Below are 101,441 nucleotides of genomic sequence, written 5' to 3'. Positions count from 1 at the left end.
GGAAATGCATGCTTTGTCTGTGCAGCCAGTGACGATGCAGGAATCTGATCTTATCTTTTTTTACTGGAATGTAAAAAAAACTGAACTTATTCATCACTGGTTCCCTTAAAGAAATACTTCCCTAAAAAGATTTTACATTCATAATTTCTGGGGCAGTTTTGTTGATAATGTTTACGTGATTAGGAAACAAAGACCTTTTCTAACACAAACTGCTAATTTTGTGTGTTTTGTTTAGCAAAAAACAAACAAAAAAAACATGGAAAGATATATCAAAAAAATTATTTTAGTTTTAGAGGGCGTTTTATGCATTTCAGTTGTTAGCAACTTTAAAGCAACTGTGTCTTACATTAAAAAGAACTATTTTGGTTACTTAAAATTGGTTTGGTGACATAAAGGGAGAACCAATATGCAATGACTATTGAAGGTAATACTTGGAATATTTTTAATGAAAACAGAAATCAGCCTCACGATAAACACAGGTAGAATGGTCCTAAAGTGACTCCAAGTATAGAGCTGCAGATTAACCGACCTGGTATTTCCTGGCGGATGAACTTTTACAGTTTTCTTTGGAGGTAAGACCTACCAATTCTAATTTTGACTGATTCAGGATTTTTTATTACTGCAAACTAGAACACAAAAAAGAAAGAAAATGAACTGCAGGTTATCTGATAGCGGTAGTATCAGCAACTGTGAACCAATAAAAAACAAAGGAATTACAAGATACCCAACTATGCATCAAAATCCACGTCTCAAACCTTTATCTGTTTTTTTATGTAAACTGAAAAGCTTCATCAATATGCAAGGTTGCAGTTAATGCATTTGTATGCTAGAAATGGGTGGGTGTAGCTCTTAGTTTTTAAAGCATTTAAAATCAACAGGACTAAAAATCTTTGACTTTTTGAGCATTTGACCTGCTGATCACTGCTCAAAGCTCATCAAGAGACAATTAATTTACCGTAGCCGCAACAGTAAAATCTCCCTTCACACATTAATACGTCCAACTTAATCATAAATTCCTCCTTTCTAGCTCTGTTGTTACAATTTCAGTGTGCATATTACTATTATAGCAAAGGGATGTTGCAATAATACAATGACTGTTTGCTGTTGTACGTTGCCACCAAATGTGATAAGTTAACATTTTCCATGTAAACATTATATTTTTGCTGCTCCATAGAATCTCTCTGTGGTCGGTGTGCACAGTAGGCGGATATCAAGGTGTCCAACATGCTAAAAGCCAAAGAAAACCCTTTCTGGAGCATTGCTAAAACAATAAAAAATATTTCCATCACATATCTGACCAGAAATGTCTGTCATATATATATTTTTTTATTTTTTGTAGGCCTTGGTGTGCACCTCCCTTTACCTTCTAGGAGGTCTGTTCATCTAGTTGACCAAAACAGCTATTAGAGGCTTTGCTGTAATATTAGGCTGGATGCTCTTTAAATATAACCAGGATTTAGCAAACACCGCTCAGTTTTCCAAGGTTAATTTAAGATAGATGATTAAGCCAATAAATTCAGCTAAGATTACAATCATAAACAACAACAACAACAACAACGGTAAATTTAGGAAAACAGTTTGAAACTCTCCACACTATCATAACTTGTAGGATTTCTTTCTTTATTCAAGTCATAATAACAATTATAAAATATTACAAACAACATCCAGTATTATTGTATATGATTTGAAAACTAAACCGCAAACAAACAGCAGAGTAAATAGCAGATGAAAGCCCTTTTGCAGCGACAGCAGCCGGCCGTTCTGCCCCGAGGAAGCGATGATGTACACTGCTGTCAGTTTTCTGCCTCGGACATACTGACAAATTACAAATCTGTGTAATTATGGTGAGTCCACCTAGTGATTTCTGTCATGTGCACCCAGAGGTGCTGGTTCTTGCCAGTTTCTATCCTCCAAGCTTGTAGGTACAGGCGAAGAAAAAAAAAAAAAGCTGGATAACGAGGTCACACGCAATGCACAACATAAGCTCGAGCATTTCAGACTTTTCAGACGGCGTATAGTCTTCTTATTTTCACGTCTATTGACAGTGTTTAGGTCACAGTTTGGAAAATACTGACCTTCTCTGTTTGGTCCCCACTTTGTTAAGCTCTCTGCCTTCAAAACCAAACTTTAAATTTTCACTTTTGCTGAAGCTTTTGGTAACGTCAGAGCAAACCACACTGACTTTGTTCTTTCCTAAAAGCAACTTTTAACTTAAAAGTGCTTAAAAACTTTATTTTTCATTAGTATTACAGCAAATTATGATATAATGAGCACTTTATTGTACAACAGGAAAACTGATTTTGCTGAACTGATTGCAACCCCATATTTAGCTGCAAAGCACAGCAGTGACTTCTTTGAAAGGAAAAAGCGTTCACCATAAGAAAAAACTGATTTGAAATCTTGAAACAAACAAACAAACAAACAACTACGTTTGGAATGTGATAAGATACAAGTTAGAAGTTTATCCTCATTCCTTAAATAACAACGTCCAATTGAAGGATAATCTGGTCTTGCAACAATAAGATCACACTGTTCCTGTCACCGCTTCGCTATGCTAAAGCCTGATCTAATATCCAAGTCATCTGTACTTGTTTAAACCAAAGAAAATTGCATAAGATGCATGCAGTACTTTCATTTTAATCTCTTCTGAACAAGTTAAAGTCAGACGCGCCTTTTAGTGGTTGGCTTGGAGCTAATACATTAGCTGTTTGCTAATTAGCAGTTAGCTACACCTGCTTGCTGTCTCTAAGATTAAAAACTATTGGTACCGAATGTTTGCACAGTAAATGTATCTAAATTACCTGTGATGTAGAGCTAAAAAACAAACAGATGGGTTGTTCAGTCACAACGTACACTTTTGAATTAATTTCTCACAGTGTATAATGACAATAAAGTACTGTATTGTAGTTATCTTAGCTTCATCATAAACCTCTCAAATAAAGGGCAGCAGGAAGGAACAAAGTGAACCAAAGGCAGGACGGCCTACCTGCCTGACCCAGTTACACCAGTCCTGTCTGGAGAAATGGGTCAGAACCCCAGCAAACTACTGTGAGGTGCTTGTGCAAGGAGACTCAAAGCATTTGACTCAAGTCAAACAGTTTAAAGGTCATTCTAGCAAATCTTAAGAGATCCACATGTGAACTTCATAATTTAAAAGAAGCTTAATAAATCTCACGCAGTCGTGCGTCTTTTGATAAGATATATGAGTTTAGGCTAAAAGAACCCAACCCATACTCCGAAAGGGTTTTATTTCGTCAATAAGGCTTTGCGTTGTCCTCCTAACCACATGCCTATAATGTCTGGTCTCTGCAAACAGGGTGGGCTGTTTTGTAATCCAGGGGTTCAGCATGGAAATGGTAATGCTTTCTACCGAACTGATTTGGAGCTGTTCTGCTGTCGAGGAACATCAAAGCGCCGTCATTCAGTGCAGAATTTTTCCACACGATTTCTAATGCAGAAAATATGTACATAGGCAGGACCTATATCAAAATATTCCCAAACACTGAAAAGTAGGGCATGTGTTTAGCAAAGATATGGAAAAATAAATAAAAATAAAAAAAATGAACAGTATAAGAAGCTTTTCTGACTGCAGCCGATTTGAAAAATGTCAAAATCCCTCTCTGCTCCTCTTTCTAATAATCGTTTCCCAGAATGAGCCCATAAGTGTTTTTGTTTTAAGATCAGATGATCAGCACAGAAATAAACCCACATTTAGTTACGGCGGTGCACTAATGACTCAAGGTGTCAGCCTCCTTCAGGGAAATTGAGCTGACATTTCCTCTGTAATGGCTGATGAGCTGAATGATTTGATTACCAAATTTCTTAGGTTTACTTTGAAACAACAAGTCACATCTGTCTCACTTTCCCTCGGAGTAATTACCATCAAATGATCAGAGCTGTTCTCAAACACGTTTCTCCCCCCAATAACCGGGAAAGCATTTTGAGAATAGCAAAATAAAAACTGTAAATATAAAAGCCAGCAGGCTTGTAGATCATTTTCACAGAATCCACAGATCTATTTTCCTGTTTGGGCAGACATATCCTTTATTTAAATTACTCACTATAATTTCACCTGATTGTTAAATTGATCAAAGTTAATATATGGGGTCTCATGATCCATAAAGTACTTATAAATTAAACGTAAATCAATTTCCCTTCAGAATCCAGTACAGGTTGATGGAACAGAAGGAGAATGTCGTCTTCATGATTGGATCTAGTCTACTCTGAGCACATTTATGTATTATTGTATTTATCTTTAGTATGTGGTCAAGCGTGTACGCTATGCAATTTGATTACTTTCAATATATTTTGGTAAAAAGTTGAGGAATAAATTAGACCACCTCCACATTTACTGCCACTTGAAACGTCTAAAACCACACACAGGCAGATCGCATCAAGTGCACACGATGAGAACATCTCAATTCGGCATTTTGAAGTAGGATGGCCCCATTTAAACCTCAGACATTTAGTGATCCACGTTGTTCAGAGAGAAAATTGCAGCAGCTCAAAAGTCTGGTTTGACTAGGTCTCAAAGGAAGATGATGGGACATTCATACAAAAGTCCATTCATCTGCATTCAAAAACAGACTGCACAACTTTAACATTGAAAACAATGTCAAAGATGAGGACTTTTGGAATATTATTCTTTGGACAGAGGAGTCTAAAGTTATATTATTTGTAAACCAGGACAGAGAACATGTTTGACATAAACCTAATGAAGCATGGAGGTGGAGGTGTCATGGTTTGGGGATTCGCTGCTGTTCACTAGGTGCTTGGGGAAAATGTGAGATCACCTGTAAAAAATTAAAATAAAGGCTGACCTTGACCCTGCAACACGAGAACGACCCAAATCATGCCACAAAATCCACCAAGGACTGCCTGAGAATGAAGAAATAAAAAGTCCAGGGTTGAATCAAAGCCCAGATCTTGATCTCATTAAGATGCTGTGAGGTGACCTTTAACAGACTGTGACTACAAGAAGACCCTCAAACATGTCACAGCTGAAAGATGGAGTGGAGCAACGTGGAACAATGTCAGAGACTGGTGGCTGCACGTAGCATCTCACTCAGCTATTTCCACCAAAGGGGAACTAAACCAGCATTAGAGGATTGGGGGTCCTAACTCAAAAATGCATTTTTGTTCAAACCTTTCATTTAATGAGTAAAACAAGTCAAGTTTGTTTTATAGACATAAATAAAATACGATGAAAAAAAAACTGAGAGCACTTCTTACTACAGAACTGGACATTTAATGGGGTGTCCTAATTGTTCATGTGACTGGATGTGCCTCGGTTTAGGAGTACATTTCTGCTGAATGCTGGCCTCCAATAATCTCAGCATACAGATCAGATGAAGTTAATCTGCTTTAGCACCTGATTACACTCATCATGCAGTGAACGATGAAGCCTTGACACGCCAGAATAAGAACGGCGCAGAGAGACTGAAAATAAGTTAGATATGTACATAAATCAACAGCGATGGTATCATGGGCATCATTTCAATGACATATGTAGAGTCTGTCTCAGTAATATGACGCTGATGTGTTTCAGTATTCATGACCCAGTCACTGGTGATTATCTGACCTTTTCTCTACGGTCTCAGCAACAAGCAGATGGATTGTCCTGAGACTTTAAATTGATCATCCATGCATGCTTCTAAATCATCCCTAAACATGTGATCCTTTCCCTCCGAACACTTATTTTTTGGAGCATCTCCCTGGAAAATTGGTAACTTTCCTTCAGCAACAGATTTGTGCTTAAAGCGGTTTAGCAAATGGGTTATCATAAGGTCGGAGATTTTTTTTAAACCATAATTGAGCGACGTACTGTCCTAATGTGGTTCAGAAGATCCAGTCAACAAAATAATAACAAAGAAAAAAGAAAAGCAAAATGAAAGTACAGCTTTTTAATTCTAGACATTTAAACATCAGGACATAATTAAACCACCTGGTATTTTTTCCAGGTTGTAATATTATTCAAAGAACCTATATAATGCAGAATTAACTTTTAGCTACAATGCTGTTCCTTTATCAAAATCATGCTCAAAAAGGCATTTTGCTTATGTCAAGTCTGAGTATCCCTCGTGAATTTGGCTCTCTGTGCAGCAGCTCCTCCCTGTTCTAGAAAACGAGTGGCCATGACCCGGTTTACGTAGACCGGGTCATAACCTACCAGGAAGTACATGCCTTGTCCGTACGCACTCCCCCTGCCCAGTAAGAAACATGAACAAGCGGTGATGTGAAGCAGAGCGCCATCACTTCTCCTCAAAGTTGAGACAATAAAGTGGCTCTTTTAGCACCTAATCTGCACAGCGACAGCAACTGCTCTGTTTTGATCAAATGCTGCACCGGCTCTAGGGCTCTAGACCTCACATGGGGAGAGACTGTGTTGCAAGGGAAGTGTCTTTCATCCAGGCTGGGAAAACAGCACCAGAAAACAACTAATATTTCATAAAAAATTTATACTTTTTTTGCCAAAGGTGATAATTCATCATATATGCCTATAGTTGACTTTGAAAGGCTTTAAAAGGCTTGAAATAGAACCATCTGGCGATAAGTTGACAACAGTGTTATGCAGGGGAATGGGCAAAGAGGAAAAGCATCAGCCACTGCAAATGCACAGGTCTTTTGTTCAGAGGTGCAATGTTTTCGGAGGTAAGAAAGTTATAAATATTGAAGTTAGCCCATGTTCTCTCACTAATGCGGCAGAGATATGACAAAGTAACCAGGTGAACGAGAGCACGCGCGGTCAGAGGATTCGGCCCGAATCCCTATCTCATGAACTGACTAATGGAGCCCATAAAGGCAACTGAGATATTAGAGGAAAACTAATTTTATACTTTGGGAAATTATAAGGACATTTTTTATAAACTTGTGCAATGCTCCTTTAAATCTAATCTCAATTGAAGAATAACGCGCCACAGATTCTCCACTCTCATTATTAATTTAATAAAGATGGCTCCAAAATTTAAAACTCTATGGGAGGAAAAACTGAGTAACCCTTTCTGCTTTCATAGGATTTCCTTGTGATTAAAGCATTTCAATAACACCCAATCATCCGCAAGTGTGACCATCTCTATAAAAGCAGGAGTTCTGGCCGCCTGCTGGTCTGTTGCATTCAGAGGTTTGTTAATGCAATACCAATGACCTTACTGAAGCAATAGCTGCCGCCCATCAATCTGGGGTTATAAGGCCCTTTCCAAACAACTTAAGGTCCATTACTGCATAGTAAAAAAAAAAACTTATTCACAAGTGGAAAACATTTAACACAGTAGCTTATCGGCATGTTCCACAAAGCCCCAATGTCAGCACGTGCAATGCTCTAACAAAAGGCAAAAAAGCCCGGGAGCTACATCTGAGAATCTGCAGGCCTCAGCTAGTATGTTAAAAGTGAAAGTTGACCACAACACAATAAAGAGAAAGACTGAAGAAGAAAGGTTTCTTTGGAAGGGTTGCTGGGAGATAACCTCTTCTTTCTAAAAAGAACGGAACAACACGACTGAAGTTTGCAAAGTTGACTTCAAGAGCAAAGTCCTTTGGACAGACGAGACAAGTTGAGACTCAAGACATAAGTACAACCTATATATATAAGAAGGGTCAAACGAGTTCCCAAATATATTCTATAAAATAAAATTAAACTCAGAACCTTCTGAAATAAAACATAATCGCTTTGCCAGTAATTCCCTGCAGTGTTTTCAAGCCAAAGAAAGCTGGGTTACGTCTGTGGGAGGCAGCGATTAGTGGGTCTCTTTAACATCAGCAGCAGGTTTATTTTTGGTATCTGCATTGTTAAATCGTACTACAGGCTGAGGAGTAACTGGAGCAGTGATGTATACAGTGTGGAGGCTGTGCAGATTCAGAATCTATGTGCTGAGGCCCACAAATAGCTGAAGAACTGCTTGTATCAGAGCTGCAATGGAAATACAAAAGAACCAGGAAAAAACTCATATTATATTTACTGCTTTGATAAACTGACATACTTTGATGTTCTGCACTAAAAGGCTGAATACATCTTCTCTGAAATACACTTATATTTGGGTGACACAAGCCCACACCTCGTGAATCCGCGAGGCAATTCACCGCCCGGTTCCTCTGGCCTGCAGATAAAACATCCCTCTTAAACATCAGGGCAGTAGATTGATAAAGCTAAAATAATCCTTCTCAAATAGGTAAAAAACAACAACTATGATCTATCAATTTTAAGCCAAGTGTTTTGTGTGTGTCGCTGTGTGATTTCTGGAAGAAAAAAACTGCAGAGACCTGAGCTCGCATTGTGTCATTTTTGTCTCAAATAAAAAGCTTTAAATACATCAACTGATTACTGGTAGCTTTCTGAAGAGTCAAACTTGAAGTTCAGTTTGTATTTGATTAGATTTTTAAGATAATTTTTCTTTTTTGTGTGCAAATGTGCTTACAGAGGATCTCAGAAGTCTACACGGCGCTGTTTAAATGCCGTCTGTATGCGTGATGTAATTTTTTTTTACGTTGACAAATCTTTTCAAATCTTTTTCCCACATTCAATGTACCATATATTCTTTAAAGTAAAATTTAGAAATTCAATATTGCTAATAAACACACAAATAAAAAAACTTTAAATTAATATGTTGTTCAAACCACCTTTTAAACAGTTTCTGCATTAATTTGTCCTGAGATCAAACTCTCCATTCATTTTGAACATCAGCTCTCCTACTATTTGCGTATTTTGCATCCCTTAGCTGAAGCAATAATTTACAGAAATGTTACAAAGGATCTAAAGCATTTCTGGGGGAACCACAGCAACCAAGGCGATATGCAGCCCTTTAGGCTTTTTTAATCCACCCCACGCAATACTGGTACCCAAATGTCCAAATCATGGTTCAGACTGCTGTTGCGCATCTCCTCACCACGTCTCCTGAAGTGTTGTCCTTTTGTTTGCTGTGTGCTTAAATTCTGCAGTGCGCTTTTGCACAGCACTTAATCTGTTGTCTTCTCCTGTTTCTCTGTTGTGCTACTAACGGCCACCTGGTGGTCAGGATTAATGCTGATTATAGTCAGTGTGGCCTGCAGATTGCCCTTCATCCACATCATAGCACCTACCATACCATACCTACAACTATTAGTCGGCCAGCTAAATTACAACGAGTGCACCAAAGAAAGGAAAAGTCCACATTATGTGCCGAGTATTTCACAAGGAACTGACAACTGTGTCTTTTCACCGAAGTCCGTTTTAATCTTGTATTTCTTATATGCCAACTAACTATTGCTTTTTCACTAAGCATGCCAACTATATATATATATATATATATATATATATATATATATATATATATATATATATATATATATATATATATAAATTCTGTATAAGATTATTCCAATAGTTATTATTTCATGGTTATATTTACAATCTGGTTTTTAAGTCAGAATCAGTTTAAATAAAAAACTGAAAGAACAGATCAAGATCGATAATATTATTAATTGAGATTTATTGAGAAAAACTGCCATAAAGTCAACATGTAATTCTTTCATGCGTCGTAGGACATTATATATTACAAGTAAGATATTACACTTTATCAACTAGCAATATCAAGATATATGAAACCCGTTTGCAGAACTGTTTAGGAGCAGAAATATGGTTCAATACAAGCAAAAAATAATGAAATATCACTACATTGTACAGATTTCTGTACTAATAAGTAGGATTAAGGTCTGTTCTTCTAAAGAAGACACGCAGGACCATTTATAAGGTCCAGAAAACCTTGCATGAGATGTAAGGTTTGCATTACAGTAAATGTATCATGGTTTGATGAAACCAAACTTGAACTTCTGGACCACAACTCCAAATCGTATCTTTGGAACAAAAAAAAACATAGAGAATTACCAAAAGATCAAACACACTGGACCCAGTGAAACACGGTGGTGACAACATCATGCTCTGGGGTTACTTTTCTTCAGATGGACCAGAGAATTTTGTCAGGATGAGGCTATCAATAGTTCTAATACAATTCTATACAAGTGAGTTTCTGGCCCAAAACCTTTACATATCTACTGGAAAGTTGAAGATGAAGAGGCCCTTTCTTTTCCAGCATCACAGTGAGTCCAAGCATACATCAAAAATCAAATAAACTATGGCTTCATGAGAGCAGTACAGAAGCTTTAGATGTCATTGATGTCTGATAGATCAGGAGATCTGTTGGAAGGCAGCTTGGGGAGACATTACTAAGATGTGATATCAAACTGCCTGGTAAAATCTTATCAGGTTTTATTTAAGGGTTGTGCACAGTAATCCAGTCGATCTGTGGAACCTTTCTTATTCTTTTCATTAAAAAGACACGTTTGCTTTTCAGTGTAATTGGTGTAATTCAGAGATTTGTCAAAATGAAAAAGCTTTGGTCAGACTAATTTCACTGGGGGTATTTACCCTTGTGGGCGCTCCTGTATGTACGTTACATTCAGAATATGAAGATCACGAGTCTCAAGATGTATCAGATAAATTTAGGTTTGGTATAAATTTGAAACATTACAATCTGGGTCCAGAGACAGGATTCAGTTGAGAATGTTTGTCGTTACCCACTTGTGTTTGTGTGTAAAATGCTTTGTGGCTGTTCAACCTGCAGCTACGCGCGTGTCCTAGCACAGTCGCGTTTGGCAGATAAAGCGCCAAGCTTTGGCTCATGAACTCTCGTTTCTCCTGCAACCCCACCCAATCATTTCCACGGAGGTTGATGTGTTTTAATCAGTTCATTCACTTCTGTTTTATTGCTGATAAAGAAACAGGCTTTCCTCCTTCCTGGGGAGTAAGAGGAGTTTTTTTTCTCTTTTGACATGCAGATAATTCACTCCCTTCATGTAGAAGACCTGCTCCACCAGTCCTTTCACGGCCCTGCTCCTTCCGTGCACACCTTCTTTGGAATAAACCCAAACGATGTTTTGGTGAACCAGCTAACATTGACACCTATGATAAATTTTCACTTCCTCAGATGATCTCAATCCATTTTTTAAACATTGCTTTTTAAATGCTGTGGAAAAAAAGGAAACCTCTCTGCACACGTTTCTAAATCTATTCAGGTAAGAACGCAAGCCTTGGTGATTTCTGCTTCATATGCCTTTCTCTTCATAATGAATGCGCTGAAAATCGATTAACAGAAACTGTGTATTCATCTAAATTCATACAGTCAAAATCAATTTAGTATGAGTATCCATTGGGAAACAGCTTACACAAACTAATCACCTCTGGGTTTACATTACAACTGAGGTCAGAGCAAGAGAGCTAACTGCAGATAGGTGTAATTGATTCAAGCATTTATTATGTGCAGATTAGGCTGACTGCCAAGGATGTGCCACTGGAGGAGCACAAAGAACATGGAGAAGGCCATTTGAATAGCTATTACATTCAAGAGCTGCGTTGAACCAAACTTTCTCCTCTCGCTTACATCTTCCCCAGAATTTAGCCTTAGTTTACATGTAAACGACTAGTTGATTAGAAAACAACAACTCAAAAAGCTCTATGTAGGTCAAAGATCCAACCTACCAGCTCTAAAGATTCACCTTTTCCAGTCTCAATGCATAATAAATCCCAGCAGCTGCTATAGTTAAACAGGTTTGTGTCTTGCTTCAGGAAAAAAAGAAGAAAAAAGAAGTGAATACTCTGAATTCAAACAGCTACCACACCTTTAACAAGTACCTGAGTCTGGTGTGGGCTATCTTTAGGTCAACAAAGGTCATCTGTGAATCTGAAAGTAAGAGATTTAATTGCTTGCTCTTAAATGAGTGAATGTTGAAGTATCTCATTTCTTAAATATGTGTAGATCAAAATGCTTCATAGATCACTATATAACTGGGCTGAATATGGTATATAAATACATTTCAACCAGGAAAGACTTACACAGACAGAAGAGACAATTAGAAAGATTTATTGACATAAATTAAAAGTTATTTGGTGCTCGGACCCCGGCAGAAGACACAAAAGCTGCGAATGTCTGAGTTTGGATGATCATTTTAGGATTAGGATTAGTGAAGTCTTCCCCCTGGGTTTTGGAGCCTGGTGGTGAAAGCCAGGTGGAGTCTCTGAGCGCAAAGAGGAGATGGGTCAAAGCACAGGGCTTTACAGGCTAAAACCTTGAAGGATGTTTGGTTTAGGTAAGAAGAGGATTTGGACCAGATTGGCTGGATTGCAGGTGCATAACGAGACGGTAAGGAAACAGGTGAGTTGTCCAGTCTGAATCTGAGTCTGGTTCATAAACTGCCTTGCTTACACACACAGATTTTTCTAAGAAATCCAGTTTAGGGTCAATTTATAAAACGGGCTTCAAGCTGGAGGCACAGTAGGCAGCACAGTTACCTTGGAGCAAGAAGTTCCCAGGTTGGAAACCCAACCTGGTGTCTTTTTGCATGGAGTTGAGATGTTCTCACTGTGCATGTTTGGGTTAATTTCATGTTCACTGGCTTCCCCCCACAGTCCAAAAACATGACTGTTATGTTTGCCCTAAATTGCCATTGGGTGTAAGTGTGTGTGAGTGTGTGTGTCTGCTTGCTCGTCTGTCCTGTATATCTCTGTGTTACCGTGTGAAAGACTGGAGACCTGTGCAGGGTGTAACCCGCCTCTCGACGGATGGCAAATGGAGATAGACACCCCCCCCCCCCCCCCACACCCTTCTGACCCTGCAGACAAGCATTTACAGACAATGGATGGGTGGATCCAGATCAGGGCTTTGTGATGACCAATCATTGCCTTTGATGTACTTCTTACTAATTTGGTTACATGCTTAGAGGAGATCTCCAAATGTTAAGAACCATTTGCACCTACTTTTTGTCTTCCCGGTGTTTTCCGCTGTGTTGCTTCAGGGTTTGATCACAATAGCAACAACAACAACAACAAAAAACACCCAAAGAACATGGTGCTGCCCTCAACATGCTTCACAGTTAGAATGGTGACTCAGGCTTGCAGATGTAACAATGGTCCAAATTTAAAAATTGTCATTAAGGCCAAACACCTCAGTTTTAATTTCATTAAACCACAGCATGTCACAAAAATAAAGGTATTTAGTTAATTCCATGATACATTTAGCAATTCAATGTCATATATAAATGCAGTCCATTTACTACTTGAAGAAGCAAACAACAACAAAATATTAAAATGGAAAGAAATCAGAACGCAGTCCCACAATTTAGGGACCACCCTGTCATACAGATTCTTTACCACGTGATTGTCACAAGACAGATAAACGTGGAGGATGCAGCTGCAGATCTGTTTGGTGCATATGCAGCCGTAACCACCCCCAGATGCCAGAACTAACAGGAAAAAACACAACAGATGGCTGAATCCAAATCTGCTGACAAAAATATCTGAATACCAGTGACACTTTTTGTCTTTTGCTTGTAATCTGGTTTGCTAAAAAAACTAAAACCACAGGGACCTTAGTGACGACATAAAATCCCCCCATCAACTGTGATGTAAGGTGGTCCATGTAAACCATGGAGGAACAAAATGGCACAGCAAAATTGTCTTTGTTTTGAATCTGCAGCAGAGACTAAACATTTGGCAGACACAGGAATATACAATTTATGAAGCACTGAAAACCAACATGATTTGATATATTACCTAAGGCACTGCAGAAAAGTGGCTCATATTTAAAGCGTGCCGTGAAAGTGGCCGGAGCAGTTGTGATGTTTTTGTCTGAGATTTTGAGAGGCTTGGTGAGGTAAAACAATGCAAAACACAGCCCTCAATTCATATTTAGGATGGATGAGCTTCCGCTGAGAATGGAGTACAAAATAAACCAAAAAAGCTTCATGGTTTGAAGGTCTTGGTGAGAAGCGTGATGCTAAAATTGACAGAACCAGAAAAATTGTAGGCTGTTGTAGGCTTTGATAACCCAAAGGTTTAGAGTTCATCAGCTGCTGTAAAAGTCCCATAAAAAACTACTCCTGACATCAAAGCAACAACAGGAATTCACCGGAGACTGAGCAACTTCTCGAGGGATTTAATGAAGACGAAAACATACTGCACATGTCCATCTCAGCAGAGGTGGAAAGAGAACTAAAAATAATATGCTCAAGTGAAAGTACAACTCTTTGATAAAATATTACTTAAATAGAAGTAAAGTTACAAGTGTGAAATGTTATGCAAGTAAAAGTAAAAAGTACCTCATTACATTTTACTTTAAGTAAAAGTTACTTAGTTACTCTTATGAGCAGAAGATTGCTCCTCTTGTGCATTTCACGCAAAAGAGAAGATATTGGTCTCAAACCATTTTTAACTAAAGCAGCTTTAGTTTATAAACTTTATAAACTAACTGTAAGTTGGTGTGTTTTTGCTAGCGCCACTAATGTCCGATTGATGTGCCTCCATGTTGAGATGTGGTAACCCTGACCTCAAGGCGATGGATCACTGCTGTTGCACCCACTATTTTCTTTTTTCTTTAATTCAGTAACGGATGGGATTTCAAACGTAAAAAAGTAAAATACTTAAATCAAATCATACTCAACAACAAGTAAAAGTTCAGCATTTGTAAACTACTTAAAGAAGTACAAATTACACACAAATTGTACTTAACAGCAATGCGAATAAATGTCAACTTATTGCCTTTCTACCCCTGAATCTCAGTAACTCAAAGCATCATGGAAAATTTGTTTAAAAAAAAAAATTTAAAAACGAAAAGCTCACATTAAAAGGTTTGAGTTCACACACTGATTTGTTTAAAAGTATTTATCCCTGCTAACGTTACCCCTGTTAACGTTGATGATTATAGTTTATGGCTGATGAAAACCCAAAACACACTTTTCCCTTGGGATGATAACATTATCAATAACATTTGGTTATTTACAGGGAAACCAAGTGATCCAGATTGAAAACAACGGCGTTTTCTTTTTTTGTCCGACCTTGTGCAAATTTGCAGTGACTCTGCTGGAACTGTTAAGTCAGCAGTGATTCCTATGATTGTGTTGGTCATAGCATAACATGTTTAGTAAACATCCTGTTTTACTTGGACCTGTCAAATATTTTAATGAGATGTGCCTGTATGTGATTATTAGAATGAGTCAAACATTTGACAAAGTATTGATATTATCGTCTATCACTAATACATCATTTCTCAGGTTAAGAACGCCTTAATGTCTGATGACAGCTACTAAAGCCATAAATTCACAACCATCTATTTAACTAGGATGAAAGCTCAGTCTTGCAGCTGTTATCTAGCTTCTATAACACTAAATGTGTTTCTCCTGTCCTTTAGTATGAAATAGTTTTGTCCATGTAAGAAATCTGCAGACTTACAAAGCCCAAAAGCCCAAACCAAAGAAACACTTTTTTTTCCACAGCTAATCCGGCTCCTGAACTACATTTAAAGCCTCTTTGGCAATAAAAGGTCTTAGATGACATGACAATGAAACAGATACAGGACTCATGTTGATACCATGGTGACACATGGGGCTGATCTGTTCTTTTAATTTAGTTTTCTAAGGACAGACCCCTAGACAGAAGTACTTGCAGAGATAAAAATGTTTTACTGACTACATAATTTAAGATAAAGAAACATTTTCAAAAATGTTATCCTTTAATTTGAGAGCATCTATTCATGCTAAAAGTTATCAGCATGTTTATTTGGATTAAACAAATGGAAAGGAAAAATGTTTTAAATTATTTACTTTTTAAAAGAATATCATAATGATTGGGAGCTATAAACATGCAGCCCACAATAAAATTATTTCCCCACATATGTGTCAGAGAAGCCCATTTCTCTTAGACACGGCCTCATTTCCTTATCTCTGTCCTACCATCACAAACGTCTAAAGTGTGCAGCTTGTTTAGCGTTACTGAGATTTCATCTGCTCTTGGTCAGCTGAGAACAGGGTTAACCTTTTTCATTAACAAACACTCTAGGTGTGTCTAGATGAAAGCAAAGGATGAAAATGTGGAAAAGCTCCTCATATCCACTGTTAAGTGTGATGAAGGGTCTGTGATGCTGTGTGTCCTGACATACCCTGAAAGCCTTTGTTTGGTATGCCTAGCCTTATGAACTCTTTAAAACAACCTATGACTGGGGACTTATACTACTACTGCCGATAAGAATAACAAAAAAGTGTTATTTGTGCAGCACTAGACGTCTGAATCAATTAGTGTATTTTAATTTGAAACCCCAGCTGTTTTAATTTGATTCCAATACATAATCATGTGTATACATGTATTTCTCTTTATAGTATATTGATGTGTAGATACTAAACAATAAGGAGCACAAATCACACATTTGATTTACCATTTAAAGTCGTACTTCCATTAATTGTGGTTTTAGTCTCTGTTTGCGTAAGTGGAAATAAATGAATTGTGAAACTTGATAACAGCAAAATAACAATGGATGACCATCTGCTAGCAGATGTCATTCATCATCATATAACCACGTTAAACTATAAGTAGGCCATATAAGTAACTTTAAATCATTAGCTGTCAAAGCATAGCCTCGTGAGACCATCCTGATCTCGCGAGCTTTCAAGGTTTCACTCGCAGATCAGTCTGGCTATCCTCCGTTAAAGAAAATTTGGAGCCGTTCACCAAACGAACGTCCAATCAGCGTTGGCTTTGAGGCGGGTTGAGGTGTGACGCAATGAGGAGCGACAGTTCAGTCTAAAGAACATGGCGGCTTCAGCCGACGAAACTAGCGTTAGCGTGGCTATCGAGCAAGTTTTATCGGAATTACAGAGTATTTCTTTGCTGAGCTAACGAGCCTTTACCTGCAGCTGCAAGAGTAGCTTGGCTTGTGGTTGTGTTTTCGTCGTCGCTCTGTTACGAGCGACGACGAATCTGATTGGTTTATTTGGCCCGTCTATCACCAACATAGGCCAATCAGCTAACTAGTATTTTCGCCCCTTCCCAAAATTACTTCAACGGAAGGTTTCCAGATGGATATGCGGAGCAAATCTATCTGGCGGAGTCAGGTAAGTCAAAGCAGGCAAGGTGGTAGGATATTTCGCTGTATATCCAGCAATGAATAGCAATAACACACACCTCTTCAAATGAAAGACGTCAAAAACTCCTTTAAATATTTACACTGCAGCAAAGGCACCCATTTTAAATGTTAAAATTGAAGTATGTCACCGAGAAGTGGTTATTCAGATGAAACGGTCTGTAAATATCAGGCAGAGATTGTTGTGTTGCTACAGCTGGCAAAACAACAACCTGATTGATCTGTCCTGATGAAACTGACTTGTGTTTTCTATTAAACTAACGTAATCTAACTTTAGATTTTAGCATATATGGTACCGTTGAGAAGGCTGAGCAACAAGTTCCTGGTGGATGAGTCTTACTGCAGTCTCGGAGGAAAATGTAATCAATACCTCTCTGTACTATAGCTTAGTGGTGGAGGTAGTTCATGTCGGTTAGCCACAAATCCTGACTAACATGGAGTTTCTCAGGTGAATCGTTTTTTTTTTTTTTCAGACTCTCATATTCCTGTTACGTAATACACAGACAAGCAATCCAAGCAGGAGCAAACAGCCAGGTGATTCCAACCCTAATACGCACACACGCACACAGTATTGCATAAAGAACCTGTTTCTTCACAATTATTTCCTTTTTTTTTTTTAAACATAAACTCACCGGCCTTCCCCTCCTCCTTCTCGGACCTCATGTCCTCCACGGCTCCGGCTCCGTTTGACTCCACTGTCAGCTGTGGTGTCAGCTCTCATATCAGGTAAAAACGCAGAAAGAAAGAAGGGAAACACGCGTACATGTATGCACAGAGCCGAGCGCTCACCATTCAAATTCCACACACTGCTCTACCAAAGCCGGCCGCTCCCAGCCCAACTCAGCTCCATGAAGCTCCACCCAGACAGGTAACTAGGAAGTCGTCCCCTGAGAGTCACTCAGCTGCTTTCCTTGAAGTGTTTTTTTTTTTCCCTTCTCTTGGTGGGCTCGTCTTTCTCTCCCGCTTTCAGTGAACCTGTTGAGGTCACACCCAGAGGTAGCTAGGACAGCTTTCTCCTACGCCCACTCATGGTTTCCATCTGTCCCCCTGACCCACATGAATATAAAGACAGGACTGGAGGGAGGGGGGGCCGGGACTCAAAGGACACCTCAGGCCTCAGGTAACTAATAAGGCGTGGAGCTCTCGCTCCACCTGACGGTTGACAAACAACAGAGGAAAGGAAGGAAATCACTGCTAAGGAAAATAAAACCGCTTTCTCTACCTGTTCACCCACTCTGAAGCTGACGTTTACATGACAAAATGAGTCTCCTACAAAAGGTTTTATCCAGGTCAGTGAAAAGCATTTAGCTCAGCAAAGATTTGGTCTGTTTTTGATTTACTGTCACTCTTAAATGCTGCAGATCATGACACGAATAAAAAGGTAACCTGACCGAATGCGAAAAGATTATTTTTTTTTATTCTGATTATTTTTTTAAAAATTCGGATTTTATTTATTAAGAGAAAAGGCTAACTAACACGGGGTGACGTGATACCTACAAACCACAGTGACAGCCATTATTCACATATGGAGAAAACAAAGAACAGTGGTAAACCTTCCCAGGAATGGCCGACACACCAAAGCTACTCCACAATCACGTCAAAAACTCATCCAGGATGTCATAAAAGAACCCAGAACGGCAACTAAAGCCTAGCACGCCTTGTTTGTCTCAGTTTAGGTCAGTGTTCACGAGTTAATATTAAGAAAGAGACAAGAACACAAAAAACAGTCTTATTTTTATATATAAAGAAACCTCTTAAAGATCCCCAGGTTTTTTGAGAAAATATCCTGTGGACTGATGTGACAAAAGTGGAACTTCTTACAAGGTAAGCGTCTTGTTACGCCTAGCATAAAACTAACATGGCATTTCTGAAAGTAGACATCGTACCTAGAGACAAACACAGTTGGACTGTGATAATCTGGGCCTGATTGTTGCTTTAGGACCTGAAAAACTTGCTGTAATCCATACAACCATGAATGCTGCTTTCTTGAAGAAAATCCTAAGGTTGAATGCAAGCAATCAGTTCATGACCTAATGATTTATACAACAGGTCAATGACCTAAAGGACCCCAGCAAGCCCAGCTCTAAATGGCAAAAAAAACAAAAAAAAAAAAAACGACAATAGGTAGAGTGTCTTAGTCGAATCCGGACTCAGATCTGATTGAGAATCCATGGTACGACCTTAAACAAGCCATTCATGCTCATAAACTGTCCATTTTGACCTAATTAAACCAATTCTGCAAACTGAGTGGGAAATTACTTATCCGCACATAACCGGCGTGGTTTGAATTGCTTTTATCACTTATAATAAATCAAATCATAATTTGAAAATTTGCATTTAACCCCACTATATTTGTCTGATTTTGACATTTGTTTGTTAATCTTGTTTACAGGTGCCACAAAAATGCAGAACCCAAAGAGTCCCTAAGTGGGCAAATGCGTACCACGGCAGTGTGTACGTATACCAGAGAATATGGAGTTCCCCGCTTTAAACCATATCGCCTCAGCCCTCTCCACACACTGAGATATGTTTATTAATACGGACTAACGCGTGTTATCTTAAACCCTCCGGGCGTTTGATTGCTTTGCCGCTTGTTGCTGACTAAGGTCAGTCCGTGTCGTGCCAGAGGAGAGCTGGGATGTGAGCGGACAGAGTAAATAAGCTGCTCTCTATGCCTCAGGCAGGTAAAGGCAGGTGGTTTTGAGCTAAATTAATTCAGCCTGCAGGGTCCACTATAGATAAAAACTCATAACAGAGTTTCGGGTTTATAAGCGCTTGAGCGACGCAGCTGGAATACTAACGTGAAGAAAGCGTGCGCTTTTGAGAGACGTCGGAGTTAAACCCTTTTGTATTTCCGGACTTGTCAGCTGTTCAGGGCAGCAGTGTCATTTGTCCTGCTTGTCAGTGGCTGAGATTCAGCATTTTATCCTCACTCCAAGATCAAACGTGATCTAGCCAAATAGTTGTCGCATGAGGCAATGGTTCTGTCAATCACGCAGACAGCTTTAGGATCACTGCCAGACTTCTCTGACTGAGACAAAGTGTTGCAACAGTAACTCTCCTTTTCATTATGCAGCTTCTGCTTGTGCATTGCTTCATTCCCATCCACATTTGACTCATTAACATATGCAGTAAAATGGGCTAATACTTAACAGATCAGATGAGTACGAGAGGAACATTCAGAATAAACATTTAACATAGCGCTAACAATTTGTTGAGGAACCAGATGTGTAACAAATATCAATTTAAACCTCAAAATTGCTAAATAAATTCTGATGGTGCCTGTTTAACATAATACCCTTTTCATGTCAGGTTAACTCCATTATTTTGGTGATTAAAGTCCAGTTGGACAAAAACTGAACAACAGCTATACCTTTAATTTTACTTTGAATGTTTGGAATAATTTTGTTTTGCTTCATTGCTTTAATCATATTTGTAATATTATTGACAAATGTTAACTGGCTGCATATTGGGATTGTGTAAAACTAAAACAACCAAGTAAGTTCCTATGTTAACAAGCTTCATTTCAATTCAAAAACATGATTTGGGGAAACAACAGAGAAAAAGGAAAAACTAAACCAGAAGTTTTCATAAACTAAATCACTGAAAATTAAGTAAGACACACAACAATATACAGTCATAATCAATCAATCAGACATGCATTTCTAAGACGCTTGTTTGTCAGATTAAAAGTAAATTGTAAAAAAAAACCTAAACTCTGAGATGGCATTAAATATATTTTTCATTAAGCCACCATTTCTGCATGACAAATGTTGCTTTATTACTGGGCTGATGCAATATTCTACGCTTAAATGTGCCGCTTTCTTAGCTGGAGGTGGGGAAAAAATAATTAACAAAAGTAAAGGCTTTAAAACATAACCAGTCTGTGTTAATCTATGTAATGTTTCTTTTAGTGAACTGAGCTACTACCGGCAATATAAATAATATTTTCAACAATATTCTAATTTATTGATAATGACTGTCTATACACTGCTCAAAAAAATAAATAAAGGGAACACTAAATTAACATCCTAGATCTGAATGAATGAAACATTCTTATCCTATACTTTGTTCTTTACATAGTTGAATCTGCTGACAACAAAATCACAAAAATTATCAATGGAAATCAAATGTATTAACCCATGGAGGTCTGGATTTGGAGCCACACTCAAAGTTAAAGTGGAAAAACACACGGATCCAGCTTTGATATAATGTCATTAAAACAAGTCAAAATGAGGCTCAGTAGGGTGTGTGGTCTCCACATGCCTGTATGACCTCCCTACAACGGCTGGGTATGCTCTTGGTGGCAGATGGTCTCCTGAGAGATCTCCTCCCAGACCTGGACTAATGCATCCACAAACTCCTAGACAGTCTGTGGTGCAACGTGGCGTTGGTGGATGGAGCGAGACATGATGTCCCAGATGTGCATCAATGCCTTCTAGGGAACTGGTTGGCCGGTCCATAACATCAATGCCTTCGTCTTGCAGGAACTGCTGACACACTCCAGCTACATGAGGTCTAGCATTGTTTTGCATTAGGAGGTACACAGGGCTAACCACACCAGCATATGGTCTCACAAAGGGTCTGAGAATCTCATCTCTGTACCTAAGGCAGTCAGACTACCTCTGGTGAGCTCATGGAGGGCTGTCCGTCCCCCCAAAGAAGTGCCACCCCACACCATTACTGACCCACTGCAAAACCGGTCATGCTGGAGGATGTTGCAGACAGCAGAACGTTCTCCACACCGTCTCCAAACTTTATCACGTCTCTCACATGTGCTCAGTGTGAACCTGCTTTCATCTGTGAAGAGCACAGTGTGTCATTGGTGAATTTGCCAATCTTGGTGTTCTCTGGCAAATGCCAAACGTCCCGCACGGTGTTGGGCTGTAAGCATAACCCCCACCTGTGGACGTCGGCCCTCATACCTCCCTCATGGAGTCTGTTTCTGATCGTTTGAGCAGACACATGCACATTCATGGCCTGAGGTCATTTTGCAGGACTCTGGCAGTGCTCCTCCGGTTCCCCCTTGCACAAAGGTGGAGGTAGCGGTCCTGCTGCAGGGTTGTTGTCCTCCTACAGCCTCCTCCACGTCTCTTGATGTACTGGCCTGTCTCCTGGTAGCGTCTCCATGCTCTGGACACTATGCTGACACACACAGCAAACCTTCTTGCCACAGCTGGCATTGATGTGCCATCCTGGATGAGCTGCACTACCTGAGCCACTTGTGTGGGTTGTAGACTCCGTCTCATGCTACTACTAGAGCGGAAGCACCACCAGCATTCAGAAGTGACCAAAACATCAGCCAGAAAGCAGAGGAACTGAGAAGTGGTCTGTGGTCACCACCTGTGGAACCACTCCTTTATTGGGGGGGTCTTGATAATTGTCTATAGTTTCCACCTGGTGTGGTGGAAACAATTTCGCCTGCTGCGCAACAGCAGGTGAAATTGATTATCAATCAGTGTTGCTTCTTAAGTGGACAATGTGATTTCACAGAAGTGTGATTTACTTGGAGTTACATTGTGTAATATAAAGTGTCGCCTTTATATTTTGAGCTGTATATAATAAAGCGTCAGCTTAGTCGGTTTAGTTTACATATCTGAAAAACAATGGGAATAAATCTACATTTATTATCTCACCTCTTCTGTATCAGTCAACAGTTATTACAAAATGTATATATTGACTACAAATTTGATGTTTAAAAAAAACACAGACTGCATCTTTTTGAACTGTGTTATATGTGGACGTTGCTTCAGTTCAAACTATTCCTCAGATTTGGCTCCATTCTGACTTTTTGCAATCAAAAAATAAAATTACTATATAAACATGTTTTGCAGTAATGTGTTTGTTTGTAATGGTGCATGATTACGCTTTAAAAAAATTATATATATATATATATATATATATATATATATATATATATATATATATATATATATATATATATACACAGAGAGCTAAAACATAACTTTAAAGTCTTACCAACAAAAAGGGTTATTATTTTTCATTGCCTTCTTAATTTTTGTGCATTGTAAAGGGAAATTTCATACCTCCTCATGAATAAAATATGACTTTTGATTATATAATACCAACAAATAAATTACAGAAAAAAAACTAACTGTATATGTCTTTGCTCATTTTTTTAACAGCAACTTCTCACTTTCAGAGCTGGTTTAATGAGTATTATTTTTGACAAAATATAGCCCTTTAAATGTTTAAAAGTGCAGCGTAGCCGACCTTTGAGCTATGTTGAATCCGTTCCACACTCTTGCTTTTTAGCCTGACACCCCCTCAGTAAAGATTTTCCACTCCTCAGCGTCCTTATTCTTCAGCTCCACTCCCTGTATCCCTGTGTCATTCATTTGCTCTGCTCACATTTAAAGCCTGAAAAACTGTCTTCTTCTCCCCTGCATCTCCCCCTGCTGTACTCCACTCCTTTCTATCAGCTGCACACAGCTGACCTGCCACTCTGCATTAACGCTGCTGCGGCATGTTGATAGAGAGCAGCATTAAAAAACAAGCTGGGTAACAGAGAGGCAAAAAGGCGCAAAAGGTGGAGATAGAGAGGGAGACTCAGGGGGCAATTAGTTTCTGGAGTCACATCAGTCTCTATTTGTCGTTCGTGGAAATAATAACATGCTTGTTCCTCATATTCATAAATATGAATACAGTTCAGGACAAAGACCCCGAAGAGTGGCATGGGTGCTGCTACCGGCATATTAGCTGAAACCAAAGCAAAGCAATCTGTGCCAGCACAAGGCTCTTCTGTTTCACATGACATAGTAAATTAATACATGAAATGTGAAAGTATGGCATCAAAACTTAGAACTGCATTGTCTTGTTCATTGAAGAATTTATTCATCGACTTAATTTTAGGTAAAGATTACAGTTGTTAGGTAAAAACCGTCATATCGTCAACAGTTTTACCAAAGTATTGACTAGCCTAAAAAAAGCTAGTATTTATTATTATTATTATTTGTATTATTATTATTATAAACCTACCTCACTTCTGCCCCTTAAATTCTTGATAAAACTAAATTAAAGAAAAAAACGAAACAAAATTATGATAATGGCTCTTTATGTTTTATATCAATGATAACCGTTATTACTACTGAAAGGAACATACTATGTTCCTTTCAGTAGTAATAACGGTTATCATATTAGTTTTTGTCAAATTAGATTAACGTAAATTGCTTCTTTCAGTGGGGAAATCTGGTGTCTGAGCACCTTTGTCTTGGTTTCCAAGATGAACTTATGGATGAAGTGAATTTATGTAGAGATTTCCTTGTCCTAACGACCACTCAAAGCTCTTGATACCATAACCACATTCAACCAGTTACTCTCACATTCACACACTGGCCAGGGGCACATCGACATGTGGCATCAAACTCACAACCTTCTGATAGCAAAACAACTACGGTACCCACAGAGAGCCACAGGCCCCAGCAGATGAGTGTTTTTTTCTTTCTTGTCACATAAAAAATTATATATCATATAAAGATAACCTGAATAAACACAAAAGCAGTTGTAAAAAAAAAGCTAATTTAAACATGTCCAAAGAAACCTGGCTGTGTGTGAAAACGTAATTGATCCCTAAACCCAATTAATATTTATACTGCCAACAATCTGCCATCAAGTGTTTGTGAATAATATTGCTGAGGTTTCTTTATTGCTGTAAAGATGTTTTAGCCGACTCTTCATTGTTTCTAATTGATTCATATTAGGGTGTTCTGAAGCATTGCCAGTGTATTCCCACAGTATCTCAGTAGGATACTAGCCCAGACTTTGACTAGGCCACTCCTGAGTTTGTGATTTAAATTTTTTAGCTATTCAGAGGTAATCTTCCAGGGGCGGTTCGGTTCTCTGCCCTGCGGCGTAACCCAGGTGTGCTTAAAGGTCCAGGTCAGGAACTGATAACCAGGATTTTCTGCTATAGTCAGCAGTTCATGGTTTAACCAGTTACAGCAATTCTAGAGCATGAGCCAACAAAACAGTCCCAGACCATCACACTACCACCACCACCTTGTATGGTGTATACTTTAATAGTTTTACACCGCTTGTAACGGGATGCAAACTTTCTTTGGGATCGTCAAAATCTTGTTCCTTCTGTTCAGCGGTGGTCGTTGGCTCGTAGGTGTCACTAGTGTCCAGTCTCTGTCTTATTGTTAAATCACAAACACTGATTCAACAGTAAGAGCCCGTGTTCATGATTGCTGTTGTGAAATTGTGAAATTTAGATCTAACTAAACTGAGGCAATTTTAGAGAGGGCTGCGGTGCTTTAGATGTTGCTCTGCTTTTGTTACCTCCTCGATGAACACTGCAAAAAGGGAACAAAACGTGAGTCACATTTTCTTGAAATTAGTGTATTTGTCCTTGATTTGAGCAGGTAAAGAATGGAATATTAATGGAATAAAATTTTTGCGCTTAAACCCATCTCCATCATCTTATTTCAAGTGCAGTATATCTAATTATCTTATTTTAGGGGTGAAAATATTCATTCCATTGGCAGATATCATTATTTACCTGCTCAAATCAAGGGCAAACACTCATTTCAATAAAGTTTTGCTTAGTTTTTTCCCCTTTTTGCAATGAACTGTTGATGTGCTCTTTAAGTAATTGTGGTAGGATGCCTTTTTCCTGGAAGATTCTGAATTTTAATCTCATCTGTTCTTGAATTCCTTTAGATTTGGGCATCACCATTGCATTATGGGATCTTTCTGCAAATTGATGCTTTTAGATAGATTCTAAGTAAGTGATTTCTGATTACTGAAGTCTGGAGATAATCAGGCCTGGGTCAGGACTTTGCAAGGAGGATTATATACTTTTTCAAATAGGTTCGGGTTGATTAAGATAGCAATTTTTCCCTCAGTAAATAAAATCATCATTCTGAAACTGCATTTTGTATTTATTTGACCCACCTTTATTTAACTCCTTTAGGTGTTACAATAAAGCATAAAAAGGAAAAATTCTGTAGGCGGACATCTTTGTCACAGTACAGTAAGCTCTATAAATAATAATGACAGGTTTTGTGTTGAGAAGAAGAAATGGATGCATGGCTTAATGATTAAGGAACAAACGAAAGTAGTGGACAGAAGTTGTGATCAATAACTTTTTGTGGTGTGGCTGCATATTGTTAGGGATGATTACTGTAGAAGATGAAATGAAAAGAGGCCATCAGCCTGAGCTGCATAAGCCTCCTCATAAAACATCACATTTCTCATGCTGATGCTGGTAATTGTGGGAGATAAGTGATCTTGTTGCCATGCTATAAAGGCCCATTACAATCCAACTCAAGAGCGATGCATTTCAGCAAACTCCGAAGCAATCTGGAAAGTAAAATTGTCTTCTGTGGAAGTCTCATGATCAATATGACACCGCGAAATAGGTGACAGAACAGATTAGGCTTTCAGCTGAGATAAATCCAGGCCTGCAGCGAACGCTAAGGGCCCTCATGGCCAGACACCAAGTGTTGTTATCTGATTGTTCTCGCCTGCGAAGGCCTTTCGCTCTGGCGTTCACCCCCTGAGCCAAGCTGACAGCTCTGCGTCCTTTTAACTGCCAGGATAAATCACCGTGCTCACTTCCTGCTGTCACCACGGCAACGCCTTGTAATTTGGAGCAACAATGTACCTTTGCCTAGCGAGCAGTCAGCGGTGCCAAAGTCCATCAGGCTGGATATCTCTGTCGGGTAGCACATGTCCGTCACCATCGTCTTTTGCCTGTGATGCACTGATGGATCTGCAGAGGGGAAACATGAAGGAAATTTCACTGTTACATGACAGAAACATTGAGAAGTTTCTTCAAATTAAATAAAACAATTATTGATAAGTTAGTTAAATTGCAAAAAAAAAAAAGCTATAAGGCTTATTAATAAGGTGGGATACCGTGAACCAACTGATAAACTCTTCATTCAAAGCAACACATTGAAATTCAAAGACATTGTTTATATAAAAATACTGGAAATAATGTATAAAGCAGTGAACAAAAGTCTTCCTTCTGGTATTCAGAAATTATTGAAGTTAAGAGAGAATAAATATGATTTGCGAGATTTGTTTATATTTGAATGTGCAAAAGAGCATGAGCCAGATAAAGTCTAGATGTGTTTCAGTTATTGGTGTGAAAGTGGAATGAATTGAATCATGATTTAAAGTTATGTCCTTTCTTGGTGAATTTTAAAAGGGCTTTAAAATGTAAAATGATAAAATCCTATGTTATGTAGATTTGAATATTTATATACGTACTGTAAAGAACCTGGTAGGCTGTAAAGGTCGTAAGTATAAAACAGGGTAGGCAATAATAAGCTTTGCTTCAGCCTATTCCTTTTTTTGGTAAATTGTGGGTTTGTTTGTTTATCGTTGTTTTTTTTTTGTTTTTTTACTGTTTCCTGTGTTTAATGTTGGATATTTACTAAAAATAAAGTGAAAGAAGGAAAGAAATCTGGGCATCTTCCATATAATGAGAATTCGATGTAATACACAGAGCAGCAGTCAGGAGTTTACATAGACTAATCTCCTGCATGAATATTAGGCATACATTTTTGTCTTCTAATTATTTAATCAAATTGCTTTTGTACCAGACTGGAACAATTACACAACAAGCAACTTCAAGGATTTTTAAATACAAGAATTTCCTGCCTAGCTGTGAATTAAATGTGGAATCTCTCTAACCCACATAGGTTCAAAACCATGTACAGTCTATACAAACGGTGTATCTCTCAGTTACACATCGAGCACACATGTTCTGTAGTCATCAACAAGGTTTTTGCAGCTTTCTTTGTGGATATGTCACCACAGGTTTTGTTAGAGCTGGTTCAACACCGGTTGCAAGTTTTCAATAAAGTTAAGTTTGCGGATTTGGGGAGAGCATTTTAGAACTTACAAATTATTATACTTTATCGATTTCACAACCAGTTTTAATGTACTAGTTCTGTTTGGGATCATGTTGAAGCATGAAATAATACTGAGGTCTCAAGCCTCTATCTTATAATATCAGGTAAGGTTAAACATTTTAGAGATAGTTCTGAACCTTTTTGCAATGTACCAGCACCGCTTGCAGCAAAGCAGCGCCACAGCGTGATGCTGCCAGCAGCGTGGCTGACAGACGTTACGTTATTTGGTCCGGAGGTCTCTCCTTGACACTGCCAAACATTCTTCCTGTCAAAGCCAAAAATATGCACATCCACATCCCTTCAAATAGTAGTTGGTGCTCAGCTACAGTAGAAATAAAGTGTACCATAAAATATAAAACAAAAACAAAAAAAAAGACCTTCATGCACTGCTAGACTCCTTTGTGGCTCATTTATTGCAACGTTTTGTTGTTTATTTCCAGCGTTTTATTATTAGCAACAGCAAGACCAGTGGTGGAACAGAAACTTCTTCATACACAACAGGTCAAAAGTTAGGAAGCAGAGCCATACCTACATAGTTGAATTTATGTAGAAAAAGAAGCAAAACAAGATTTACACTTGCAAGAGTTACAATTTCAACACAAAAGTAAGAAAACCAACAATAAAACAAAAACAAATTTAGATGTACTTGGTAGTGTAAAAACATTACTAAGGGCATTCAATCTGGTATTCCAACAGTTTTCATTCTGTTAGCAATATTGTTTTATTTCATCATCTTAATTACACCCCCTTGTTGTTAAAAATGACGATCTTGGACTCTGTGGGTATTTCAAAATGGCTCTGGAAGAGTTTTCTATTATTTTGAGCATTGGTCAATCAGTGCTGTGGTAAAACAAAACAAACAGAACCATTTTATCTTAGCAGCTGCTTTCACTTATGATCAGGAAGGGAAAGTTAAAAGGCCTTCTGGCTCCCTAAAAGACAATCCAGAACGTTTAGTATCACTCATAAAATAGATTTAGGTGAAAATATGTATAGAGTTGAGCCTTCGTGTTATTTTGACTCTGTGTTGATTAAAGAAAAAAAGAAAACAGGTTGGTTAAAGGAGCACAGTGCAAATCCAGGATTTTTGTAGACATCTGCCCCCACTGGTGACACGGTGAAATCACACCAGTGTTGTGCACGTGCTTTGGAGAAGAGGAACAGCATCTGCCGCTGCGACTGCCCAGGTCTTTTGTTTAAAGGTGTAATGTCTTCTGAAGTAGGAAAGCTAGAAATATTGAAGTTAGCTCGTGTTCTCTTGCTAATGCATCGATTATGGTGGAGACTCAACAAAGTAGCCAGGGTGAACAAGAGTGCACAGTGCATCACACCTCCATGCACGCCTAAAGAACACGGCCTGAATCACCCTAATCAAGCCTATAGAGGGAATTGTAAGAAAACTAATTTTACATGTAAGGGCATGTATGGGAAATAAAATAAATAATATTTAACTTTAAAACTTACACTATGCACCTTTATATATAAAAAAATAGTTAAAAGCTTAAATTTATTGTGACATTAAATGGGAAATATAAGAGGACTTCTGACCCTATTGCTACATAAACCACCAATTTGTTTTTGTTTTTTCGCTTTCAGGGTGAATAGGATTCCACATTCGAAGTTGCCAAAATCACAGCAAAGTGGTTGCCTTTTAAAAATATCAATAGAAGTTTTTTTTGCCCTTTAGAAATGTTCATGGTGTGTTTTACACTTTGCAACGCACACAAAGCTGAACCCACAGGATTCTCTAACAAATACAACTGCCTGTATGTTTACATGTTTACATGTGGAGAACGCTTTCCTTCTTACCACAGAACTCGTACAATTATTTCATTTAATTAAGTTTTCTGTAAAATAAACATGCAGAATACGCAGGATGGTATTTATAATCACACTTTCGGCTTTTTTCCATAAAATCCCACATTTAACGTTTTACACGGTAACTAAATACTCTTTCCATGAACACCCTCAGCTGCTTTCTGCTTAGCATTTCCCCCTCAACCGTTCACACTCCACCCCGTCCGTTTCACAGCTGTATGGTAATTATCCGTGTTACTGACCGTTCCTCCCCTCTCACCCTGCAGCATCACTCCTGACCTGTCAATAACTGTTTAGACGTGGCCAGGCTGACCTTTCCTTTGGTCCTTAATATGGAGATTGGACGGCAGGCAGGCTCACGCTCGGCTGCTCTGAGACTACCTCACTGAGCGCCATCAATAATGAGTGGGTCGTGGAGGGTGACGCAGCGGGGACTGAGAGAAATCCAAAGGCAAGTGCATCTCACTTTTTAAAAAGTTTCAGGTCATTGTGAGCCTCATTGCAATGCGAGTAAATAAATTCTCAACTGCAATCGTTCAATATTTCAACATCAAGATATGTGGCTACAATTTGATTTTGTTTTATTTTTCTTGAGCTGAGTTTTAGCACGGTTGTTTGAGCTTTGCTATGGATTTTTTGACCTCAAAGGAGATTATGATTAGCTACAGTTCATTGTGTTTCACAGGGAAACACCCTGACATTGTGTCTCTGCAGAAAGTGGGCTGCAGGGAAGAAACCAGCGAATCAAATCAAATGACTTCTGCTTAGTTGGACCTGAAATGTGAGAATTTCATGGTAATAATGAGACTAAATGCAGAGTACCGTTAGTTTTATTTTATTTTCCCCATCTCTCTGTACAACATCCCTTCCTGTATAAATTAAATTTTCTATCAAGAGGCCAATAGTTGGCTTGTGTGGTTATGTGAAGCACCGATTGAAGCTACATTCAGAATCATCGATTGCAAACTTTTCTTTCTGCTGTCAGTATTTGTAAAGGAAAAAAAAATTAAGATTTTCAGCTGTGTTAGAGTTTGTTAACTTTGTATTAAACAAAAGTGCACTTTAACTGCAAACTTAATCCTGAAAAGTATGAATTGATAAGGAGAATTTCAAAGTCATATAAGAAAAAAAAAAACTTGATACACAAATGTACGCATTTTTACCAAATGCTCGATGTTCAAGTCCCTGGAACCTGATCATGACCTATTCGGCATTCCCAAGTAACTCCTCTATGACCAAAGTCATGTTGTCATGTTATTTCTAGATGGTATCATCTAGAAATAACATTTTAGTCCCCACAGTGAAAGTAAATGCATATTTCTAATTGTTTTATGTATTTATTTATTTTTATGAAGCTGATCAGAGAACACAACTCTCAAGGACTGCCTGAAAATCATTATTTGTTGTTCAGGTTTTCATTTTTCGTATCATTCTAAATATCATCTTTCTACTTGTCTGGTGATTAACGTGACACAGAATAAGTTTTAAATACAATGGCATAGCTTTTTATAAAGTGGCCTTAAAGAGAAAAAAAAATGTAATTAAGAATTCTAGGAACTCAGGATTTCTGAATATCGTCCCACTACCTGGTCAGAGAAGTCCCCATAAAAACACACACACATATACACACACACATATATATATATATATATATATATATATATATATATATATATATATATATATATATATATATATACATATATATACATATATATATATATATATATATATACATATATATATATATATATATATATATATATATATATATATATATATATATATAAACAACAACCTGCTGTTGCATAACAACTAAACTCATTATCAGAACCCTAAAACTGAAGGAAATTTTCAGACAATGTTAATGATATTATTTATAGCTTTTCCAGTGTTAAAATGTGACAAATATGCATCCAGCCTAATTGAACCAAAAGAAGAAGAAGAAAGAAAAAAAACGTCAATCAAACAGGCATGACACACGTTTTTTGTTCCATTATGTTCTGTATTTTCCAGTAAGTTTCTTCCTCTGCAGCTTCTATCTTGTTTATGACCTCATTAGACCTTAAGAGGTTTTCAAAACACTCGAATAACACAGAGACAGAAGATGGAGATGCGCTGTTGTAAAGCTGTTTTTGGTAAATGATTGTATATTTAGCTGTAATCATAAAAGGTGAGGGACTCCTTAAACCTAGTTTCAAAATGTTTTGATTGGTTTTATGGAAATAAGCTCCACATCTACACAGTCTGATTTTTTTCAAAGAAAGGAGTGGCAAAGAAGCAACACAAAAAAACAAAATATCAAATGTAAATGTCTCACTTTGGGTTGATGTAAAACATAATGGGACAGAAACAAAAACAAAAAGATTCTACATTTATTTGTATTCTTTAAAATGTAGGTTATTAATATTCAATTCTGCAGCAATCTTTATTTGTGCACTAGTCCATCTACATTTTACTGGTATAAAGTTTTTGTAGAAGTATAGTAGTGTTTAAAAGCAAAATAAATAAATACAGGAAATATTTAGTATTTTTGCCCAGTTGGTTTGTTGTGATCAATTTGTGTCTATCTAAAAAAACAAAACCTCCAATAAATATTAAATGTTATACTGGGTGTTGCTGGTGACGTTTTTTGCTTACTTGCTATGAAAATAACAAAAAAACAATATATATATATATATATATATATATATATATACATATATATATGTATAAAGCAAATTTGAAATAAAGCCAAATAACATTCAAATCGGCTTCAAAGATTTCGTCAGCTGATGTTGATGGGAGATTTGCCTGTTAGGTTATTATCTGTAAGTGAACATTGTGAAGGTGTAAAAATCCCTTTCCAACTTTGGTAACTGTAATCTTGGTATACATTGAGGCAAAAATAAAATGTTTAAAATGATATTAATGAAATATTTTTAGAATGTAAAGCACAAAATACTTCAGCTATTTTCGTTTTGCACAATTATTTCCCCAGCGGCTGAACAATAACCAGTATTCAAATTTCAATTACCTCCTCTCATGCATTTAAGCTGATGCAACATAATGTGAGAGGAATTTGAAACACTATTTAAATCGCATTTCACAGACACGAAAACATTGAATAAATTAACAAAGCTAAATGATGTGAAGCCCTTTGGGTTTTCAGGGCCTCTGAGGCTGAAACCCTTTCCTGGCTGTGTGAGAAAACAAGAGCGGGCTCATTTGAAACAAAACAGCGTTTGAATATTTCACATGCGAGACTACTCATCCCTGACCTGACCGCTCCCAGGTCTCCTCTGTTATTATCACACGCTGACACATGGGACCACAACAGGGTCCATGAGCGCAGCGCTCTAACAAGACAGCACTTTAAACCTCTACTGTATCTTTAACGGCTTTTTACGGCTGTGAAAAGGAATGAATGAAAATTAAATGTCCTCACAGATTTCATTGAGCTGATTGAGAATGAAGGGGAAAACAGGCTGTAAAAGCATATGAAAGGATCAGAAAAAAATACATTTGGGAGATTCTGATTTGGTATTCGACGCAACCTTTATGTTATATGAAAAACAGCTCAAGGATTTCTCCACAGGGACACTCTGAAACTGCAACAGCCTGCTGCACTGTATATCACTGTCACAACTCTATTATTCGGTTTCAAACATCCAAAACTGCTGCTGCAAAATGTCACTCTTCCAGTATTTTAACCCGCCTGCAGCTGGAAACGTACTGCCTATTAATCTGTGTTTGTAATAATCCGTGTCACAGGGAATCAATACTCCCAGCATTTTATAACGCTGCTCCAAGGCTGCTGTGATCCATTGCCTCTGGATGCCGTGCTGCCATTACAAAAGGCACAACATCTACCTTACCGGAGGAAACGCGAGGAAAAAGACCCAAACGGGGGAAACATCCATTACATCAATGAGAACAAAAATGTTAGAGGAAGAAACGTGTTCAGGGTTCATGCTGTTACAGTCGGTGCTTCTCAGTGCAGAGGTCTGCAAATATGTTGCATTTCTCATGTCTGATGTCCAAAATGAAAGAATGGTTTTAGAAAAACAACACGTAGGAAAAAAAATACTTTGCCTAGCTCGGCCTATTAAAAAGGAACATATCATGCTTTTAAATCCTTCCTTTTTACATTTAAAATCATTCAGTTGTGGTTTATGTAAAGTGAACCTGCAATGCTTTGGTCTTAATTCCTCGATATCGTTGCCCCACACACCCTCTTTACCCCTGCACTTCAGAACAGTTCATTAACAGAACAGTTCTGGAACTGCCCCTAAATTCAGAATTACGAGTCGGAAAGTCACTGCAACAGGATTTTACCCGACTTCCACATTCATGATGGCAGCTTCTCGTAGAAACACTGTTTTTATCAGTTCTCTGATATTTACGTAACATTTAGTACATAAGATAGCACTCTTTACGTGCACAAAACACCGCGTAGAACAGTGTTGTCCTTGTTATTGTTTTAACAACAGTAGCCATATTGGCTAAATCAGAAATGAAGGCTCGCCCCCTATTGTTGTTCAACATTGTGTTAAGCTGAACAGTTCAGGACAAATTTTAAAAAAGACAAACGTTTTGCAATAAAATAGAGTTTTAAACCTCATTCTGAGACTCAGGTTGGCTGTATTTGTACTTTTAATAATGGGTTTTGTGCCAGCGTCCATGTTTTTTCCTACTTTCCGACAAGAGGGAAGCTAAAACGCAAAAAGGCAGAGATGACGTAAACTGCGACTTTTTAGTTTCGAGTTCCGACACAAATAAATTGCAGCAGTAATACAACCAACAACCAAACATTTTCACTTATCCGCTTGCAGTTTCGGCATCCTTGACCGTGGTGAAAAAAATTAAAAATGGTGGATTTGTGTAATTGGTGAGCAGGAAGTCCATGACCTTGTTTAGCAGCTACACACCAAATACTGTGATGTAATTGTAAAAAAAAAAAAAAAAAAAAATGTAACAGAGAATAGAGAAAACCAAATGGCTTGAAAAATATGACCAAAACAGAATATAAGCATATCTATGCAGAACAAGGACAGTTATCTGCATTCTTAGAGGCTACAAGTACACAACAAGTGTATTTAAGGGGTAAAAAAAGTGGATTTAGCATGATATGTCCCTTTTAAATAGTTTAGTATCAAACCTTACAGAAGTGTATCCACATATATGTGATTTTATACAATCACTACTTCAGTACCTTGCTAATATCATGTCAAGCTGAATAAGGTATCAGTACAGTATATCCTCTAGTAAAATTATTAAATGTATAGCGTAGTTTGAACTCAGGCCTCGATGGACTATATAAAAGATAACAACCTCTTTCGTTTTAGGTGAAATTTTATTTACTGATTCCTTCTGCCAAAACACTTTATTGGACACTGTAATTGAAAATCTCAACATAATAAAAGACTGTCAGTTTCTGTGAAACGATGCACTGCTTGTTGTCATGTTGACATCTTCTAGTTTGGATTTTAATGAGACAATCTAAAGTGTGTAGTTACCACAAACACCTTAAATATTGCCTTTCACCTCAATGAATCACTTTACTCCGAGTACCATGTAATTCCCCTTGCTGGAGTTTTGTAGATAGGCAAAACAACCTCTTATCCCACACTGATCCCTATTGTTAAACTACCAATGTCTCTCGCAAAGTTGCATAGTGCGTAAGTATTCTAACATGAAATATTTTGTTTTCCAAAGTAAGTAAATCTAGAGAATGTTATTTAAAAAATCTATAAGGAGTTAACTCTAAAAGGAATTAAGGCACTTTTCTGTGTGTCAGGGAATTATCCAGCTGGTGTTTGTTGACTAAACACATTGCTGGAGCTACCTTTATATTTTCTCAGAAACATTTAATTACACAGAATCAAGTAACTAGAGACTCTGTGTCCAGACCTCCAATGGAAGAAAGTTCTGGAAACACTTATAGCCATGCATAGATATTACGTGTTACACGTTAGCAGAGGCGGCCCAAGGTTGTAGGAGGCCCCGAGCTGAATTTCAATTAAGGTCCCACCTCCAATTAGAAACATAAAACCCAAACTATAGGAATTCTAGTCACAGAGTCACACATTTTAAGTGTTCGCTACTGTTCAATTGGATGATTATGAAGTTAAGGCTGGCGAAAAAACAATTCAGTTTCTCAGGAAATAAGAACAGTTTTTACAAAAGAGACAAATAAAAATGATTTTAACACATAGATGTGTTGTTATGGCCCACGCAGTCATGGGTGTGACTGCTGACTTGTCCAGCAGATTGTCACTGGCAACCTCTTCATGGAGCCTACGCCATGCAAAGAGATGGGATGTCTGGCTATTCAGAGACTTCGGTATCAAAGGAAATTAATGGAAACGTTTAGTGGAAGAAAAAAAGTGTGGCAGAAGAAGCTGCATCAGAAATAACTGCGGACTTGTTTTATTTTATTTACGCAATCTACAAAGATTCTGAGAAACTAAATTCTATTTAGTTTTCATGAGCTGTTAGCCAAAAATAAGGGACATTTCCCCACAAGGTCGAGCTTGAGCAATGTGTGTATACCAAAACAATATGTGTATAAAGCCACGCTATTTCCAAATGATAAATTCACAGCAAAACAGCATCACCTTTCACAGGAACATGTCTAGTGAAGAAGTAAGTAACTCATAACTTTATAATGCTGTTAGCGAGAGAGCGAGACAGTTTGATCCGATGGGTGTGCTCTCCGTCATTTTGTGCCTGGTGATGGCATTTTATGGGCAGGGAGTGGCTAAGCCCTGAGTGGCAGCTGTTCACATACACGCATGCACGGCCAGCTCCGCTATGTAAACAAGAGACTGGAGAACAACATAGAAAGATGGCATGTCATGTTTAACCATAACCCATCTAAAAGACACATTTCTTCACAAAACTATTTTTTAGTTCTTTCTATCTAAAAAAATAAAATGTTGTTTATTGCTTCTTTAAATATACTAGTACAGCTAATATATTTGTCAAAATGTGCTTTGAGATTTTTTTTTTTAAAGAAGGGGGTGCCTAAAACGTAGCAAAGTTCACAAATACGTCAGGCAGGCCAAGCATATTAGCATTTCAATCTGAAAAACTCACACAGAAAGAAAAGGCAATTAGAAGAATTTTATTGATACAATATTTTAAGAGTTTGGCGCTCAGACCTCGGCAGGAAAAATTCACGCTGAATTATACTTCAATATGCATAAGCAGGCGTATGAGAATAGGGATATTTCCCCCCAGACCTGAAACTGGTGGTGGAGTGGAGATAGACGAAGTTTTGTACAGTCCATATGAGCTAGATGTCCAAGTTGATAAACACAGGTTGCATGAACTGTCCATGATGAGCAAGCATGAAGCGACTGTGGAGAGGAAAAACTCCCCTTTGGGAAGAAACCTCTGGCAGAACCAGGCTCAACATGGCGGTCTTCTGCCAGACCGTTTTAAGGAGTGACTGGGTATTCCATAAGAGTCCGGGAGGAATTACACTTTGATAGGGACGAGGTTGAAGGAGGACCATAGGAAAGACAGGCGGAGCTTGCTACGATGGTGGAGAAGGGGATGGAGGTGGGTTGAATCCAGTCATCAGAGTCCAAACCGGACACGCACAGCCACCGCTTGCTCGCTGAGCAGAATGCCGAGACAAGGATGTGGAGTTCTTTTAAGATGAACCCAGGATGCTGATTGGCTTCAAGGAGGAGCAGTTCAAAGCTGATTGGTTTGCGTCGGAGGCATATGAGTCCCTGATTGATGGAGGTAGGCAATAGAGTTTCTTCAGTTTGAATTTTCACTTAAGCTCCATTATTCTCATGTTTATAAATGAAAATTAGTCAAATCGCAGAATTTGTGCAAACTTAGATTGTGTGGTTAACAATTGCCACCAACTATAAAGTCTACATTTTCATAAACATTATATAAAAAATGTCAATCAAATTACGTGTTAATAAGGTCTGAGGATGGAAATCCATATGCTGTTTTTCTGCAGGAGTAGAATATGGACCTTCTGATGTTGACGTTCGGTTTTTGTCAAGTTTCTTTAAGCTTTGAACGCATTTAGTTGCATCATATAAACTTGCCACAATGGCAATGTTATTCAGTAAATAAAATCTTTTGAATGATGGTATAGCCAAACAATAGTCTGAAAACTTGCTGCTACCTAGCAATCAAAAGCTGTTAGAAGTAACAAACCAATACATGGTTGCAAATATAGAAAAACGTGAATATTAACATTTCAACTGAAGAGATCAAATATTCTGCTTCACAATCTTTGTTTACATTCAGTATGGCTGGACAGGCACTTGAAAGAGCCTCCGTTCAATTAGCTTTTCAGCATCAACAGATATGTTGAAAACAAAAGAATATCAGCATTTCAGGGTCCATTCATGTTTCATGATTCATGATTCAGCTCCGCTACAGGGTGCTGCTCAATGGGAACTCAAATAGCCTCAGATATCAAGAGAGAGAAAACTATCCAAGTTCATAATTCAGAACAATAGTATCAGGACAAGACCCCAGAGTCACTGCTTGAAAATTTACTGACCGATGTTATCCGCTGACGTTGGATGAATAATCACAGAGGGACCAGCCTACCAATCTCTTAGACGGAGGCCAAAGATTAATGAAAAGCAATCCGTGTTCAGTGATTAAGAGAGGTAAGAAAATGCCCACCATTATTTGAGTTGGCAACCTTAATGGTGCTAAGAACAAAAAAACAGAAATTAGGCAGCTCATTATTATAGTGATTCGACTGGCGACAACGATAGATTCCAATAATTAATGCCTCAGTAATTCTTGGTGAATTAAACAAAATGCTTTTTAATCCATCCCCAGTCTTGTTGAAAAGCAGCCCTAAGAGCTCAAGTTTAGCTGGATTAATCAGCATATGACAGACTGAACTGAGAACATCAGCTAAAATGTCCCAGATGCTTTTTCCTCACATCTTTAATTTAGACCTTCACATCAGCAAATCACAATATAGACAAACAAAAAAAAACTTCCTCTTGCCCTCATCAGTGAACACACAGCCATGCAAACACCATGATTGATTCCTTCAGCACCAGCTGGTCAAAGCGGGGCGTCACGTACCCCGGCCGACCCAAAGGCTTTGCCGGACCAGTAAAGCCTGATGAGGATGGCTTTAATACGGAAAATTAATCAGGAAAATCCTGCTTGGAAGGAACACACTGACACAGCTAAAGGAACTTTATTTTACTAAAAAGCTGCAGAGTAGGTACTGCCGTGCTAACCGGCATAACTACTCTAAAGCTCATAGCCTCTGTGTTTAAATAAAAGTATTAAATATTTTGAATTTGTCATGTCATAAGAGTCAAATCTCTAAAATAAAAATCTAACATATTTGGATCTGCACCCATACATGTTCCTTTCAAATAAGTCAACTTAAGTGGCTACATGCTCAACATCTTGGAAATATGGCCGTTAGACCTTAGGAATGATTTATGTTTTTCATTTAAACACATATCAAAATGGCAACAGCAAGATATTCTATAGAGATAAACGTGAAAAAAAAAAAAAAAGATGAGTAACCCTTCTTTTTACGTAGACCATTTTTGGTTCATCTGCCATTGAGGAACAAACGTGCCAAAATGCCAATTGTCATTTATTAAATAAAAAAAAACATATTTACTAAATAATAAGCATCATTAAATACTGAAGTATTTAAAGTCCTGTGTTGCAGCATGTTATCCGTCCATCTCCTCTATCAGCTTTACTCATCAAATTCAGTGGGTGGGGCCAGCAAAAATATAGAAAAGAGGTCTACATTTGAGTTGTTGTGCAGGTTAGTCAATCACATGTTAGCATGTATTTGCTTAACCCGTGTGGCAGCTTCAATAATTTGATGGTAGAGTGTAGCACAGGAAATGTAAAACAACGACATGACTACTGATTTTTTTTCTTGGAGAGATTTATGGTGCATAGTTAAATTCAAATGTTAGCGATTTCATTTATTTATAGATTATTTGTGGACATTTATGTATGTATGTATGTATATATATATATATATATATATATATATATATATATATATATATATATATATATATATATAGATAGATAGATAGATAGATAGATAGATAGATATATAGATAGATAGATAGATATATATAGATATAGATATAGATAGATAGATAGATAGATAGATAGATAGATAGATAGATAGATAGATAGATAGATAGATAGATAGATAGATAGATAGATAGATAGATAGATAGATAGATAGATAGATAGATAGATAGATAGATAGATAGATAAATGGAAGCTGGAAGAGAAGGAGCTGAAGGAACCATCACGGGAGGAAAAACCCCTGCATGGAATGTACCACTGACAGATAGCAGAAGTGGCTGATATGACCAAATCCTACCAATGGTTAGAGAGGGCTAGACTGAGGGACAGCTCTGAATCACTGATCATGGCAGCACAGGAGCAGGCGTTGAGCACCAGAGCAATGGAGGCCCAGATCTACTATACCAGGCAAGATCCCAGGTGCAGGCTATGCAAAGAGGCGCCAGAAACCATCTGGCATCTCACAGCAGGGTGTAAGAAACTAGCAGGGAAGGAATACATGGAACTCCATAACCAAGTGTACAGAAACATCTGTTCAGAAAACCAACAGGAGACACCCAGGTCAAAATGGGAGCCAGCTGCCAAGGTGGTGGAGAATGACAGAGCTAAGATCCTGTCGGGCCTTCCAGATACAAAAAGACAAAATGGTAATGGCCAACCAAGCGGACATTGTGATCGTTGATAAGCAGCAGAGGACAGCCGTTGTGATCGACGTGGCCATCCCGAGTGATGGAAACATCAGGAAAAAAGAGAACAACAAACGGGGGAAATACCAAGGGCTCAGAGAAGAACTAGAAAGAGCCTGGAAGGTGAAGACAACAGTAGTGTCCGTGGTCATCAGAGCACTCGGGGCAGTAACCCTCACTCTGGAGAAGTGGCTCCAACAGACACCTGGAGAAACATCAGACATGTCAGTCCAGAAGAGACCAATCTTAGGAACAGCTGAGATCCTAAGAAGGGTCCTCAAACTCCCGGGCCTCTGGTAGAGGACCCGAGCTCAAGAAATGGAGACAAACCCACCCTGTTTATGAGTACAAGGGGTGGATAAGAGAGCAGTTTACATGTACAAAATTACCACACGTTACTATTTATTCAGCACAAGGGTTCATTTGTTGGATCGTGGCTCTTTTAGCCATGGATAATCTGCAAACTAACTGATATAAAGATAAGAGTATGCTTTTATACTCTACTTGAGTTGAAAGTGACTTCCTAAATTAATTTTAAATGATGTAAAAACCTGAAGTCATGAAGGCCATGTACGTTTGAGTGGCTCCAAAGAGAGCGGGGCCCTTTTTTTTTTTCTATCACTGCTCATAAAACTGAATAAGACGAGTTAGCCCTGAGAGTCAGCAGTGGCTGTAGCACAGACAAAAAATATTTAGATATATTTGGGCTCCAGCACAACAGCTAACAAAACATAATTTATTGCTGACTCAGAGAGAAGCTGGTTAACGGTGTGAATAATAGAACTTCATCCATGCGACGATGTACGACCAGCAAATAACATGAGAGCAATTTTTATTCGTTGGTACCACCTGTGCTGCAATGCAAGGACGGCACTGCAGAGTCCCCCAGTAATGCAAAAGCATGTATGTTCATTGCACATGCAACTATGCATCGATGCAGGAGAGACAAGCATGCATGCACCTAAGCATGCATTTAGGGTTTCTTGTCCTGCCCGTTTCATTCCTACTACGCGACAGACTGGGAAACTGTCCAGTGTACCCTGCCTCTTGCCCACTTGAAATAGATTTCCCATGACCCAGCAGGGATTAGGCTGATGAAGAAAATGGATGGAAGAACGGATGTTGTTTGACAGTTTGATCTTTTCATGAACTAAATGTATGTGCCCCAGTTTGCCTGACTCCCTGTGCAAAAGAATTGCTGATTACAAGAGAAAAACAGATACAATACAAAATACATATCTGTCACCAGCATAAAGTATGGAATAAAAAAGCAACTGTTCCCATAGAAAAACATCATCTCAAATAAAAAAAAAGCTGGAGAAATATTTTGGAAATGAGGAAAACATGAAATGTAGAAGTTTACTTATTGCCACCCAATGATTGCTGGAGATAGGTACTATCCACCACCCCACTAAGAAAGAAAAGGCCTGGTTTGGATGGAGTGGTATTTTTTTCACCGACTTTTCTCAGATAAGAGCAAAAAACTAGCACATTCTCACTTCTGCTTTTTTTTTCTTTTGGTAAAGTCTACATAAGCCAAAGTTTCTTTTTTAAAACGGGCATTAAAATGAAACTACAAAAATGAAAAAAGATAAATAGATGCATGAAGCAGTTTCATCATTCAAGGATTTTTGCACAATTTCCAATCGCTTCTGGTCTATAACAAGAACAAAGTATTTAAAGGAAGAGGAACTGATGAGTCTTTTTTTTGTGAAACAGTTGTAAGTTTAAAAATTATCCAACCTACTTAAATAGAAAACATGCTGGACTTGTGACCTTGTGTTCGTCTATCATTTTAACCTGATCTAATACGTAGATCAGGGTTTTGTTGGTGCCCTATGAAAAAATTTGAAAAAGGTTCAGAATAGAATAGAAATAGACATTTTTTTAATGATCCCTTGAAGGTAAAATTCAGGTGTACCAGCAGCAAAGTGAAAGGCAAATGGAAGCATGCAAAAGCACCTTCAAATTTATTTATTTATACACATATTTTATTTAAATTGAGGGAAAAAAGAGATAGATTGGTGAGAAATACAAGTTGAACAGTCCTTCTGCATCCTCACAGAGAATTCAATTACTCAGCGGTGGTGATAAATCACCTTCTGTGGTGGCTAATTATACTCCAATGATAAACAAATATCAGCAAGTAAAAAAGGACTGTATGCTCTCTCCCCAGTCCCAGAGCCAGTGTTACAAAAGATGCAAAAGTCTTTAAGGTCACTGCTTTCTTGCTGCGACACCTCACGGTTCAATAAGGACCTTATTCAGCTTTTTGCTCGGCATTATGCAGCGCTCAGAATGACTAATGCCTCCGGACAACTAGGTCTAATTTAAACCAGAGTCGACCAATTACTCGTGTGGTAACGGCAAAAAGATGAGCTTCTGCGCTGGGCAGCATCCACGCCGTACGAGCCCATTGTCTGCGTGAGAGCTGCAGAACCTCATGAGACTATAATCAGCAGGATGACAGAGGATGTGCTAATTAGCACCTCAGCCAAGTCGTACAATCTAAATACAGTGCTCCAACCACATGTCATACAATCTCCTTTGCACGGTGTATTTACACATCTACCTATTACTGCAGGTACTGTGCAATTTCATATGATGATCTCACTTTATGCTGTTGTAATAATTATATAGCATATAATCATTTAACAAAAAAGTGAAGGGTAAATGGAAATGGACTCAGCTTTACTGCAAAGACAAAAAAGACATGGGGGATCTAGTAGAAAAGGCTTTGAAAATCCACAAAGGAAAGTCTGCATGACTCGGTCTGTGTGCCAGAGATGTTCATTTCTCATATAACTGAGGTATAATTTTGAAATAGTTTAGATAAAATAAATCATGATTGACCACTTTTCATAGCCGTTTTTTTTGTTTGTTTGTTTTGTTTTGTTTTTTGAATGTGAAAAATTATACTCAGCAGCTGGAGAGATCAGCTTAATGCTTATTATAATATATGCAAAAAGCAAATGATCCACCAAAAAGATGATCATTCTCATCTCAGTTTTTAGGTCTTTACTTGATTTCCTTTCCTTTTTTTCTCTTTTCACTTTACTTTTTTTCGGTACACGCAGCACACTACTTGCCTGACAGATAGGGAGTGAAGTGCTGTAATCTGGGGAGCATCCAAAGTAGAGCCACTACTTCACCTCATCAAAAGGAGACAGTTGAGGTGGTTTGGGCATCTGATCAGGATGACGTCTGGGCACCTCCCTTAGGGGGTTTTCCAACCATGTCTCACTTGGAGGAGACCCCAGGGAATACCCAGAACTTGCTGGAGGGAACATGCATCCCGCCTGATATGGGAACGCTTTGTGCACTGTTGCCAGGTTAGCAACTTTGTCACAATATTTAGAGACTTTTTAGACTCCACTAGGCACTTTTCTTCAAAAAAGTGGCTAGCAACAAATCTAGCGACTTTTTTCTGTTATTGGCAACCTCATATGAAAACACAAACCATTCTGCAGTTACTGTCTTGAGGGCGCAGCTAGTGCTGCTGTGAGCCACTATCCCTCCCTAAGCACTTACAGGTGGCCAGTCTAAGCAGCCTTATTGTTGTAGCAAACCCTGCCGACAGTCAGAGCAAAGAGGAGACCCAATCTGTTTCCACATTGTAAATGGATCACTCACAGCTTCTAGTAATCCCACTTTGGATTTCTCTGCTGCACTAAAGTAACTCCCTGCATTTAATTCACTCACAGCCTTAGTCACTTATTCACCTCATCCTCTGTGTGTGCCCCTGATAACTGTCTTTTGGTTAAATTGGATATAATAATAGTATAAATAATATTATGTTTTGTGGATTCAGATAAAGTATTAAAATCAATAATTTATGTCATGAAGTTCTAAGTTGTAGTTCTAAACATATTTATCACTTTAATCACTTTTTGTGTTGCCAACATTCTTTCTCTTTCTTATGGCCTGAATCAAAATTATATGAGTAAATATGCAAAAAAAAAAAAAAAAAAAAAAAGGTGATGACCCAATCTAGCGACTTTTGGGACTGCCAATAGCAGCTTTCCTTGATCACGAGTTGGCAACCGTGGCCTCAGGATCCCCCAAAATGAGCTGGAGGATGTCGCTGGATAGAGGGATGTCTGAGTTTCCCTCCTGGACCGGTTGGAAGATGATGGACGGATGGATAAATGCCAGAATGAGAGAGGTTTTTTTTATTATTATTTTCTTCAAATACAGAAGTGTCCATATATTTCTTTTCCTCAGTACTTGGAAGATTTGCCTTTTAAACTGTATGACTTTTCATCAAACATTTTGGGTCCCCTTCCAAAAGCTTATGACAATAGTTTGCTGTAATCTTGGCCCATTCCTCCAGACAGAACTGGTGTAACTGGGTCAGGTTTGTAGGCCACCTTGCTCACATACACCATATCATCTCAGCCAAAACAATTTGTATAGGACTGAGATCAGGGCTTTGTGTTGGGCCCTGCAAAACATTGTGTTTTCCATCTATAAGCCTATAAGTAACTAAAATTGCAATTTGCACAGGACAATTGTCCATCTGTTCACCTTTAACTTCCTAGTTGATGTGTTGATATGTTGTTTCAACATTTCTGTTTTGTTATGTGCACCAATCCCTCCTGCAATAAAACATGATGCTCCCAACCCCAAACTTTAGGAAGGTGTTCTTTTTTCCTGTAGATGGGCATTATGGCCAAATACTCCAACTGTGTTTCATCAGACCAATGGGCTTGTCTCCAAAAATTAAGGTATTTTTCTCTGTGTGCATTTGTAAATTGTAATCAGGCTTTTAATGATGCTTTTGCTCTCATGTTTTTTTATTCTTTGAGTGGTCTTTCAGCCCATCACAGCAGGATACATTTGGCTGTGGATAATGACACCCTCTTTACAGCCAGCATCCACAGAGTCTTTAGCTTTTGTTCGGGGTTTGAGATTCACATTTTGTAGCATAACACATTCACCTGTTAGACACAGGACCCGTTTCCTATCTGAACAGTTTGATGGCTGGACATTTCCATGCTATTTATGCTTGCATACAATTGCTTAAACAGATGAATGTTGCAATTGCAGGCGTCTGGATAGCCTAGACTTGTGGGTTCCACAGTTCTTATATTTTACCTGAGTCCTAGATTGTATTCATGTCACACAAGGAAGTGTGTTTGAGTTTTTATCTTAAAATTCATCCACAGGTGAGCCTTTGTTGAACTCAAATGCTGTGAATTAACTTAAAGAGTAGGGTTTAATAGTTGTAGGATTTAATCCTGAGGGGTGATGGTAAATCTGACTTCTCAATCTGTTGGTCCAAAGTGGTCTGCTATCAGATTCCAAAACATGGAGGGAGACTGTTTAATTTTGCGACAGAGCAGTATTGCTAGTGGCCTTCAGGGGTGCTAAACCTGGAAGTTACAAGTCTAGTGCCCCTAGTGGCTAAATGTTACAAGGTGCTACTTTAAGTACAAGTACTGTAGTGTTTATTTAACAGACTCCTAATCTGTTAAAGTTTAATGTTTAAAGATTTATTGTATAACCCCATAAAGTCTCAGTGTTAGTCTTGTATGAGACAATTAGGGAGCGACATAGCATTTTGCTCGAATGAGTCAGAACTGAGAGTTATCCCTTTGATATCTTACCATGTTCATTTTGTTAATATTTTCCCTGTTTAGTGTGAAAACAGACATCAAAGCTGGAAATTATATATTAACAGATCAAGGGCTTGCTTCTAATCAAAATCTGCCAATGGTATAAATGTTGAACATGAGTCTTTAAATGGGTAAACACACTTTTAATAACATATTTTATAACACTCCATGCTCCACCCTCAGTAAATTCCTGTCTCAATTGAGAGCAAGGTGATTTTTCTGCAAAACAATTATGTGTACGTCATACAAACTGTCTCCTACTGGCTTATTATTCTTTTCTTTTCTGCAATTATCATCTTATAGATGTGGATGAAAAAAAACCCAACAGCTTTCAGAATAAAATGGCAAAAAACACAAAGAAAAAGAAGAATGACTTAGGTTGCTGCCAGAGAAGCAGAAAAGAGCACTAAGCAAACAAATCCGCCAGATGAAGCTCAGAAAATCCTTTTTTCAACAAGAAAAGGTCACAGAGGGAGAGGTGCCATCAGATTGGGAACGAACATAAGAAAAGGACAGGCAATAAAGCAACTTTAAGTAGATACCAGAGAAAAAAAAACATAAAGGCAAAACAACCTGATTGTTCCAAAAAGGACATATGCAAAAAAACAAACAAAACAAACAAACAAACAAACAAAAGAATAGCTAAACACGATGATGGCAGTGTTATGCTGAGGGGGTGCTTATCCTCAGCATGACAGTTTGTTAGAATCAACAGGGAGATGGACTTAAACAGGGGATAATCATGGAAGAAAACCCGTTAGAGCTGCAGAAGACTTTAGGCCAGGGCGAAGGATCATTCTTCTAGCAGAAGGATAACTATAAAATACAGCCAGAGCTACAATGGGATGGTTTTTAGATCAAAGCATGTTCATGTGTTATGGCCCAGCCAAAGCCCAGACCCATTTTCAATTAAGAATCTCTGAAAAATTTTGGAAATGGATGTTCATGGATGCTCTCTATCCAATCTGATTGAGCTTGAGTTATTATTTGAAGAAGACATCCCGTAAAAGACTTGCATCTGGGTGACAACAGGAAAAGGCGGTTCTTTAAATTAGGGTTTCATACACATGCACAGCGATCTTTTCTGCATTCTGTTTGGTTGATTTTTCCAGCAACATATATCAAAGTGTGAACAAGTTAAAAAAATTAATAAATGCTTTTACAAGGTGAAGGGTCTGTAATTAGGAATAACCTATTTCCCCCAGTAAGCCTTTTTGATAATAAGGTATTTTTCTTCTAAAATGTTTATCAATCTTTGGTAGGATTACATGTGGGGGTGGGAAATAATGACAGTGTAGAAATGTATATCTCATAAAAGCCACTTTTCCAAACAATGTGAGAATAATAAGAAATTTGAAGACAGATCAGGGTGAGATTAAAAGCTGATGCAAACGGCAATAATTTGACAGGAATCCATTTTAGCCACATTAAAAGTACAAACCTTTCTCCGATGAAAGAAATGTCACAGAGGGAATAAATTAGCAGCAAGCTATGGCACCACATTTCTGTTTCAAAACATGATATGTTTATTTTTTCAGACGTGTATGCATGGAGTTAAAGTTTTAATGTTAGGGTACTGTTTTATTATTACCCTGTTTCTGTTTAGTGGTCTAAAAATTCTAACAGTATTATTGTTGCTTTTATCCTCATTATGACTTCTGCCAGAGCTGCTGCTGCAGGTCAAAATGATATTTAAAGATTATTACATATTTCTACAGGCTTTTTTTCTCAACTTATTTTCCTTTTACTGATTCCTTTAATCAATTCCTTTAATCTGTGATTTTATTAAATGTCACATAATGACAATAAACCTATTCTACATACATGTAAGCTTGTGCACCTTCATCTATCGAAGAAGATGACCTTCTCAGGTCTGTGGATTTGGGGGTGCAGATAATGGTCCACTAGCCTAGTGGTCCACTGAGTGATTGATGCCATCTCATTAGCTGTATTGCTGAGAGAGACGTACACCAGTGTGTGCACTCTATCTGGCCTGCTTTTTGCACATTGCCCCCAGCGTGACGATCTTGCTGCAGAGTCCAACAGCCTCTTTTAGTTCCTGCCTCCTCCTCCATCAATCAGCCTCTTCTCCAAGTTTTCAACTCTCTCAAACCCCACAACTCATCTACTTCTATTTCTCAAAGGATTTTTTTTCTCCTCATGATTATTAACGTTCCTCCCGAATCTCTGTACTGTGATTCCCGCAGTAAGCGATATTTCCTGTCTTTTACAGCCTCTTGTTCACTCCTCTCTGCCACCTTCCTATGTTTAGCTCTGCGTCACCGATCATCATCCGGTCGATCCTCTGAGGCGTTTTCCCCAGAAAGTGCCACAGTAGAAATAAGATCTAGGGTTCTGAAGATCGTAAAGCTTGGATCCTGCTGGTAGACAGTAATTTAGCACTCTTCAGTCAAGAACACTTAAAAACAGAACAACCAGATGGAAATGGTATGAAGGCTTAAATTTGTGATTCTTGAAAATTTACTCCAGCGTCAACATCGAAAAATCACTGATGCTTTTGTTGTGTCTCTTCGGGGCTCCACAGTCTCAAGAGACTCCAGAGCTGACTGCAGACTTTCATCAGTTTCCTTTTCCTTTACATTTTCTAGTTAATTACTGACTCACACTTTAATTTATCTTCCTTTTTGCTTCAGTGTCCTGGAGGCAAACGTTTGAAAACAGCCCTAAACACATGATCAACTTACTCTGTTTTACTCTTGAGAGATAAAAAAAAAGCCTGTTGTTAAAAAGAAAGCTGAATAAATATAATTTATTCTCTACATTTTTTAAAAAATCTGCTTATATAAGTCAAGAGACGTACACGTTTAGCTTCCTGAAAATACATAAAATTAAAAAGTACTTTATGTGTCATGTTCCTGATCTCACTGAAAACCAAGTTAAACCAATCACAGCTCTCTCATTGGTTAGACAGCAACACTTGGATTACAGCATGCCAGCTACCATAAGAGGTACTGTGCATGTGCCAAAATTGTTCCTGGTGCGCCAGAAGGGTCACACAAAAGCTAAATGGAGAGGGTAAAGTAAAAAGAAAATGCAATTGCAAAAAGTATTTGAAATGGCTTGGTGAAAAAGAAAATAGAAAAGGAATTGCCCTTTTAAATGTTTGATGAGAAAAGGCATTTATAATAAGATTTATGAATTCTGGTTTTTAGATCTCCATTTATAATTAGGATATAAAAATACATTTTCAAATTGCAACATTTAAAGCCCCAGTGTGTAAGATATACACACTGGTGCATCATCTAGTGGTGCGCTAAATGAATTACAAATGATCTCGCCGTTATGCGCGTAATAACGCAGAAGCCGCAGTGTCAATAATGTGACGATGTCAACATGTCCTCCACGTATTTGGTACCATGCTAATAGCTAATAACTATGGTCATTGTGTGACATGGTTTTTGGCAGAGTTGTCAAGTCCACTTGTTTTTTTTCTAAAGTCATTTGTAAATTCCATGAGTTGCGTTTTTTTTTTTTTTTTTATACCCTCATTTCTGAATGTGCAGTCGCTTATTTGGGGTCTAAAATAAGAGGCTATAAACTTGAGTAGAGACCCTCTCATGCTACTGCGCTACAGACCGGCTGAAATATCACTCCACCCCTCTGTGTACACACATACTCCCTGAGAGGGAGAGGGAGCCAGAGAAGTTGCTGGACCACACTAACGTAATGCCAAAATAAACTTCACTGTTATATTAAATTAACGTTCCTGTCCAGCAGAAAGCCTGTAATCTCCGCATTCGTTTTGAATCCCTGCTCCCTCATGAATTGGCTACACTATACGTTGTAATAATTGCTGTGCCGATATAGCCTCTTGTTTTCTCCCGGGTATTACTTCTTTTTCTCTTCTTGGTTACTTTCTCTTCCCTCTCGCTGGGGAAAGAGTATGGATGGTCCTCCATTTCAACAGAAAATGGCAAATAGAATGATCTACGGTTGTCTTTGCTTGTTTTATACTCCTCCACCGACAGCTTGTCTTCATATAGAAGACAGATAGGTAAAACATGTATGGCTGACGAGTTTGTCCCCTTTTGATTACTGAAATCTGAAAATGCCACGCAACATGGCACCTGCTAGTGGGTGCACTGCATGTATTTATAAACAACTAATTCTAAGCTACGAGAATGCTTTCATTTTTGATGTTATGTCATTAGATGTTTCCAGAATATGTATATATAAAAGCAATACTTGATTTTTACTAATTAAAACCTAAATTAGTTACACACTGTCCCTTTAATAAGGGATTGATTAATACAATTTACAATTCTCCTTTAATAATTCAATGTAAAATGTGCATTTACAAAACATTTTTCAAATTGGATTTGTAACTGCATGATTTATATAAAACATTTAAAATGATGAATGGTAAATGTTGCATTTCTTTTTCAGTGACTCTGCTGGTCCTCCATAGACATCTGAATAGAAGTTTTTGTCTACAACACTCTCTATGACCTTTAGCATCTTGATACCCATAATCTGTGTTTTCTATTGACGTGAAACTCTGTCCAGCATGCTGAATATCTTATTAGCATACCTCTCAACTTTTGACGATTGTTGAGAGTGAGATTGTTGACGGGGGGGGTGCTGTTGGTCGATTGAAGACGGTCCAAGGGGGGGGGGGTGCTGTTGTTCGATTGAAGACGGTCCAACGGGGGGGGGGGGGGGGGGTGCTGTTGTTCGATTCAAGACGGTCACTATTTTACACGGACTTTAATAACACATGCAGACTTACCATTTAATTCGCACACAACACGGACCGTAGAAGTGTTTCACTTTGGATGAGGGAAACTTGTTTGCGCGGCGCCGGTCCTTGCAGCTGTGTTACCGCTACTACTGGACGTGCGGAAACCATTGTACCGCAAATTGGTTCCGCCATGACGTGAAGCGTCCGTACGCGTGCGTTTCAAGAGTGAGATTTTCATTGTAAGATTGAGATTTTCAAAGTAATGCGTGTGAGCGTGTGCAATTGATGAAATGCGTGTGTCACACGGTCAATGCGTGAGAGTTGAGAGCTATGCTTATTAGCATGCAAAATCTGCATTCATGACATTTGGAAACAAAAACAAGCTAATGCTACATTCCAAAACAACCTTTGGAACAATATTATTGTGCACACTGATATTACAATGATGACATATTGTTCAGACAACTCTATATTCAGCATGAGCCTACATCACAACACACAGGAGGGTGCTAATTCTGCTCCATGCCAAGAGGAACGAGAGCAGTCGACTTCAGACTACAAATAAATAATATTTAGATTTGCAAATTATGATGTAAGACATTATTAGTTTTAGCCAGTGTGTAGGCAAAACAGGAACAGTCCAGACGTTCAGTCCACCTAATGTTGGCTTCCACAGACAGTAAATCTTTTCAAATAGTTATGACCACATAAACAGAAAAAAACAAACCCCAAATGTAAAACCCTTTTTCATCATTTTCTTTCTATACTTAAAAAAAAAAATACTTAACGAGTGCCCCTAAGGTGGTTAAAAAAGTATTTGGTCAATTATTCTGAAAATACAGCTTGTCCTTCTTTTGTGGTGTAGCAAGCGAAGTCTGCATCTTCGAAAAAGGGGCTGGGGTTCAACTCCCGGCTTCATTAGTTGTAATGACTTGCTGTGGCGACCCCAAGCATAATTGAGAGAAAATTCATCAGAGCAGACAGAGCATCTGCATAGTGTAGCATGAGATCAATTAACATAATTATAATTATCATTGGAGTAACGTTTGCATATATTCCATAGCTACATGTGATACTAATAATAATATCTGTCAACGTTTTTGCATATCTTTAGCCAAAGATAAAGGGGCATCTGTTGCACAGTTTTGAAATGGAAAAATCAATATGTAAAACATTGTCAGTTTACTTCAAGAGCAAAAATATTAAATTAAGCTACTGTATACATATTGCATGTGTCTGTGCAAAATGTACACTCTACTAATGTGCCAGACAAAGTAAGTTACTCTGGCTATGATGTCATCATCTCAGTTTTTAATCAGTACCTATGAATCACCTTACCATCTGGGGCTGAAAGTTTTATACTGTATGAGAGCCCCAGATTTTTGACCACTTGGGGATAAAATTATTCGAGAAATAAATCCAAATCCTGCACTGTCAGCCACTCCAAGCATTTATGATAGTGAATGAATATTCATCAGTGCACACTGAGCTTCTGCATAATGTAGAATGTGTGACATTATTATGGTAAATTGGTAACTAGACTGAACTGATATAGTGCATTTCCAGTCGTATTGAACACTCAAGGTGCTTTACACTAGACTCACATTCACCCAATGAAATTTACAAACCTGCAATCTTTTATACACCAATATGTAGCTCAGTAGGGAACTTGAGGTTAAGCGCCTTGCTCAAGGGCACAGTGACATGTGGCTTGAAACAAACTGAAAATGTTTAGACCACAACACAATACTGTTCCTGTTGTGCCACAAGTACTTTCTGCTACATTTGCGCAGTAATTATATTAGTATATCGTAGACATGTGTGGTATCTCAGGTCTTCAGATTGCAATTATTTTCTGTATTTCAAAAATGGCCATGGTAGAATGGCTTAGCTGGAGATCAGATTGTTACAATGCTACAATGTCAGATAAGTAGAAAGGCAACGCTGGAGTATTATTTAGTTAAATCCTTTCTTCCAGTGCGACAGAAACCTGAGGCAGGTTTTGGTAATTTGGTGAAAACCTTGACTTTCTCAAATATACAACAGCCAAAGCCAAAACATAATTACAGAAAACACATTTCAAGTCCTTTTAAAATGTCTTTGTGCCCTTTTTCTTGTATTTTACATTAGTTTGATGAAGATTTTTATTATACTATACAAAAGTCTCCAAACATAATTAAAAAAAAACATCAAAACTAAGACACCTTGGCCTCAGTCAAAGCTAAAACAGAAATTCTTGTCTATTCAAGGATTTAATAGTAAATTTGTAAAACAAGATTAAGAGTTGTTATGGTGTTTGAAACCAATAAAAAAATAGCGTTTGGTAGAACGGATGAAACACAGATCTGGAGTCAAAGGACGTTTGGTTCTTTTTTTAAGTATAATACTGTTTTAATAATGGTAAATAATGGTAAATAATGGTAATAATGGTAATGGTTATTATTTTAATTACACTATAAAACATTCTTAATCTTCTGATTACTATTCAAAATGAGGCTGTACAGCAGTTGTTTCCTGATGTTGTTATAAATGCTTACACTTTGCAGACTGGTGAAGAGCATGTTGGGAGCAACCCAACGTGCTCTGTGGCCCCAGTTGGCATTCTGTCTTAGCGCGGTTACTTAGCAACAGTGCAGCCGTCAACCTTTGGTTTAAAAGTTAATCCTCTCCAGAGAAAATGTTAAAGAAAGGTGGGAAAAAATACAGCTTTGGAATAAATCACCATGACTGACGATTACAGAGAGAAAAGGAAGCAGCAAAACAATGGATGGTGAGGTTTAAAGTCAAAATGTCTTCAGAAACTCCGGCTGCTCCGGCTTCCTCCCACAGTCCAAAAACATGACTGTTAGGTTAATTGGCCTCTCTAAATTCTCCTTAGGTGTGAGTGTGTGCAAGAATGGTTGTTAGTCCTGTTTGTCTCTGTGTTGCCCTGCGATAGACTGGCCACCTGTCCAGGGTGTACCCCGCCTCTCGCCCATTGACAGCTGGAGATAGGCACCAGCACCCCTCATAACCCCACAAGGGATAGACGTGTTAGAAAATGGATGGATGGATGGATGGATGGATGGATGGATGGATGGATGGATGGATGGATGGATGGTCTTCAGAAAATTTTCTACTCTGACCAGATGATTCCAACCCTAATATATAGAGGAGACAGTTGCAACAAGTTGTTTTCTTCTAATCAGACACATGCTAGATTAATGTCATCGCTGTGCCCAGTTGAACCCTCCCTCTCACCAGCGGGACAGAAGACACATTCAAGATTAACTTCTAAATTTACTGAAAAAAAACATGTCTATAGGGTAATTTTTTCATGTGGGGTATTTTTGTCATAGCTGTTTGTATGAATTAATTACAGCTTAGATTGAATCATTATTGAGTTTACTTCCAAGATACATCGTTAGCATGTGCTAAAATCTGAGTCTAGCCAATACATGGTTTTTAGTCATAGCTGAATGTTTAGAGACTGTTGTAACACTTGTTGCAACAGTCCCCAACCATCCCATCAATGCACTTGAGAACACCATCTTTCCGATGTTTGTTTTCCCTAGAGTGGACTTTAAATCCCATTTCATCCAGGATGGTCCACCAGGCAAACCCTTCAGGGTGGATGTAAGAAGCTGATTTTGTGGTTTTCTGGAAGCATTTCCAGCTTTATAAAAAGAGCTCCTTGATTTCCAATATTGAACAACCAGGCTTCACACCTGTTCGTGGAAGCCATTCATTACTGCTGCAGTCAAGGAATTGTCTTGTTTTCACTGCTCTCAGAAGTTACAGCCCCTCGACAGAGCTGTGTATGAGCCCCTTAAAAGAGTCCTCAATTTAGCCTGTGAATTCTGGATTAACTGGGTCAACAGTGTCGATTTATGACATTGTTGACCCATCGTTGATTCATGGGATTGTCAGGGTGGCCCTGGTACTGGCAGCCATGCCCACAAATGAGCAGGCAGAGTTTAGGTGCTCTGGGATTTGGCCTTTTAATAGGGAGATATTTCAGGCTTGTGACTTTGCACCATCCCTGGTCACCGAATCCTCTTCCACCTTCGACTGCATCCCTTTTCACTGCACCTCCAACAGGGCCACTTCCTATTGTACCTCCACCTCTTACCTTCTGTGAGTCTCCATCAAGTCCATGAACCAGTGGGATAGGTACAGACTTTTCACCATTAGCTCTCGGGATACATTCCAAAGCAAGAGTCAGAATAACATCTGAAAAAAAGGCAGGAAACACACACCACTGCCATTCTGTGAATTTTTTAAAAAAATAAGTGTTTTCTGTTTTAAAACTAGCTTTTGGGATGCCATGAATATCTGAAGTTTTGTTTGCAGTCTTATTTTGGAATGTTTAAATAAAGTAGTATTTCATTCTGGGATGTCTGCACTTTTCAGAGAGCCCGAGGTTGCAGTGTAGGTGTTGATAACGTTTTATAAACAATGCATATTCTCAGAATAATATGCTCATTGAGACAAAAAACAAAAGTTTTTTGGATTTTTTTTTATTGATTTATGACATGTTGCAACCATCCCAGGGATGGGGTTGGTTGCAACAATTGATTTTGTTTTATGAATATTGTGAAATCTGGCCCATGTAATCATATTTAAATGGTATGAGCAATTAGCAGACAGATACAAGTTTAATATATAAATAAATAGTTGGTCTAGGCCCAATTGTCTTGGAGTAAGTGAGAGAAAGGAAAAAAAGTGTTCTAATCCCAATCATTTCCTAAAATGGTACATCAATTCATATTACAGACTAGAACTCATTTGGCATTAAAAAAAAACAACAAACATTACTTATATCTTTAAACAAAGATTTAACATTTTTGAGGACATACAGAAAGCTATAGGGTGATATGATGTGTCTGTTTTCTCAGGTATATGATCTGTCACTGTAATGTAAATTAAAAACACAAAAAACTAATTAATTGTTTAATTTATCAATTGATTAACGAATTAATATTTATTTACAGCAATAAATATAAATATATTTACAGTATCCTTGCTAACTTTGGAGGAAAGGCAGAGGTTGATAACTCAGGTGGGTGAGCCAGTGCTGCAGAGGCAACTATAAGCCGTGTTCTCCACAAATTTGGTCTTTCTGGAAAAGTGTTACAAAAAACAAGAAGTCCGGTTTGCAGTTTGGGACAAGCCAACACATAATGCTGCAACCTGGATGCACCATTTCCATTGTGAAGCATGGTGGTGGAAGAATTATGCTTGTAAAATGCTTCTCTACAGTGTGAACAGGGAAGCTGCTGAACTGGTTGAAGAGAGGGATGGAGGTAAATACAGGGCACCTTTCTGCCGGCAGACAACCCGAAACATGCAAGAGTCACAACAGAAGGGTTTATATCAAAGCATTTTTGTGTTTTATGATGGTCTAGCCAAAGTTCAAACTTAGATCCAAATGTGAATTGGAACAACACTTTAAAATCCCTCTTCACAGAAGCTCTTCAACCAGCCTGAGTGACTGAGTTTAAACTATTTTGCCAAGACTGGGCACAATTTAACGCTGCAATATGACAGGGTGAGGTGGACCAGCATAGACCAATGGCATCGCTGCAAGCAACAAGATCTGTCCGTTTTGATGTACAAAGCTGGTAGGACAAAGACCATCAGCTGTAGCTATACAAAAGCTGACTGAAGGGAACTGAATTCAAATGCACCCCACATTTCCCTCCTCTATTTTATCGATTTTCTCTACTTTTGTTGGTCTATCAAATAAAATCGCAATAAACACTTTAAAGTGATTGTAAAAAGACAAAATATGTAAAAGTTTAAAGGTTGTAAGTGTATCTCTAAAGATATATGAATCAAAAGTATAATGTAAATGTAATCTTAACGAATGTTCTGATGCTTTTTTGTGCAACAACAGTTTTTGAAACATTGCATATCAAAGTATTGCAGCAAAAGCAGCAAGCACAGCTTGAGACGAGGAAGCAGCTCAGCAGGATCAAAGCTTTATCTCATTTTTACAGTGCTTTCAGTATAAAATAATGATCCTCATTGATAATAGTAGCATACTATTGTCTTTGAGTAGTTAAAGCAAGGTAATTCTAACATTACATCTAAATAAGACTTAGAAATTTCAAGAAGTGCATCAATAAAAACAAAACAAAAAGAAAAACAAAAAACAAAACAAAGCATAAGCCAGTTTCTCATCCTTCTTTTTGTTTAATGTAGCGGTTACCTCTTCACAACGCAAACATGCTCATTTCAAAAGAAACAATCTATTCAGTGTCCAATCATTCACACATCACCATAGCTATTGTCTCTTTCACAGGGGAAAAGTCCCTTCCGTATCAGATGTTCACATATTGCTGATCACAAGGTTAAACGACAGCAGAGTCTGTGCACATCCACGTCTACTGCCGTCAGAGCACAAGGCTGAGGAGACACAACCACATAAATCACAAGTCGCTGCGCAGCAGATGGATGACGGCCTCAGAGGTCAGAGGTGGACGGCAGCTGCTGAACGTTCTGCATTACTACATTTATGACCCTACTATCAAATGTAATGCATGCCTGCAGTACCTCCATTTGTCTCTGCCCCACGCAGCTCCCACGGCACGCAGCTGGGACGCAGAACCTTCTCGCTCCTCAACGTAAATGCAGAATCCATATCGGTCCCTTTCTGCTGCTGTTGCAGCATCCGTTTACAGCCCGTCACTGCACTGAGGATCTCAGAAACAGATTACTGTGGGGATCAGTCTACAGCCTCCCATCTTTTCCACCCCCCCCCCAATGTAGCCCCCTTTCAATCTACATTAAAGCATTCTCCGCATCACCCTGAATCCATCTTGCCCTCTGTCCTCCCACTGACGGGCTGACCCTCCACACCATGCTCCACCAGCAGTCTGGGTATGGCAGATGGGACAATCCTGTTGCAGGTCTAAGACAGATACCCTTCGCTTAGTGTCACTATGAAGCCAGGGCCTTCATCTTCCAGCAGCACGGACCAACAGCTGTTTGACACAGTATGAGAAAGCTAATACCTGACTTGCAACAGAGGGGCATGAATAAGGCCAAAGACAATCCTGATTTAATCCTTTGATGTAAGCCGCTTTAAAGGATCCAACAAGGCACAGATGAACATGAAAAGACTTTATAATGGCTACAGAAATACTGATTACTACCTTAGAGAAATAATGTGTCAGTGTCTTAATTATTATTCAGCTGGAGATTTTTCTTAGCACTATTCTTTCTTGTACTCTTTTAAAATGTCATTTTTTGCCCCATGTATTGCCATTTAAGCAACATTCATTTCCTTCCTCGGGGGTCATATTTCAACTCAATGCAATACTGAACGTTTTAAGCTGACACCTCAAAAATGTTCAGCTCTCAAAGTCTTCACCTATGAATAACAAAGAAAATGTCTCCAGCCCACAACTTCCACCATTCATGCACGATTTACTCAAATTGCTTTGGCACTCGAATTTTTGCCAAGGTTTCAGCTCACGTGCCAAGGTTTTTACTCTTGAATCAGCACTAATTTGTTCCAGCAATGGTGCAGAAAGTCCATGTTTCTACAAGCTCAGGACACACAGCTCGCTCTACATGATGTCACAGCTTTGACAGGACCCAATGTGGATGTCAGGAGACAAGTGAAAAGGTGTATAAAATCTGGATGCAGTCAAAGTTGGGCCAAATAAAAAGGGTCAACTGTTTGTTCTTTTAAACCGTTGAAATAATGAAAATATACAGTAGCACAATTCTCCAAGCAGACGCTACAGCCAACGATTTAAAGATGTGCAACGATTTTTAGCCAAGATCACATTTTCACAGTGGAAAGTGCCTGTGCAAATTCCCGGTTATCACAACAGCAAATAGGCTTAAATCAGAGGCACCTAGACTTTTGCTCAGTTCTGTCTGAAATAGTTTAGACACCTATCCAGGAGTCTTTGTCAATTCTGCTTGCTCGCTCAAGTGTTTGCTGTTACAATGGAAAGCAACTTCAATCAACTCTATGATTGTAGAGTGCAGAAAAAATCGCATTAATAAAACCTGTAGCTCCCTAAAAAAAAAAAATAATAATAATAATAATAATAATAATAATAATAATAATAATAATAATACATTTTATTTAAAAGGCACCTTTATGGTGACTCAAGGTCAAACTATATAAACACAATGTCATAAACTAAGTCATACACAGAATAAAAACCATTTAAAAATACAAAGACTGGGACAGGGAAATTGATATTAAAGAGAATAGGAAGGGACACGGACAGGTGTAAAGCAGATGAGGATCTAAGAGCACGGGAAGGGGTGGGAACATGCAGGAGACCTGACAGATATGGGCTGGGGGGGGGCGACAATCAGAGAATTTTAAAGAAGAGACCTGGCAAAAAAAAAAAAAAAAAAAAAAAAAAACGGCATCTATGGAAAGGTTTAAGGTAAGCCACCGCTGGCCAGGCCGTCTTACAGTTGCCAAAATTTAGCTTGATTATACTAAAGACTCTTGTGAAAATCTTCTGTGGGATGGCAGTTTGAAAAGTTAAGGCTTTCTGAAAGCGTCGGTCTTGTTACATTTAGCATAAAACACAGTTTAAAAGTCAAACTTTCAACCACAGCAGAGGTAGTATGATGGTATGGGGAGGAAATACTCCTCCAGAACCTAGATTATTTACTTTAATAACTACAATGCTGAAAACTTGGTATTTAAAACCTTAATTTGCATTAAAGGCAAATTTAAGGTTGCATTTAAAGCAAATTAAAGGCAACCTGGGGACATAAAATGCTATTAATTTATTCCTTTTCACATGTAAATCATTCAGTTATGGTCAATGTAAAGTGGAACTAAAATGCTTGCCCCTGTTCTGAAGTGTGTCTAAGAGCAACTCGTTTCGGTGCTGTCTCTTTAAATGCAAATGAAGCACTTACACCGCATCCACCTCCACGCTGCAGAGCATTCCACTCCAGGCCCCATTTAGCCATTTTTGTAGTATGCTGGGGGATGGTTTAATTAATTGTGTGGGTTAATACACCCAACAACCAAACACTTTCACATATCCACTTATAGCTTTGGCATTGTTGAGCTTGGACAACAAAATTGAGGCAAGACATAAAAATGTCAGATTTGCAAAATAGGTTAGCCAGAAGTCCCTGACCACATTTAGCAGCTCAGTACCACATTATGTGATCTAATAAAAAAATGTAATAGAGAAGAGAGAAAAAATAGGACTCAGAATATAACAACATCTACGCAGCTCCTGAAGAGACTACATTTCACTTTTCTGTACTCACAGAGATGCAAAATAGACAACAACATGTGTTTGAGGGCTAAAAAGTGGATTGTGTACGATATGTTGTCGTGAAACTTCTCCACAACCTTATCCCTGACCGGTCTGCTTTGTTCCCTGGTCTTCACAATGCTGTTTGCTCACTAATATTCTCTAATATCTGAGGACTTTACAAAACAGCTCTATTTATTCTGAGATTAAATTAGAAACAGGTGAACTTTTTTCTAACAGGGGGATTTTTGAATGCAATTGGTGTCATGGATTTTTTGAGGGGCATCAAAGTAAAAAGGGGGTCTGAATGTAAATGCAAGCCACATTTTCTTCCTATTTTTAATTAGAAAATCCTGGTAAAATGCATTTGATTTTGTTTTCCGGAGCATTGAAAATCCTGAATCATTTAAAAAAAAACAAAAGAAGGACAAATAATCCTATAAGGAGAGGTTTAGCTCTGTTTTTAATGCTAACAGTCAACAAGATAAAGGTCTACACATCAAGGCGTCATGTTTATAAGACCTCACTCAGCAAACAGCACAGCCAGCGTCTAGCCACACAAGGACAGACAGGAGTCATGCATGGAGGACAGAACCAATTAGTTTTCTCTCCATGACCCATCATCTGACAGTCTGCTCATCCTCGGCCTGATGGAAGAGCCACTCCTGGCTGCTCATTCAAACCAATTAAAGTCTGGGGGTGTCCACCCTCACATACTCATTACCTGCCTCTCACAGTGATCTGCTGCCCTTCATCTTGATTGTCTATTAAGCCTCTCTGAATTTTAACCCTTTACGTAATTATTTTAAAATCTTTGCGTTTTTTGCTTTTTCTTTCAAACCTCTTCAGATTTGATTTGCCTCGGTCTTTGGATCTTCCACAAAGAAAACAGAGGCAACGGCCAAAACATACTTCTTTAATCGGCAATCCCACAGAGAACACAAGTATTTGGTCCTGAAATATATTAGAAATAATTTTGGACATGTATGATGGAATTTAAACTATATTAAACATTGAAAACAAGGCTGAAGGAATCCTTCTCTAATCTAATGACAATTGGGTATACAGAAATACGTCTTAGTATGGCAAGAAAACAAAACTGAGATATCAAACCTTTATGGGCCTAAGCGTCCCTTGGATGATGTGGTACAAGGACATGAACTCATTTCACAGAATCACAGTATTTATTTGTAAGACCTCCTTAAGATGTCCAAACAGTTTATCTGTGTGAGATGGATCTGGAATGAGCCAAATACCCACATTCCTTCTTGCAAAACTTGCTTCAAACAGTGTAAACATAAACTTCAGCTTTGGAGAAGATTTCCACTAAACTGTGAGATGCTTGGAATTCCCCTGTTGTCAGCAGAGCTGTAGGCGGGCCCAAAGATGTTTTTTTTTTTTGTTTTGTGTTTTTTCCCACCACAACACTTTAAAGGAGCAGGAATGGGAACAGGAACAAAACATTTAAAAAAAGAAGCACCTTATGGTCATTTCTGCTTCAAAAGAGGACTCATAATCAGCAATACCTCCTGCTTTCAGCCCGTTAAAGTGAAACCAGCCTTAATAATTACTGTTCCCGTCTCCAGCTCCAGGTACTCATTCGTGTTTTCATTTATTTATAAAAGGCAGCGCAGTGGGAGAGAGGACCACTTGAATTCCCCACTGGGTTCGTGTTAACTTGTTGAAAGGTCACAACACCATTAATAGGGGGGAAAAAAGTTGCATCGATTAACAGGAATTAATGGTCACTTGAATTCGGGGGAATACCAGGAACTCTAACTGAATCCAGATGGAGCATTCAGTGAGTCATCTCAGCAAAACACTACACAATTGCTTGTTTGTGTAGTTATTTCTTTGTAAATAAATTCAAACTTATTGCACTTGACTGAACCAACTAATACAACCTGACAGCAGTAACAGCTCCATGTTTTTTTTTTAGTATGTTTGCCTCTTGTTTGGAAGCTAAGTTTTCACTGCGGTGAAAATGTCTCACATCTGACAACCAGGTGTTAAAATACCGATGTGAACACAGACAACTAGAAACAGGCCAAAATGCATCTGCATATGCTTTCGTTTTATATTTCCTATTAATATTTGCAGTTATTCCTGTTATTCGCTACATGTTCTCACTCTGGTTTTTCTCTTTATAGAAATTAAACCTGGATGTTGTTCTGTTTAGCTGTGACACCTTTAATGAGGGGGGCATCAGTCGACTATTGCTGCCAGTAACTCAATTTTCTCATTCTATACACGATGCACATCACAATTTCTGTCTTTAAAGGAATCATACCTGCATTTATTTTTGTCTGGTTGGGAAAAATGCTTTTTTTACGCAATGTATTACGAGTTAAAAGACATTGTTTGATAATAATAATTGACTAATTGTCCAAGCTTTTCTTAGTAGAAATAAGCAGCGAAATGGGGACAACCCGTGACGACTTTGCTCTGCCAAGGGCACAACGAGGTGCAGAGACCATTGTTAAGCAGCAGCTCCTCTAGCTTGTGCATTACAGGGTATGCAAACCGAACAGCATGGCATGCATGTAAGTTTTGACCATTCACAAAAGGAAATATAATTTCATAGCTGTTTATGTCAAAGAAAAGTCCCTCAATGAAACCTTGCTGAGGATCGTGTATGAGCTTCAGACGAATGTTTAGTCTTGTGCATGTTCAAGGTTTCTGAATTGGGGAAAAAAATGTTTTTCGCGGCTTACAGTTCAAACTAAACTGTTTTTTTCACTCACGGTTAAAATTTCTGCAGAATCTAATATAGTTCCCCCAACCCTGTCCTTTACATAGGCTAGACAACTCAAGGTTTTCATCTACTACTAGCTCAGAATGTGTTTCTCTAGTAGATGAATTCCCCCAGAGGCTACTGCTGCAATTAACTCTTTACTTGTTCTTTAGCATAGAAAGTACTCCTGGACCAGTGCCTTTTTTTTTGTATGCTCTGTCTTTTTAAACCTTTAATGCAGTCGCAGCAGATGCCGGCTATCACTAAGCCAGGTTCTGCTTGAGCTGTCTTCCTATTAAAAGAAAGTTACCGTTCCACTGTTGCCAATGCACGCTCATCATGAGGGATTGCTTCAATGCCAACGACTCAGTGCAATCAACTACTGCTGCTACTTGCAGCTAAGCACAACTAGTAGAGGTGTTGTTGGAAAATGTCTCCCACCTGAGCAGTGTATCTCCAGGGTGCTTATCTAATTGATGCTCTCCTTTGTCAGCTTATGTGGACATCCATGTTTTAGTACGTCTGCAGCTGTATGTGTGCTTTAAAAAGATGGACTGAATAATGTTCAGTGAGATGCTCAAAGCTTGGGATATTTGTTTAATTAAGACTATTACGTCTACTTCCACTAAAATGCACATTCCTGAGCTTGGGCAACAGCACGGAAAGTAATTTTCCCGCTGAATTAAGACGAAGATAAAAGGAGACCAACACTGTTCAGGCAGCCTCTCTGTGTAATTGGCCTACAGGAGGGTGACACAAGTGTTCTGACCAGCAGCTCACCTCTTCTCTCCCTTTCTACAGCGACTGCGTGTCACACATCTGTAAAGCACTCCCAAAACCCTGCCAGCACCCCCCCCCCCCCCCCATCCATTTATAACACCGTAATGATGCCACTGTTAGCACAGCGTTGAGGCAGTGTGCTTTATGTACTGACCTCTAAAATCAATTTGGCTGCACACAGGATCTAATAATGGAGGCAGGTCCAAAAGCTCTTTCTCTCAATACACGAATCTGACAGCCTTATCTCACAGAGCCTCTAACATATATCCTCTTGTCTTTACTTATCTCTTGTATTTTTGTGTGTTTTACTTTTGGAGCTTCCGGGCGGACAATGGGCATCTTGATAAAGTGGTGGATAGTCTGCAGGTCAGTGACTCACATCAACCACATGAGGGGAAAGTAATGGATTTCCTATGCATTACTCACGTACATTTCATACCCAGAAACTAAACTGTGTTTATTTAGGTATTGCAGGTGGCCTTTAGCCCTCCATGGAGGACACAACTGATAGAAGACTGTAGCTTAGAGGCTTAATGTGTGCTTCAGAATCTCCAGTGTTCAGAAATGTGGAAATTTTGCAGCATGGATGGAACAGGGGCATATTTGGGGGTTTGGGAGCGCATTCCTGGACAGAGAGACTCACTGAGCCTCTGGCTGCGGTTAATTATGACGGTCTGTGGGAAACCCCTGAATCTGAAAGCCTCTCCCAAAAAATAAAAAGGACGACTTGAATGTAACGGCAGCCATTCTGAATGAAACTGATGGCTCTGTGTGGCGACAGCCCAAGATTTCACCGTTTATGTCCTGTGGTCAAAACTGTCGTCATTGCTCAACGGGGCGACCAGTGACAGAGAATAAAATGACACCAGACAACATAGGAGGAAAATAAATGACAGAAGATAGGGCTTTGTAGGTGCAGTCTTGTCCAAAAAAGATCAGAAAACAAATCATTTTTACATCCCTTAAAGGGTTGGATTTTAAAATAATCTTTTAACAAAATCAGATACCTGCCCTCTTGTGGAAACTGTTATGCAGTCACTTAAGGAGAAATATTTGTCATTGCAACTGAACAAATTTGTTTTCTGACCCATAGAGGCAGTCTATGAGGATCAAACCGGGTACTTGCAACCTTCCAGGAGTGCAAGCGTGCTTCTCTAATCACCACCACCTCTTTCTCAATGTATATTATCATAATTAATACTTTAGATGTGAAATTACCCATTTTTTCTTTCTAAAATCCAAGATTGGCTTTATCAGATACAGACTAAGTGTTTTTGTTGGAGACAAGGTCTTCAAGGGGTGTTTTGTTACTGATCATATGTTATCCCTAATTCACAAAGAAAAACATGAATTAATTAATAAAATTTAGGCCAGAAACATTTTATTTAAAGATAAATAGCAGTTGAAATTTTAACAGTTTTATTCCCACAGCTTTTGCTCAAAAAATAAAAATAATTTAATAAGAATTGTTAATGTGCATCATTCATGAACATATTTCGAAGGTTTTAAGTTAAATTATCTCACAAACTTGATAAGTAAAGCAGAAAACATCCTTAAACGACTGCATGTATAACAGATGCTTACAAGTTGACAAAGATATCATAAATCATAAATTCATATGTCAAACTTAGACCTAGCAGAAGAGAAATCGGCAAACAACTAAACCAACGACTTCAGTTCGGTTCAATTGTCCTTCTTTATGCAGAGTTGATACACAACAAATGTCGTCTCAAAGTTCTTTACGAGACAATCGGGTCCAGTTTTTAAAAGAGAAATATAAAATGAATTCAGTTCGTTCTTACAGGAAGATTCAAAATCAGTTCCTCCAACTGCTTTGTCTAGGAGAGCAGCCAGTCGTGACGAAAAAAACACGAATGACTGCTGTGTGGAGCCTTAAAGATTCATTTGTATAATTGCTATTCATAGACAGAAGTTATGTTGGCACCACAGTATGTGTGATCAGCAAAAGCCCTGATAGGATTATTGAGGCAGTTTTTCATAAGCCTGGTTTACCCGGTCTCTCTAAATGGAAACTACGCCCAGATCAGTTCGACATAAATAGAAAATAAAAGCAATTTACAGTCCATGTTTTCAATCCTTTAAAGACAGGATATCAACTATGCAATAGTTAGCTGCACGGGGTAACATTTGAACACATTTATTTAAATTTTTAGAAAATTATTCCATTCACCAAAATAGATTTATGGGTATTTTTTCCCCCACTGAAAATCCAGATCTTTGCTAATCGTTTAATACAGAAATGGATTCAAGTAATTGGCAGAGGGGGTATTAACAACTGTTTCTAATCAGATCATTTTAATGCGGAAAATTGCTGCTGAAAGAGGATGCTTTTTACAAAAAGAAAGCAATTACTCTAACCATTGATCTGACTGCTTTCCAGCTAAGAGGAGAGGCTTGTGATAAAGATGATTCTTTGAACTGGCTCTAGTAAAAAGGGGAAATCACAAAAAAAGGATCTATAAAGACCAGAAACTTTAAGGAAAATGTTCTGGGCGTCCAGGGATACAGATTTGCGTATGGTATGAGGCTAAACTCATTGCAGACAATGCACTTGAGTGCATATACACAGACATTTTAGCTGAGGCACTGTTGTACATATGGCTGAGAATGCCGAGTACAGTAATTGGAAACAAGATAAATATTTGTGTTGGAGCTCCTCACCAGGAGGAAACAGAGGGGGATACTTTAACACCAACGCCTTAAGGCTGCAAACAACAAATATTTAATAGGATGGAGAGTGCTAATGCTTTCAGGGGTCTGAAAAGACAGGGATATGTCAACAGAAATGTTACATTAAATCCCTGCATGGTCTTCTCATTAATAAGATGCTTCAAGTCTGGATAAGCTGCACGAGAAACGCTTAATGTCAGGATCAAATAGTTTTAACGGTGGCGTTTTGAGGGCGACAGCCTCCCAGCGTGCACCTTCCCTCTGAAAACAAAATGGGATAAAGTGCTTCCAAATTTTCACGCAGTGCTTCATCAAGAGACTGTAATCTAATTTGTGGGTTTCATGTTCCAAATGACGAAAATGAAAACGGCATCTATTTATTCATACTAATTGGAAGCAGAGGTGCTCAGAGGAATGCCCAGCAGAAAGTAAACAGAGAGGTATGTTGCAGTGTGAGCCATCTGTTCTCATCTGCAACAACGTGAAAGAACAGCAGCAGGAAAAACACAATTACACTAAAGTTCAAGCAGACTTCGATGAGCTGTGTTTATAGTTTTTTTTTTATCTCTCTCTGAAGATATTTTTAAATGATAAAAACCTTTGAAATCTCAGTCTATTTCTTGATCATGAACAAAAGCAAAATAAGCATGCAACAATTAGTACGGTTAGTAAATTTGTAGTAGTGCAACCCTGGAGCGCTGCATAGCGCACCAACAGCTTTCACATATGTGGAGCTCGCTCTACCGTTACAACCATGGGTCATCCTGACATTTTTTATAAGATGCTTTTTTTTTCTTTGTTTTTAAACATTAGCATCTATTTTCTATATGAGATTTCAGTCAAAACTCTGAAATGTGTTTTTTACGCCGGTAGGTGATGTTACCATCAACCTTAACAACATGAGAAAATTGCAATCTTGAGCAACTAAAACTTTTTAGCATAAATATTCTATATATACAAAAAATTCTCTCCACCCCTAACTTCATCTGCACAAGTTTGAAGTTTAATAGAAAACAATGGTCTCTATGTACTTTGCAAGAATGCAGATACTTTTTTCAATTTGTCTCGAAGGGCTGCGAGAACAGCTCTGGTTTGGCAGCTCTTCAGCTCGTTCTCGACACGTTATCCTTGACACATTATTCTTGCGTCGGGTCCAACAACTGTTATATGCAAATACTGCACTGGGAAGGACCTGTAAGGACTCTGCAAGTGTTCTGCACTTGACTTTTTGTAAAGTATGAAATGTCATGGCCAGCAAGAACTTTGCCACTTTTAGTAAAATAACAAAGGAATCTAATCTTCCTTGGTATTTAAAGGATTTACCTTAATACCCTGTGTCAGATTATTACCTTATTTGCATTTCAAGTGTTTATAATAAAGCAAAGTTTGAAGAAAATACAATTTATGGTTTGCTTTTCTTGGCATGTGACAATGTAGCATTATGCAATTTTTCCTCCAGCTAAGCCACTGATTGGCCTGACATGACAAAGAATTTTAATTCATTAGCATCCTTGGGTGGGTGGGTGCCTCCCCTGAATGCTTGGAGTGGCTCCAACTGACAGCAGCCCAACCTGCTTTCTGAATAATTTAAATAAAAAGTATTACACCACTTGGGGGGCTCTCACAGACTAACCACAGGGCATTGAACTTTCATCGCTACAAGGTAAAATTACAATTATGTATTGAAAATGAATAAATGAGGCCAGTTGTTATAGGATAAATCATTTAATCTGTCCTGACCCTGTAGCAGACTATAGATTTTACACCTTTCATCTCAACACTCACACATCATACAAAATAGGAGCCAATCAGCTGCAACAAACATAATTCATAAAAGTGACAGGAGTTGATGTTTCACAAAATGCACTTCATGTCTTCACATTACCAACGACAAAAAAACACCACCATATGTTGTAAAATCAGAAATATTACGATAGCAGTCAAACTTCAAAGTTAGAAAAAAAACTATAAAACACATAACATCTCAACTAGTGTTATGGTTTGTGGCAAAGAGAGTGAGTGTGGGCATAGGGAAAGTAATTATCCATGTCAGTGCATCTAATGGTCTTTGAAATTTCAATGCCCACACACCAAAAGGTCTGTTTGCATGCTAACAAGAAGGGAAAAGGCAAAGGAAAAAAATCTTGTTTGCAGTTAGTGTGACGAGTAGACAAGTTTCCTTACATTTTCAAAAATGTTGATTTTGTTTCACATTTGTCTAAAATCATACAATCTGAAAGAGCGTTTTCACACCAGTAATTTGTTTACAGTTAAAAAAAACTCATCAACTGAGCCTTTTTCATGGTGTTTTTTTTCTCCTTTTCACACAGAGAAAACTCCAAGCGAACCAAAACTCGTCACTAGGAACCCTGTGAGGACGTTCAGTCTGTTCATTGGTCAGATAAATCTGGAGCGATCAAGCAGAATTAGAACCAAACAATGTAAATACAAGAAGCAGTTGCTGTGCTCCAAACTTGACAAAAACACAGAGAATTTTTTCACATTATTAATTTGTTTTTGGGTGTTTTTCAATGCAGAATCATCTGAGAAGTATGCCAAACAATTTGGGAGCATACAACTTAATAGCAGAGGGCAAAAAAAAGACGCATCCCACAATGAAACACAAATCTGGTTAATGGGAAGGCATTTGGCTCAAGCTTTGCAGCGTTTACCTCGCAGCTGTCGGGTCACATCCACACCAGAAACGGACCTCTTCAGGGTTAGTTTGGTACCATGCTGAGACCACCTCCTCCAAACGGGCTGTGAACGGTTCCAAACAAACTCTGGGGCGGTCCGTTCATTGTTTATCGCCCTAGTGCTGTGTTCATATCACATGAACCACACCAAGAAGTGAAGCAAACCAGAGCTTGGCTTTACATGGTGTTTACAAGTACAGTGCAGTGGTTGATGCAGAAATTCCTTGAATTTCTACATTCAGATCAACCAAGGTTTTTATTGATTTTCTGTTGCCTAATCAACACCTTAATCCTAACGGGGTTTTGCATCATTATCACAGCACAGCAGGGTAAATAATCAGCAGAAACAAGAAGATACAACTGCATCCCCCCTCTACCATGAGACTTGCCTGGTGGTATACAACTTAGACTTCTCTTTGCAATGCATGGATTGTGGATGTATAATGGAGGTGCAGCATTCTCACAATGTTTGGCATGTTTTCTGCCAATCAGTCTTGTCGGAGGCCTGCATGAAGCAGATGATTTAGTAAAGCAGAGGAGTCTTCTGCTTATCGTCAGCTCCGCGGGAATGTAACGCTTTGCATCCTCTGGATACAGCGAGGGAGCCCCTGCGCTCCCTGAAAACTTATTTTTCTCCACTCCTCATCCTTTTCTCCTCGGGGGGAAACGGATTTACGCTGCGACTGCGGCAACAATATACAGCGGCGATAAAAAGTCTCCGCTGCTAAAGCAATGAGGCATTTTAATAGGATCAGCCAAGACTGTTGTGAAGGCAACCGGGATGTCTCTCGTTCGCTGCCTATCTGCTCGTCTCTTTCCGAGAGCAGAAGTTTGGACTCAACGGGGATTTGGATGACTTCAGGTGAAAACAAAGTGTTAGATGTGATGAGTGCTGGCATGGAAGGAGAAATTCGATCATTATCTGCGCCTCCTGTTGTGTAGAAGAGATGCCGGCGTTCAAGCAGTGGCCGTGAAAAGCGCCTCCTGGGAGAATCGTACTAACCATGTACACCAAATCTCTTTCACCCGCGTGCTAAATGAGACTAATTAAGGGACACATACAGAACATCCTGCACCACATTCCAGGCCGCTGTGCAAGGCGTCTCTGAGATACCTGTACATTCAGCAAACCTCACACCAGGCCCAGCAAGAGTTAAATCCTCTCAAGTGATCTGCTTGATGAAGCTCATGTCTTCTTTTCAAAGCTGCAGTCTGATCCTCTCCAGAAAGCAGTGATTCGGAGGTAACTTAGTAGGCCTATGGAGCACACAGACACATCAGATTTGACCTTTTCATCTTTGCAATATTTTTTTCCAGGCCCCTTTAAAATGTCCTTGCTGGACCATAGGTCAAAAGAAAATAAGCTCTCATTCCAAGCAGGTGGTGTCCTGCACTGCAAAAAGGGAACTTAAAGTAAGTAAAGTTTTCTTGAAATTAGTATATTTTCCTTGATTTGAACAGCTGAATAACACTTTTTGCCAATGGAATGAGTATTTATATCCCTAAAATAAGATAATTAGATATTCTGCACTTGAAATAAGACGATGGAGATGAATTGTTCTTATTTTAAGTGCAAATATTTTATTCAATTGGCAAATAGTCTTATTCACCTGCTTAAATCAAGGAAAAATACAGAAAATGCAAGAAAATTTTACTTATTTTGAGTTCCCATTTTGCAGTGTGGACTTCCCAAATCTGAATGTTTTTATCTCTTTGATAGTTGTTATGCTCAAAAATCTTGCAATTTCCGTCATTTTTTGACTGTTTTTTTTTTTTTTTTTTTTACTTACTCATTATCTTCTGAGTATCCGATGGCAGGAGGTTGCTTAGAATTAAGTTGGTTGAATCAGGGTCCTGTTCGATCATGTTTTATGAGTCAAAATGGCCCAAACAGGTGTGAGAACTAAGATACAGTGTGTATATTAGGTTTATAACATTTTTTAGATAATAATGTAAAATTGAATTGCATTATTTTAGTTGCCAGATTGCCTGCTAGTGACCCCGCTTTCTCTTTTTTTTGTTTTTTTTGTTGAAGTTTCCTGTCTTGCCTTCCCCTAGCTAGGACTCCTCATCAGCTCTCTGATTTCTGGACATGGCTTGGACTGTTTTTACACCTAGGTCGGCCCTTTGGACCTAACTCCCACCTTCTGCCTGTCACTCTCTGTACGAGCTCAGTGCGTCTCATGGATCTAGGTCTGGTCTCGGTCTATTCAGCCTGTCACCTACTGCTGTGTGCTGCCTGCTGTCAGCCCTGCTGGTCTCCTGCTCCGTTCTGGACTTTTGCCTGCCTGCATCCAGTGTTTGGTTTCTGTTTTATTTGTTAACAAACTTTTGAAGCGAAACACTGCGTCTGGCTGAATTATTGTGTTCTCTGTCTGGCGCATTACACTTAATCAAATTCAGAAATCCTTGGAAACCTTTAAATCAGTTCATTAATCACCTAAACAGTCACACTGTATTTTACTGAAAAAGAGCAACAAATTTACCAGTTTGTTTTTGAAATTATAAACTGTTAATATGTGCTAACATAGCGTACCATCACACTGATTTAAACATTTCAAGTGGGATAAAACACCATAAGACCATTAGCTTCACCACTCTAAAGCTATATTTACATTTTCAGAAAGCTAACATTGATATGACCCTTTTTTACTACAGGTAAGGAAGCTAGTATCAGTGATGTCTTCACAGAATCTCACTTTATAAAATCCAAACCAAGCTTTTAATCTATAATCAAAGTAAGGGCATTTTCCATGCTCTACTGTGGCGGTTCATGTTTATCCTGAATCTTGGTCATCTCTATTTTCTCCCGCGAACAATAAACTACAGGCTATATAACAGTATTTGCTGCGAAAACATTTCTTCTGTTTTAGTTTTGTCAGCAAGCAATGATCAGAGAAAGATAACTTGAGCCAATACAAAAAGCAGTTTAAAGGATTCCTTCATTTTTGTTAATTTTAGGTCTAGTTTGGAGATATTCGACGGTAGATCAAAGCTTGCTCAAGAACGTGGTATAATTTCTACAGTCATATTCAATAATTCAGAATATTATTGAAAAGTTAATTTATTTCAGTTACTCTGTTCACTAATTGAAACATATTATATGGGTTAATTACACACAGACTGATTTTTTTTTCAAGCCTTTGTTTCTAATAATTATGATAGTTTTCCGCTCGCAGTAAATGAAACACAACATTTATGATTAAAACATTACATCAGACCAATAAAACATTTCAATTGTTGTATATTTAATGTATATTAATAGGCCTACTTGCTTAGAGGTTGTTTTTAAAATCTGACACACTAGCCTCATCTGAACACATTCTAATGTATAATAAAAAAGTAGAGATAGTTCAGTCTATTGTTAAGGAAATAAATCCTTCTGATAGATAGCAATAAAATAGACAAATTGACTATAGGTTGTGTGACTGGTTGATTTGTGAACATTAATATATTTTCACCTAGCTTACTCAACCTAGAGGCCCATTAAGTAACATCAATAAGTTTTACTTCTCTCTTCAGTATCGTTTTCTGTCATTCCAAATACCCCGAGAATTAAAGCAGCTGTCATGATGTACACTCAAGTCAAAACCTAAAAGAGGAAGCCTTTATTTAAGGGAATCGCTTCTGGTCAAAAAAAACATCTGGGAATCCAAAAAAAAAGCCCTGAGCCAGGGGAAAAGTCTTGCTTTCATGTATGTAGTGAGCAAATAGAGACGTATCAGTCAGACAGGTAGAAATGCTATCATCTCAAGGCAATTTGATGCTTTGTGTCATGGTTAGAGTCCGTCCTCAGTTCTTCTTGAAATGGCTCTCCCTGAGCAACTTTGTGAGACTTCGCTCAGATAAAGCTTTCCAGGAAAATTTTCCCAAGCAAGAATGTCTGCGAAGGATCTACACCGTCTGGCGAGGTGGCATCTTAGCAGAAACTACAGGCTCCTTTCTCTGGGTGTGTATCACTCTCTGTCTTGTATTTTCCATGGTAGGCCAACAGCTTGATGCCACCCAAAATGACATAATTCCTTCACAATCTGGTCTCCTGTGCAACTTTTCCTCCCTCCACTGCTAATAGACCTGCCACAGGCAGGTCAGCTGTTATCTTTGACCTCTGACCATATTTGAGTGCTGCAACCTGAAATCAGAGCCTTTCCGGTGAGAACCAAGTACTTGGAAAGATTTCAAAGCAATTCAGACAAAACAGGGCGGCTTGCTTTTGGCCCTGTAAGGACACGAAAGTGGATATGTGCTGCTCAGCTGTCCTCCCTGCTGTCAGGGAAGCTAAATACAGAAATGGAAACTCTTGCTCCAGTAAAAGTCCACTAGGCTTGTGTTCGCACTGACCGCCTGAACAGCTCTCCCTGTTCATTACTGAGGACTGCATCCCATTACAAATCCAAAGAAGCATCCACAGACCCTTTATTCCTTTAAGTTCATTACTTCCCTGAAGGTGATCATCGACCCACACAAAACAAACCATTGTGAACTTAAGTACTTACTTTGCTGATATCCAAACAAAATGAGGTAAAGGGAGGTTGGTAAAGTAAAGTAAAATAATTACTTTATTTTTTTCTCACATATCATTTTTAAAGGGTTTTGGAAAAGTGTTTAAACCTTTCAAATACTTTTTCCAAATGTTGTCATAACCACACATTTTTATGTAAAACACCAGCATAAAGTGATGTTTAATAGTAAAGTTGAAGGAAAAGGTTTTCAGTTTTTTTAACAAATACAAAACTGAGAGGTTGTGTTCAGCCTCCCTGAGTACAAACTTGTCGCCATGGCTTGTGACAAACTATTGGACTTTCTTGAAACAATCTAGTTTTATCACCATTCTTCTATTAAGGCCAGATTTCTAGAATGCACGACCTAAAGTTGTCCCATTCAAAGGTTCTCCAGCCTGACCTGTTGATCTCTACAGCTCCTCCAGTGTTACTCTGGTCCTCTTTGCTGCTTCTGCTATTAATACTTTGTTTAGGTAAACATCCATAAATTACACACAGAAACTTTATTTCCAATTAGCTGACTTATGAAGGCAAATGCTTGCACTGGACTTTATTTAGAGGTGTCAGAGTAAACGGGGCTGAATACAAGTTTACTCCATTTTCAGATTTGTATTCTAAAATATTTTTAAAACCATATTTAATTTTACTTTCACACGTCCAGGAGGTAGGAATGCTTTAGCAAGACACTGTTTTTAGCTTTTGTGCAGCGTTAAAATTATTTTAAATGGCTTTCAATGAAAAAGCTAGATTTCAGTTTTTCAGCATTAGATAAGACACTGACTGCTGAGCGACATTCCTGAAAACCCATCACTGAAAGTAACCTAAACTATTCCCTTACAAAAACACCACATATGCATTGCTACTTAGATTTTTAAAGGGATGAAATGACCAGTTTCAAAACTATCTAATTTCAGTGAATCCTCTAATTTCTGCTGGTTCTTCTTTACTTTTGAGATTTTAATAAAAAAAAAAAAAAGATTGCACTACTTCTTTAGCAATTCACAAGCACAGTCATTTACACGCTGGTCCTTCCCCATTTTATTTATATTTTCTGGCTTTCATGCCGCTCGTACATTTCACAAACAGTAGTTGGTGGTCCCTTTCCAAATTATCTGCAATGATGTCACACAAATTTTATTTATAACTCTATCTATTTTCAAAACTTAATGCTGTAAAAGTGACTTGAATTATTAAACTCAGTTTAACAGTTTGGTCAACTAATTCAAGATAAACCTTTACAGTTCCAACTATTAAATCGGTCCCTCTGTGTGGAAAAGAGAACTGCTGTCTAAATCTTTTGCATAACAAAGGAAGAATCCTGACACCCACCAAGGACAGTATTTCTGTCTGCTAGTGGAGCCCCTGCTATGCTGCTATTAGTCCTTTTTACGTGAGGAAGTTTAATGGGAATGTTATAGGGGACGAATCGAGCGGGAGAAAGATTGGGTAAGAGAGGGGCCGACTCGCTCTTGCTATTGTTTGGACACACTGTCCCACACACTGCGTTGACCTCAGACAGGGCGTGGCTGGAGGAGCCAGGAGGCGGGGAATTTGAGGCATAGGGAGCGCATACTTGCACCGCATGTGGACAGAGAACGGGAAGACGGGTGGTCTCCGGGGAGTGTAAGAGAGAAAGGTGCAGAGTGAATGGGACATCGCCCCTGCAGTTTGGCAATATGTCCCCGATCCTGTATATGTGCACAATAAAGTAATGAGAGAAGTGGGCCTCTGACAAACACAGGCCAGATGGGGAGAGGATTCTTTTCTACAATTACTCCTCAGAGGAGAGCTTTAGAGCCACTGCAGCTCCCCCTGTAAAAAGAAAAGATAATTACTGGGTTTTTTAAGAGATACTTAATGACTATCGGTGCCTAGCACCAAGCCTTTGTATAGTCTCTTTTAAGGTTTCATGTATGGTACCATCTACTATCCAGTACAATATGACTGTATTTTGCAGTGTTTCAATGACAAAAAAAAATAGGTTAAAGTAGGAGCTTGTTTTGTATTCACATTCAAAAGCTTTCTTTTATATGTACAGCTCACCAAAAAGATAGATGGTAGTCATTCTTGTGATTTTAAATTGACCATTGCAATTGTAATAAAACAACTTTAATAAATGGGCTTATCCACACCCTTGACATTTTTATCCCCTGGTGAGATGCCCAGAGAAGACTAAATGCTCAGTTTCTTTTGGTTAGTGCTGAAGCTCTAGTGTCAACTTTAACATTTCAATCAATAAAAAGAAAACGCAGTGTTTCTTATTTTATTTAGCTCGACTAGTTTTGCTCTGAATCTGAGCCCCACAATGCTCTAACAGTAAAACTCAGGTATTAAAGCTAAAGATAAATGACCTTAACCTACATCCTTCTTATTAGAGATGCACTAATCCTGCTATCACTGTCTGATACCTATTCCAGTTTTCGTTGAGGGCTGAACTGCCAGTTCAGATTTCGAATGATCCCAACTCACAGATTCAAACTCATTTGTGTAAATATTGTTTGGATTAAAGTTTTTAATAATATATCCCTCACCACATGATTGCATATAAACCTTGAGTTTCTATAGCATAGAAAAATATGCTTCCTTAGACAAATAATATTGAATTTGATCACAAGAGGTGAGGCTTGTATGCGTTTTTGAACATACTGAAAATGGACCAATATGTGCTACAGCCTTTAGACACCGTATTGCACCATTGCTAAAGCATTTATGCAAGTGCAACTAAAATGTTGCAGCGACGCCCTAATAATTGTGTTAATAATTGTGCTATTTTACGCTATGCTATGCACATCCTATGTCTGCACTGATTAAGACTGACTCACCTCAGCATGTTGTATGCTCATAGCTACTTTTAGAGGAGCAACTCTACTCTGGGCTCTGCCTGGATGATGGAGTTTCTCATAGCATTTCTATGTTTGAATGTTTGAGCCCACCCATTCCACAAAGGAAGCTGAGCTCACATTCAGGATTTTGGATTGTATTAAATTTGCTTTGAACAAAAAAAATATATAAAAATTTAAGCACTTCATTATGGTCTAGTAGTCAGAGTACAAATAACACCCAGTTATGATTTTAATGCATTGAGCTCAATATAAAATACTATGGTGATGGACCAGAATGGATGGCACTAAAATGCGATGAGGAAGTCGTTGAATTTCTCTGTGAGCTAATTTGTTTTGCCTAATCTGTAACCCCGACGGGGCGGGGAAGACACGTTTGGCTCAGCTCTTCTACTCTTTTCTATTACGTCGAGACAGCGGCAGGACCGGGTAAATACCTACAGGGTCAGGACCTTGAATTAGGTCCCGATTTAACGTCACTGTCTAATTGTTGCACTTTATCTTTAATTTTAACTTCAACTTTAGGTTTTTTCGTTAATTTTTACTTCAAGTCTTGGCTCCAGTCTTTTATCTTTTGCAGATGTGTTTTAGATTAATCTCCTTTAACTTTTATAAGTCGCTTCGTATCTAGGGTGACCAGACGTCCCCGTTTTCCGGGGACTGTCCCCGTTTTGGACCACCTGTCCCCGGCTAAAGCTGTCCCCGGAAATGTCCCCGATTTTACCGAGGGGGAAAATGTGTTGCGGTATATGATGTCTATGCTGCTGATAATATAAAGACGAGGAACAGAGCGCACCACTAGATGGCGGTAATGATCCTTTTGGATGTCAGATGCCATTAAAACACGAAGAAGAAGAAGAAGAAGAAGAAGAAGAAGAAGAAGAAGAAGAAGAAGAAGAAGAAGAAGAAGAAGAAGAAGAAGAAGAAGAAGAAGAAGAAGAAGAAGAAGAAGAAGAAGACGAGCGCACCACTTTTAAAACAGAAGAAGAAGAAGTGAAAAGTCGTCAACTGGTGGCAACTGATGGGGAGCTGCTGTGTTATGGTAAGTGTGTTAATCGATTCATTTTATTTGGATCAAGCTGATCCTGTGAGAAATGTTTGGTTTTTTTCCAGGTTAAAAAATAATCAATAAAAAGTAAGACAAGACCACGAGTTGCTGCTCACATGAGTAAAAGACACTCAGATAAAATGTAACAGAATGATTGAAAACTCTTTGTAAGGCGCTAATCTGGTATGCTGGTTCTCCAGGGATCAACAAGGGTTCGTCTAAAGAGGTTTTAGAACTGATTGGTGACCTTTACTTTATATTTCAGATAGTTAGTTATTAGTAGAGTTATTACAAGTTGTTTTGCTGATTTATGGTTGTGATTTATGAGCATAGACTTCCAGGCTTAGGTTTAGCTTTTCTACTGCTCAGTTTGGATTTATGAAAGTTCCTCATGAAAAAATAGGAGTCAGTAACAGGAGAACTGAATGAAGATCTGCATGATCTGAGAATGATGGAGTAAGAGATAACCACCTGTTTAATGTCCATTTATTATGTTGTTTTTGCTTGTAGCTCCTAGTATTGTGGTAATTAGCATTTTTTGTATTTAATCAGAGGAAATAATAATAATAATAACAATAATAATAATAATAATAATAATAATTGTACATTTTCATGTTGTACAATCTAATGTTTTTGGAAGTGATTTTAAATATATAATGTCTCTGTTTTAGAATAATGTAAGATTGATACAAGAGGTGAAAGGAAGAGAATAGGAAGACAGTAAGGAGATTAAATGAGAGTGGAGGAAAATAGGAATATTGATGTAAAGAATGATTGACGAGAAGGGAGAAACAGTGTGCGAAATACCTGTCAATATTTGGGCGGGTCCCCATCTCCCGATTGTTGCGCAATAACGATGTAAATTTTCTCAATATGCAGTAGGCCTCTAACATTACAATGTCAAAGTCAAAGTTAGCTTTAATGTCAATTCTTCACATTCACCAGACATACAAGGACTCGAGAGGATTTTCTCATTCACCAACAGTGAAACAGATAAAGTGCACAGGCACAACAGATAAGATCAGTTCCTAATACTAAAATTTAAACATTTTTAGTATTAATTGTTGTCAACGTTACGTTATTCTTCTGTTTGGTGTGCACATGCCTAATTTGCATCCGCGAATAGGATTGGGTGGCTCCACATGACATAAAAAAGAACATATTTCCCCCTGGGATCATTAAAGTATGTCTGATTCTAATTCTGATATTTGTGAATAAATGTTTTGAATTTTAAATACTGGACATGTTGAGCTTAAAATTTTTTAGTGACCATTAGTGACAAAAAATATTTCATTTTTAGATTTTTTGATACAATTTAAGACCCCTTTGAATTTAGCTTTTGAGGCTTTGAGGGGGTCTCATGGGTTAATCGGGGGGGTCGAGCCCCCCCGGACCCCCCGTTTTTCGCACTCTGGGGAGAAATTACTTAGAGTATTAATAAAGTTCAAGTGATAAAGCTCTGACATGATATACTCAGGTTTGAGCTGAGAAGCCCAATTGTCTGAGGATATAACCTCTTTCTGAGTCTCTGCACTGAACATGAGTTTCACTGCACTTCCCTAGCTGTGGCACAATAAAGAGGCAGTTTAGTTGTTTTTTTTCTTGTGTTTTAAAAATTTCAGTTCTGCACATAATATATCCTCTTCTCCTTTTATTTTATCCAGACCTCTGGATACCGGGGCTGATGGCTCTTCAGACACAAAACGCCTTGAAGAAACCAGAGATGATCTCATGTTAGCTGACTCACTGACCGGAGTTAACTCACCTTATAGGAACAAACAATATACTCACACATCAGCTACTACCATACACATACACATAATGTAGTTATACACACTTTATGTAAGTTTATACATGCACATGCTGCACTACACACTTGTATTCATGTCAAGGGGTTTTCCAAGTCTGTGCCCTTGTTTCACCTCACATCACCACAATCCATTGGACAATGTCTTGTTCCAAACAGGCTCTATGCACTATGTGCTCTATGTGCTTATAGCTCATTAGTGGGAGAAATTAATCTGCTTTGTGATGCACAGAACCCTTATGTGGTCAGTTGACAGTAAGAAACATATATCATCCTTTACCAGCGGGCTTGACTGCTACTTTTTGATGTTAACGCAGAAAAACCTATTTCTCATTGGTATGTAGACGTGAACAGAATGAGTATTTGTTGCAGTTTTTTTTTAATTTGGGGGACTCTGTCTCCACAGAGAGCCACAGGATAAATGTTTGTATTTACTGATTTTTCTTTTCCTCATGTCACTTTCCCCTTAAGGGGTGGCAGAGCTCTTTGAGCCCCACAAAATTGAAAAGCCCTGCTAACCACTCTGGACCCCTCCACTCCCACTCCCACCACTTTGCCCCAACCCAGAGACACAGTTCTAGTTTCTATTAATAACACTATTTATTGATTTTATTAATCTTAGGATGCACTAAAGGTCTGGAGAGGCACATTCCTGTCTTTTACACTTGATTTTTATTGTTTAAATATTAATAAACATGTAAAAATAAATGAAACCATTACTGTCCCCGTTTCCTAATTTCATCTTGATTAGATGTATTGATTTTTATCCAAGAGCAAGAAATGTCCCCAGATTTGATTTTAGAAATCTGGTCACCTCATTCTTATCCTTCTGCCTTGTCTATTGTCTGTATTGTTTATGTGATGGCTGCTATTATTACTACTATTACTTGCTGCAAATGAATTGCCCTTCGGGGGACCTAATAAAGTCTAAAGTCTGAGGTCATACCTCTTGTTGCGCTACACATTTTTGCTCCATCAAGATACATTGAAATCGGGGGCATTTCCAGGGACAGATGCCAGGAAATGGGGATATCTGGTCACTATCTGGTTAGCTTAGCGGTTAGCTTCGGTGTTAGCTGTTCATTGTAGCTCTGCTGCTCTCACCGTATACTTGGAACATGGCTGAGAGTCGCAAAAAGTGAACCACGTACAAGTTTATGACAAGAAGAGGAAGGCCTCAGTAGAAAGAAATAAGACCAGAGTGGATTTGGGTGACATTTTCACACGATCCCCCTGAAAAGCAGAAGAGCAGGATAAGAAGGTCTTGCGCATGCGCGGTTCTTCAAAAAGGGACGTGGGGAAACTTCTACTTTAAATCAAAAACATAATAGAGCCCTTTTTTAATCTAGCTGTTAATAACCCTAACCTTACCCTATTCAGGCTGTAAACCTTTAAGCTTGGAGAAAAAATGTAATGATATGGTGACCTCATGCAAATAAATAGCAAAATAATTGCAGAACAATGCAAATTATGCGCTATTCATCCTTATGAACTTGGGCTATACCGAACAGGTGAACATCAAAAGCAGAACATAAAGAGTTGACTTAATTTTCTCCCATGTAGAACTACCTAGTACATATTTTTTATAGATGCCAATATACGTCACAGGATAACAAAAAGTGAAACAGCAGCTTAACACACAATGAGGAGCAGGCTCTTTGATGGAGGGAATACTTTCAGAAATTGAGGGATTACACGATTATCCTTACTCATCCATCAAAGCATATGTCTCTAACCTTTATTTATTAAACCCAAATATGCGTGAAAGAAAAGGTTGTTTGTTGTGGCAGTCAAAGTCTGAAATAAAATTAAAGTTTTCCTGTTTTGATGCTTTTAATAAAGTCAGTCTGTGGTCAGAGCTGATCAATGGATAACTGGCTTATTTCAATCAATGGCTTATTAACTGGAGCATCACTAATTATGATTGTTAGCAAAATTTGTAACCAAAAGCTTGTGATTGTGTGCTTAATATAAGCGACTCTGATTCACAGCAACAGATAAACTACTGGCAGTCGAGGACTTTCATTTGATTTTATAAAGCCATCCTTTTATACTTGATGCTGTCTCACCCTGTTATCGTGGCTGTGTTTCAGCAAGGCTTATGGTTCCCTATTGGCAGACTCTCATCAGTCTGTGATCAGCTCTGTCCTACTGACTGACTGCAAGGCATTAATCTACCAGGAATTAATGATGTACAGACCTGTAAGGTTAGAGCGTGTGGATTTTAGAGGGCACAATATTTTCAAGTAGTTTCCTGTCTGAGGAAGTGTATAACAGGAGCGTAAACATTAGTGTCATTTGTGAATCTTAAACAAGGACTTGACATCAGTGTGATAGATTAAGAGGAAGAAGCACTAATGAAATGAAGCAATCGCTGCGGCAATGAATAAATTACTGTCAATAAGGTGAATAAAAGAAGGCTGGACTGATCCATTACTCATCCAAACACACTGCCAGTACAAGCCTCTGGTAAAGAGGGCCATGCTCCAAAAATGACAATCAATCTAAAAGAAAACGTAAAGGAATAACGAAGTTACGGGTCTAGACATGGACGTTTATTTTCTTTTTCTAGATCATATCAGTAGTGCATTGGTGGCAAGAACAGCAGGCTCAACCGCTGTGGCCTTGTTGGACATCTGTCAGAGTTATTATTGAAGCTCCACAGGGACGTAAAACTGCAGCAAAACACCTTGGCACAGTATAATTAACGTAGGAAGTCCCTTCATGCATGCATAAAGATGCTGCTTTGATGCTTGTTCCAACCAACACAGCTAACAAGCAGCTTGGTTTAGACAGAGATGCAGAACACAAAAAAAAAAAGAAAAAAAAGTTTAATTTCATTACGCAACCACTGCTGGCTCATCACGAAGATGAATAATCTTAAAACGTTCTAAGGACATGCTGAAGTTAATGCAGACCAGGTGAGCTCTCTGCAGGAGGAAGTGGGGGATTGTGTGGCTGTGTTCGGTTTCATCAGTCACCTGACGGACAGAGCCGGCCAGGCCTGTGGGAACAGGAAGTGTGACGTCACCAGTCTGACATTCAGGAATGTGGGAATGTCAGGCTGCCTGTTACCAAAGCTCCAACAAGACGCAGAGGGGGGAGAGAGAGTGATGGACACCAAATAACTCAACCCAGCTGGGTTATTTCAAACCCAAAGAGTTGGGAAGCATTTAGATCAACTGTAATCTGACAGTAATAAAGGAAACATGTTTTTTTTTCCTCTTTCTTGAAAGGGAAAATGTCAGTTAATACACTGTAGATAGAGATGTAGTAAGGTTTTGGGCTAACGTTTTATCCGCTCCAATGTTCAGAACCACTTATCTGGCGTAACATTATGGACAGATCAACTTATACAGAAATATACTGTATTTTCCAGTCCATAAAGCGCACCGGATTATAAGGCGCAACGTGAATAAACGTGCCTGTGTGTGTCTATGTCCACACATAAGGCACACCGGATTACAAGGCGAAATAAATATTCTTTCCAAGTGTGTAATATCACTCCACACTACAAAAAGGGCACTAAAAGCAGGTAAAGTTTTCTTGAGATGAGTGAATTTTTCCTTGATTTAAGCGGGTAAATAAGACTATTTGCCAATGGAATAAGATTTTTGCACTTAAAATAGGAACGATTCATCTCCATCATCTTATTTCAAGTGCAGGATATCTAATTATCTTATTTTAGGGGTACTAATATTCATTCCTTTGGCAAATTGTTTTATTTAGCGGCTCAAAACAAAGAAAAATCACTCATTTCAAGAAACTTTTACTTACATGAATGCACTTCTAGTTTAGAAATTACAGTCAGGCAGTCTTGCAGACAGCTCAGGTGTCCAATCAGATAGTGACACTGTACCATAATGCTCCATATATCCATTGAGCAAAGAAGCTTTGTTGCTTATAAAAGTCGTACTTACACATTTTATCAGATTTATGAGCGCATTGTACCACATAAAATCAGTCAGTAAACACAACTTTAATCATATATAAGGTGCACCAGATTATAAAGCGCTCCATCAATTTTTGAGAAAATCTAATGATTTTAAGTCACCCCTTAGTTCGAAAAATACGGTACAACAACGTCCATTTAGTCAAAATCAATCAGCTTATAATGCCAACTGATAAAAGGTTAACTATCAGAGGAAACCCAGCTGATTACATTAAGCGATTTACATTGCAGCATTTGTATTATTATTATTTTTTGCCATTATACAGATGCTGAAATGATCTGGTCCTGAACATTTCCAAGAATGAAGGTAAATCTCAGCAAATTGGAATATGCGATCTGATGATGTTTGTTTGTTTGATTAAAAGCACCTTTTCAAATATAAAAAAAATTAAACAGGTATGAAACAAACCTTTCATTAAGCTCACATTATTGTATTAAAATGTTTTTTGTTATTGAAAACAACCATAATAAACAGTAATAACGGCTTGATAACATCAGTCTGTGTGTAATTAATCAATGTAAGGTGTTTTACTCGGTGAATTAAGTTACTGAAATAAAATAACTTTTTGATTATATTTTACCTTATTGAGATGCACCTGTATTCAAATTCAGTTGTTGATGTGAATAAACCAATTAAACAGAGGACCCCCCCCCCCAAATTTGTGACATACCTTTTATGTCATGGTGCTAAAATTATTTACAATTCCATACAAAAATCTGACTATTTCCTTAGTTTCATTTAAATATTCATTTAAATAAATAGTTTTTGTTGAGCAGGTAAAAGTTAAACAGAGAAATCACAAATAAGTTTTGTGGCCCTCTATCATACGTTCAACCTGCTGAAATTACCCTTAGGTGTGAGTCTGCATGGTTGCTTGTCATGTGTGTCTGTGCTGCCCTGTGATGGACTGGCGACCTGTCCAGCTTGTACTCGGCCTCTTGTCCCACCAGGACATTGGCACGGATAAGCAGTTAAGGATAGTGGATGGATTAAGTCCAGTTGTCAAGTATTTTAAACTAACGCATGTTGTTCAACCAAACAAGCTCATAACCAAATAATCTGCAACTCCAGGTAGTGCATATGAACCTAAAAAGGTATTTCTTCACTGAAACATACAACCACACCAAAATAAAAAAGAAATAAAAATAAAAAACTTGCTCGGAGAGTTTCCTTAGAGTAGATAACCCAATGATTGACAACTGTTCATTAACCACAGTTTAAATTGATGGTCAGGAAATGTTAACCTAGTGTGATTCCAACAAAAGCATCTATTTTAAAAGAATAGATTTTAGCTATAATGACTGCTTTGATTCTGGTGCAGACTCATTATATTTAGCACCCCATCTTTAAATGACACCGAATGAGAGTCGAATACAGATACACAAAGAGGTTAATTAAAGTTAAGGAGACCATGGAAAGTAGATAACTGCAGCCATTCTATATATCTCTGCAGGACCCTTCAGACATTTCTGCTAATCTGGTCACTGCATACAGCTCGAACTCAAGGAAAATACAGATTAGGTTTCCTCACTGTTCCTGATATCTATTTACACTGATGAGGTATGAGATCACGATCCCTGATAGGGGAAGGGAAAGACAATGAATATCTCTTCATTATGGCATCTGTTAGTGGATGAGAAACTATACAAGGCATCAAATTAAGACCCTTTCCCTAAAATGTGTGTGTTGGAAGCGGGAAGAATCAGTAAATCTAGATGTCCAGCCAAGACTGACAGAGTCCACATTTTAATTCCTAGATGTGTGGATCAGAGCAATTCTAAACATGCAGTTCTAGTGAGCTGCTCCCTGTCTCCAGAGGTCTGCATTTAAAACAAAAAGTGGTCCACGAATGAAACAGAGGAGAACCGGTGACGAGATAATTGATGCGCATGTAGAGAGAAGGCTGACCAGTATATGGTTTATGCCAATGGATGATTTACTGAAGAAGTTAACGCTAGTTCTGGTAAAAAAGTGTCTGAATCCAGAGTTTCCCCATGTGGTGCGTCATGAAGTGTGGTCATAATCTTTTGCCTAATGGAAACACTCCTTTTTTAAATAAAGTTGCAGTTTCTGTGAATCAGAACTTATCAAAGAAAGGTCTAAATCAAGTGCACAGCCACCACAAAAGATGCCTCAAGCGGTTACTGAAGTGTGACAGCGAGTTGCCGCAGGTTATCCTCTCAATATCTCAAAGCCCTTGAAACAAGTTTAGCTAATCTAATGCAGAAAATAGTCAGAAACAGTGAGTGGAATCATTTTTCAGCAAACAAAACCTTCCAGATGCGAATATAAAATAAAAACTTCTGATACAGTAATAAAAGCAATGCATTTTAGCCGATGATAACTAAAGTGATACTTTATTTAAGGCAAGATATCAGCCACAGAAACAAAACTAGAAAAAAAATCAAAGCCCACACAACAGAAAGTTATTAGAGGTTCGACCGGCACATTTAAAACAACACATTTTCAGGGGCCAACATATCTCGAGCATCACGAGAAACCCATGAAAAGTTGTCGTAAAAAGTTTTCATGTCGTTCAGCTGGTTGTTCCCAACTAAACAACACTGCCACGGCGTTGCCAGCCTCCCCCTCACAGACACTAACAACCAGTTTCTGGGCCCAAAGCACGGTTTCTCTTCACAGACCCGTTGCCAAACTTGAGCAAAGAGCCAGACGTAGAGCCAGATCTGGAGGGAGCGAAGCCCCAGAAGAGCCCAGCTGCTGCCTGGGAAACCAAACTCCAGCCCACACTCCCTAACCCCAACCCCTCCTGTCTTATAACAACAGCGAGCCTTGCCCCTGCTCTCCTCTGCTCTTCCACAGCCATTCCCATGCCGAGTTTAAGGGGAAAACGAATCAGCCGAGGAAAAAAGTGGCGAGATGTCCTCCGCTCGTGCTCGTCTTCTCGCTGCCACACAACTCATGCACGCGTGCTCTCGTCGCGAGGCTGTGACACTCACCCCTGTAGCGGAGGAGGCTGTCATCGTGGTGGTTGTGCTGGAGGTGGTTCTCCAGCGCAGGGGGGCTGCTGGCTCCCAGCTCTGCCAGTTTGCGGCTGGTCGCGGAGAGCTCAGATCGCAGGTTGGTCACTTCCTGACTCGCAGACTGGATGGCCCCATCGATCCTGTGTGCCAGCTGCTTGTTGTCTTCCATCATTTTAAGGATTTTCCCCTGAGGAGCAAATCCACACAGAGCAGCATGGTGTCAGCAGGAGCATTACACGGGGGGGGTGAAGCGGACACCCTCTTCTCTCACTCCTCCACCTGCACTTCTTTTCTTAACGTTTACTTTGCACATAAAAGAACAAAAAAAAAAAAAACAGAGTAAGGTCCTTCCTCTCAACTGGACCGAGCTGTGCGTAGATGATCTCTACCTGTTCACTGCATAAAGGAACAAGGTCTAGAGTGACAGAGAGAGAGCATGTGTTTGAAGAGGGCAAAGGAGGAAGGAGCCCAGAGCGCGGGAGAGGGAGAAGAAGATGAACGAGAAGAAGAAGGAGGAGGAGGAGGAGGAGAAGAAGAGATGCAGCCCAGCAGGCGGAGGGAAAGCGAATGTTCCCGCCGTGCAGAATGTGCTCTGAGCAGCTGCTCTCTGAGAGGACCCTGCACACACTGAGATGACATGCAGCCTTTTAAATGGACTGTACCATGTGGTGGAGGAGCGGGGGAGCCGGGGAGGGATGGAGATGGAGGGGTGGTGGGGACTGATGTGCTCTCCCTGCAACTCTCCAACTGCACCGTATGCTGCAAATCCCACACCCTGCAGAGCCTATAATGAGTAAGCAGTTGAGCCTGTAGAGGAGGGAGAAAAGTACAGATTCTTTCTCTTTACTTCTTTTTCTCTCTGCGCTGCTACACCCAGAGCCCCCCCCCCCCCCCCCCCCCCCCCGGCGGTATCGAACCCCTCGACGGGCACTTGTCAAGGAAGGCCCTCTGTATCTTTTCACATGTGCTCCCACTCTCCCCTGCCTCCCCTCACACTCACACGCCGGCTTGTCTTTTTGTCTCTCCCACCCCTCCTTTTTCTTTCTATTATACATCTATCTCTTTGTCCTGGGAAAGCTACCCCCCCCCCCACCCACCCCCCTACGTCGGTGGGAGGGGAAGGGGGCTGGCAAAAGGCGCCCAAGGGGAAAGCATTTCAACACACAGCAAACTTAGGGGAAAGGACAGCGGCTCAGCTCCATAAGGGGGGGGGGGGGGGGGTGCAAAGACAAGAGGCCTCAACGAGCCGTGAACAGCAAGAACATAGAGGAGCATTCCTCCTTTGATCCAAAACAGTTGGAGGGATTATTTTCTATCTTATCGGTGGGCTCAGTAAACAAACCTCACCGCCGTCGCTCCTTATCTTTACAGTAACTAAATTCCATCACACAGACAAAAGGTTACATTGGCGGCGACGACTGCTTTGTCTTATCTCAGAGCATCCCCTAAATACTGCTGAGCCATCGCGTTTTCGCATCAGCGTTTGACATTTTCATTTCCTGCGAGGAAGAAAAATCTGATCGCGGCAGTGGTGAGAAGCCGAAAGCGGATGAGCGACCCATCAGTCAGCTCCTGTCATCCTCGGCTCAGGTGATAACGCGACAGGGTTAATATTCACACATTCACAAAGAGGCGCCCAGCGATGGGGCCGCTGCCGTTTGAGACCGGACGTCTGAACCGGTACCTTGGTAGGTGGATGGACAGAGGGTAGAGTTGTCATCTAGCAATTGGGAGGTTGAGGGCTCAATTCCAGCTTCCTACTGTATGTGTCAATGTGCCCCTAAGCAAGGGACTTGACCCCTAGCTGCCTGCTGATCTGTTTATTGGTGTACGAATGTGTAGTTTTATGAGTGCAATTAGGTGAATGTGGCTCTAGTGTAAAGTGCTTTGAGTGGTCGGTATGACAAAAAAAATGAAAAACCAAATGGTTAGAAACCCTGAGTCCTGAACTCAAACTAGGTTCAGACTGGGATGTGATCTTAAACGTGTTTTAAAACAATTTCAGCCGTGTGATCACAACCTTCTCACTCTGAAATGTTTTTACGCTTTTATCGGGTGTGTTTATATTGCGCGTTTTCATTATTGGCACTTCTAGCATTGCAAATTAGCAACTGCTACAAGTGCTATAATACACAACATATAAAATGTATATACTTCTTATTAAACATATTAATAAAAACATCATAAAAATAAATTAAATTCAGTTCATTTAATCTTACACTACGGTAAGCAAATGTACTAACAAGACTACAATAAGCTGCATCTACCAGCAGAAAGTCATTCAGCGTTATTTTGATTTGATCAGGGTTCATAATCTCATTTCATCTGAACAAGAATATTGGATGTATAGTGTAATACAAAAAGTTTATGACCTACAACTGAAAATTAGATGAAATATTAATACTTGTGATAATTTATCCGTATAATTAATTTAAATAAACTACAATTACAAGTGAATGTCCATCTAGGAGGAGTGAATACAGCAAGTCGGTGACTTGCTGCTGGGTTTCCTTAGATGGAAAACGTTCAACCAAACTGTCTGGATTATTTAAATTGACCTGCTGAATTGCCTTGAGATGACATGTGCTGTGAACTGGAAGTGTTTAAATGCACTGAGATGAACTAGATTACAAAAAACAAAACAAAAACAGATACTCATAAGTTTCAATACATGGGTAGGAAGTGAAAGTAGAAAGGGATAAAGAAGGTAAATGTAGGTATGACTCAAAGCTGGTTTTGAAGCATTGTTGATCAAAACAAGCAAACGGAAAACAGTGCTGAACAAGCACTGCCTATGAATTAATTAGAACTGGAACCAGTTCTGTGGAAAAAAACAAAAACAACCAACCATTGGCGCCCTTTTGCTGCCAGGCCTGGTGCAGTGGCATGTCAGTAAGCACCTAGTGGTCAGATCTCTTCTCACAGAACTGAGGCTGGCCCAGAATCAAAGAGTGGTGGAGGATGTTGTCAGAATATTAAATCAAAAGTCAAAAACATAAAATTGCAGGCGTTTGTAGATTAGATTCAATTTGTTTGATGTTCTGACGTTGAAAAAAGGTTCTTGAGCCACGCAAAAAAAAAAAAAAATCAAGAAATCGGGAAGGGGGCAAACACTTTTTCACACCACTATATGACCAGTAGATCATACAAACTAGTATAAACAGCTGTTGTAGAGTTTATTTTTCACCCAACAGGTGGACTGACTAGCAAAGCACACCATACCCCAACAGTAACAATTAAAACTGGTTTGTTACAGGATTACGCACAAGCAGATCTTCCCAGTTATGTTTCTTTTTTATGTGAGTCAGCATTTTGTTTCTGTCCTCTTCCTGTGCGTGTGTTGCTTTTAACATATAATCCATGTTCGCTGTCTTTGCACATGTTTTTTTCGCTTTGACTAACATCCACTTCCACACATGACGGTTATTGCTTTTACCAGGGGGGAAATTTGCAGCCGCAGCACTGTCATGTTTGACTGCATGTTAGCAGATCATTATCACTGTCTAGACAGTCACAATACTGCCCCAAATGCTGACCTGCCCCTGACTTATAGCCGATTGACAAAGTAAAAATGTGACACAGGATAAAAGCTTCTGGATTGATAGAAAGGGACATGTTTTATGTTTTTTGAGTACTGTAAACATCTTTGTCCTTTTCTCTTATGAAGCCTTGACCTTAGCCCGGTTTCAGCTGGACTGGTGTTCCAGACGCTCAACTCTGGAATGCAAGCAAATGAATAATATGTGGGGCGAGGGTCACAGGTTTGTCCCAGATGCACACCAATAACTGCACAAATACCTTAAGGCCACATAACTGTGCCATGTCCAAAACATACAAGGTCCCGCTCAGCGTCTCCGAAGCTGTGAAGAAAGAATGTGCGGCCTTGGCGAAGACCTTAGGCCAGTGGAGCGCTCAGTCGAATCCCTCGAATGACCGGTTTACGCATCGCTGTTTAGGGTCTCAGTTTGTTCATTTGTTTGATGCCGTTAATGGGAAGTTTAATTAAGTGTGCCGTGGATGTGCAGTTAGAAAGAGGTATTGATAAACAGTCGCCATGACCATCTCCCTGGGTTAATTGAATATCGACTAATCCTCCACAGACGGGAATGCTCTCCATATTATCCCAATAGCAACATGATGTATGGCTGCGCTCAACAATATATACTAGTCTTAACAGAGAGCTGGGGAAATTGCAGCGCTCCGAACCACTGATGTACATTAAACCCGATGAAAAAGTAAAAAGGCTGATGGAGCAGTTGCACAAAAAGAAAAACGTATCATTAAAAAATAAATCTCAATGGTATGGGTTAGTTTCTGGTTGAGAAAATGGGGATGAGAGAGATAGGGGGACAACATGGAGTCAAACCCTGGATGGCCACTTCAAGGACTGAGGCCTCCATACATGGAGCACTACCCCTGCAACACCATCGCACCCAATATAATGTTTTTGACTTTATGCATTATTGAGGCCTGAAGGAAAGTACGAATGTGTTTTATGGAATAATTTCCAGTAATGAGTTAAGTAAAATCATTAAAATCACTTAAGCCGATGCTCTGATCTCAGTAATGCTTTGATGAGGGGCCTTTTTGCTCTACATGTTGGCACACAGTGCACTAAAGCTTTTATATCAAGAAGATGACTGTTAATGAGTGGAAATATGTCAAAAAGCTGGAAGATTGTTTTTACACATACAGTGGGCGATGGCTTACTACTGACCGCTAGTAATAAACGTTTCTCCATTCTTTCTTTTGAAGTAAATTTGGATACAAGTCATGAAGGCTCCATAGACCCCTAGAATAAAGCGATAAACTGGATTGATAAGGATTTCATCCATTCCCAGCATTGAGGCTGAAGCCTGTTTTAAAAAAAAAAAAAGAAAAAGCTACATCAAGGTCAGATCCTGAACACAGAAGTCAATGAACAACACACAGAACTAACTCAGTGCTGTGAATTCACTTAATGTAAGTGATGCACGATATTAGTAAAAGTTACGGTATGCGATAATATTGGTAAAAGTTGCAGTATTGATACAGCTTGTGATAAATACAGAAAAAAATTAAGCATTAATGTTTTTCTGCTTTAGGATCATGGAAAACAGACCAAATATAATGAGAGATCTGTTCATCTACTAAAAACAAAAAAAATATTCATAATTTCCATCTCAGACACAAGGTTTTGATGGAAAGGTTGCCTCTGTCCGACATGATGTATTGACAATGAAACAACTTAGCTGTAGTTCACGACCTCTTTACCTTCTCAACCTTTTTATGTTGCATTAAACCATAAACATCACCAAACATATTAGGGGCACTTAGAGCTTGAATGCATGGTGCATAAATAATTAGCAAACACTTATTACTCTGTAGGCGGTTCTTAGCGATATTCTCATTGAAATCCATGATATTGCGAGAACAATACATTTACGATAAATTGTGTAGCCTTACTTAATGTGCATGATTCTGGGTGGTAAGGGTGAAACCAGAGAACCTAAAGAAAGTCCAGGCGTGCGCGAGGCTAAAATGCAAACTCAACACAGAAGCTAGCTGTGATTGCTTAACTCTGCAGGAAGGCCAGCTCACTTGTTAAATGAACATATATTTTGACAAGATAGAATCTCCACAGCTGACAAGTGGATGGTCTGAAACTTAAAAGTCCAACCTTTTCCTGTTCGGCACACACCGTGCTACATACCATTATGTAGTATGTAGCAAATATGTACCGACATATTTGCTGTTTTGTCAAGAATCTAAGAGTTTATCCTATAATCTACAGAGACTGCAGTGTCAGAAGTGCTAAACGTTCTAATCGATAACAAAGAAAGCTAATGCCTGTTTGCTCTCTCACACTGGCAGCTTGACATTGTCTCCGCTTCTCATATAAATAATTAATTACATCTCATGGCAGAACAACTGGAAAAAAAAATTGGATTATTGTTCTTATGTCTTCTTTTATGATAGTTATTAAATAGAAACTGAAATCCTCTACAACAGATGATAAAAAGTCAAAGCATTATATAAACCAGAGATAGAAAATAAACCACAAACTTCTGACTGTTGCAAGTCTGATATTTCCTGAGACGTTTTATGTTTGGCGCAGAGAGGCAACGTGATGTAATACCTCTTGGATATTTAACAAATGGTTATATAAAATACAGAGAGAATTTTCAAATTGCCCCCACTGTTCCTGAATGTTTTTAATGTTAAAATCTAGACCCAAAGGCTTGGTGTGTTGAACCAAGTTTTTACCCGTCTTTACAAAGATTTTTAAAAAATCTCTCTAAGTCTACTAGAAAAACATTGACTAAATTTTTTGGTTGAACCTTAACAGATATTTGTTAAACAGTGAATTCAATAAGTTCCCCATATATGGAAGCATCAAAATCCTAAATCTTACCTGAATTAATCTGAGTGTTTTCAATAATCAAGTGGCCTCACATTGTAGCAACTTTTTGATTTGTGAAACTTTAGGGCTCTTGAGCACTTATTAGACTTAAAATCTAAAAATAAATAAGAGGTCTGCATTCCTGAGGAGTCATATTTTGCTTATACAATGTATATCTGAGATTCTGTTAACATTTCCTTTCGGTTTAAGATGGATATTTAACCCTTTCATCCACCAAATAAACATATTTGTTTTTTAGCTGCTGAATGTGCTACAATGTTACAGTTCTGACTATTCAACATTAGTTTTTCTTCTTAAATAACCAAACAGAAGTTAACTTTGGCAGGAAAAAAAGGGGCATGTTAAAACCAATGACAGTGAGCCACAAGGTAAACCAGATAGAGGGCAGTAAGGGTGGAAAACTTCAGGACCCAGGAGAACCACAACGTTTGGATATAATTCTCTTTTGGCTCAAAGTCATTCGATACTCTGTTGATGTTGGGCACATGAATCTTTACCTTCTTTAAAGCTTTTTCGGGGCCTACTAGGGTCTGTGGCAACAAAGGGGCCTTAATGCTAACATAATACATGCATTGAAAACCTTAAAGGTTTCTGTTACTCGGTTTGTTTTTGCTGAAACCGAGGAATAATGGCGTTGTCGTGTAAATCGTGTTCTTGATAAAGTTTTGTGTCATATAGTGTGTATTGCTTGTTCCTTTTTTATTTGGTTACAGGCCTCTAAGCGACGGTGAACAATGAGAACGATAAAAATTCCTTTCCCTGAATGAAACCGGAGAACGTCTCGGGAGGGGCTTTTTTTTTTCACAGCCGGGTGCTGACATTTTATTTGTTCATATATTACAGATATAGGACTGAATGTATGTCTCAACCTTCTCATGAAGAAATGCTCCGAAGCTGGGCTTTCACCGACAGCAGCTCTGACGTTCTGAATTTTAGCACGTCAAAGACTTTTGTCTGCTAAAGCTTTGGACAAAAAAACAACTTTCAGGAGGTTTTATTCTGGCAATAAAAGGTTTTGTCAATAACACCAAACACTGTCTGCTCGCAACAAATACTACAAAGGTTTTCCATTGTTTACTTTGAGACATGTTAATTGGTGCTGCATTTGGGTCGCAGCTGTGTGAGTGAGTGTCGGAGATGGAGAAGCAGAGCCGGAGAAAAGAAACACGGGTAAATGGGAAAGTGCTGCACCCAGGGGATAAGAGGTATCATTTGAGTGAGTGTGTCCATCCCAGAGTTAGAAAAGAACAGGTATTTTCTCTGCTATTACTTTTGCATTTTGTTTGCCAGTACTTGCCTCAAACAACATACTCAAGAGGAAATTGCATTTTCTTTGCTGCTTTGAATGCAACCCAGTTTTCCACAGCAGTACGGAAACAAAGGCCCTGACTACAATAATCTAAATGTTTTTCACACTTATATTTTATGTTCTTTCGCTTCTATTAAGATAACATTGGAAAGTGTTTAATAACTTATTAAGTTATTAAAATAGTGTGTCTGTAGGTGGCGAAAAGAAATCACATTTTATAATAAATGACAAATCAAGGACAGACTAAATCAAAGCATAAGCACAGAGTCATTCTCACAGAACAGCTGGATTATTCTTTGAAGTTGTTCCCTGTTGTTATTTTTCTATGGTTCTCAACACAGACGTTGCTATCTTGTCAGACCAAGACTTATTTTTGTGACTGTTGTGGGATATCAAAAGAGCCGATTGCTTTGCGTTGCTTAAAATGCATGTGGGACATTTAAAGGAAAAAAGTGTAGAAAAATGACAATTTATCCCATACGTGCAAACAAGAAACTCATCTACATTTAGGCTTTCCATTTACCTCAAAGGTAAAAAAACAGAATAAAAACAAGACAAAGCAAACAAAAAAGTCCAGCAGCCAGAGTTAGTTAAATTATTAATCTAAAGGTTAAACACTTTTTCATCCATTATGTAGTCCTGTACATTAACGCATTAAAACGAGCTCACTTTTCTGAAGGTTGCTGTTTTTACCTGATGAACTTGAGGTGAGCACAGCGTCATTTGTGAAAGGGTAAAAGATTCCCCCTGTGATTTTTAGGAGGTAACTTTGGGTGTTTCATGCTGTTAGGAGCCACAACAACATAGTATTCCCTCAAGGCCAGCTTGGTGGCTGCTCACTTTGCCTTTAACGGGACTGTAATGCTTTCGGCTTTGCTTTAAAGGTGACGATTTAAAGTAAAAGGTCATGCCCCAGCCGCCAAAACTTTTAGCTTAAATTGAGTTTTTTTGTGTACCGGCATTTAGTTGTTTATGGGCAGAAGGTGCAGCAGAGGCTAGGTGAGGAAGCTGCTGCAGTATTGTGTTTCACTTTTTTCTCAGACCATGGTACAAACAGGTATAGCCAAAGGAACCACACAGATATTGCATTTATTAATTTAATTTAAGGTCTTTTTCAGCTAAGGCGCTAAGAAAGAATCTACAATGAAGATGTGACTCCCTTATGTACAAAATACACATGGGCTACCTAGATGTGTTTTATTTTATGGTTGTAAGTTTCAAGACAGCCTAACTTTCCGTATCTGACAGTATTACTGTGTGTTTTTGAGAGTGCAATAACAATTTAACAGATATATCAAAACACTCGTGCAAAATCCCCTCTGCACTGACAGGGTAAAAATAAAAGGGTTATAAGTGACCATAATCACAGATGTGGCCTAAAAGCACTACTTTTTCACTCAGCATTTCACCAATTCTGCTTTGTGAAAACAAAAAGCATTAAAATATGTGAATTAATATAAGCTGCTTTGGAAAATGTGTCATTATCAAATACAATTCATTCAGAGTAAAAGTGATTTATGGTAGATTACAAATGCTAGGTGATGACATAATCAGTAGTTCTGAATGACGTTGCGATGGATAAGTTTATGTTTTTATCAAGGCTGGTATTTACGCTATTTTAAATTTTTTACCCTTATACAATAAAATAAATTCTTACAACGAATAATTTAAAAAGTGGCCCCTCTGCATTATTGTATACAATTCTGTTTGCTGAGTCAAGCTAGCTATGAAAAAAACACTCTACTTATAATTTACCTGAAAGGCAAAAGCAATAATGTCTAAAGCGGAGGCGTTGTACACAAACCAGAAAACAACGAAGCAAAGCCTGTTAGAGAACGCACCATTTGTCGCTTTCTCATGCAGACTTCTACTTGCAATGATAACTATTTGTGTGTCACGGATCACTTCAATTAATGACAACTGGTGTCTGCACTCCTTGGCATTAACCACAAGTAAGTCTACAGTGTGGACTGTGTCGGTGGATTTGACGCTGTTTTGCCCAAATGTTGAAAAATGACTGCTCACATCATGCACAGCCCATCTAATGTTGTTATTTCACAGTTTTTTAAAAGCAGGTTATATCAAAGAAAAAAGCCACTTTTGTTGAAGTGATGACTTAAACGATATTTATTATAAGATGACTTAAAATTTGATTAATTGTGATACATTTTTTTAATAGATGTGAGATTAATTAGGTATTTTTTATTAATCAATTAACAGCCTTAATTGTTATACCTGGTTTCAGATAAAATATGATAAATAAATGAGAGCTTGTTCATGTTGGAACTGTGAACTTCAATCAAAATGCCTAAGTGGTGAACTTGAATTAATTCATTTTGACCTGACTGCACATAATTTAGAGATAGTTCTAGTTACGGATAAACTGGCAAAGCACTGCCATTGTGTTTGTGCCAAAAGAGAAAAATGAAAAATGTGCCCGGGTGAAAAAAATTGTAAATTGCTGCCATTCGTTTGACTTGATAAGCGGGATCACTTCTGCATGCATTTAGTGCAAATTGCTTTGTGAATCTAGTGCAGAAATAATACAAATAGCAGAAGCAAAATAGTTTGATGAGATTATACTGCTTGGGGAGTTTCCCCTAATCTTCCTTACCAAATACTGTTTGCATGGGAATGAAAGGGGCTGCAATATTTGATTTGTAATAAATTACATGTGGTGCATGCAGGGCCAGAGAAGCGTATGGACAGTCCACATTGGGTGCTGTTTGATGTTTGCAAGCATGTGTTTATGCCAAACGGTAAAGCCATTTTTTGTAGCAACGCAGGGTGAAAAAGATCATCAAGCATTCATCTCATATGTGACAGTAAAGAAACACAAACAGCTGAGCTTCTGTCACACGCAGTCCGTCGCTTCGAGAGCTCCCACATTGCACAGACCAGCTGGAAATGCCACAGTTGGTGGAAAAACCGGCATTCATCTGAGCAAGTCAATGAAGTGCAAGAGCCGTTGGTCTGAAGTGTGAAAACACAAGGACAGCAGGCCATTGATGGAGTAAAATATAAACAGCAGGGTGCGGAAGCTCAACTTTTTCTCTTTATAAATTTCACAACAAGCTCTTAATAGTTCCCCGCCACATTCTGTCTTTCAGTAAGATGCCTGCTCCACACTCTTGAGTGGTTTCTTAGCAAGGAGCTTTACGGTTTATGGTGTGGAAAAAAAATGAAAATGTGGAAATTGCTTCTTATTTTATGACACAACTGCCAGTATTAATGGATCCCATTGTAGTGGGCGATGTGCCCCTCGAGGCGGCACGCTCAAACGGACTTGGTACCTGTCAGAAGTTGCTGCTGCCAGGTGGAGGCGGAAATATGTGGAACAACAAGAAATGTAGCAAACTGTTATTTGGGGTTTTTACAGTAATTATTTGGCATCAATCAACAGAGGAAAAAACACAAGTTTTATGTTGTGTGAATTTTTTTTTAAATCCAATTTAATTTTCGTTAATTCTCCAGGCTCCTCACTCTTTGTGGTAATGTCTGCATGATACCCTTAACTGGGCGTTGTTGTTGAGGGACAACATGCTGTCTCCTGGCAGAAATTTTCACTGCTCTGTCACACATAACCCTCCAATCAGAAAAGAATCAGAGTAAACCAAACTGAGCCAAACGTCTAACCAGATATTAGCTTGATTCAACATATCACGTTGTATCCTTGCACAAATGCTCTTGCACAACCCAATTCTGCACATTCAATGGTTTGTATACTGTGACCTTCTCCTGCATTGTTTACATTTCAATAGTTTTTATAGTGTATTTTAAATCTATGTTTACTTTTAAATCTCTGCTGCACCTAAAACTGCAATCTAACTTTTACTGCAATTTACAAAGCTGTATGCAACGAAATTTCGTTCTGTACGCATTCTGTGCATACAAAATGACAAATAAAGTTGTCCAAGTCTAAGTCTAAGTCTAAGTAATCAGTAATTTTGTCCATGTAGCTTCGCCAAAATTTGCATCTGACTTGGAACGGGAAAAGGGTGTTGAAATAATAATTTTTTATTTTTTTATTTTTTTATTGAGAAGATCACCTTAGACCCATTGGGGTACTTTTCAGGATAAACAACTTCAATGGATTTAAATGTATACTGTACATATACACCACCAGCAATATGTGGTTAAACATGCCGTTGCATGCTGTTTTGTGCCGGTGTGGGAGAGAATTTACTCAGTGGGCTCCCCCTGCTGCTCAGTTGTTATCAGAGTTTATAATGCAGGCCAGGGGTGAGCGTATGCACACAACTGGGACATTGTAGACACTTCCCAGACATGCTGGACACGTCACAGCGTTTGCATGTGCACACATTTTCCGAGATGAGGGATAGTACTCTGTTTGTCCCTTGAAAGAGGGGAGAGAGGAAGAAAGGAAGGGGTGTGGAGATGAGACTTGGTTTATTAGGGGCAAAGCCAGTCAGTTAATCTTACTGCTGTCAGTGTTACTATTTGCACTAAGAGTTCCTATACTATTTATAGAAGGCAGTGACTTTGGTGTTAGGAGAATATTTCAGGGTTTCTGCTTGGGGCGGGGGGGGGGGGGGGGGGGGGGGGGGGGGGGGGGGGCTGGGAGCTAGCTGATGAACTTTATGGTTCAGTAGATTAATTAAAGAATGAAGGCATCTTTAAATCCAACAAGAGCAGGGTTTGGTAACAATCCACATGGCTTGGATTTGTTGCCATTGTGTTGCATTAATATAACAATTACCAAAAAATGGCAGCATTTATCACATTTTCTGTTGCCATAAACAAGCTCCTGCCATAACTCTGGCTGACTCTTTTTTTTTCTTTTTCTTTTTTTTTTTTACCAGAAATGGGAGATTTATATCTGCTGCTTTCATGGGTTATTAATACGTGACAAATTTGGGGCCAATCTAGAAGCACACTTTGTTTAATCCAAAACTGATTTTGATTAATCCAAACTGTCACCCACTGAAGAAAGCTGCTGGATCGTCTCTGTTAATGGTCACAGTGCTGCAGGATTCAAGAAAGACTTAAAAGGCGCTGACTCTAAAATTGACACCTTTCAAGCTAGACAAGAATCTGCCACTGTTCACACAGACAGTCCAAATACTTCCTGGGTAAAGATTCATGGCTGGAGGAGACTAAGATTATGGGTAATGGGCTGTAATAGCAACAAGTATGTATGTATATTGGTGATGCATGGTGGTGATGGATCATGCTGTGAGGGTGTCTTTAACAAGAAAAAATAAACATTTTCCTCATCAAGGCCACCCCTAACCCTGCATTGCTGTAGGTTGGGAAAACATCACATACCCACTATGATGTATGGTGAGATGATACAGGTTCTTATGGTTCCAAAAAACCCTGAGAACCCTGTTAGAGAGGGTGGCATCTTTTAGATACAATGATATTTTAGGTGCAACTCTGGTAGACGATACCAAAAATGTGTCATCAGACCTTTCAGCAGGATAATGATCCACAACATATGGCCAAATAGACAGATATATGGTTCATCAGACAGTAAACTACTCCTCTGCGACCACCTCAGTCCCCTGATCTCAGTCTCCTTAATCCTATAAGAAACCTGTGGGTGATCAGCAGAGATGTTCACCAGTACTTTTTCCCAAGTCAAGTCTCAAGTCTTTGAGGAACAAGTTTGCATCACGTCTGTGAAGACTGAAATAAAAATTGTTATATCAAATCTAACATCTAGTACAGGTCTCAGGCAGCATCACGTGGGTTACACATGTGAACCTGCACCGTTTGTCCTTAGGCTGAATTTTCACCTTTGATAATTATCTGTAAATCATTAAGTTTTGTTTATAAAGAATTAAGTCCTAATCTTTTTACATTTAATTATGAACGCACAAAACTGCTGAAGGCTGCATTATATTTTTTAGAAAATGTATCAGGTGCAATATTTACATATTTAGAAATATAATTAGGCATTTACCCTCTAGGAAAATTAACAGAAAGAGATTAAAACTTCTTAATGGGATACTTCTAAAGGACTAAAAGAAAGGGATTTCTGTCTCTGTAACTTTTATCCTTCTCTTCATAGCGTCAATCTCAAGCCTTGAGGGCACAAGTCCAAGTTGAGTTTGAAGTTTTTTATTTTTGTGACCTGAGTGCGACTCGAGTTTGAGACCCTGATGATCCGAAGAGAAGAGCGGATAAGAGCAAACAAGGAATCTGGACAATCTCAGCTTGCCTCCATCCTTCAGATATGTCATATGAAAGGGATTTACTGCAGGGAAAAGAGGGTTGTACAAAGCATCACCACCAGGGGTGACAATAATTGCTGTGCTCAGGATTCTATGTAATAAATAAATAAATAAAACACTCTTTTTTTATTTGGTATTAGAGGGAAGTACCACCACTGAATAAATTAACTTTTGTCTTTTTAGAATGCTTTTGGATAAAATACATTTATTTTTAAACAACAGTGACTAAAACCTGTTTTCCTGGGTCCTATTCAGTAATGAGTATGTATGAGCTTGGACTGCCTGGTACACTGTGTAGTACATGTGCAGACTGCATTACGTTGGCCTGCTGTGAACCCAGTGAAAAGATACTGAAACCATGCGGCAGCTTTATCAGTTCTGATCAAACGTACCCTGAGAAAATTATTAAATTCACATCTGTTTCAGCATCTTTTGGTCCTTTTTCATAGTCATCTCTCTTCACAATCTGTTACTTATACACACCATGGTCTTAGTCACAGGTGAAACAGGTTTGAGGCCTGAGCCGGAACAGCCAAAAGGTTGGTGAGTTGAAAAAATGTTGAAGCTCCACTCCTGCTTCGCTGCTCAAACTTCAGCAGAGTTGCCAAGCTACAATCCCCGAAGGTTGTGTTTGGAGGCTGAGATAAGACCCGCCGAGAAGCATCCATTATCGGCGGTCTGCTCAGTCCGTCTATCACCGTCCCCAGGTTTCACCCCAACACCCTTCGCAGTCATGGCTCATTCTACTATCACTGGGAGTTTGGTAATAATAAACAGTTTGACAACCTCTCCTCTCGGAGATAACAGCCGACGGGACTGCAGATGAAAACATTGCCAGAAGCCACGGTGAGCATCAAGATAAAGGCTCGCCAACAGGGTGAGGGTGGTTTCGATGAATCTCCAGATTTGCAGGATGGAAACTAGACCTCAGATAATGGAGAATCTAATTTCTACTCCAATCCTCCGAGGTCTCCAAGAAGGTGATTTACTCTCATTGCTCATGTTTCACTTCTGTTTTCTGTCACGCCTTCCCATCCTAATGCACAGGTTTATCCTGCTTTGAAACTGACAGAACATTTGCACATTCAATATAACAGAGCTGAAACGATAAAGTTACAGTGCCAGCCAGAAGTTTACATACACCTATGAACGAGCAACTTACATCGACCTGTTAAACGGGACCCAATTATGCTTCCTTTTAAACAAATCAGTATAGGTCTAAGGGCCATACAAAACACATACATCAACATTTTTTGTATAAATCATCTTCAAATAATGAGATTTCACCTCCCTCAGTTCCACCTCTGAGCTGTTTTTAGGGATCAGAATGAGCTGGTTTTATTGCTCTCTCACTTTTTTGCAAATAAGCTATAGCTGGCCACACATTGCCCAACTCAATGTTTACACTCACACAGTATACCCTCGAAAATGGCTTCAAACAGGTACATCTTTGACCCTTAGCCAGACCCAGAAGCAAAAGAAGTGAAGCCTCCTGCAAAACCAGCAAACAGTACACACTAGCCTATTGTTAGCGTTAGCTTGTGCTAAATAA

At 38.8% G+C, this 101,441-nt stretch overlaps 1 protein-coding gene across 1 annotated transcript; it reads right to left on the bottom strand.

Annotated features, from left to right (window-relative positions):
* Nucleotides 1–26,494: 26,494 nt before the first annotated feature.
* Nucleotides 26,495–86,628, bottom strand: LOC118560546 (kazrin-A-like). The gene is made up of 2 exons (XM_036131632.1): nucleotides 85,954–86,628; nucleotides 26,495–26,670 (listed from the first exon to the last, which is right to left on the bottom strand). Exons 1-2 carry the CDS (start codon nucleotides 86,147–86,149, stop codon nucleotides 26,510–26,512), a joined length of 357 nt encoding a protein of 118 aa, XP_035987525.1. The 5' UTR covers nucleotides 86,150–86,628; the 3' UTR covers nucleotides 26,495–26,509.
* Between the last annotated feature and the right edge of the window lie 14,813 nt (nucleotides 86,629–101,441).

This window comes from Fundulus heteroclitus, unplaced genomic scaffold (genome assembly GCF_011125445.2).
Source record: "Fundulus heteroclitus isolate FHET01 unplaced genomic scaffold, MU-UCD_Fhet_4.1 scaffold_449, whole genome shotgun sequence".
Taxonomy (NCBI): Eukaryota; Metazoa; Chordata; class Actinopteri; order Cyprinodontiformes; family Fundulidae; genus Fundulus; species Fundulus heteroclitus.
Note: the sequence above shows the minus strand (reverse complement) of the source record. Positions and strands in the feature narration are given on the sequence as shown.

Coding starts and splice junctions, on each gene's coding strand:
- LOC118560546 (XM_036131632.1), bottom strand. CDS start 86,149: ATGATGGAAGACAACAAGCAGCTGGCACACAGGATCGATGGGGCCATC. Junction 26,671..85,953: donor CAGCCTCCTCCGCTACAGGG/GTGAGTGTCACA, acceptor TCCCCTCTGCAG/ATCCATCAGTGCATCACAGG.